Here is a 135,379-nt window from a genome sequence, read left to right on the forward strand (position 1 = left end):
CCTCCGTGGGCCTCCTGGGCAATGCCCGTCACCTGTCCAGCGGCAGGCGCGGAAAGCCAGGGAGAGCAGGAGAGGGGGCCACCCTCCTGCCGGTCCCCGCGTGGGGTCCGTTCCCAGAGTCTCTGCCCATCTTTTCCAGCGCTGGCGGTTGCCACGGAAACCCTGCATCCTCCTCAGGGGGCCCCTGCTCTGCTCTTAGGGGAAACTCAGCCAGGCGGCCTCCTCTCCCAGCCCTCTGTGGCCTCAGGGTGGGGCTGTTTTCACAGCTTGATTCTTCCCAGTGGGTTGGTCCCTAATTCCCAAATCGTCTGGTCAGGTCTGTGGGAGACTCCCCTTGGTGTGGGCCCCACCCCGCCTCTGTGGCCCGAATCAACCTAGGGGCAATGACTGACCTGCAGGGGGCAGCAGACTCAGGGCAGCGCGGCAGCAGTCTGGGCCAGGCCCCAGGCGGTCCCCAGTCTGAAAAGCACCTGGAATCCTACCACTCTGGTTCTCCGAACTGCAAACCTTCCAGGATGGGAGCACGGACATTTCCTGAGCATCTGGCACCCGGGAAGGGAAGCAGCCAGAAGGAAGGAGGGACACAGGACCCCAGGCCTCCGGGGCCCCTCCCTCTCCCTGCAGGACTGATCGAAGCTCAGAGCCAGGCTGATCGGGGGAAATTAGAAAGACCCGCAGGGACAAACCCATCTCATGCATTTACTTTTGATCCCCTTGGAGGCCCCATTAAAATGACAGCAATGAGGGGCGCCTGGGTGGCTCGGTCGGTTAAGCGGCCGACTTCGGCTCAGGTCACGATCTCACGGTCCGTGAGTTCGAGCCCCGCATCGGGCTCTGTGCTGACAGCTCAGAGCCTGGAGCCTGTTTCAGATTCTGTGTCTCCCTCTCTCTCTGCCCCTCCCCTGTTCGTGCTCTGTCTCTCTCTGTCTCAAAAATAAATAAACGTTAAAAAAAAATTTTAAAAAAATGACAGCAATGAGTTTCTTCGTTTGTTTTTTAAATTATGAGCTCATAAAGACAAAGAGGACAGGAGAGGGGAGGGAAGGGGGGAGGGGGGGCCGCCCTCAGGTGCCATGGAGAACAGGGGCTGAACTTGGGAGGTGACCCCCCCCCCCATAGCTGGAGGTCTGGACTGAGAGCTCCCCACCCCGCAGAGGCAGAAAGCCAGGGAATGAGGGTCCTTACAGACCCCCTTCCTCCCGCCTCCACCCCTAAGCAGGACAGTGGAGGGGTCTTCTCAGGGTCTGGCCAGCCCTACATGTTTGGAGTCCACAGCTCACCCCTCCCTCAGAACCACCAGGTTGCTCTTGGCCCCACCTGTCATAGGTCTGGTTCTCCGGAAGCGGATGCCAAGGCGGAGTCTGGGGCACACGATGCACCCCAGGGAGCACCTGCCGTCGGATGGTGGGGAGGAAGCAGGGCCGCCCTGCGGGGCTCTGGCCGACTGACGCCTTGCCGCACCCCTCGGTCCCCAGGCCGCGGTGCTCTTCCCGCGGGGGACACAGGAGGTCCTGGGCAAGGCACCCTCTTGCGGGGTGCTGTCCGGGTGACGCTTCTGGCGAGGCCCTCCTCGGCTGTGGCCGGGGGCAGCCCGTGGACGTTGCCCCCTCTGACGAAGCGGGGATGCAGTGGGGTAGGGGGTCCCGTGCTGGAGGGTCAGACGTTCCTACAACCGGGGTGGTGCCGGCCGAGGCCTCGCGGACAGCACAGGCCAGCTGCGCCCCGGACGCACTCCTGAGGAGGAGCGGAGGCCCTTCCAGAACGAGGGGGAGGCCCAGGGGAGCCGCCGGGCCGTCCGAGCTCCAGGACTGCTAGGCTCCCCAGACCCCTGCAGGTGCGAGTTTGGAGCTGGGCAGGGGTGGGGGCAGCACACGCTGACCAGGACCTAGGGTTGAAAATGGACTTTGGGTGAGTGTGCAGATCTTAGCCAAGTGACCGAGACCCCGGGAACCCACACGCGGGACTAGGCGCTGCCCGGACCCCTCAAGAGCCCCTGCCCTCCTTTGCCTGGGCCTGCCACACTGACTCCAAGGAGGCAGAAGACCTTGTGAGTTTTGCGTTTGGTAACCGGACCCCCCGCCATGTCCACCCACCGGCACCTTCCCACCGTCTGGAAGCCCTGAGAACTGCTCTCTAGACGAGGCTGTGAACTGTCTCAGGTGTTCCCCCCCCCCCCGCCCCGCCCCCAACACCATGCTTCAGAAGGGCTGGGGTGACCCTGTTGGCCTCCGGCTCCCTGGCTCCTGGCTGCCAGGCTGTGCTTCCAGAGACCCGGGTGGCTGCTGGAGGTCCCTGGGGGGGCGGGGAGAAAGCAGGGGTGGAGGGTCGAGAGGGGGCAGCTGTGGACCGCACTGGAGATGCCCGCCTCCCCGCCGGTGCAGACCTGCCTCCCGCGCTGCCCCCACTGCCCGGGGCCCAGTAGGAGCGCCCCAGGTGTGTGTCCCCTGCCCGTGGGGGCTGGATGTGCCGGTGAGGCTCCTGGCGCCTGGCGCTGTTCCCTCGAGGCTCCGGGAAGCCAGCCTGGAGGAGGAGCCTGCCTGGATGGACGCTTGGGTTTCTACGGCAACGTCAGGTGCCGGTGTCCCGGTGCCTGGCTCCGCCGGCGACTGGCCTTTGAGCCACGGCTGCTGCCTGGCGCCCTCCCACAGCTGGTGAGTTCCCTGGGGGGGCTCTGCCTGAGCCGAGCCGGCCTGTCCCGGGCACTTGGGGGAGGCGCGGGTGGGAGCACAGGCAGGTTGGGGAGGGCGTTAGCCTTTCCTCCTGGCATGGACGTGGCTGGGTGCTGGGAGCCACCTTCCTTCCGTCCTGCCTTCCTGGGGAGGGGTCTTCCGGCGTGGGGGCTCCCTCTGAGGGCTTGGGGCCTCCTCAGGGGCAAAGCCAGGCTGCCCCTGGGAGCTTGATGCCCACCCGCCCTACCCACTGGGCAGCCCTGCCTCTGGCTTCAGGTGCTGCTGTAAGGCCAGCACTAGACTCTTACCTAATGAACTGTCCCTCAGTCTCCCCGTCTGTATAATAGGAATAAATACGCCACCAGCCCCTGAGTGGGGCTGGTGGACAGTTCTGCATTTGGTCCCACCCGCAAGCCCAGCTGACGACGAGGCCAGCTCAGCCTGGATCCTGTCCAGCTAACTCCTCGGGCAAAGGGGGCCCCTCAGGCCGTCCTGTCCTGCTGGAAGACCCCCATCAAGGAGTTGAGTCAGCGGGCAGGAGACCCACAGCCATGCCCCCCAAAAGCCATGGTCCCCAGTTGACCCTTCTGAGCCGTTTGAGGGTGGCTCTCACTCCCTGAGGGGTGTCTGTGTCCACGGGCTCCTTTCCCCGGGGTCGCTGGTGTTCCGGCTCCCTCCCTGTTTGCGGGGGGGGGGGGGTGGCCCGGAGGACAGGTCTCCACTCTGTGTTGTGTGACTGTGGGCAGGGTGACAATGCCTTGCTCTTGGGTTGTGGGGAGGTGCCTCGGGTCGCCTGGGGAACGCGCTGGGGGCAGGGCCCGGCCCCTGGCAGGGTGCCCCCAGGGGAGCCGGCTCAGGAGCCGCTGCACTGAGCGCTGGGTGCTGGCCAGGCTGACTCTGGCCTTGGACGAGGCCGCCCAGGCCTGAGGGTGGGGGTGCGGGGCGGGGGGAGCAAGGAGGTAGCCGGGCCGGGGGGTGGGGGGGGAGCTCCCTGCTGACCTCTCTGTGGGTATGGCCGTGAGTCCCTCTTGGCGAGTGGGCGGTGGCGCTAGGGTCCCCTGGGGGGTGGGTTAAATGGCTTCTGGGCAGTGCAGCCGAGAGGTCGAGAGGTCGCGGGGGGGTGGCAGCCTCACCTTGGTTTTATCTCCTTGACCCTGTGGCCCGGCCTGGCCGCGTGTGGAATTTCCCTCTGCCCCGCCTCACCCACCGGCCCTTGCATCCCGCTTTCCCGCTGGCGCCCCCCTCCCCAACCTTGGCCTCGTGTTACCTTGTTTGGCCCTGTCGTCTGCCACCCTGGGGCCTGGCGCTCTCCTCTGGGGAGCGGCCGGTAGAGACGCGGTGGCTGAGAATGGAGAGGCTGGGGGACACCGCCCTGGCCAGACTCCCACGCAAGAAAGCCTTTGGCAGCCCAGGCCGGCCTACCTTCTCTGCAGCCCCGGGCAGCGAGCTCGCGTGCTGTGTGTCGGGGTCCGGGGTCACGGGGCTAGGGGGTGCCTGTGCAGCTCTTGTTGACTGCATATCACTTCCCCAGATGTGACCCGAGCCTGGGTCAGCCACCGGAGTGCTTCTGTCTGGACCTCTAAGGCCCTGCACCCCACCCTCTCTGGGCCCCTGCTTGGTGGCTTCTGGGCAGGGCCTGGTGCGCCGGGGGACTCTAATCAGGGGACAGGGCCAGTTCGGGTGTGTTCGCTGCCGGGACCAGTGCTGCCCCAGGGCCGGGTCTGAGCCGGTGGCTGGAGGGCCCGATGCCCGAATCCAGGCAGGGCCGGCTGCTGCTGCTGGTGAGACCAATGTGGTCTGAAACCCTGGGGCCCAGGGACCGTGGGCGCCTGGGCCTTTCTCCTTCACGGTCCACCGAATCTGTCCCCGAGCCCGCTCGGGGTGCTTTGGGCTGGGTTCCCTGGGGATGAGCTGGGGGAGACGAGAACAGCGTGGCCGACAGAGCCGAGCTGCCGCCCACCCCACCCCTGCAGCCCGGCCAGGCTGTGGAAGCAGGGGCCTGGCCCAGAGCGGTGTCGTGGTCTGTGGACAGTGGGCTGCGGGTGCTGTGGGTGGATCCCCCGGGCCCGGCAAGGAGCGGGACACCTGCTCCACCCAGGGTCCCCCCACACTGGGGGCTCTCACAGCCACGAGCATTTGCACACAGGCCACCCCTGCACCCCCCCCCCCCCCCGGAGCAGTCCCCAGCCCCCCGGGGAGGGCAGAGGGGACCTCGCTCAGAGAGAGTGGCACTGGTAGATGTGAGGAGGGAGGAGGCAGGGGTGGTCGGGAGGGAGCGAATGTGGCAACAGAAGGAGCCTCGGGGCCCAAATGGGGGCCAACCTCCAGCCGGGCCTGCATCTTGGCTCAGGGTTAGGGGAGAGGCTGGGGCCTGATCCATGTGGGGCGTGCCTCCCCACCCCCCCCCCTCCCGCCGCAAGACTGTGGTCTCTGCTGTGGCCTTGTGGTACCTGGTGCCCACGCTGCTGCTCGTGGCCCCGGCCGCTTGTGGTCACCCCAGCAGGTGTGAGGGAGCTGGGGCAGTGCGTGCCAGGGTCCACGGAGGGTCCTGGGCAGGGAGAGGCCCTGGGGGCCCGCACGTCCCCTGATTTGGAGCCGGGCTAGAAGCCTGGGCGGTGAACCAGGTCTGTGGAGAGGTGCGGCACCCACGGAGGGGGGTGGAGGTCGGGGGCCGGGGGGGAAGTTCTGGGCTTGTCACCGCTCACAGAGCAACGACGAAGCTGGTTATTTTCACGTGCACACACATTCGTTTCATGATTTCGCTTTTATGAACTCTAGGGCGTTGAAGCAGACTGCTTCATCGTGTGTATGCATGTACTTATGTGTATTTATTTTGAGAGGCGGGGAGGGGAAGAGAGAGAGAGGGAGAGAGAGGATCCCAAGCAGGCTCAGCGCTGTCAGCACAGAGCCTGATGTGGGGCTCGAACCCACAAACTGTGAGATCGTGACCTGAGCTGAAAACAGGAGGTGGACACTTAACCTCCTGAGCCCCCCAGGCGCGCCCCCCCCCCCCACCATCGTATTTATGAAATAGCTGCTTCCTGAGGAGGAAAACTGCTTAGGACCTATTTCTGCCCAGAGAGCCCCTCCCTCTGCCCTTTAGGGATCAGGGCTAGAAAGTTGGGGGGATGCCGGGGGAGAGTGATGAGAGCCTGAGTGCCTGGTGGGGGACACGGCCGCAGTGACGGCGGGGTCCGTTGGCAGGGCTGCAGGGGGTTCTGCTGAGCTGCCTCTGGGAGTCTCCTCGGTTGTGCAGCCTGTAAGGGTGGTGGTGGGGACACCGTGGTCACGCCCTGGGGAAGCCACAGTGTTCCCAGTCCCGCCACCACCCCCCTCCCCAGGCTCCCCTGTGCCACCCCGGGTCAGCCCTCTGTGACACTGACCCCTCGCAAACATCGTAAAGGAACACAGGGGTGGGACCCGCTGTAGCCTGGCCTCACCGGGGAGCAGGCAGGCCCAGACAGGGCGGGACTCCCCACCAGGCGGACGCGGCAGAGCAGGAGGGTGGCCACGGTGCCACCGGCAGGGGGACCTGGCCACGCAGGTACGCGGAGGCACGCCCTCGGTCTAGGCCGCCAGGTGTGGTCGAGGGTCCCGGGGCCAAAGTCTGGATCTGGGGTCCCGCGGGCTCTGTGCCCTGAGATGCGCGCCTTCTGCCCCTCGTCCCGACCTCAGGAGAAGCCAGACGGGAGAGAAGGGACAGCACCCCGCAGTGCAGGCTGGTCCCGTCCCTGGGGTGGGTCCTCAGGACCTCGCCCTGTGCCCTGCCGCCCTGCCCCTCCGGCAGCCGCGTCCAGGCATCTCTGCTTCCCCCGGACAGGCAGGAGGCCCTCCATTCTGCCTTCTGCTTCCTCGGGGCGACCTGAAAACGAAGTCTTTGTAACCCGCTCAGCCACCCGGCCGCCCCACCCAGCGCCCCCTGCTGGAGTGAACTCACCAGCTGCTCACAATACCTGGGGGGGCAGCGGCAGGGTGGGGTCTCTGGTCGCCCGAGGTTACTCAGCCGGCTGGGGGCGGAGCGGGGATTTGAAGGAGCTCTGCTCCGGGGGGACCATGCCCAGCTCAGAGCCAGCTGACTGCAGAGTCCACACCCTCTCCACCACTCCGCCGGCCGGGGTCGTCGAGGTGACAGGACGCCCACTGCAGGTGGGCCAGGCTGGGGTGCAGCCCTGGGAGTGCAGGGCCCAGGAAGCAGGCCCGGGGCTCCCGGGGCTCAGGCGTCTTCAGCTGCTGCTCCTGTGGGCAAAAGGGTGTCCCGAGCCTGTGGCAGCCCCCAGCCCCTCCCTGTGCCCCCACTCTGGCCCAGCCCGACCGCGGCCCCGGCCAGTTCACTCACCGCCCGCGCAGCCACTGGCTCCGGTGCCCTGGGAGGAAGGGGGTGGGGCCCTGCCCATCGCCCCAGCAGGAGCTGAAGGCCTCGGCCCTGTCGCTGAGTGACGTGGGGTTATTATGCTGTCACAGGCCACCCGGAATTCTCTCCCACCCTGCTAACAGGCAGCTCGTTAGAAAGCCCCCCGCCCCCCGCCATTCCAGCCCAGGGCCCGGCAGCCCACCATGTCTGCTCAGTTTCCACAAGTATCCTGAGGGTCCCCATCGTGGGCCAGGGGACTGGAGAAGGCCAGCCGGCCCAGCCCGCGCAGGGATGGATGTCGGGCCTCAGGCCAGCAGGCTGCCCTGTGAAGGCACCATCTGTGACCTCAGGGCAGGCGGTGACCAGGGGGCTCACCAGATCCCGCCCTGGGCCCGGCCCTGGGGCCATGTCGATCTCGGTCCTCCTAGGAGACACGACCCAGCCCCACCCCAAAGACAACCTCGAGGCCCAGGGCAGGCCAGCCGCCAGGAAGGCTAGAGCCAAGCCCAGGTAGTGTCTGTGCCCGCCCCCTGGACCAGGTGGGGGCTTCCTTTCCCAGGAGGGCAGCCCGGTCAGCATGAGGACAGAGGACTTGGGGGCCTCTGCTGCGTGCCTTCTCCAGAGCCTCAGTTTCCCCATCTGCAAATTGGACCGATCGTGGTGCCTTCCCCAGGGCCTCAGTTTTCCCATCTGCAAATTGGGCTGATCATGGTACCCGCCTCAAAGGCTCCAGGTGGCCGTCCGAGGGGACGTCACAGCAGTGCCGTGCATGGGGCATTTCACTGGTCCCCTGCACCTTCCTTGGCGGTGGGTCTTCTGAGACAGGAGAACAAGGGAGCAGGAGGGGTGCTGGGCTGGGGGGGTTGTGCTGTGTGAGATGTTCTGCTCGGCATGGCCGTGTCCCCCCCACTCCTGACCGGCCAGTCTGCTTCTCTCTCCCCAGGGACTCCGGGCTCCGTCCATCTGCGGCTGATGATGATGCCATGGCTGCCCTGAGGTGGGCCAGGCCCTCCCGGCAGCCAGGTGACCTGCGGGGAGCTCCCCACGTGGCCTGGTCCGACTACACCGAGCAGCCAGGCCCCCAGAGGAAGGCCTGCAGCCTCCTGGGGTGGTCCGAGAGCGAGGAGGCCAGGGATGGGGACAGCTCAGTGTCATCAGGCCGCCTTTCCGGCTCCTCCGGGGGCCACGAGTCCTGCACATCTCTCCCCGGGCCCTGGAAGGAGCGCCCCCCCCAGGTGCAGGGGCCCCGGCGGCAGCTGAGAGAGAGCAACCCACGACTGGAACGGCTCAGGGACAAGATCCGGGCCCAGGCACAGTGGCAGGCCAGCTGTGCCTCTCTGGGCACCTCGACGCCCTCCAGCGCCTCGCGCCTCTACAGAGTCTCCAAGCCAGATGCCCGCAGGCAGGCCGGAAGGCTGGCGCACCCCGATCCGGCCCCGTGGGACGTACTTGGGCCTGGGGCCACCGTCAAAGGTGCTGCGTTTGAAGCCTTTTGAGCGGCTGCCGGATGGGGACCTTTTCCTGGAACTTTGCGGAACCTGTCTCACGATGCTCCCTCTCATCTTCTCCAGGCTTAGGCACCCCGAGCGAGGCTCCGTGTGGAGCGGAAGACAAGGCCATCCCGGGCCGGGGGCGAGAGCCCTCCAGGGTCCCCCAGCGCCAGGCCTCAGGTGAGCCCGTTTGGACACCCAGGCGGCAGTCGGGGCCACACGGTTCTGGACCATACAGCTTCTCTCTCACCAGGCGATCGGCTCTATTTGATCACACTCAGATGGGGACACTAGAGAGGGTCCCAGCCCTTTATGAAAGGGCCGAGCAGGGGTCTGGACTCAGCCCGCCATTCCGTGGGGGTAGGACTTCTGAACCTCGGCGCCCCTCTCGGGGAAGGAGTGCAGGCTGGCACCGTTTGCAGATGGCGAGGGGGAGGAGGGCGTCCCTCACGTGCAGAGACAGCCTCACTCCAGCAAGATTTGGGGGGGGCCCTGGGGTGGGGGAGGGGGAGGGCCTCAGGAGCAGAAATCAGGCTGCCCTGGGACGCCCGAGGCTTCTGGGGTCCTCGGTGCAGGGGAACAGGATGGGTTTTCCACGGGGCAATAGTGGCACCGAGGGTGGGCGAGAGGTTGGTCAGTATGGGATTTGCGACCCCCGGGGCAGCTGTCACAGGGGCGTTTTTGGGTGCGTGTCCTGCCCCAGCTGGATGTATGAGCCGAGTACAGATGCCGGTGGGGTCCAAGGTGCCTGCTGATCAAAGCCAAGGGGGCCGGGCCCAGCTCTGGCTGACGTGGCCGGGGGCTGCGACAACTCCCCGTAGCCGGACGCCCAGGCAGGCCGTGGCTCACAGCGATCACACCCTGCCTTTCTCCTCCTCCACCCACGGGACCCCTACGGCCTCAGCTCTCCCGTCCGTTCCCATCCCACAGAGGCCACTGGGGCCCCTCAGGCAAGGACGGGACTTGGCCATTGGTCACTCAGCACCTGGTGTCATCGGTCACCAGTCCTTGATAGTCACATCTCCCCCTCCCAGCTTTAGAACCCTCCGGAAGTAGGTGTGGGGCAGGGCCGAGGTCTTTTCCTTTTTTTCTTTTTTAATTGTGGTAAGATACACACAACACAAGATTTACCGTCGTAACCACTTTCAAGGACGCAGTTCGGGGGCGTCAGGCGCACTCACACTGTCGTGCAGCCGTCTCCCCGTCCGTCCCCAGAACGTGTTCGTCTTCCCAGACTGGACTCTGTCCCGTTACACGTGGACCTTCCCCTCCCCCAGCCCCACCCTCCCGCTCTCGGCGTCCGTGGCTCCGACTCCTCCAGGGCCTCCTGTGAGTGGATCCTGTAGAATTAGTGCTTTTGTACAGGCCTGGGTGCTGGAGGTCCCTCCTGCCAGCGGGTTGTGGGCACCGAGGACAGAGGGACCGGCCAAGGCCTGGAGGCCTGGAGAGTCCTTCGGGCCAGCCTTTCCCCGAGCGCCCCCGGTCCTGCTCACACATCGCGGGCTGATCGGCCTCTCGGTGCTTCCCGGACACGGCCCCCGTCCCAGCGGTGAACAGGGACGAGCCAGGCCAGACAGCACGGGGAGAGGGGGCCCCACTGGCCCTCGGGAAGCTGGCCCGGTCCTGCTGGCCGCTGTGCTTGCCCGGGGACTTGGACAACCTCCACCGCCCTCGGTCTCTGAGTCTTCACACGTCCCGCCAGGGTGGACCCCACCACGCGGAGCCCCTCCCCCCACGTCCCCCTGCTGGGCCGCCTCTCCCCGGCGGCCCACTCGGCCGTCTATTCAGTCACCAAACACGAGGGCCGCACCGCAGACCGAGATGGTTGCGGGCAACTCAGACGGGAGGCCGTTCCTGTCCTCGGTGGCTCGCGGCCCTGGGCACCTGGGCATTTGTGACCAGTCGGGGCGTGAAGGGGGGGCCCGTGCAGACCACTAAGAGGCGGACGGCCACGTGTGCCCCTCTGGCCCCACACTCACAGTCCCCGGGAGCAGGCAGGACGGGCGCGTGGCTCTGTAGGGGCAGGGGGCCGCCAGCGTGGCCGGCCGTGTGGCCGTCACTGCTCACCCTCCCCGCCTTCCCTCCTCCTCTCCTCTCCCTGAAGCTCCACGGGAGAAAACCAAAAGAATGAAAAGTCGTCCTTGCGTGAGGGAGAGAGCCCCCCAGTCGCCCACCTCTAGAAGAGATGCCAAAGACACAGGTAAGGTTTGCCTGTTTGGGGCCCCGGCAAGGCCTGGGGTAAAAGGCTGTGACCCGGCTCGCTAGGTGAGCACGCGGCTTCTGGTTCCAGTGCTGCGGATGGACGGGCGCCCCGGGGGCCTGGGGCGCTGCGTGCACGGGGGCCTGGGACGGGCAGGGGCCGAGCTCGAGTGGAGGGTCTGCCACGCGTGAAGGAGGGGCGGCACTGGCGTCCGCATCTCAGGTGAGTGTAGACCCCGCCTGGGCGTCACCGGGCGCCGCGTGGTCCCCGCCGGCACAGGGGTCGTCCGCCGTGAGGAAGCGGGAGTCCACCACCCCCCGTGCCGTGGACTGTCCTTCCAGCACCCCTAGACCAAGAGAGTCTGTAGGGACACGGAGCCGCTCTCCGCGATTGGACGTGCATTCACAGTCTGTGCTCCGAGGCATCACTCGTGAGCGGCGGGGGCTGCTGGAGGGAGAGGTCTCCCTAGGCACCCGGCCTGGGATTGGAATCCAGACAGCAAGCCCGGAACACCTGCCTTCCCCCAGAGCACTCGGTGATAGGAAAGGCCTTAGATAGTGCCCACTGTCTCCCAGCCCTCTGGGGACTTGGGGCCATCAGGCAGGGGTGCGCTTCGGCCGATCACATCCCAGGAGAGTCAGAGGAAAAGCTGGTGGTGGTGGCAGGCCTGAGGTCACACCCTGGGGCCCCCAGAGGTGGGGGTTTGGGGCGTGGACATCCAGCAGGGACCCAGCTGCCCAGGCTGGGTCGGTCTGTGCCCCTGCCCTCGTGGCGGATCTGCCCGCCCCAGAAGGGGCCACTTTGGTGTGTGTGGGACGAGGGAGGCGGTGTTCCCCTGGGGCTTGACTGTTCCTGGCGGGCAGCGTGGAGTGGCGGCGCTCAGCGCTGGCTCTGTGTGCCTCGAGCTCTCTGGACATCAGCTCAGGGACCCCCACGGCACTCCCCTGGGGTAGACGGGCTTGCTCCCGCTCTGTAGACGGGGACACTGAGGCTCGGCGAGGTTCAACAGCCTGCCCAGGGCTGCACTGGTGTGCTGGCTCCAGGCCTGTGCTGCTCACCTGAGAGAGCCAGGGGCGGGTGCTCTGGCCACCTTTCTGCTCCGCGCCATCAGACCTGCCGCCTCCACTCTGGGAGAGCACGGGTTGCCGCCGGACGAATGAACATGTCCCTCCTCCGCCATTGGCTTCGGGGACCCTCGAGGGAGGCGGGCAGCCATGGGGGCAGACACGTCTATTCAGCAGGGTAAGAGGTGACCAGACAGCAGGGAAAACCTCCACTCGAACCTGACAGTGAGGGATGCTGGGAGCCACAGAGAAGGTTCCGGAAGGCTCACTGAAAAGGCACAAAATACAATAGTTTTCTGCATCGTTGTCTCCCCCCCCCCCTCAGCTTTTTGGTTTGTTTTATTTTAATGGCTCGCTTGAAAAATGACCTGCTTGCTGTCTGACACTGGGTCAAAGGGCATGCCACTGGCTGCATCCATCATCGTAACCACCGTGTCACCCTGTCGGAGCTGACCATTAGTTTCTGTCAGTGACCAAGTCACAGCTGGGCTAAGGAGAGATGAGCTTGGGTTCAGAGGTCAGAGCCGCAGGACTTGGGAATTGGATGAATTAGAAATTTGCTGTAGTTAACAAAAAATTAAATCACAATAGTTATAAAATATTCATCCATCCGGGCTGAAGGAAAATGAAGCCCTATATTTAATTTCAGATTATACCGCCTCACTTTGCATTTTTTATCATAGATTAAGTCGGCCCTGGAACTTTGACAGGGCACTTGGGGACTTCATCCATTTCCACAGATTAAAAATCCTCTCGTAAAAAAATTAATTGCCATTAAACTGCTCAGCGGAAGAAAAAATGTGCCCATCAGGACCCATTTATTGACCCGGACCCCTCTGGCGGGCTAATGGGGGATGAGCGGCCAGTGATGGAGGGGCCTGTGGGGAGGGTCCCGGCCAGCGGGCAGCCCCCTCGCCAGAGCAGGGCCTGCACAGTGGCAGGGAGGAGCGATGACTTTGTGCAGGTCAGCAGCGACAGGGGCCAGGACGCAGAAGCCTTGCTGGGGAGCCCCCCCTCCTCCCTCGGTACCATCCAACACCCAGGTGCAGCCACCTGGGCAGTGCCGGCCTCAGCCCCGGCCTTTGTCTCTGCCAGCGGAACCCTGTCCCTTCCTGGCCCACCCCGTTTCATGCCTGTGGTCTTGTGGGGAAACCGAGGAGAGTCACTCGCCCGAAGCCCATAGCTAGTAATCAGCAGAGCCAGAATTTAAACCCGGTCTGGGACTCCCGAGACCACGCTTTAACCTCCGGTGTTCCCGGGCCCTGGCGTGGGGGGCGTGGCCTCAGGGGCCCTTCCTGGAGGGGTGTGGTTTGTGGGGGCGTGGCCTCAGGGGCCCTACCTGGAGGGGTGTGGTTTGTGGAAGGCGTGGCCTTGGCTTCGGGTCCTGAAGGGGCGTGGCTTTACAGAGGGCAAGCTTTCGGGGCGTGGCCTAGGGAGGGCGTGGCTTGGCGTGGCCCTTTCCCCTTCCTGCAGCCGTCGGTTCAGGCTTGCCTCTCTCTCTCTCTCTGGGTCTGGGCCTTGGGCCAGGGATCCTTAAGCGTGTGTTGGGGAGGGGCCTGACCCTGTTGGTTGCCTGCCCCGGGGGTCACCTCTCCTGGCCTCCGCCACAGCCCTTGTGGATGGGTTTGTAACGATGGTGGGGGCTGGCATTGGCATTTGGTGAGAGTATTCTGGGATTATGAAGAACTTTGATAAATGACGTTCCTCAGGTGACAACATTTGTTAACAAAACCTCGTTTGCGTTTGGGACGCGGGGGGTGTTTGTCCGTGCTCTCCGGGACCCCTCGTCGTGCTGGCCTGGGCATCCTTGTTGGTGCCCAGCCCCTTTGCTGCGGAGCCACACCGGCTTGAAAGCAAATAGTTTGCTGCAGCCCGGTGCGAGTGGTCAACTGTGGCGGTAGCCTCCCACTGGCCCTTCCTGTGCTGATGGCTCTCCGTTATCGCCGTCCTTGTCACTACAGGCCGGTGTTTACTGAGCACGTGCCGCGCACCTGGGCCTGTGTTGCTCCCGCGGGGAGCAGCTTTTATTGTCCCGTTAACCGAGGGTCAGAGAAGTCAGGTGACCGTCCAAAGTCATCCTGGGACTCAGCCCTGCCTCTCGCTGCCTGGTGGCTGAGGCTCACCCCAGCTCCTCTGGGGGCGTGTGAATTGGTCCCAGGGGACTGCCCGGGGCCAGCAACCTCCCCGGAAGGCCCCGGCTGCTCGGCTGTGTGTGCGTTTTCTCTGTTTAAGATTCTGAGTTGGTCGGTGTTTACGCCTGGAGGAAAGGACCAGCCCTGGCGAGGGCCCTGCTTGGGCCCCCTCCGGCCCTCCCCAGGCTCCAGAGGGAGGCTCCCTCGAGAGACCAGGCCCCCACCGCGGAATTAGGTACCTGGTGCCTCGCCTCTGGCTCCTCCTGCTGCGCTGTAGCCTGTGGGCGGTGGGCGCAGAGGGCGAAGGAGGGACATCAGGTACAGGAGCAGGCCTCTCCCCAGTGGCCCGTCGGATGCCCTCCAAACCTGCCATCAGGCAGGACTTGGGGGAAACCATTACGTTTGAAAGCCTAAGGAAAGGATTTCTGTCCCCGCGAGACGCCTTTCAGGCTCCCAGGAGGCTAGGCTTTCCCGACTGGGGGAAGGCAGGGTGGGAGGGGCAGGGGCTCCTCCAGCGGACACACGCCACCCCCATCACGCTGTGTTCGCCATGTCTGGGGTGGGGGGCTCTGCGCCACGTGCCCGGGCACAGCCTCGAGTCACCAGGATGTGGCATGTGCACCTGGAGGGCTTCTGCAAACCCATGCTGTGTGCAGGGGTCAGGAGGGGCTGGGAGCAGGGCCAGGGGTGCTTCTGGGGGGAGGGAGGGGAGCTGGCTCTGCCCCCCCCGGGGCCTGCAGCCCCTGACACCCGTGACCACCTGTGTTTGCAGGAGACAGCAAGAAAGTTGGAGCTGCTGAGAACTCCCCTGCCCGTCCCCGGATGCCCGGTCCAGCCTCTGTCCGCGGCGGCCTGCAGGTGTCCACCAATACGCCCAACCTGTCCTCCTGCGAGCAGCCTGTGACCATCCAGAATGCCATGGCTGTCCTTAGAGACCTCCGCCAGCAAATCCAGGCCGGGCTGGAGTTGGCCCGGAGCCACCGCCCCAGGGGAGGGCCAGAGCTGGGGCGGTCAAAGTTGTGGCTGCAGAACCTGGCAGAGAGGAGGCAGCAGGGCCCCTGGAGCACCCCAGATGTTCGGGGCTCCTTCTCGAAGAGTCCTCAGGCCTTAGAGAGGGCTGGCAGCTTCCCCACGGGGCATCGCTGGAGCAGCTTGGCTGGGTGGGAGTCCTGTCCCCAGATGACCTGGGCGGCCCGAGGACGGAACCCCTCCTTCCAGAGGCCTGGGAGCCCCCCTGAAAGGCTGACCTCCTTCCCTCAGCGGCCCTGGAGCGCCTCGGCCGGGCAGCCCTCCCGGCCCCAGAGGACCTGGGCTGCTCATGAAGACTGGGAGAGCTCTGCCCAAAGCCCGTGGAGCCCAGCGGCCCAGCGGCCGTGGAGCGCCTCCTTCCTGCACAGCAAGGGCACCCCATGCAGGGGCCGAGGCTCGCTCCCGCCTCCCTCGGAGCCAAAGCGAGCCTGGATGAGGCCGGCCCCCGGGGCCCCCAGGAACGCCCCTGGGAAGGAGAACGAGGTGAGGGTGCCGCCACCCTGCCCGAAGCCCCGGGGGGTCCTGGGTCACCCCTACAGCTCTGAGTCCCTGCGGGAGTTCATGCGCCAGAAGACGCTGGCCCGGAGGCGACAGGCCCTGGAGGAGAAGGCCTCGGCCCTGCGGGCGCTCGAGCTGAAAAACCAGAGGCTGCAGGATGTGTACAGGAAGCAGAGGGAGGCCGTCCTCGGCAAAGCCGTCCCTGTGGTGTCACACACGACCCCCGGCATCGTGACCTTTTTTCCGCATTGTGCACAGTCCAAGGTACGCGCAGCCTGCCGGTGAGGACGCGGTGCTGAGTTTCTGACGTCCCCAAGTGCCTGCCTCCCTGGGTATGGTGGCGCTCTGAGGGACCCCACTGCCTCTGTCCCAGCCCCTAGACAGGGGGCCCCCCGAGGGCTCCAGCCTGAGACCCTTAGCTCTGGGACTAAGGGACAGGGTCTCAGGGTCTTTTGTCCGAGGTGGGCTCTGACCGTGTTCTCCTCTGCTTTAGGGCCTGGAAGCCTCTGGGAGCCTGGGGTCGCCTGTGCTGGAGTGGAGCAAGGTGACCTCCGGCATGGTGCTGGGGGACCAGGAGGCCCCGGGCAGGTGGGTAGGCGGGGGGGGGGGGGGGGGCTGCAGTTCCTGGGGGGGGGGGCTCCTCCAGGCAGAGGCGGCTTCCTCTGCCCAGAGCTGGTGAACAGGGCTGTCCCGGGTTCCACAGCCCCTTAAAGAGTGAGCCATTGAGGGCACACGATGGCGGTGGGGGGGGGGGGGCATTGGGCACCTCCCCAGTGTCGTGTGACCGCCACCTCTCTCTGCGCACACAACATCGCCTCACCCCGAAAGGGAACCCCGTACCCGTCGGCATGGCTCCGGTGCCTCCCCGCGGCCCCCCGCCGCCCCAGTCTGCTCCCCCCTCTACAGATTCACGTCACTGGAGTCTGGCGGGGCGTGGCCGCTGGGAGGCCGCTTCTCTCTTGGAGCGTGCTTTCTGGGCACGTCCGTGTTGTCGCGCGCATTGGGGTTTCATTCCGTCGTTATGGCCAAACCCCGTTGCGTGGCCTGACGGCCGCAGATGGTTTATCCGTTGGTCAGTTGGTGGACGTTTGGACTGTTCCCCCCCACCCCGCCCCCCAGGCTGCTGTGGTTAGTGCCGCTGTGAATGAATTCACTGGATGCCTATCTCGTGTCCCTTGTTACACGCCTGGGAGTGGAATTGCCAGGCAACTTTATTTGGAAACTCGGTGTTTAACTTTTCGAGAAACCGCCAGATGGCTTCCCACACCGGCTGCCTCGTTTTGTATCCCCACCAGCGACGGAGCGGCCCAGTTTCTCTGTGTCCCGCCAACTGCTTTTCTGTTTTTCTCCCTCCTGTTTTCGTCTGGTTTTCACTATTGTGTATTTTAATGGAGCCGGGCACCTGTTCGGAAAGCCCCTCCCCGGGGCGGCACCTTAAAGCTCGGGGTCAGGAGACCGTCCCCCACTTTGCTTGGGGCGCTCCCGGAGGCTACAGGTCCACAGAGCGGCCCAGGAGGCTGCGCGGTTTTCAGCTTCTTAAACTTGACGTCTGGGAACATCCTGAAGAAGATGCGGGTCCCAGGTTGTGCAGCTCAGTGACGTTCACACACTCCGCACCTGCGTCCCGACGGAGAAACCAGCCACTGCCCAGGGCAGCCCCCGTCCTCCGCGGAAAGGCCGGCCGAGGGCTCCTGGCCGCCTTGACGTGATGCCCGCGGGTCGGTCCCCCGGACAGCGGGAGTGTGGGCCCTTCATCTTGCTTTCTTGTGTTCTTTCTCCCCCTCCACGTTTTAAAGAAGTTGTGGGGAAATACACACAATGTAGATTTACTGTCTTTAGGCACATTCACGCTGTCATGCAGCCGTCCCCTCCGTCTGTCCCCAGAACGTGTCCACCTTCCCAGACTGGACTCTGTCCCATTACACACGGACCCTCCCCGACCCCCCCCCCCCCCACCTCCTCTCTCTGTGCCCGTGGATCTGATCTATCTAGAGCCTCCTGGGAGTGGATCCTTCAGGACTGGTCCTTCTGTGCAGGGCACAGCTCACGGAGCACGGTGTTCTCAGGTGCATCCACGTTGCGGCCGGTGTCCCGATTTCCTTTTTATGGAATGCTTCCGATCTCTTCACATCCTGTCAACACTGGTTATTTTTAATTTTAATTAATTTATTTTTATTTAGTTAATTTTTTTTTTTTTTGAGAGAGAGAGAGAGAGAGAGAGAGGGAGCGAGTGGGGGAGAGGGGCAGAGAGACAGGGAGAGGGAGAATCTCAGGCAGGCTCCGCGCTTAACGTAGAGTCCAGTGTGGGGCTCGATCATGACCTGAGCCGAAATCAAGAATCAGACGCTCACCTGACCGAACCACCCAGGTGCCCCTTTTATTTATTGTTAAGTCGTAGGCACCCTGACCGCTGTGAAGGGGTATCTTACTGCGATCTGGATTTGCATCTCCCTGATCACCCGCGACGTTCGGCCTCTTTTTCGTGTGTTTGTTGGCTCTTTGGAGAAACATCCCCTCAAATTCTTTGTGCGCTGTAGCTGTTGAATGGCAGGTGTCCCTTATATGCTCTGGGTTCTGACCCTCATGGGACGTGTGGGTTGTAATAACTTTGTCCCATTCTGTAGGTCACCTTCTCACTCACGATTGTGCCCTTGGTGCACATGAGTCATACGTTTTGAAGGACTTTGATCCGTTTTTTCTTTTGGTGCCTCTGCTCTGGTGTGAAACTCCAGAAATCACTGCTGGGTCTCCCTCACGGCCGGGGGTGGTCCCTTGCTGTATAGACGTGCCCCGGAGCCAGCCCTCCGAGCCATAAACTGTCACCGTGAATGGACGCCATTGTCACAGACGCTCATCCCGCCTCCTACACGTTTTGAACTCGCTGCCGAGGCCGCAGGCGCCAGACCTGACCCCCTCCACCCTCTCTCCCTGCAGCTTCTGCCTGTGTCTGAACAGAGCCCTGAACCGCACTGAGACGCTGGGGACAGGCGGCCCCACGCTGATGTCCGCCCGCTCCTCCCCGGGTCCCCTGAAGCTCCAGGACCTCGCCACCCAGGGCCCGCGTCCAGGGGTGTGCATCTACCTAGACCCCGAGGAGAGTGAGCGCCTGGGCACATCGGGGCCCCTGCACTTCCGCTACAAGCAGGCCCGGCTACAGGCTCTGGAGACCATGGCCAACATCCTGAAGCAACGGATCGACATCCTGACGGCCAAGCTGCACAAGTCGGAGGCCCTGGACCCTCCTGGGGACCCGGTCTCCGACCCGTCGCCCTCATACCTCAGCGGAATGGCTGCGGCCCCCACGCCCACAGCCCCCGTCCACTCCGGAGCGTTAGTGCCCCGTCGGGGCGGAGGGACACCCTGGGACCGGGCGGACACGCAGGCCAGGCCGCCGGCCTCACCCACCTGCTTCCCGGACAGCGGGACGCCGTCCTGGAGCCCTGACTGGGAGCGGTGGCACAGCGTGAGCCCGGGGGCCCCCCGCGACAGCCAGCCCCGAGGTAGGCGGCCACCAGCCCCAGCAGTGGCCCCACTCTCTCCCTCAAGGGAAGAGGCCGATGACGATACCACGGCGGGTGTGTAGGCCGCTCGAAGGGACGTAGGGGCGGTCCTGGTGGAGCCCGGCCACAGGCTCAAGTTCCACCGGCTGTGGCCTTGTCCACGGCTTGGTCCTGGTGGGTGGAGGGGTGAGGCCTGGCCCTGAGGCTTGTGTGCCCATACCCCCCCCCCCCCCCCGCCTCCAGAGAGGGGCAAGAAAGCAGACAAGGCCCGCCGGGCCCCTCCTGACACGGGCCGGGGGTGTCCCCGCTCGGTCCCCAACCGCCGGCAGCTCCTCCTTCCGGGGAATGAGCCTGGTGTCCGTGTCCCCCAAGGTCTCACGGAGGACGGATGTTTGGAGCCGGACAACAGGCTGGCGAGAAACACGGACTCCTTCCAGGCCCTCCGCCCCTTCATCGGGAGGTGAGCCTGCGCCCTCCACGCGCCCTGGCCCAGCCGCGAGCTGCTGGCCGTGCACAGCCCGTGCACAGGGGTGCACAGCGGTCTGGGTGCAGCTGGGCTGGCAACGGGGGTGGTGACACACTCCTGACCCCACCGTGAGAAGCCCCCGGACCTGGGTCAGGGCCTGCTGGCTCTGGTGCTGGCCAGGGCCGGGGGGAGGGCCCAGAGACCCCTCTCTGGCTGGGCTGTGGGCACTGGGCCCCTGACCCAAGGCCCCCGCTGATGGGTGGGCAGCCCCCGGGACGCACCCCCTCCCCACACACCTCTGCACTGGCTTCGGGCCCAGTGGACACTATAGGCCACACTTTCCTTGGTGACTGGGGGGCTGGTCGTGTGCGGGTATCTTCCCACTCAGGTCCTGTGTCCCGTGTCTAAGTTCTCAGGACCACCCAGCCACCCCCCCCACCCCCACCCCCGCCGCCGGCTGCCCAGCCTCCGTCCAGTCGGTGGACCTGAATGATTACTGCCAGTAGGGGGCAGCATTGGGCTGGACTTCTGGTTCTTGGCCAGCTGCCCGCCGCCCAGACCTAGGGGAGAGGCAAGGGATGGGAAAATTGTCAGACGTGAACCATCGGTGCCCCGGGCTCCAAGGCGGACGCCCCACATCTGCCTGTCCCGCTGCTGGACGGCCAGCGGGGCCCTGCAGGGCATTCCCACCCAGCGCACCCCCACCCCTGGGCCCCGCGTCCTCCCCGTCCCCCCGCACCCACCCCGATCGGGCTGTGCAGAGTTGTGCCCTGGACGACTCAGCGGCCTTGCTGTGTGGGATCAGGGCCCAGGGGCTTGCCGGCCCCTCAGTGCGTCCAGAAAAGCCGCCTGGCCGGCCCTTCTGAAATAGCACCTGCCGCCCTGCTGGCGTCTCTCTGGTGGGGTCCGAGGATGAAGGTCGAGGCCCCCGTCCAGCTTCTGGCCCCCAAGTTCTCCAGATCCGGGGCCCGGCCCATCCCGCTGCCTCTCAGGCCAGCTTTTGAGTGCCTGAGTTGGGGAGGGACCGCCACCCACACCGCCGTCCTCTCTCCGCTGGGACCGTGGGGCTCGGTGCTGGCCGGGGCCCCAGCCCATCGCCAGCACCCACTCCTGCCCTCCGAGGGCCCGTCCATCCCGGCGTCTCCGGAAGGAAGGGTGGTGGGGTGCCTGCCCCAGCTGTGTGCCGACCGCTACCCGCAGGCTTCCCTGCACCTCGGGCAGCACTTTCAGGATCCTGTGAGATGGATTCCCGTTCCCGCTGCACAGACCGGAAAACTGAGGCCCAGAGAGGTGACTTTGCCAGGATCCCATGGCTCATGGGAGGGCAAGCCAAAACTCAGACGCAGGGCTGGACGCAAGAGCCCAGGGTTCTCCCATTAAGCCCCTTCCCTAGTCGAGCGGTTCTCGTTCTGTTCCCTGAGAACTCGTTGGAAACGCCGAGTCCCGGCCCACGCCCCGCCCTCCTGAACCCGGTACACTAGGCTGGGCCCAGGGCTCAGTCCTGCTGGGGACGTGCTGCACACCGAAGTGTGACAACCACTGCCCTGGGAAGTCTAGGCAGAGGCCAACGAGCCACAGCCACGTGGCCCACTGCCTGTGTTCCTAAATAAAGCTTCATTGGCACCCAGCCCCGCGCATCCTTTACCTCGGGAGTGCGGCCGCTGTCAGTCATGCTGCAATGGCAGAATCGTTCCTACAGAGGCAGGGTCTGCGGTGACCCGGTCCCTCCTGTCCCCTCATGGGCACGCGCTCCTGCAGCAGCCCCCACTCCCCGTCCCCGGGGGGGCTTCCGGATTCAGCCCCTGGGCCTGGGCATGGCTTCCTCTCTCCAGGACCCTCTTCCACACCATCTCCCTTGCAAGGGCCCGGGGCTGCAGAGGTGGGGGCTGGGCGTCCCAGCAACGTGTGGCTGTTGGAGGGCCACGTGCCCCCCGCCCCCGCTCCACGGCCTGCAGCGTGTCCTTAGTCACCCCGGCGGTCCGGAGTCCCCGTGCCGGCACGGACAGCCGCACCCTAACGAGAAACGTGAAGGGAGGCAGAGCCGTGCACCCCGCTGGCACAGGCCCCGTCTCCTGGGCTCCTGCTGTCTCGGGGAAAGCCCACCCCCTCCCAATCCTAGGGAACCTCGCAGGCCACCTCAGGGTCGGGGGTTAGCTCGCCCTCCCAGCAGGCAGGTACCGAGTCTAGCTGGCCCGTGTGACCGCCGCCTCCTCGGCCCCCTGGCCGGCTCAGCCTCCCTCTGTGGGACGGGACAGCCTCTCGGGGCGCGAGCAGTCCCGAGGTGGTGAGGGTTAGGGCTGGTTGTCCGCCCTGCTCCACTCCGGGCCCGGTGGACACAGCCCCTTAGCAGGCGGCAGAGGGAACGACGGAGGCGAAGAACAGGCCCGTGTCCCTCATTCCCAGAGTGGCCGTCTCGCCCCGTAGGGCCCGGGGTGGGAGCCGGCCCAGAGCAGGCACGGGCTTCCAGGCAAAGGGCGTTCTGGTCCCATCCAGGGTGCCGAGCGGTGATGATGGCAGCTGGGCCCCAGCCGTCCGAGCTCCTGAGGGCTGCTGGTCCCCTGGGTTCCGGTGCGGAGCCCCAGGCTGCCACTTCAAGCTGGGGGACGCTGCTGGCGTGGATCCGTGGGTCCACTGCTGCCCCCCTGGTCCTCCAGGCACGGGCCCATCCCCCTACCCCCTTAGGCCTCTGGCCCTTGGCTTCGGCCCTGGTCACTGTGGGTCTGAGAGCCGCTTTGTTCAGGCCGAGGGAACCCGGGTCCCTGCCCCCCAGACCCCAGCGGCCTCATACCTCATGGATCGGTCCTTGCCCGACTCTGCTCACGTGTGTGTTTGCGTGTCCCCAGCTCACTCGGGGTGACAGCCATGCTGGACCCCACCTGCGACTCCCTGCGGCTGGAGATGCCGTCGGCCAGAGGGGCCGGCTTGCTCACGCCCCGGACCACGCGAAGCTGCGGTAAGGGCGAGCCCGCGGACAGGCCCTGGGCTGGCTGGTCGGGTGGCCGGGGAGGTCCGCTGGGGACCCCCTCCACTGCCTGATGCTCCGGCGAGGTCCTACGGGTGTAGAGAGAGCCTTTTCTATGTGGAGAGCATCCGTGTATCAGTATTAAAGTTTTTTGGAGGCTTTCGGGACCCAGCTGCTTGCTACGTGCCCCTGCAGCGCCTCGGTTGTGACCGATACTTGCCTGGATGAGGGCTGACCGCGTGTTTCGTCGAGGGCCCTGCTCCCGGGCCGCCGCGTCCGAGCATCTGCCCGCCCAGGCCTCTGCCTTTTCTTTTGCTTCTGAAAGGTTTTGTCCCTGGGTTTCAGCTGAGGAGACTTGCTCAGGGCCACGGAGCTGGTGCAGAGCGGGGGGTGCGTGGGGCAGAGCCCTGTCTGGTAGCCCGGCCTGGCCGAGGGCCCGTGCTGAGGGGTGTGGGCGGACGGTGTGGGCTGGCTCGGGGCGTGCTCAGGGGTGAGCTGCAGGGCCCTGGCACAGCGGCTGGGAACCGGGACTGAGTGGCTGGGGAGGTGTGTCGAGGGGGGCCCGCTGGGCTCGTGCCCTGGGCCCTCTGGAGGAGGAGGGGTCTGTGCCTCCCCCCAATGCCATGGCCGACCCGCTCCCACCTCCTTTGCTTCTTGGTCCGGGAGCCTCTCCAGCCTGTGCTGGGGGCTGCGGGGGGGCCTGACCCCTGGCCCTGCTTCTCCCGGTCTCCCGAGCACCAAGAGCCCCCTAATTCATTTGTTGGTTCCTGTCTCTGCTTTTCCAACTTGTCCCCACTGAGTACCTGCTGTGCCCGGTGCTGACCTGAGATCCGGCCCTACCCTCCAGGCACCTGCTCCTTAGCGTGGGGCAGGCATCGGGAAGCGCTCGGGTGACAGCACACGACACGTCAGGTTCTGAGAGAGAATCCACCGGGAAGCCGGTAGAGATTTCCTCCGTGTTTGCAGCCCCAGAAAATGCAGCCCAGAGGGAGCAGCGAGCAGCCCAGGAGTGCCCGGGATTGAGCTGTGACTAGGGCCTGAACGCGGGTACCAGCACCGTCTATCCCTTGCTGTCCTTCTGGAAGGCTGGCTGAGCAGGGGGCGGTGGCTGGCTGCTGTGAGAGTCAAGGGTGATCCCCAGTCGCATGGGGCTGGCTGCCTCCGGGCCAGGGTCCTACAAGGGGGTCAGGCTCTGGCCTTCCCTCCAGAGGGGACAGCCCTCTCTTTACCGCTCAGCCCCACTCACTGGCTCCTTGCTCTTGGGAGTGTGGGGCCACGGTCCCGGAGCCCCCTTGAAAGGCTCCGCCAGGGCCAAGTGCCCCAGTCCCTGCAGTGAGGTTGGGGTGTGGACCTGAAGGCACCTGCTTTGGTGGCTTCAGGGGACGGTGGGGAGGCCCCCCGCCCATCACCTCCACACCTGGGGCCTTGGCCGCCTGGAGACCTTCGCTGGACCGGCTGCCAGGATCTGGGCACAGCCGCGTGCTCTGGAAAGCTGGGACAGCTCAGGTGCCCCCTGCCCCTCTCGACCGTCACACGGGGCAATGTGGGGACTCAGAGTTGAGGTGGAAAGCACTAGACCCTGAGGACAGCCCCTGCGGGGCTCCGTGCTTTTACCTCCGCTGGGCAGCAGCAGTAAGTGACTCCTCCTGGGACCCGAGGCGCTCGTGCGCCCCACACACTTGCGCTCCCCGCGCTGTCTGCCCACGGGGGGGTAGGTGCGGGGAGGTGGTCGACATCTGGGGGTCGGGCAGGTGGCCCATGGGGAGGGGCGTGAGAGCACAGCTAGGGGCAGAGAAGGGGGCCCTCTCCAATCCCAGAGGGGAAACCATCAGTCACCGGTTGGAAGGACAAAATACTTGCATTGTGGACCCACAGCCCCCGTGTGAGCTTTCTCAGCGACTCATTCACGGGAGCGACAGTCGGGGGCAGCCTGGGCACCGGGGCGAGGACAGCCCTCCCTGCACAGCTGCCCCCTCCCCGCAGGCGCCTCTCAGCCGGGCAAGGGGCTGGGCCTAGTTAAAGAGCGCCCCACGCCAGCCCGCTGTGTCCCCAGGGCTGACCCCAGGGGTCCCACCCACACCTTCCAGAGAGAGACGGGGCAGAGCCGTCACCTTGAGAAATGTCCCCAGTCCCCTGCTCCATGCCCGTCTCCATGAGCGTCCCTCCTGGAGCCTCTGAGGCCTGGTGTCAGCCCTGGGATCTGGCAGCTCCCACGGGCTGAACCCAAACGGGCCAGATGCCGGGCCTTCCGGAAAAACCCGCTCTTCCTGGCTCTGCCTCCAGGCTGCTTCTCCAGGAGGCAGGGGGAGCAGGATGGGCGGTGGAGTGGAGGCCCGCCCCAGGCTCCCTGTCCCTCCCTGTCCCTCCCGCATCCCTCCTTACACTCTCCGTCATCGGGCAGGACCTACCTGTCCGTGGGTGGACTGAAATTCTCTGATGGGGCCTCTTTATCCTGAGACTCTAGGCAGGCCCCCCAGAGTCATTTGAAATCCGAGCTGCTCCTGCCCGGCGTGGCCGAGAGCAGGATCTCGGGTACCCTGAACCCAAGCAGTGAGCACCTGTGCCGGGCGGGTGTCCGACGCCTCCTCCGGGAAGCCTCCCGGATAGCACACGGGCTGGGCCAGGTCCTGCCGCTCACCCTGCCGTAGCTTGCTCTGCGGGCCGCGAGGACTCACTGCAGCCCCAGCCAGTGCCCGCCAGGCACGTGTGCCCGGGGAGCGTTTGCCGAGAGCATGAGTGAACTGAGTGCCCTGATCGCCCCGGACCGGGCACCGTGTACCACACATGGGTCTCGCTGGTCTCACCGTGCTTGGGGCCGGGCCCGTCCCCGTGCTCCTGCTTATGGAGGAGGGACCTGATGCTCAAAGAGGCACCATGGTCTTGGGCCAGATCTGTGGCAGAGGGGTGATTCGAACCCAGCTCTTCCTGCTGGGGCAGCGCTGCCCACTGGAACTTTTGAGACCCCTCTAGACCAGTGCTGCCCAGTAGCACTCACTTTCAAGACTCCACCAGCCAGCACCACGTTGTCCAGCAGAAGCTTCTGGCTGGAGGGAAGCGTCCTACACTCTGGGCTATCCAGTAGGGTAGCCATTAGCCACGCGTGGCCGTCTGGCCAGTGAAATGGGGCCGGTGGGACTGAGGAGTAGAGTGTTACGCTGACTTCCCTTTCGCGGAAGCTAAAATGACAGCAACGCGCGTAGTGGTGGGCGACTGTGTCTCCACCCAGCGTGGGGGGGAGGGGAGTCCGTCAGCTTCTGGCTCGAGGCGGTGACTCCCCGATCCCAGCCTCCTCCCTGAGAACATGGTGACGACTACAATCATGGTCGTGACACAGCTGTGTCGGGGACAGCTCACTTTCTCCTGGGTCACTGCTCGGAGCTCAGGGGCACGCGGCCCGTGTCTCCCTGGTGACCGTCTGGGGTGCTGGCGTGGTGTGGCCGGAGGTGACAAGGAACACCCCTCCCTGAGCCTTGGAGCCTCCCGGGTGGTCGGTGGGCGCTCAGGCTGGCGGGGCCTCAGGGGTCCTGGGCATCTTCTCCGGCTTCAGTTTCTCTCAGCGGCCACAGAACAGAAGCAAAAGAGGGTTTTTCCTTGTCGAGGGAACTTCGGCTCAGAAGAGACACTTCGAACCGTTCTCCCATTTGGGCCTTCGTTTCCCACGGAGGCCAGCTGGCGGGGGCAGGGGGAGGGCTGCTGTGTGCTCAGCACGGGTCACACCTAACTGCTCCCCCTGGGGCTTCCGAGTCTCCCCGCACTGCCGTGGAAACGCCCAGGAGCTGGTTCAGCCACTGCCCACAGCCTCTGCGCTCCGACCCCGGAAAGCTGAAGCACACTGGCCAGCGATGACCGAGGAAGTCCTCCCAGAGCCACCCACAGACCGGACGCCCTCCTCTGCCCCCTTCCACCAACACCAGGCCCGGAAGACGGGAGGCGGGCCAAGGAGGGAGCGCGCTGGGCCCCCTCCGGCCGTGGAGTCGCCCCTAGAGGCCCCCTCAGGGGGGCCAGCAGCACCAACCCGTGCGCAGAGCCCGAGTCAGACCCTCGGGCCACAAAGGGAAAGAGGAGCCCCTGCGGCCTTCCTGATCCAGGCCGGGAGGCCGCGGTTTTCACGCCCCTTCTCTGGAGCAACCCCAGAAACCCCAGGGACGCCTGGGGCCCTGTGCCTCTGTGTTAACAGGCACCCGCCCGGCCGGACCATTGTTACGGTGGTGACCGCTGCCATCCGGCCAGCCTGTGTTAGGTCACCCCTCCAGCAGGGAGGTGGGAACCTCTGTTTGTCCCACCGAGGCTCTGAAGGGCTAGCGATTTGTTTTAGGTCGCCAGGGAAGGCGGGGTGAGCCCGGGTCTGCTGCTGGGCTCCGACTCACCATCTCTGCAGACTTGGGCACGGCTCCCCGGGGGAGTGCGGCTGAGGGTCAGGCCGAGCCAACCCTTGGGGCCGTCGAGGAGACGCAGGAGCTGTCTGCCTCCTCCTGCCATGGGCAGCCCTGTCCTGCCCCACCCCGGACACGCGGGAAGGGACTGTCGTGCTGGGAGTCTCCCTGCCGGCCACTTACCTGCCCCTTCTCTGTGGCTTCCACAGGTCAGCGTTCCGGGCACCTTGCCAACATCCCCCAGAAGTCCCTGGGCTTTCTCAAGTCACTGAAGGTGCGTCCCACCCCATTCTGCCAGGCCGATGGCAGCTGTGTCCCCTAGAGGCCTGTTTGGGGTGAGCTGGGAGCAGCCCTCGTCCCCCTGAGGCTGAGCGAAGGCCCCAAAGCGGGCAGCTGTAGAATGTGAGCGACGGCTCTTCCGCAGGGGAGGCTGCGCGGGAAGGAGGGAGGGGACAGGCAGCTCAGGACGAGGACCGCCTCAGCCGAGAAGGGGAGCAAGCCGTGGGCTGGGGGGAGGCCCGGCCACGAGTGGGGGCTTTCGAGCCCTGCCCCCGAGAAGTGTCCCGTTCCCCACGATGGCACTGCCTGCCCTCATGGGCTCAGGGCTTTTGGAGAGCTGTGGGGGCAGCAGTCTGGGCGCCCCCCCCCCCCCCGGGGAATCCTGAGGCTCGGCCCTCCCTGCAGCTTGACCAGCAGAAGCGGAAGCAGGCGTTGGCCCTTCTGCGGCAGCGGGCGAAGCAGGAGGTCTGGGAGACACAGAAGGCCCTGGACGAGCTGCTCTTCAAGCACCGGGTGCAGGTCAGGCACGGACAGGCCCCACGTGCGGCCCTTCCCAGGTGGCTTTGCTCTCTGGCTGCGTGGGGGCCACCGGCCTTCACGGAAGGTCGAGGCGGGGAGGGTGCAGATACAGTGCCGCCTAAAATGTGAGCCCTGCCGGTGCCCAGAAGAGGAGGGGGCAGCTGCGGCCAGAGGCCAGCTCAGTGGGCTGCACACAGATGCTCACAGGACCCACCACTGACCTGGGGGCACCTGGCTGGGGGGGACAGATGACCGCCCACGCCTTCCACCTGCCCGTGTCCCCGGTGGCACCAGAGTCTTGGGCTCCCTGTTGGAGCTCGTGAGCTGATATGTGCCGGAAACTCACAGCCCTGGCAGGTCGGCCGGGCGGGGAGGGGGACCCACATCTCCAAGCCACCTGTGCCTGGCCCCCCTGCGTTCACTGGTTGGGATGGCCCCGGCCGATGTCCAGGATCCGCTTAGATGTGATGGGCTTTCTCTTCTCTGTGTCTCTGGTCCGGGGGCTGTTGGGATGGACTCACCCACAGCACATCTGGGGAGGCATTCCCGGGAGGGTGCCCCAGCCCGGGGAAGCACGTGCACATGCATGTACACGCATGTGCCTGTGTGTGTGGGCAACATACACAGCCGTCCCCTGCTTCCTCTCCTTCCCTCTTTCTTCCCAGCACCACAGCTGCTGCAGCTGAGAATCAGGGCTCTGGCTCCCGCTGTCCTTCATGCAGCCAGCCGCCCCCCCGCCCCCGGCCATCTGAGACCCCCCAGCTTTGGGGTGCTCCAGCCCCGGCCTTGCTCTGTGTCTGCTGGGCACCTGCCACCCTCCCCCACCCCGCCACGTCCAGCCCTGTCTGGGGGGCAGGGAGGGACTGTCAGCCTCCCGTGGAGGCCTCTGAGGTTGGGGCCCCCACCACACACCCCACCTTCCCGTTCTCGCAGCAGCTGATGGGGAAACACTCCACCGAGGCCAGGCGGAAACTGGCTTCGGAGGGGAAGCAGCCACAGGTGTGCGGAGGTCTGGAGCCAGTGACTTGTCTGAGCACGGTGACAGCCAGACCCAGGTGGGGCCCGGGGGAGGCTGGCCGCCGCCACCTCCCAGCATAGAAGAGGGCGGGCAGGGCGTCTGGGACGGGCGCTGCGGCTGGTGCCGCCGGGGCTGTGTCTCCAGCGCATCTCTCCCCCCACCCCTCCCCAGATCGCACCCAGCCCAGGGCAGAGCCGCGGCCGTGCCCTCCCAGGACCCCCGGGAAGGACAGCAGAGTCGGGAGGGCAAGTCGGCTCCTGCAGGTAAGGGTCTTCCAAAGCACACACACGGCGAGTGCCCGGCCGGCAGCAGTGGGCAGAGGGCCCCGGACGGCGACGGGCGAGGGCTCGTACGTACGGCCCAGCCCTCAGTGACAGCAGACCGTCCCGGTGCCCTGTGCACCTCACCCAGATCTTTCCTGAACTCCACCGTAGTTCGTTATGACCGTGCTGTCGACGCTCGGTCAGCTTTTAACCAGTCTGTGCACACCCGTTCCCGGTGCTCGCTCTTGCTTTGTGTAGACAGGATTCCCGCCCCAGCGTCGCGCCGTCCTTCTGCCCGGAGGACCTCCCTTAACGCTTCCGGACGGGGGGGTGGGGGGTGGGGGGGGGGTGGGCGGTGGCGACATCTTCTTTTAGCTTTTGTATGTCTAAGGACAAACTCATCGCATCGGTGTTTCTGAAATACCCTTTGCGGAGTGTAGCCCAGGTGGACCGTGTCTCCCTCCGGCTGGCAGTGGCGCCTCGTCTTCTGGCCGCGTTGTTTTGCACCGCAAGCCTGCGGTCAGTGTCGCTCTTCTCCCGCGCACGCTGTCCCTTTCCTCGGGCTGCCTTTCTGGCTTTCTCCTTGTTACTGCCTTGCGGCTACTTGATATGATAAGGTTGTGTTCGGTTTCTCTTTAAAAGGCTCTCGTGCTTGGGGTGCGTTGCGATCCGGGCACCCGAGGATTTATCGTTTGCCTCGTGCTTGGGAATGTTCAGCCACGGTGTCGTCTGTCTCCTGGCCAACAAGCCTCCGCTGGCAGGGACGTCAGGACACCTGAAGCCCCGTGCTCGCGAGGCTCTATTCTGTTTGATTCTCTTTTTCTTCTGTGTTTCCTTGTGGAGAGCTCCAACTGCCGTGCCTTCAAGTTCATTACTCTTTTCTTCTGTGGCCACTGATCTGTCATTAATCCCATCCGGTGTCTTTTCCTTCTCAGGTATTTGGGCTTTCATTTCTAAAACTTCCACTTGGACACTTTTTTATATCATCCCTGATTCTACTCAACTTTTTAAATATATAGAACACAGTCACAAAAGCTTTTAAAATTTTTTTTTAATGTTTATTTGTTTTTGATAGAAAGAGACAAAGCACAAGCAGGGGAGGGGCAGAGAGAGAGGGAGACACAGAATCCGAAACAGGCTCCAGGCTCCGAGCTGTCAGCACAGAGCCCGACGCGGGGCTCAAACTCACGGACTGTGAGATCATGACCCGAGCCGAAGTCGGATGCTTAACTGACTGAGCCACCCAGACACCCCCAGTTATAACAGCTTTTAAAGGCCTTCTCTGGCTAATTCTACCACCTGGGTCAGTTTCTACTGACTGTTCTCGTGATAGGTCGTGGCTCTTCTTCCCGTGCCTGCTGAACATTTTGACTTTTACCTTGCCGGGGGGCTCCATACACAGTCGTGAGCTTTGTTCTGGAACACAGTTACTTGGATGCAGCTGGAGCCTCCCGGGTGTTGCTTTCCTAATTTGTTAGGTGGGTTTGAAGCAGGTGTTCCCCTGGGACGGAGGCAGGACCTTCTGTGCGCTCTGCCCTGAGACCCGTGGAGCGTGAGGTTTTCCAGCCCGCCTGGCAGAGACGGGCATGGCCCCCAGGCTCTGATCCTTCCCGATGCTTCTCTCCCCAGCGTGGGGAGCTCCCTCACATGCTTTCACCAGCCAGTTCCCACTGAAGGCTGAAGTGGGGGGGGGGGCACTCCAAATCTCCAGGTTCTCTCGGCGCAGCTCTCTTCTCCCTGGTCCTTTTGCCACGAGCTTTACATGCTTCGGTCTCTCCAGACTCCCAGCTCCATCTTGTCTCCTCTGGGGGTCTGACAGGCTCTGCCTCAGTTTCCCCTTCTTGCGGTGGAGCCTAGAAACACTCTCAAGGCAGTCAGCTGTGACAATCAGAGGTCTCACCTAATTTGTTTTCTGTCTCTCAGGGATCACCGTGCTATATGGCCTGATGTCCAGGGTCTGGAGAATTGTTTTCTCATATACGTATTGTGAATGTTCATATATGTGTACCTGCATATACATAAGTAATTTTTTTATTTTGTTGCTTTTTTTTACTGTTTATTTTTGAGAGAGAGACAGACAGAGCATGAGTGGGGGAGGAGCAGAGAGAGAAGGAGACACAGAGTCCAAAGCAGGCTCCAGGCTCTGAGCTGTCAGCACAGAGCCTGACGTTGGGCTCGAACTCACAAACCGTGAGGTCACGACCTGAGCCGAAGTCAGACGTTTCACCGACTGAGCCACCCAGGCGCCCCTATTTTGTTGCTTTTTACAGTCATTTTTAGCGGGACAGTAAATCCACGATCCGATCCCTTTTACTCTCTCAGTGGGAAGCACAAGTCCTCAAATTAACTTTCTAAAACTATAGAGTCCTTTTCCATCCACCCGGCGCAGAAGGACAGCTAGTAGCAGCCCATGCCAAAAGAGCTGCTTAAGCCCGGAATCTGCTGCCTCCCCACCTGCTGGATGCCGGACCTCAAGGGGTCACGCTCTGGCTCTGGGCCTCAGTCTCGGAAGGGAAGCCGTGGGACCAAGTCATTCCTGAGGCTCCTCTCCCTTGGGTCTGGTCCTTCGTATGATCAGTGGGTTCACACACAATTTCACACCGGGACTAAAGAGGCGGTTAAATCCTCCTGGTGCGGCCTTGTGAAGATCTGATGTGAAGCTGTGTGTATGTGGGGGGGGGGGGGTACACTACCCCAGATATCCTACCTTTGAGAGGCCCTCCTGTAGAAAAGGCCACTGGAACCCTTACCTGACCCAGCAGGCTGTCCAGAACCCCTACAGGGCCCAACCACAGACTGCTTTCTGTCCTCAGAGCCCAGGCAGGAAGAGAGGCCAGACCAAGCCCCCTCCCAGCTGCCCCTGGCCAGGCTCTACCCTCAGGACAACCCCACCCACCAGGTACAGGGAGAGGTACTCTGGGGAGGCAGGTTCAGGGGAGGTGCTGGCATTAGCTCTTAGACCCAAATCCTCCCTCAGCTGCCTGGAGCCATCGGGTGCTGAGGACCACCTTTCCTAGAGCCTGCACTCAGAGGATCTCTGCTGCAGATCCTGGGCTGGGATGGGGGTGGGGGGAGGCACTCCCTGCCATGGGCATCGCCCACCCTTCCAACTGACATCTGCCCAAGCCCCTTCCTCATGCCTGGGGTGGTAGGTGAGAGCAGGCATTTCAGCAAAGTGCTTCAGGCAAGGCTGGCCCCCACCTTTCAGGTTGCACATTTCAGGTCAGGTGGCCCAGTCTTTCCTCAACCCTCTTGGGCACAAATACGTGCCCAGACTGAATCAAGGCAAAAGACCAAGATGATGAGGACCCCTCCCTGCCCTCGGGAGCCCGCAGTCGGGAGGGGGGTACCCCGCCCCAGGAAAGGAGGCACACAACTCGGGATGAGTGGAGCAGACAGTCTGGGAGGGCTTCCTGGAGGCGCCGGCCTCCTCCCCTAGGCTGGGCACCGCTCCCACCCAGCGAAGCTGGTCCCGGAGCGGCCCGGTCGGTCTGCCCCGCCCCAGGGGAGCCCGGCGGGGCCCTGGAGCGCGAACCCCGGAGCCCTCGGCCGCTTCACGCTGCAGATGCTTGACGTGAGCCTGCGGGAGGAGGAGCTGCGCGCGCAGCACCAAGCTGCGATGCTGCGCCTGCGCGAGAAAGTGCTGGAGGAGAAGATGTGCGCCGAGCTGGCCTGGCTGGAGCATCAGCGAGAGTGAGCGCGTGCGCGGCCCCGCCCCCGTTCCGACCCCGCCCCCGAGCCGCCCCGCCTGCCACTCGGGCCCCGCCCCCGACCGGACTCCGCCTCCCACCGGTCTCGGCTCCCGCCCCGGTCCTGACAGCGTTACGGGGAACAAACCGAACCGATGCAGATAGTAATGGGTGTTTGCGGGAAGTTAGTTAAGGCAGTGAAGTTCCAGAAACAAATGACGTAAACATTTAAAGCATCCGCCTCTCCCAGACAGCCCCTGCGTATTTTCCAGTCTGTCCTGCCAGCTCTCGTTGCGGGAGATACACAGGGCCGTTTAACAGCATTCCGAGAACACTCCACTGCTGTCTTGTGACCTGGGTTTCCACTCACAAGTCAGGAAAGCTTTCAGAGCCCCCGCGTAGCCGCTGCAACTTGCAGGGGCCCCACCCCGACTGACCACACAGCTCCTTTAGGCCTGTGGTGGGGGGCCTCCAGCTGCCTCCTGCCGGTGACCACGGAGGAGACACGCCCCTTAAGGGAAACGTCTAGAAGCGGGCCTTCGGTGTCGGGGAGGGGAAGCACGGTTTAAGCTTCTTGATATTCCCTCACTGGTTTCCAGTGAGTGTATCCCAAATAAGCTTCCCCCCACCCCGCCACCTCCCACTCTCCCTCCTTGGGCAGTTTAGGAGCCCGGCAGGCTGTGGGGGTTCTATCCCATGGTGGGCCCCGAGCCCCGCCCCAGGGGACCCTTTGGGTGGGCTAGAGCTCCAGGGTGGGAGGCGCTGCCCTTCCTTCATGTGTCAGGCCCGAAAGTGGTCACGAAGAGCGGGTGGGGAGAGTGACAGTCTGGACTGAGCCCCCGGGCCCGGGTTCCCCCAGCCTGCCCCTAGTGCATGGCACTGGGAGGGGGGCGTCCCAGGTCCACCTGGCCGGCCAGTTTTCACATCCACTTGCTGAACCTGAGGTGGATAGTCAGTCCCGCCTCCCCCCTCAGGCGTCTGGGCGGCGAGGGGAAGGACACGATGCTGGCGGCCTTGGCAACGAGGCAAGAGCAGGCACTCAGCAAGCTTGAGCAGGAGCAGGTAAGGGTGACCCAGCCCCGTTCGGTGGGCAGGTGACCAGCACCGAGTTGGTCCTGCCATCCTCCTGGCTGGGAATGTGGGCCTTCTGCACCACACCTTGATCAGTCCCCAGCCCTCGCCACCCTCCAGGGCCGCTCAGGACCCTGTGGTGCATGGGGAGCGCCCAGTGGCCGGGGTGGGGGCGGCGTGGCCTGGATGGGGTGTGGCCCTGTAGTCCTGTGTCCTGCGGCCTCTTGGAGCCTCAAGAACAGGAGAATGACAGCAGTGTCTGTCGGGGGGCCGGCGGGGCTTTAGTGCAGCCAGCACTGACCAGGGTAAGCGTGTACCACTGCAGAGAGGGCTCAAGCCCAGTTTCCTTCGCTGGAAAATGGGCACCGGGGCCGCTGTGCGGGTGGTCTCATCAGTGTCCCAGCACGCTGTGTGGTGGAGATTAATGTTAACCGCCGCCCTTTATGCAGATGAAGAAACCGGGGCTCAGTGTAGGGGGCTTGTCTCACTCGGGGACCCTCAGAGGGGAACGAGGGGTGATGCTGGACTTTGGGTTGGCGGAAAACTTTCGCCCAAGGTGGCCTGTATAGGCCAGGGAGGTGGGGTGGCGGATGTGGGACATGGCAGGTACTAGGGGCAACAGGAGGAGACCCAGAGAGAAAAGTGCAGGTGACACCATCTGTTGGGCACACCCTGACCAGTGAGCTGTGAAGAAGACTTGGAAGGAGGTCCAGTTATCAAATGGCAGCTAGGTTCTGTGTTGCAGGCAGAGCCACTGTGGAGGAGGCTGGGGTCTGGGCCCCTGGCCACCGGGGCTTGAGCAGGACAGCGCTGCTGAGGCTTAGTTTCCTCTTTGACCTAGGAAGGCCTCCACCCCCCAAAGTGGGCGTGCAAAGACCCCAGCAGGTGCTCCAGGCAAGGTGGCTCTGCTGAGGGATGTGCCATCAGAGACAAAGCAGGGACCAGAGGACAGATGGGGACGGTTGAACGAAGGGACAAGTTCCCTTTGGGTGGGGGCAGTGCCCGGAACCTGGAGAGAGGGAGGGCCGAGTGGGGGAGGGCAGAAGGGCAGCCGGCCTGTGCCAGTCTCGGTTGGCCGACCCAGGGTACGACACCCTGCCTTCCCTCCTGCTTCCTGCCAAGCCTCCCGGGGGCCAGCAAGCCGAGCAGGACGAGAAGGGCGGGGCGTGGGGAGGGGCCCAGGGAAGGCCCCGTCGGAGCTGGGTTGCCCCCACCCCCAGACACCCTTTATCCCTTTGCTCATGCGTGCACTTCTCTTCAACGTGTGCCTGGGTGCGGGCTTGGGGGTTTGCTGACATCTTCCCTGGCCGGTTCAGAGAGAAATCCGATACCTGCGGGACATTCACCTGTTTTCACACCAAGAGAGGAAACTTCTCCTGCAGCATGAAAAGGACATCGTCTCCCTGCAGAGATCCATGGTGCACCTGCGGCGGGAGCTTCAGGCCCGGACCAGGCTGCCTCAGGTGGGCGCTCTCACTGGGCTGGAGGCCAGGAAACGCTTGGCACCTGGCTGTTCTGTGGCACTGTCCCTCGTAAATACGCTTGTGACCCAGGGAGGGGAGGGACCGAGGAGGAGTGCAAAGGGAAGGCAGGAGGGGCCCCCAAGGCGGCTTCCTGGACACAGTGGCCCGGCTGGGCTCTGGAGGAGGAGCCCCCACAGTGGAAGGTGCTCCAGGCCCAGAGGTGCGGGTGGGAAGCCCAGTGGGAAGGAGGGAGGTCAGGCTAGAGCTGGGATGGGGCCAGGGCTGTACTCACTGGGGGGCAGGGCTGAGGCAAGAAGCGGAGGTGGCCTGGGCTCCTAGGGGGAGCAGCCCCTTGGGGGACCCCGAGCAGCAGGGGTGTCCTTGCTCCAGCTCCCCGTCCCCACCACCTGTGGCACGGAGGGGGCTGTGGGGACACAGAGCAGGGCAGCTGTTCCCAGCCCAAGCTCTGTTGAGCTGCGGATGCTGTGGCCTTGCCTGGTTGGATGAAGACGGGATGAACTGGGTTCTCTGGGTTAACAGTCACCCTGCAGGGGGGGGGGCAGTAGAGCAGTGTCCTCCCTGCCCCAGGCCGGCCCGCAGGGGAGGTGACCCAGGGCTGCCTGCTGCCAGAGCATGGCCTTGGGTGTGAGCTCGGTGACCCGGGCAGCCTGCGGCAAGGACTCTCCAGCTCTGGGCCTGTGTCTGCCCTGCCTCGGGGCCGCTGCCCTGCCTCGGGGCCGTTAGCATGGCACGCAGGGCTCCTGCGAGGCTAGGACCACCTGCTTCAGCTGGTGAAGACCGACCTGTGGGGGCACACTGGCCGCTGTGCTGTACGTGAAGCCTGCCACCCACTTCCCCTGAGGGGCGGTGACCCACACGTGTCCGTGCCAGCTCCCTTGTGCTGTTTCTCATAGAGTTCCGTCCTTGAGGTCAAGACCACTCAGACGGAGGGGTCTGAGACAAGTGTGCAGCTGAAGGGCCCTGCACAGGGCTCCTCGCGCCCCTTGTCACCGCCCGGGCCCGCCAGCCCCGCCAGCCACTGCCCCCGGACAAGCCCTGAGACCCCACGAGTCCAACAGTGAGTTGTCCCTGGGCGGCCCCGGTGCTTACCATTAAAAACCTTTCCTGTGCTGCTGGCTGGGGTGTCCTCCCCTCTCTGAGCCCAGTTCGTCATCTGTTAAGTGGGGACGGGGCTGCCACCATCCCCGAGACGAAGCGAGTAGACCGGCCTTGCTCCAGGGCAGCGGGCGGCACCCGGGTGGCCACGTGGCGGCCAGGAGCCCCTCCGAGGCTGGCGTGGGGCCTTTCTGCCAGCTGTGGCGGCCGGGCCTTCTCTCACGGGGCCGGCCACGTGGCCGCTGGGCTCGTTTGGCAGCAGAAGGGCCTCTCCCCGCACACTAGAGGGGCCCTGCCCAGGCTGAGTCACCGTGAGGGCGGAGGGGGAGGCCGGTGAGCGGTGCCACCTGACCGGGAGCCTGGCTGTGGGAGACAGCCAGCTGCCTCAGCCATCAAGAGCGTCCCCGCGTCCCTGCGCTGGGAACGCCGCCTCCCCTCTGTCTTAATTACAACGGCCCCAGGGCTGGCTGCCCACGGCCAGGGTCTAATGACAGCAGCCTGGGGGGTGAGGGGGCGCCGGTGCAGGAGGCAGCCCCCACCGCCCCAGAAAGGGCCCGCCCCTCCCCTCCGGGAGCGGCCTTTGCAGGGATCCCTGTCTGCCTGCGGGGGTCACCAGCGCCTCCAGTGGCCTTCCTGCCTGCGGAGCGGGGGACCTTTGCACGCCTCCTCCGTGGAAGGGGGTCAGCGCCCCCTGGGCTGCCGGGGCCACGAGCCCCACTTGGCTGCCCTGAGAGCGTGCTTCTCACATCTCAGCACGGGCCCATGCAGCCTTCGAGTTACCATCGACTGCCAGATCTCTGAGGACGCTCCGGGCTGACTGTACCCTCTTGGTGCCCAGGAGCTGGTTCCTGAGGCTGGGTGGGCGGGGCCGTTAGCACAGGCTTAGCACAGGCGGGGGTGAGGCAGGGAAGGGGGGGTGCAGGCCGCCGTCCGTCCTCCCGCAGGGCGAGGCCTCCTTTGCTGTCCTCATCACAGCAGCGATGCGTTGTCATCGCTGGGAAGTTGGGGACCAGAAAGGCTGTGTACACGTTGGGAAAATATCAGATGGCTTCTAACCGCCACCTCCGTCACCGTGAGAGAGACTCTGAGTTTTTGCTGGGGCCGTGCTACGCAGAGAACTAGGTGTCCTCCCTCCATCCAGGGGAGCTCAGCAGCGCTGCGAGTGGGTCAGGGCCCAGGTGCATCCTTGAGCTCTGCCCGTGGAGCCACCCCCCTGCACTCAGCCCACAGGGCTCCTGGCCTGAGATGGGGGGTGGGGGTGGGAGGGGTGGGGAGAGGGGTGACAAGCCTTTGAAAGGGCTCCAGGGGCTGCCATTCCAGTTTGATTTAGCCTGTTCCTGAGGCAGCTCTGGGGGGCGGGTGATGGGCTTGGGTGCACACCCCTTGCTGTGTGTGTCCTCAGGGTCCTTGCTCCTGGGGCCAGGCAAGGGCCTGCATCTGGGACACACTCATGGGGACAGGTGCCTCCCAGGCCTTGCCCCAGAGAGGCCAGAGCTCCAGCCCCTGCGTCGTCTCCATCTGCAAAGGCCCCAGATTCCAGGCACCGAGGAAAGCCCTTTGACCCCACTCCCTGTTCACACCCCTGATGTGGGGGTGTGAACCCAGCGGCAGGTGCCCAGGGCCCCCTGGGGGAGTTGTAGCATCCGAAGGGAACAGAAACAAGTCAAGCCACACCCTAAAGAGTGGCCAGTGTCCCAGCTGGCCCCTCTGCCTGCATTGTCCAGGGGTCAGGAGACCTGGCAACCTTGCCCCCCGGCTGCCTCCTTGAGGCTGGGACGGGGGGGTGGTTTCCTGATGCCCATCAGCGTGCTCAGAGCATGGCAGTGGCTCTGGGCATGTGGCCTCCCGGAGCTCAGGTGGGCCCGGTGGTTTGTCCCCACGGAGAACTCTTGCCGGAGTGCCCTGTGCTGGGGAACAGGGACAGGCGGACGCCTCTGGCCCATCACGCTCTGGCGCTGTGCCTGCACCTCGCGAGCCCCCAGCAGGGACCCGTCTGCTTGGGAAGCTGCCTAGGAGGGGAGGACCCAGGACCTGTTTTCCTGCACCCGTGTGGTGATGGCTCGGCCACCGACCACAGCCGTCCCCCGGATGTGACGCGTGTTGTCCCATTTGTGGAATGTTGTGGTCGGGGCTTGTCCCCCGGGAGGGCATCGCCCGGGTAGGCAGTCCCAGCCCCGCCCTGCCTTACAGCCTTCTCAGCAAGCAGGCAGATGGGACGCCCCCCCAGGCAACCTCAGCTGCGGAGAGTCACCGGCCGCCTCCAAGGCCCGCGTGGGGAGAGGACACTCCTGTGGCCGGCAGCTGGCCCGACACGGGGCGCCGGCTGGAGGAGAGCCACAGCCCCGTGGGCCAAGGTAACCGGGCACCGCGGTGGCCGCGGTGGCAGCCGAGGACAGACGGTCACTCTGTCGGTTGGCCCTGGCAACTGGGGGCAGCGTCAGGCTTGAGGTCAGACAGACCTGCGTCCTGGCGCGCCTCACACGGGCCATGTGGCCTCCCTCTCCGTGTCTGGGCGCACTGCGGGCCCGTTTGCGGGAGGGCCACCTGCGTGCACCTCGAGCGACGTTTCCGGGCAGCGGGGGCTGGGCGGGCGCGGAGGCTGTCCTCCCTTCCCTCCGTCTCCTCCTCCGTGTGAAGAGGGGCCAGCTCAGGGGGTGTGCACCCTTCCCAGGGCTGATTTTCTCACAGGACTTCATAATTCCTGGACGCTGTGCCCCCGCGTCCTCCGTTCTGTGCCCATCAATGCTGACAGTCCCTTTGCCTCACAGGAGACCCCCAGACCAACCCCAGCCCCACGTCAGCAGAGGAGAAGACCCGGCCTCTGACAGACAGCCGTGCACAGAAGCTCCAGGGCCCGAACTCCCCGGGTGGAGGGGGTCCCTGCGGCCCCCTGGAAGCCAGCGTGAGTTGAGGCTAGGTCCTGCCCTGGCTGCAGGCAGAGTGGGGGCCTGGCTGTGGCTCGGTCGGACTCTACCGTGTGGCTTTGGGTGGGGGCCGCCCTGTCCACCAGATGATGGTGTTGGGGGGATGGGGCCTCTTTGGCCCTTCTCATCTGGATTCCTCTGTTGAGGGGCCTTTGGTGCCTGCTGGGAGGAGGGGTACCTGGTAAGTGGGGGTCTCCTCGGCGATCTTTAAGGGGATGGTCTTTGTTCCTTACGGTGGTAACTCCATGGGAGCACAGGGCTTTACCCACGGCTAAGGGGCACGGACTGATGGCCTCGTGGCAGTGGCCACATCCTGGCTGTGGTCTTTCTCCCACAGGTGGTTGAAGGCCGCGTCGGCCGAGCAGGGTCAGAGCTGGGGCTGGATTTTGCCGGCAGCCCCAGGGAGGAGCCCCACAGAATAGAAGGCTGGTGGCCGGGGGAACAGAGGTATGTGGTCTGGAGGGTTGCCTGAGCCCAGGGGACCCGCAGGCAGGGGGTGGGGTCCTGGGGCATGGAGACGCCCGTCCTCTCGTTGGAAGAGGACAGCTCACTCTGTCCGGGTGCCCCTCGTCCTGAACCGGGTCCTCTGTGCCCCCTCAACCCACCCCATGCCCTCCTGAGTCTGACCCCCTCTGTGGAAGCAAAGATGTCACCTGGGGAGTTGGCCCACGATCCCGTGCTGGGGGCCGCGGGAGGGGCCCTTCCAGGGAACGCGTGCCTCTGAGCCTCTCAGAAAGCAACGCCCCCCCAGAGACCTGACCCAGTGGGGACTGAGGCCAGAACCTCCTAAACACGGGGCCCCCTGCCCCCACCCGGGGAGCCCTGCGCTCTGACCGTCACCTCCTGTCGGGGCAGATACCTGGCGGGCACGGGTGTCAAGCTTACGGGGGAGTTGAAGGCCCCGTGGAGGCCCTGAGCCCTGGAGACAAGGCCTGGGGATGGGGCCCTCTCCTGGGCGCCCCCTGGGACATCCGCACAAACGTGTTTGCAGGACCGAGAGCTGCGGGCAGGACCCCTGCGGCCCCTTCTCTCCACCGGGAGCCGCCCAGCTGACCGCTGCTCCAGGTGAGGCCCTGCCGTGCACCAGGACCACGGAACCCCCACCCGCGGGTCCTCTGCCACCAGCTCCTCCTCGGCCAGAGCCACCCTTCCCCCAAAGCCCTGCGGGGGAGCCCCGCCCACTCGCCATACCCATCCGCCGTCCAAGCGGAGGACTGTAGGGAGGGCCCCTGTCTGGAGCCGTCGTGCCCCAATAAACACAGGACGGCTGCAGTTCTGAGGCGGGGCCCCCAAGGCGCGGACATGTCCCCCCAGACGCGGCGCCCTTACTTGAGCTGGCAGGTGGGTGTGGAGCCTGGGGGGGGGGGGGGCTCCGCGGACCACGCTGGGGCTGTGGACCTTTCTTCGCCTCCACCGGGCCCTTCTGGTCCCGATCCGCTGGCTTAGGGGCTGTGGGGTGTGGGCCGCAGGGGTGGCAGGGGGCGAGGGCTGGGGGCCTCACCCCCAACTCCCCCCTCTCCGCAGCTCCTGTACCACCCAGCCGGCCTGAGGGCAGCCCCCTGCCGCCGCTCAGGGCCCCCTCGGACCCGGGCCCGGAATCCGAGGCTGCTCCCCGGAGCCGCTCGGGGTCTCGGGCGGGGTCCCCTGCCTCCTCCTCCCTGAGTGGGGTGTCCTGCCGCTCTCTCCAGGAATTTCAGAGAGCAGCCGCCGTCCTGGTTCAGCTCTCCGAGAGCCCCGTCTCCGTGTCAGACTGGGGGGGTGGGGACGTCCCAGACACGGACCCCGGCTGTTCTGGGGAGCTCTCTCCTCAAGACTCCTGGGGGCTCCACCGGGGCGGGGGGCAGGTGGCCCGGGAGAGGCCAGAGGGCGGTGGGGCCGGGCCCCTGGGCGGCCCCTCCACGGAGCCAGGGGGCGTCCTGCGGGAGGGCTGGCCACTGCCTCCCCCGGACGCCCCCTCTCCGAGGTCAGGGTCAGAGCTGTCAGAGGCGTCCAGCGAGGTCTGGGACGAGGAGAACCTTCTGGAGCCTGGCTCGGGGCCATCCTTGTCTACAGGAGGCTCGTCCCACCTGGAAAATGGCAGGGCGCCCGGCTCTGCACTTGCTTCCTTGGGCCCTGGGGAGGGGCAGGAAGCATCTGGAAGCACTGGGAGCCTCATCCGTGGACTCACTACGGAAGAGGGCCCAACAGACATCCCCCGAGGCTGCCTGCATGCCCTCCCGTCCACGCCCTCATCCTCCAGTGACTTAGACCTGTCCCTTTCCTCTCCCTCGGGGTCCTTGGCATCCGAAGGGGTGGGTTTTGGCAGAGGAGAGACCAGGCCTCTGCAGGCCTCGGCTGCCTGCCCAGAGGGGCCCTGGGACGCTGCCCTGAGTCTGCCCAGCGACAGGACGCCACGACAGTCCTGGTCTGAGCCTGAGGTCCCCGTGACCCCGCGGGCTCCTCCTGGGGACCCTGGCGGTCTGGTGGCCCTGACACCCCAGGGCTGGGCACCCAGATGTAGGGCCAGTAGAGACTCCCCTGCCCCCGAGGAAGCCTGCCCCACGCCGTCCAGCAGGGCCTTGCCTGAGATCCTGTCCCCCGTTGACGAGGTGCTGTCCTATGGCAGTGCCGACCTGTCCTCCGCTCACAGGGATGCCTGCCTCCCTCCTCTGCCTCCCACCTTCCCAGCAGAGGATCTGGCCAACACGACCAGCCCCGACTCAGGAGACTTCCCTTCCCCACCTGAGGATGTCATGTCTCCTGGGAGCTTGCTGGCCCCCCCGGGGGAGGATGCCTCCATCAAAACTGGGGAGTTGCCCTCCTTGTCTGAGGAGGACACACCCGAGGCACCGTCCCCAGGGCCCCAGGAGTCGGGGCTCTGCCTGGGGGCAGGCAGACAGGGCAGAAGCCTTGGGGACGAATTGGGTGAGTCAAGTTCGGTTTCCAGGGATCAGGCTGTGGGCAGCCAGTGGTCTGACCCAGCCGGCTGGCCAGGGTGCCCCTCTGGGGGCAGGGCAGGAGACGCCCCCGGAGGGCTCCCAAGGCTGTCCAGAGTGGCCTTTATGGCCGGGGAGGGTCCGCCAATGCTGTCAGCCGCTGGCAGCCCTGGGCAGGGCGACCCAGCTCCTGCTCTGGGTGCGGGCCCCTGCGCTGACCCGCCGGGCACGGAGGGAGCCAAGGTGGTAGATTTGGTCTCCAGCCAGCTTAGCAGGAGGATCCTGTGCGACACGCTGGCGGTGCTCTTGGAGCCGGCCCAGCCCGCGGCCCCCTGACGGAAGAGCTGCCGTGTCCCGCAGGATGGCCCGGCGGCCGCTGCAGGGCCTCGGGAAGACGGGGCCCACGGTGACATGGGGTGCCATTACGCATGCGTGTGCGTGGTGTGTGGGATGCTCCGGGGAGCCTGGGCCACCGAGGGCAGAGCCCCCATTCAGAACAGCCTGCCTGCGGCTGGCCCCCAAGTAGTCGTCTGGTGCTGGGCGGGGACATGGCGGGGAGCGCGGTGAGCTCTGTGTTCTTCCGGATGTTGGGGCCGCTGCGTCCGTCAGGCGCCTGGATGGGCCCCTGATCCAAAGACTTTAAGAGGCAGGAAGGTAAAAGGTTGTGCGGGCGTGTCCAGAGGCTGGCCGGTCGAGGAAAGGTGCGGAGGTCATGGATTGACAGAGAACGGTCCGGAGGGGAGCGGTCCCCAAGGATGAACTGGAGACCACATGCCGGGAGGCAGGGCCATCGGCAAAGGCGGGGCGAAGAGAGAGAGAGCCGCTCTGGGGGGACAGGGGGGCAAGGGGCGGTGGAGACGGGCTGGGGGTCACGTCCGCACGGACTCACACCCCAGCTTGGCGGCTTCTGAAGGCCAAGGGCATGCACGTGGGCCGACCCCGCTGTGGACATCACAGATCTGTCAACTCAAGGGCCAGAGGTGACCAGCCACGCCCCAGGCCTGCCCTCTGGCGGGAGGCGGGCCAAGGGCTCCTTGAGGACTCAGGACTCCGGGAGAGGCCAGAGTCCGTTCCCTGGTGGCTGTCCCCCATCGAATGAGCCCTCGGGATGCAGGGCGGCCTCGGAGCAGGGAGCAGTTTGCAGAGGTGTTGGCGGGTGCGATCCCTCTAGGGCTTGGCTCCTCCCCTCCAGGGCACGGACTTCCCGGGCCTCAACAGAGGAACTCCTTTGGAGATGACACTTATGGACCCCTGGGGAGCCAGCGACTCCTTTGGAGATGACATTTATGGACCCCTGGGGAGCCGGCGACTTCCGTGCACTTGCGGTTAGCTGGGGGGCGTGGCGGAGCCCAGAGTTCTGCCTGTGCCCTCCACCTTCCAGCTCGGGAGCGGCGGCCACCTCCAGGCAGCCCTCCACCAGGCCCCCGCTTCAGGGCAGCCTCCTGTATCCAGGCCAGCTGCTCGCCAGACGGACTTTCGTCACAGGCTCACTCGTCCGGTTTCACGGCTCAGGGAGGCACCAGCTGAGACAGTTCATGCTGATTTCGCACTGGGTCCCCCCACATCCACCAGGGAACCCCGGGACGGGCTTGGGTGGAGGGCAATGTGCTCTTGCTGTGCGTATGCGATTTCAAAACAAGTTCTGAGCTACAGCTTTCCTATTGATTTGCTTCTAGTTTTCTGAACAAATCAGTCTGTAATTTTTTATTTTTTTTCTATTTATTGCTGACCCTTTTGGATTTACGAGGCCGTGCGAGAGGGATTATGTATTTTACACACACACGTTTGGCATGGTAATAAATCTCCCACCTCAAAACCCTGCAGATTTGCCTCAAACCCCGTCGCCCCCTTTCTGGTCGCCGTGGGGGGTGGCTGTGCTCCTGGCGGGGCCACGGGCCTCCCAAATGACCTGTCTGGGGGCCGCCTGCACCGGTGGCCCCTCGCCCACGACAGCGGGGCCCAAGGGAGGCCACGCTACAAAATGAGCTCCATGTTTCAGGGCACCGTGGAGGGTGTCAGAAGCCCTCCGTCTCAGCTGACACGGCGAGTGGGGGGCGTGGGCTCCGGGGTCCGTCTAATGACAGGCAAAACGTACACACCACACTGCTGCCTTCACAGCCTCACTGCGCTCGCCTCGGCTCCAGTCCCTGCTAACCTCTGGGGCCGATAAATCTTGGTCTCCAGAAGGGCCATTATCCTTCATAGAAAGTGGTTATTTCTGGGGCGCCCGGGTGGCTCAGTCGGTGGAGCGTCCGACTTCGGCTCAGGTCACGGTCTCGCGGTCTGTGGGTTCGAGCCCCGCGTCGGGCTCTGTGCTGACGGCTCGGAGCCTGGAGCCCGCTTCCGATTCTGTCTCTCTCTCTCTCTCTGCCCCTCCTCCACTCATGTTCTGTCTCTCTCTACCAAAAATAAATGTTAAAAAAAAAAAAAAGAGGTTATTTCTTAGTTAAAGCCCACATTTAATTTTGCAGTCTGTCTCTTTCAACGGCCCCTCTTAGCTGTACCCTCTTGCATGAAATGCCCACGGATGCACCTTCAGCATTTCAAATGCCAAATCACCAGACCAGCTTTAGGAAGCCTTTGATTCCTTACCACGTGCAGCCGTGACAGCCACCCCTATAAAATACAGCTGGGGGCCCCCCCGAGGGCAGGTACAGAGAAGTGGCAGCCTTGTGCACTCCGGGGAACACAGCAGCACCCGTTTGGATGGCGCCTGCCTGTGCCGGGGGCACCTGGCTCCTGGGGTGGGGGGTGGGAGGTTAAGTGACCAGGCTGGGTCCCCACCCCCGGGCCAGGTTCTCCGGCAGCGAGGGGACGTGGCTGTCCAGCGAGCACCCAAACAAAACCAGTTCCGTGGGTCAGACCTGCCCTGTCCATGCTGGCTCCCCAACCAGCATCTGGGCCCCCCGAAGGATGTCTGCGAGGCCCACACCTGTGCCTGTGGCCCCTTGTCCTGCCCGCCCACCCCACGCCAGGCATCAAACGCCAAGCTACTGCTCTGCATTCCCAACGGCGTGCACACGGCTGGGAGCAGACCGCAGCGTTGGCAAAACATGACTACGGGTTTAGGGCGCCAGGCAGGATCGTGCGTGAACACATGCGCCCACACGCACACCCCGGCCCTCCCAGGGCTCCTGCGGCTGTCCCCCGGTTGGGGCCCTTTCTGTCCGGCAGCTGTGTCCGTCCAGGCTGTAACGTGACACAGCCGGGGTGTTCAGCGATGCTCAGAGCCCTTCCTAAGTCCTGCTCTCCACGTCTCACTGGGGTCGTGGCAGGGACCCCATCCCCGTGCCTCCCTGGCCACCGCCCCTGCCTCCCCCCCCCCCCCCACCGTGTCACTGTGAGGACACAGAGGATTGTCCCCACCAGGCTCTGTCCCCGGCCCGCAGCAGTGCTCTGGAACAATCCTCCCGGTAGGTCTTCCGGAGAATGGGCGTTCTTCCTAAGCAGCCGTGCCCAAACGCAAACACCGACTGGGGGCAGGTCCTCGGAGGACAGGGCCTGCTCCGGAGTCTGGGCTGTGGCAGGAGTTCAGAAGCGTGTGTGGGGCGCAGAAAAGGCACAGTAGCCCTGCCACCCCCCCCCCCCCGGGGCCCCTCTCACCGCCCCGCAAGCTGGCGTGGCTGCGGCACTCAGAGCAGGGAGGGAGCTCCGCCTTTGCCCCTGAGCGTCAGGGGCACTCCGGCTTGAGACCCGCTCTGTCGAATATGTGCCACGTGCCCTTCACCATAGTCCATGGCCCTCTGAGCCTCAGGCTCCCCCTCTGTAAACAAGAACACAGATGCCTCGCTCTGTCAGCTCCAAGATGCAGACCTTCCCGCGTCGGAATCACCGCGAAATCAGAGCGCGTCCTTCGACTGGAGGCATCTGAAAATGGCAGCGTGTTTCCTTCCTTAGTAGCATCTGCGATCGCGGTTCATCTCACGGTGGCCCAGGGCCGAGCGCCCCCTCCGTGCAGGTGGAGGAACAGATCCGGGGGGGCTCCAGGGTGGGGTCACGGGCTCAAAGCCCCGGCCGGGAAAGCAATGGAAGCTTGGAAACTGCTATCGTTGCCTTGTCTCTCAGACCCTAAGGTACAACCCCCTCCCCCACACCCTGTTTTAATGTTTCTGAGTCTGGCTGCATTTTACGATCAGTGGGCGCTTTTCCTAAGAACCTTTTAGTAAATTGACATGGGCTGCAGGGCCAGTGGCGCTCTGGGTTTGAGAAACGACCCGTGCTGTGTTCAGGGCGCTGAACGAAGTCCGGTGCCACGGGCCCCATGCCGCGGAGCAGGTGTGGGGTGAAGTAACACCCGGCCACGCTGACTGCACCCCGGGGTGGGCTCACGGTGTCCGTGGCGCCAGCCTTCCTCGCTTCCCGTGGGGTGGGGCTGGCCCTGGGGAGGGACACCGTGCTTCGACCTGCCTTCCCACAGCAGGACGGGGGCACTCTTCCAGCACTCCCCGGGGGGGATGGCTGGCAGAGGAGGGACCAGGAGACCCGAGTGGCCCTTCGGTGGGGCCAGCACTCACATCGCACATCGTCTGGCTGCCCCTGAGACGCCCCTCTGGCTCCCTCAGCACGTGGATGGGGACACGCAAGCCCTGGGGAACACTTGTGACAGCACGACTTGCACCTGGGTAGGGGAGGGGCACGGTCCTTCCAGGTGGCTTTGGGCATTTGCTGTGGACTGAACTGTGCCTCCCCAGAATTCATTCATGGAAACTTGTCCCCACTGTCACGGTGCTAGGAAGCACATTAGGGTTTGATGAGGTCACGAGAGTGGGTTCCCACGACTGCCCTTGTGCCCTTATGAGAACAGGCCCCAGAGAGTTCTCTGTCCACGAGAATAAACAGAGGGACGTGAGGACACCTCGAGAAGGCGGCTGGCGATCTGTAGGCCAGGAAGCGGGCCTCTGGGAGCTGACCCTGATGACCCTGATCTGGAGTTTCCAGCCTCCTGAGCTGTGAGAAACAAAGGTCTGTCGTTTAATAAATGCCTGTGCTGTGGGGTTTTGTTACGCAGCCTGAGCCGACTGAGACAGGGTTCAGAGTTAAACCCCTCCGGGAAGGGTGGGGAAGGGTGCCTCGGGCCTGAGTGCTCAGAACCTACCCAATAGCTCGCCCCTGACAGTCTTTGCCCACTGGATGACCAGAGCTGGTCTGGCGCTCAACAGTGGTCATGTGACTTTGTGGCCGCGCCCCCAGGCCGAGGCCAACAAGTCAACCTGGTCACAGGTGGAGGGGGGCAGGGACAGGTGAGCCTGAGATGGGCTCCACCCCAAGGGCAGCAGGGGACCCCAGGGGCACCCAGCAGAGCAGGAGGGGCACCTGGAAGCATAGGCTGCATGCGGGGGCTCCCCTCGGAGGCGGAGGCAGCACCTTCTGTGGAGAGAGGCGGAGAGAGGCTGAGCTGGTCAGGTGCAGGGTGCAGCGACCCCTTCCAGCCTTGTGTCCCTTGGTGCCCACGCACCCAGGGGTCACCTGCCTCCTTCCCCTTGCACTCCACGAGGCACACCCTGGCTCTCCCCCACCTGTTCCCTGCCGGGCCTCTCCTTCCTGCCTGGATCTCCGCTCTCCTTCCCCCACCACCTCCCAAAAACCTCCTGGGAGGAGCCACCGAGCCTCTCCTCTTTCCCTCCACCACCCTTTCTGTAAACGCCTTGTCTCTACGTCACCCAGAACACCTTTGTCCGGTCGCTAGGGAGCCATGCCCCCCCTACCAGACATCTGTCATTCTTTCCTCCCCACATCTATCCTTCACCTCCGTCTCTGCCCTCTCCTGTCCTCCTCCAACCTCCAGGTTGCTCCTCTGCCTCCCCCCCCCCCCCACCCCATTTGCTTCAGTCCAGGGCTCGGGGTGTGGCCAGTCCTCTTCTGTCCCCGTGGCCTCCTGTGGTGACCTCAAGCAGCCCAACCTACCCTCTGAGCCCAGACTCTCACAGCCAACCAGTGGCCTGGCACTTGCCTCAGATGTCACAAGGTCAACAGATCCAAAACAAGCTGGAGTTCCACTCTCACCCCAACCTCCGTCAAGTGCAGCCTCCCGCTTGCAGCGGCTCTGGCCAAAACCCTGCGAGAAGACACGACCCCTCCGTCTACACTCGGGATTTAATCCACCGCATGTCCTACCTTCCAAACGCACCCTAAGTCTGACACTGTCACTAACAATGCCACCCAACCCTCACCTGATTCCCACCATCTCTTGGAGGGCTGTGACAGCCTGTCACAGCTTTCCCTCCTGCCCCTAAGACACGGCAGCCAGAAGGGGAGAACCACATCTCTACTCGGAATCCCCCAATGGCCACCATGGCTTTCAGAGCCAGGGGCCCTAATCTGCAGCCTGCCTGGTGAGGCCCCTCCCTGTGTTGTTCTTGGCCGCTTCCCTGGTTCCCTCTCTTCCCCTGGCTAACTCTGCTCCAGCCACACTGGCCTCCTTGCTTTTCTTCGAACGCGCATGTCCCTTCTACCGCAGGGCCTTTGCACACGCAGTTCCTCTGCCTGGCGTGTGTAGGAGCCAAGTGGCCCGAAACAAGAATTTGAACTTCCAGGCCAATGACTGTTGCTGACTCATATCCGCTCTGCGACCTACTTCCTTTCTTTTTTGTTTTGGTCACACAGTTCAGAGAAAATGTTGATATGCATAACAATCAAGAATAGCAATGTAAAAACCAGGTCTCCTGTTGAATTAAGCAGAAAGTCACAGGAAGCTTTACTTCCTAGGGCTGCAAAGGTCACCTGGAAAGTCCTAAACTTGGGCACCATAACACATCTGAATCTGTGTGGGTGTCTTGCTAAGTCTCCCAGAGATAAAAATCCCATATTTAAAGGTCAAGGTCAGGGGAGCAGACACTCTGAAGCCCCAGGTGGGGTTTCCAGATGAAGCGCAGGACCCCCAGTTAAATGGAAATTTCCGATAAGCAGCCAGTCTTTTACGAGTCCGAGAACTTCCCGTTAAATTTGCATCTCCGACACGGGGCATTTTCGTTTGCTAAATGTGGCGACCCTGGCGTGGGGAGGGGCGGGGCCAGCCCCTCGGGGGCGGGGCCTGGAGGGCGTCTGGAAGGCGGGGCCGGGCGTTCGGGGGCGGGGCCGGGCGCGCGCGGCGCACGTGACGGCGGTTGCCAGGGTGAAAGGTCAGGCGCGCCGCGGCACTCCCAATATGGCGGCGGCCGGGGCGGCGGCGTTGGCGGCGGCGGCGGCGGCGGCGGCGGCGGCAGCGGCGCGCAGCTCGGGAGCCCCGGCGACGACGGCGGCCCGAGCCCGGCGGCTGCCTCCGCTGCTCGTGCTGCTGGCGGCGGCGGCGGCGGGCCCGGGGGCGGGCGGCGCGGCGCGGCTGTACCGCGCGGGCGAGGACGCCGTGTGGGTGCTGGACAGCGGCAGCGTGCGCGGGGCCACGGCCAACAGCTCGGCCGCGTGGCTCGTGCAGTTCTACTCCTCGTGGTGCGGCCACTGCATCGGCTACGCGCCCACCTGGCGGGCCCTGGCCGGGGACGTGCGAGGTGAGGCGCGCCCGCGCGGGACCCCCGACCCCGGCCCCCCCCCCTCCCCGGGCCCCGCAGCCAGCCCCCACCCCCACCCCCCCGGGACAGCCCGGCACGTTGGCGGCCTCGAGTCGCAAGGGCGAGAAGCCCTCTTCCGGCCCGCACTCCGCAGCTGCGGACCGGGGAGCCCCCCTCCCAGGGTCTTGGGGAAGAGCGTCGGTGCCTCCCCCCAGCCTTTGTCCTAGCTGTTTTCCGACGCACACCCCGTCTCCGTGCCTCGGAGCCCCCCTTCCCCTGAAGTCCTGCGCCGTCCCCCTCTTCTGGCCATATGGTGGATGCTCGGAGCGAGCCAGCAACTTAGACCGACGTCCAGATGCCCCGCAGACCTCTGTGGAGGCAAAACAGGACCTTCGGAGCCTGTCATCGGGAGGCGCCTGGTTCCTAGAGGCGCAGCCCGTGGTTGACCTGACATCCACCAAGCTACGTTTTATGTCGTTGGCAGTTTCATCAAGCTGCCAAGTGCTAATCAGTCCCTCGTTACTCGCCTGCCCCGGTGGCAGAGTTGGGGGCGGGGGGCGGGTCTGCGGCTCCCTTCCGCAGGCCGGCCGGGCTTTTACATGGCACGTGAGTCGCTCTGAAGTCCGTGCTGTCCTCAGCGGGAGTGAGGTTTGGCGGGACCCTTGCTGGTGCTCAGCTAACCTCTAATTACATATTTCCGCGGGCCAGAGGATAACAAATTGCTACACTCTCCTCCAGCACTTTTGTTTTTTAAGTCTCCTTTCCTACTCTGTTGTGATTTTCTCATAACTAAACAGGTTCCCAAACTTCTTAAAAGCCTAAGTAGGGGTTTTGTGCAGAATCGTAAAAGATTGTCTTTAAGATGCATTCTCATATTACCTCGGGGAGTTGGGGCCTTTTGATTCTGAAGGGCCTGTTCTTTGCTCTCCTGTTTTCTGACGTCCCAAGTGTTTGGCACTGTGGCCAGAACGGAGGTGGACGGACAAGTCCTTAGTGGGCTTTCTCAAAGCCTTTGCTTTGGGAACAAACAAACTCTAAGAGTGCAGAGAACTTTTCAGTTCTCGTTTGTCACTCGGTGGCAGAAACACAGATGTGTAACTATTCTGTAGTTGAACCAGCGTGTAAGGAGCCTTGAAAATGGCCCCTGGAACTTGGAAGAAAGGTTTCTTCTGGAAACGAAAGTGGCAAAACCCATACCTGATGGTGTGATTCACTCAACCCTTAGCTAAATAAGGTTATCTTAAAAGGATTGGACGTTGCCCGCGTCGGGCAGGATGAAGGCCTGGGACGGAGGGAGATGTGGCTGAAAGTGAAAAGCAGCTGTGGTCTGAAAGACAGTGGGGACAGCCGCGGGGCACCTGGGCAAAGCGTCCGTCCTGAGAGCCAAACCGCAGCTGGAGGCAGGGGCCTCGGCACTGGGGAGAGTTCCACATGGGGTCCCCAAAGAGAGGTCACCTGGGGACTTGTTAGGGACGCACCGTTGGTCCCAACCCGGGTCTGCTGGGTCCGAAACCGGGCGTGAGGCCCAGCATCCTGTCAGCACAAGCCCCACGGCTGTAGGACACCGTTCTCAGGGACACCAGCCCCATGACGCACCTGCAGGGAAGCACCCGTGGCCAGGATACGTGGCATATGGACTCCCCCTCGTGGATGTCCCCAGTACACAAGGATTCCCCAGAAAAGGAGTCCATTAACTTTTTTTAAACAATTTTTTTATGTGCATTTATTAAAAAAATTTTTTTAATCTTTATTTATTTTTGAGAGAGAGACAGAGTGCGAGCAGGGGAAGGGCAGAGAGAGAGGGAGACACAGAATCCAAAGCCGCTCCAGGCTCTGTGCGGCCAGCACAGAACCTGACGGAGGTCTCGAACCCGCAACAGTGAGATCACGACCTGAGTTGAAGTTGGATGTTTAATCGACTGAGCTGTCCAGGCGTCCCCCTTCCTTTTTTAAATGTTTATTTATTTTTGAGAGAGAGAGAGAGACAGAGCACAAGTGAGGGAGGGGCAGAGAGGGAGGGAGACTGAGAATCCCAAGCAGGCTCCAGGCTCTGAGCGGTCAGCACAGAACCCGACGCGGGGCTCGAACCCACGAACCATGAGATCATGACCTGAGCTGAAGTACGACGCTCAGTCGACTGAGCCACCCAGGCGCCCTAATGTTTGTTTATTTTAGAGAGTGATATACACAGCACCCGCGGGGAGGGCAGAGAGAGGGAGACACAGAACTGGAAGCAGGCCCCAGGCCCCAGGCTCCCAGCTGTCGGCGCTGCATGGAACCTGACTCGGGGCTCCAGCTTGAGGTCGTGACACTTAACCGGCTGAGCCACCCAGGTGCCCCTGGAGTTCACTAACTCTTAAGCCTTTGCTTCCTGTGTGATCGACCACAGGGCTCTTTTTGTGCCTAATCCTGGCCCGCTCCCAGTGGAACCACTGAGAAGCCGCGGCCGCCCCCAAGGAAAGCCGGTCCCCATCGCCCCCCATGTCCTGTGTGAACACAGGCTTCACTCCCGTTGTCACCCCTTTGGTGCCGTCAGTCACCTGTGAATTGGGCTGTCCGGTCCCCGGGGCACACGGACCTTGCACCGGGCCCCCAAGGGTGCCCCTCCCCACCCCTCTTGAAATGGAGACCATCCCGCTGGCGTTTTTCCCCATCCACTGCTCCCCCCACCCCAGCCTCAACACTGACTTCTAGTAGGTGGGACAGGCTCTGCTCCCCCGTGAGATCGCCTGGGGTGGGGGCAGCGCTGTTTCCCCCGCTGTCCCTCCACCATCACCTGGGGCGGAGCGGCTTCCGTTTGCTCAGAATGGACAGAAGGCCTGAGGGGTGGTCTGGAGAGGGTGAGGCTCCTCCCCCTGCTCTGGAAGCTCAGAGCTGAGGGTACTTTGCTTTCCTGAAGGACTTAGATTGAACTTTGGCAATTAACTGGCATTTTCAAGATTTTGAAAATCAATGTTTTTCCTTGTAACAAGGCGGCTTAACGAACAAAAGGTCTACCGTTGGGTGTAGCCCAGAGTTCCTGCAGTGTTTGTGTGGATCTGGCTTACTTACTCCTGTCACTTCTGAGTCCTTTGTAAGACAAAACCCTGCTGTGTTCCCGGAAATCATTTAGCCCGGAGCTGTGGTGTTAGCGGTTTGTGGTGCCACCTCCTTTTACGGACAGGAGACACCTGCGGCCCCCAGCAGCACCCCACCACCGCGCTGCCTTTGAGGGTCTCTGTGGAGACCGTGGTCGCTGGAGGAGCGCCCCTGTCGAGGGTCACCGGGGCCTCCCTCTCCCTTCTTACTGGTCTGGAGGAAGCAGGGGCACATTTCCTGTAACGGGTCCTGGAATTCTAGATGAGGCAGGAAGGGGAGGGAGCCTGAGACTCGGTGGGCAGTCACCGACAGCACGCACCTTCTCTTCCGTCCTGCAGACGTGAGCGGGTGTCGCCCTGGGGCCCAGTGAGGCCGGGTCCTTCACTTTGGGTCACGCGGCTGAGCACCAGGCCGGGTGGCCCCCGGGGCCCGTGGCTCTCTGTCCTGGCCGCTCCGGTGTCCGTGCTCTGGCTCGTCCCCCTGCAGCTCCTCACTCACTACCGGGTCTGGTCCCTCTGCCCACCTGGCTAGGCCACAGGCTCCTGGAGATGAGCTGGCGTTCCCCCACGGGCCGCGTTCGTGGTGGGGGGGGGGTGGGGGGGTGTGACTGAGCGGGGAGGGATGCTGACGGCGCACCACCAGCAGGGGTGTGCGAGGCAGGGAGCCCCAGGAGGCACCGGGAGCTCGCCGCCTGAACTCTGGAGAGGGCCGCCCGGGGGTTGGAGGCAGGCAGTGGAGATGCCAGCTCGTGATGGGCCCAGGAAAGGCTGCTGTATCCCCTGCCCCCTGCCTGGGCAGCTGTGGTTTCAGCCCAAGGGAGACGCGCCAGGGAGGCCCGGTTTCTGTGATGACCATGGCCAGAGGAGCGCCACCAGGCACCAAGGTCAGCGATGCCAGTGTGAGAAGACAGGTCATCAGTGCGGCCGGGAGGACGGGCCGGGGGCTTTTCCTTTCTCCTGAGGCAGGGTCGCCAGGCTTCAGCAGTTCGCCAGGAGATGCGCTGGGCATGGGGACGGCTGTGTCCCGTCGAGCGCTCCGGACTGTGCGGGGCTAGTTTAAGGCCTCTGCGCCGAGGGGCGAGGGCGCCATGGGTAGCCCGCCCCACCTCCACTCCCAGAGGAGGCTGAGACGAGCGCCCGACTCTCCAGCCACCTCCAGTGACTTGTAGCTAACTCTTGCTGGCCTCTGCTTGTCCGTATGTGGGCTCAACTTCTACCCGGACCTCTAGACCAAACTTGCCCTTGAACTTGGAATTTGTCTGAAAAGACCTTGCTCACCCAGGACGGGGCCTGCGCCCGGGGAAAAGAGCGTCCTGCGGTGGTGGACCGTGTGCACCCATGCACCTCCCCCCCCTCCCCCCCGCCCCCGCCCCACCCAGCCTGCACCGCGACGGAGAAGCCACGGAACAGCCCTGCGCCTTCCAGACTGCCCTCCTCTCGCTCCCTCTTAGACCTTGGAGGTTAATTACTCTGTGCTGTAATCCTTTTCTACAACTAACTGATGCCGGACTGTAAATCAGACTTCTATGGACATTTTCATGAGAACTTGACCAGTACTGGTAAAAGGCTTAATCCTGAAGGTTAAGTGATAGGGTCCCTTGATAAGTAAACTTGAAATAAATATTAGTTTGCTCTCACAGAGAAGCCTAATTATTTCTCAAGGATTTTTTAAGCCTGTGGTACTGAAAACGGGCTTGTGAGGAGAGCAGAGCAGGGCTTGCGTTGCAACCCCCCACCCCCATGCCCCCAGCGGACGCCCCTGGAGGCGCGTGCCTCCCAGCTGGTGCCCTTTACCCCCGCTTTAGGACATTGTCCCCAAAGCAGGCAATTTGCATTCAGCGTAGAGTGTTTCTCTCCTTTGTGTGGTGGGATCCGGACAGGTGGGAGAGGCAGGAGGAGGGGAGGGTACAAGTTGAATGTGGCCAACACCCTGAAGCTAGACCTTTGAGATGCTTTGCATTTTATTTGATAAAACGGACTGTGTCTTTTGTGTTGCCCTGAATGCCTCCATCTGCCCGAGCACTGACTGCCGGTGTCTCTGTAACCGAAATTCTCCCTCATCTGCTTCCCTCAGGAGCCTTCCCGCCTAGCTTAGCCTAGCCTAGCCTGAGCAGCCTTCCTCCCCAGGACAAAGGCCTGGTGAGGCGTCAGCACGCCCTCCCGCCAGGACGGCCAGCCCAGCTTTGAACCGGCCGAGCAGAGTGCTGTGTCGAGGGGCGCTGTGCAGACGCGCCTGGTGGCGGGGTGCTGAGGAGCCCGGGCAGGCGGCTGCCCCTGCGCACAGCGCATGGCACTGTCCTCGGCCCGTCCGTGCTGCCTGGAGCTCCCCGCTCCCTGTGCGAGTAGAGCCCGATGTCTGCCCCGCGTTGACTCTGCACGTCGGGACCTGTCCTGAGTTGTGCGTGGCGCTGGCAGGTGCGGAGAAACCGTGAACGGCCCTGGGAAGGTCCGAGTGGGGCCCCTGTTCCAGAAGAAGGGGCGCTGACGGAAGCACAAACAGAATGAGGTTGATTGCAGCTCCTGAGTCCTGGGAGGATAACCAGGATGATGGAATTGGCACGGGGCCGTGGGGGAAGGCCTCGGCTGGCATTCGACACTCAGCAGATGAGGGGCGAGGGGCACGGCCAGTGCCAAGGCCCTGAGACAGGCAGGACGGCAGGTGTCCAGAGGACTGTGCACGCGGCTGTTGCGGCTCCAGGGTGGGGAGGTGGGGAGGTGCCCGCGGGTGGAAGCCGGCGGCTCCGGGTCCAGAGGCTGGGCGAACCGCGTCCTCATTCCTGAGCAGCGGGAAAGAAGAGTGGCTTCAAGTAGGGGGTCATTTGATCTGGTGTCTACGTTAAGAAATCTGCGCCTGCTCCCTGGAGAACCAGGGCCCGCGGCCGATGGGGGTCGCGGTTGGGACGATGCGGGCCAGACTTGGGGTGGTGGGTCTGAGCCGGAAGGAGGACCGTAGTGTTTCGGCAGCGGTGGGGGGTGGGGGGCGTCTCGGAGCGGGCCCTTCAGCGTTGTAACCAGGTGGTGGTCCGGTTCTGGTCAGACGTGCCGAGTGAGGTGTCTTTCCTTCTGGGAGCAGGGCGGGCACGGGGATTCGTGGCCGCTGTTCCCGCGCTCGGCGGATGCCAGTCGCTTTTCCACGGTGAGCTGGTTTTCTTCTAAGTCCTGTCATCAAGGAACGTCTAAAACCTAGACATGTGAGAAGAAGGTGGGTCTCGCGTCCTCAGTGTCGCTGGGGCCTCGCCTCACAGGCTCCCCCGAGGGCTGGCTTTCGGGGGAACGTGTCTGGGTTTGACCTTGCCTGATGGCTGTAATTAAGGGCTTTGCCTCTGAGGCTACGCGTTGACTCACAGACCTTCTCTGGTAGAGGAACGGACAGCTTCTGTCTGGAAGAAGAACCCCAAACGCTAGGGTTTTCCTGCCCTGTTGGGCGCTGGAGGGCCCTGTCTCGTAGGCTGGCTGTTCCTGGTGGCCCTGGGCCCGATCCGCGCACCCTGATGGGGCCCTTCGGTACCTGTTCATCTGTGCTTTTCCGAGTCATGCCTCTGTAGCTCTTTGAAAACTATGCCCTGACACTGGCCGCGGGTGGGTTCGCTGTCTAGAGCCCTCACGCCGGTGAATTTACCAAGTGCCTTTATCAGGGATGTCGGAGCAGAGGTTCCTGCGGCCTTACACTCTCTTGAAGGCCCTGCAAGGCATTTCAGAAGCACCGGGCTTGCCAAGCACCCTGCTTCTCCGGGCGCCACTGCGACTCTGGCCCTTTCGCTGTTGTGATGAGAAGAAGCAGTGGGTTGAAAACCCGGCGAAACCAAGGTTTCCCTTGATCTTGTTCATCTTGAAGCCCCCCGCGGTTGTGCCCTCTTTCAAAGGGCAGGGTCCACCTCCCGGGTGCCTGGGAAAGTCGAAGGCGCTTGGGAGGCTGAAAAACCAGCGTCGGTGACCTCCGTCTGCACCGCCTCGTTTCTCTGTGGCGGCATCTGCCGCCCAGACCGAGCGTTTCCCACCTGTCTCCCCCTCACTGGGAGAGCGGCCGGCGCCCCTGGGCTGGCGCCCCAGGGAGGGGGGCCGGCTCCCCCCGCCTTCCGGGACACAGCGGGTGGAGGACCCAGGGGCCTCTTTCGGTCACGTTCCGGGAGGTCGAGCCTGGGGCGCCAAGCGGAGACAGCAAGTGGGCAGGGGTTGCCCGCAGCCTGGGCTGGGTGAGGCCCGCGGGCAGAGGTCCGGGGGGCTTGACCCGCTGAGTCAGAGCCCTCCACCCTGGCCCTCACCCTCGGCGCCTTTGACGGAGAATGTGGCTGCTCTGCCCGTGACCTGTGCCCGGTTCCTCCAGAGTCTCTGAGGCCAGAGGTGGTGGCCGAAAGTGAACATCCGACCGGCCGTGGGTCTCGGGCTGGGCGGGGGCGCCCCGTCTACCCAGAATCCGTGTGCTGGGCCGCGGACAGACCGCGGAGGAGCCGTCTCCACCTCTCTCGCTGGAGCTGCCGGAGCCCCAAGGAAGGCTGCCTCCCGGGTGTCACGAGACACCGAGAGGGGGGAGGCACGCGCTCTGTGGTCTCTCTGACACCGGGACCCTGTGCTGCTGCCATGGCGATGCCGTTGGTCACTCACCACCTGCAGGGGTTTCTGGGTTCCCTGTGCGCGTCAGTGCCACCTGGGACAAAGGACAGGCTCCCCACACCTGCAGCTTCGCAGGGACTGGCCCCACCGCTGACTCTGGAGCTGTTTGCATGGCCGCCCTCCCTGCCGCCTGCTGCTCTCCACCCAGAGCTGTCTCCCCTCCCCTCCCCTCCCCTCCCCTCCCAGGCGGTCCCCAGTGTCCCGTAGGATGGCAGCGCCTGGGGTCGTCGGGAGTTCGCCGCTGCTCTGCTGGCCATGGTGCACGCTCCGAGCACATTCTAGCAGCAGACGCTTCCCAGCTGCGAGCGGGATGTGGCCGTTAGCCCGTCTGTCCTCACGGCCCCCTTAGCGGGTCGTTCCCTGGCCTCTGTCTTACAGGTGCGGCAGCTGAGTTACAGACACTGGTAAGTTGTCCAGGGTCTCCAAACCTGCTAGGAGGCAGGGCAGCACGTGGGCTGCTCATCTGCCTCCGGACGGGGTCCCCATGTCGTGTGGCACGCCGCTGCTGAGACAGGCCAGGCCTCTCGGGGGCACCCGGAGGGCCAATGGGAGCGAGCTCAGTAAAGGGCGCAGAGGCCAGGACCCGCCGCGACGCGACTGACTGGGGACCTGGGCGCCTGTGCGGTGCGGCTGCTGGGGGCAGGTGGCGGTGAGGTGCACCGAGGCGACGGGACCGGCAGAAAGCGCTTGTCTGGACTGTGGCTGGTTGAGAAGGGCCCCGCTCCCGGGACCCTGGGGGCCGTTGGGGGCCGTTCAGGGCCGTGGCCCGGCCCCGGCTGGCTGCCACCCTCAGAGCAGTGACCGGGGGCGGGCTGCCTGAGCCCGGATGGCTCCCGCGGTGCTTCTGCATGCCGCTCCCGCCCCAGCACAGCCCGCCCCGGCCTGCCCTGACGCCCTCGCCTGCTTCTCCACCCCGGTGTCCCCCCCCCCCCCCCCGCCGTCAGGCAGGAAAGATTCCCCGCCTTCCCGGGATGGTGCGTTGGGATGGTGCGTCGTCAGTGCCGAGCTGGGAGAGTTGGTCTGCCAGTCGTGCGTGGCTCGCCCTGCGTGGAGCTCGTTGGAAAAGCAGAGCTCGGGGGAAACGTGTCACGAGTGTCCTGGAGAGGAAGGGGCCTGGGAGGTGAGGACCGTTAGCCGCCTGGTACTTCCTGTGCCTCCCTAGTTACTACGTCGAGGTCAGAGGATGGCTCCGCTCAGGCGCAGAGGGCTACTCGTGGCCGGGGCGGCCAGGAGGCCAGGGCGAGGGGGGCAGACGCCGGGCACCCCCCACTTACCCCTGGGGCCTGTGAGCTTGGTTCCGTCACCTGTGGGGGGGGAGTGGTGACAGTCTCATCCCAGGCTGGGATGTGAGGCTTAGCTGGGACGGCAGGGACCAGAGCGCTTTTAGAGCACTGAGTGCGGGACGAGGCGCCAGAGGTGCTCCGGCCTCCTCGGGCTGGGGCTCCGCACCCTCCCGACCTGGCTCCTGCCCGTGGGGATACGGCCACCGTCGGAGGGAGAGGCCGTGGGAAGTATGCTGGGAATGCGAGGAGAGGCCGTTTTTCCAAAGAATGGGCTTTCTGTGCATTTAAGAAGGAAGCACGCCGTGTGCCGGGGCTCACTGAAGAGGTGGGTGCCGTTGGTTCCTCCCGCGCGTGACCGTGTGGGAGCGGGGAGTGTCTCCTGTCTGCGGGCGGGAGGCTAGAGGGAGGAGACTGTTGTGGGAAGACACCCACAGCACGTTGAGGAACTTGCCGGTCAGTGGACACCTGTCACATGTGCTCTGCGTGCCTGTGACAGTGGGTGACGGGCAGGTGGTTCTGAACCCTGGGCGGCTTCCTCAGCCTCTCTGGCCCCCAGCCGCCTCTTCTGTGGCGTCCTGCCCGTTTCACAGAGAGACTTCCATGGTAGATGACGTGGTAAGAAAGCATGAGGCTCTGTGTAGTTTACTTTGTTCTGGAAGCAAGGCTGGTAGGGAGCTTTTCTTGTCATGTCACGTTAAGCGTGCTTGGGCAGGGAATCAGGGAAGGCCTCTCTATGGAGGTGACGTTTGTGTTGAAATTGACAATAAAGCAGCAAGTGCAGATCAGAGGCAAGTGTGCTGCACCCAAGGAAGAGCAGGTGCAAAGGTCCTGGGGCAGGAGTGTGCTCAGACCCGTCTGTGGCTTGAGGGGAGGAGCGAATGAGGGAGAGGAGGGTACAGGTCAGCTGGTGAAATGTGCCACGAAGCGCTCCCTCGGGAAGGTCCCGGGGACACACAGGAAGTGATGTCGCCTGCAGACCCTATGCCTTGCTGGGGGCTGGGCACCCTCCGGGCCCCTTCCAGCCAAGGTTGGAATCGAAGGAGTCACGTAGTTCAGTGCTAAGAAAGGACGCGCTCCTTCTTACGGCGGAACAACCGGCAGACACCACGGTGGGGGAGCGAGAAGTCTACTGGAAGGCAGCAGCTGGAGTCGGCAGCCCAGGAGGCCTGGTGGGGACGCCGCCCAGGAACACGGCTGTGTCCTTCGTGCTGAGAGCCGGCCGTGCTCACGTGACGGGGCCAGGGTCCCAGGGTCCCAGGGCTGGGGGGCTGCGGAGGCGGGCAAGGGACCGGGGGCACTTTCGAGGCCTCGCTCTGGTCTGGGCCAGCGGACTGAGCCTGGGAGCAGGTGCTGCGAGCCTGACAGGCCCGTGTTCCCCAGGGTTCAGCTCCCGGAGTCCTGCCTTTGGGGTTACAGAGTTGTTGGGTGCGGGGCTCACAGCCGTTCCTACCAGCCCCGCGTGAGGTCTGCGTGTTCGCGTGGTCTCTTGGTCTCTCGTGCTGTGGGACACTCAGGAGGGTTGCGAAAATGTGGTCGGCACCACCGTGGCCTTGGGTCCGATTTTGCTTCCCGTCATTGTCACCTGGCGCGTCGTGACCCGTGGCGGCTGCTCTGTGGGGTGCCGTTTGCAGCCTCTTCACGCTGAGGACTCCAGGAGGGTGGGAACTGAGCAGGGGACACAGAGCCAGCCGAGCGCGGGTGCACGGGACACAGTCTCCGCGTCCTGGAGGCTCGACTGTGGGTGTGTTTGCTTTTGCCCGTAAGACGTACCTAGTGGGGAAAATCTGAAGGACGAGGGAGTCGGACCGAGTCCCGCCGTGAAAACCAGACCGTAGTGAGCGTTTCGGAGTGCGTTCTCAGCGGCTTTTTTCTGTTTCGGGTCCGGCTTGATTATTCGTCGGGATTGTATCCGATGCTCAGTGCTGGCCCTCGGGGCAGTTTTTCATTTTCCTACATACCTTTTCTGGGTAGAGGGTGCTGTTTCTTTTTTTAAACATGAAATGAAAGCACGTCGTGGAAATTGCGTTTGTGAGGCAAGAAAGAGGCAGCAAACAGGAGGCGCTTTGGCCAGATGGATGGGAACAGAAGCAAAGATGACAGGCTGGGGAAGGGCTCCCCCCACAGGGCCGCTGGAGGGCGGGGGGCCACGGCGCGGTGGGGGGGGGGGGCCTCGTGGGCGGTGGGGGGCCACGCGTGGAGGGAGCCCGCGCTGAGCCCTGCGCGTTGGGCCATCTGCCGCACTAATTGGATGAGAGTATTAACTGTTCGCCCTTGGTTCCATGTAATTCGAGACTCCGGAAAGATGTGGCCTGTGATTCGGGAAGGTCCCGTGACTCTCGCTCCCGTCCACGGCCTCGGGACCGGAGTCGGTTTCAGGGGAGCCACATAAGCGGAACGGGACTTGGCCGTCGATTGCGAAAGACGGCTGTGGTTTTTTCCAGTCCGTCCTCTGCGTTGTGTCAATGCTGGTAAACCTTGGGCACCTGGGGGGCTCGGTCGGGTGAGTGTCCGACTCTTGATTTCGGCTCAGGTCGTGGTCTTGAGGTTCATGGGTTTGAGCTCCGAGTAGGGCTCTGTGCTGACTGCGCGGAGCCTGCTTGGGGTTCGCTCCCTCCCTCTCTCTGCCCCTCCCCCACCCCCCACACGTGCGCGCTGTCTCTGTCTCCAAGCAAAGAAACTAAAAAAATGCATACTGGTAAATCTTTTTTATAACTGTGGGGGAGACAGGCGTGTGTTTTTTAAAGTCGAGGAGAGTTTTAATCCTCTGCCACTTCTTTTTTTTTTTTAATGTTTATTTCTGAGACAGAGCATGAGCGGAGGAGGGGCAGAGAGAGAGGGAGACACAGAATCGGAAGCAGGCTCCAGGCTCCGAGCGGTCAGCACAGAGCCCGACGCGGGGCTCGAACTCACGGACCGCGAGATCGTGACCTGAGCCCAAGTCGGTCGCTCAACCGACTGAGCCCCCAGGAGCCCCGGAAGGTGTGTATTTTTAAGCACAAGTGGCTCCTTCCGGGCATATTGCTAATGTAACCTCTGAAGTTTAGGGTCATAGTTAGAATCCAGAAAAAACCTGTGACACGATTTGTAACCAGGTTACTGGTTCAGGCCAGTGGTGTCACATCCGAACACGAGGCAGCAAAGAGCCCGGTCAGTGTCTCGGGGACGGCCGTGCGTCCCCACTGAGAAGTCATTGGACTGCAGGACACCGTGAGGGGGACCGGCCCGTCCCCCAGGGCAGCCAGCGCGTGGGGCGCCTGGGTCTCCACCTCAGGAGCCAGTGGGCGGGTGCTTGGCTGTATAACCGGAACCCTAGGGAAAGGGATCGAATGTTTGTGTTTTTTCTTTTTTTTTAAATTCATTTTAAAGTTTATTTATTTTGAGAGAGAGAGCAAGTGAGCACTGGGGAGGGGCAGAGAAAGAGGGAGAAAGGGAGAACCCCAAGCAGGCTCTGCACTTTCAGGACAGAGCCTGATGTGGGGGTCGAACTCATGAACTGCAAGATCATGACCTGAGCTGAAACCAAGAGTCAGATGCTTAACCAACTGAGCCGCCCAGGTGCCCCAGGATCAAATGTCTCAAAGAGAGAACCTCACTTTTTGGAGGATGTCAGTGCCTTTGAGGCTGGTGACCACTGGGCCCAGCCGAGCACCTGTCTCCCTGTGTGTACGTCGCCTCAGGGTCGCCGTGAGCTAGGTTCCTCTGTACAGCCGTGTCCCGCCCATAAGTGAAGCAGGGATGAGATGGGGCACCCCGTCTGGCTGCAGCCCTCAGGAGTTCGTGCGTTCAGCGGGCCATCAGTAGGAAGGAGGGCGGCCAGAGGTCCCCCGCCTCCTGGTGGGAGCGCGCATCGCCACCTAGGAAGCCGTCTCCCCAAAGGTGTGCAGGTTTCAGAAGATCCAGGGGGAGGGGGTGCAGCCACACAGCCCGATGGTGGGAGCCGCAGGACAGAGGACCTTCAACGGGGTCTTCAACGAGGGTGTGCGGGGTTCGCGGAGCAGTGGGTGAGACAGCCGCCGCTCGGAGGCTCCCCGTCAGATTCTCACGGGGCAAAGGGAGCAGTTAGGGAGCCGTGAGCCCAGAGTAGAGTGCGTGTCTGTGTGACTCGGGGTGGCCCGGGCCACTGCTGGCCATGACCCGGCAGCGGGGCCTGGCGGGAGCAGATGGCCGTCGATGCTGAGCTGAGGGTCGTGGCGTTGCCGTGGCGTCACCTCGGTGGCATTCACGTGCAGGACTTTCCGTAACACAACCATTAGAGACGGGCGGATGCAGACGTACGGCCGCTCCTGCTCTGCTCCCAGAACCGGCGACGGGAAAGGGGGAAGCACTTCCTAGAGAGACAGCCGGTCAGGCGCTGGGGGCCTGTCTCTCACTGGAGCGCGTGCCTGGGAGTGTTGCCACGAAACGTCCCGGACCCGGTCTGCGTCATCCGCGGGTGCACGCTGCTGCCTCTGTGCGTCTGGGACGTGCCCGGTTAGGAGCGGGAGCGGTTGGCCGCGTGGTCGGGGACGGTGGCCGCGTGGACGCGGGCCAGACCGCGACACCGAAGGTCGCGTTCCTGCTTTTCAGACTGGGCTGCTGCCATCCGGGTCGCCGCCCTCGACTGCGCGGAGGAGGAGAATCACGAGGTGTGCCGAGCCTACGACGTCCACTTCTACCCCACCTTCCGGGTGAGCACCGCCCTGCCTTCCGCGGCGCCCTCTGTCCTCCCTCCCCGCGACCACCGTGGGGGAAGCCGCGGCACGCTGGCAGGCGCCGGCGTGTGGCTTCAGCTTAGAGGAGCTCGTTGGCCCGGGGCCCCCTCTTGTGCTCCGCCCCTGGCGGGTTGTGCACACGCACGCACGCCCCGGGCCCCCACTGGCGCCCCCTGGGAACGGGGGAGGCGGGGTCTGCCGACCCGGTGGGCATGGGGGTGCCCGGGAGCTGCCGTCACAGCTCGGGGGGCAGGTCTCTCCACCCCCTCGTGCCCGTGTCCAGCCGGGCCTTTCCCGCCTGCACGGGGCCGGGCCAGGTTGTCCCAGTGACGCCTGGAGAGCGGCCAGCGGGTGGCCCCACAGGCGGGGGCGGAGGGTGAAGGGATCCCTTGAAGGTGTCAAGGGGCGTGGCCCTTGCCGGCTCGCCAGTGGGAGTGCGTGGGGAGGTATTTACTGCCCAGAACACTCGCGGTGCCTTCAGAAGTCCCCTCTGAGGGAGCTTTGTGTCCCCTCCACTCCCGCTCGGCCCTCGAGCCCTGTGCCCTGTGTGGCCTGGCGCCCCCGCCCCGTCGCGTCTCGTGAGCCCTGCGGAGCACGTCCCCTGCGCTCTCCCCTGTTTCGTTTTGTTCTGGCTGTACGCGCGCAGTGTCGCGCTGTGTGTGAGCTGGGCCTTGTCTCTTGTGAACAGGGTGCGGCCCGGAGCACCCCCACTGCGGGGTGTGGCGGAGGCTCGTCGGCCTTAGTCACCTGGGAACGTGCCCGCCCCCACCCCGGGTGCCGGTGGCACCGCTGGCACTCGGCCTGTTCCGGGCGAGGCTGCTGGGAGCACTCGCTCGTGTCTGACCCGTGACCACGGCCACGTCTTCTGTTCACGGGCCCGGTGTCCCCCCTTCTTCTTCTTCTTTTTTATTTATTTATTTATTTTTTTCATATTTATTTTTGAGAGAGCACGAGTAGGGGAGGGGCAGACAGAGAGGGGGAGAGAGAGGATCCCAAGCCGGCTGCGCGCTGTGAGTGCAGAGCCTGATGTGGGGCTCGAACCCATGAAACCGTGAGATCGTGACCTGAGCCGAAACGGAGTCGGACACTCAGCTGACTGAGCCACCCAGGCGCCCCGATACTAACCTTTTTTGTTCCAGTTGTGAGAACTGGAAATGTCTTCACCCAGCTTGTAACGGTCTTTTCACTGTCTTTGGTGTCTCTTTTAGTAAAAGAGCTTTTCTTCTGCTCAGAGACATTGCGTCTGTCATTCTCCTGTAAATCCTTTGTGTCTTAGAGCGTTAGAGCCAACTCTTAGGATGCGCGTTTGATTCCACGAGTCAGGGAAAGCGCCTGTTGAGCTCTCTGGCCTCTAGCCCCGTTGGGTCAGAGAGTGTAAACAGCAGAACTGTGGTCAGCCCTCACCCCACACAGGGTGAGCCTGGTCGGAAACACTGACATCCACAGACACCCGCAGAAACGTGTGGTTCGCTATCGCTTAACGTCATCTCAAGCAGATGGACTAAAGCTTTCTTTAAGACGATGGTCGCTCTCAAGGGGCGCCTGGGTGGCTCAGTCGGTCGGGCGACCGACTTCGCCTCAGGTCACGATCTCATGGTCCGTGGGTTCGAGCCCCGCGTCGGGCCCTGTGCTGTCAGCGCAGAGCCCGGAGCCCGTTTCCGGTGCTGTGTCTCCCTCTCTCTCTGCCCCCACCCTGCTCTCGTTCTGTCTCTCTCAAAAATGAATAAATGTTAAAAAAGAAAATTTTTTTTTAAAGCTGATGGTCATTCCCTTGCTTAAATATTTGCACAGACACCAGATGAGGCTCTTTCTCACTTGTCCTGTTTTTCCTCTTAGTATTTCAAGGCATTTACAAAGGAGTTTATAACTGGAGAAAATTTTAAAGGTAAGGACGTAAGCTTTCTATTTTACTCTCTCAGCATCGCTGCCTAAAGCCGCTAAAGCGGGGGTGGTTTCAGGGCACAGAGAGCCCCTGCTGGGGTCTGTCTGCCCGTCCCCCCTCACCCCCCCCCCCGACACCCTCCCCCCCGACACACCCGCATCAGTCCTGTCCGACCTGCCTTTCCTTGGGGGGTTCCAATGTGCATCGTGTCAGCCAGAATTTTATGCTTTGCCTTGGCCATTCGGTGGTGGAATTTTGGTTTTTAAGTGAACTTTTTTATTCGGAAGGCATTTGGAGAAGTGCACAGATCACACACAAATGCTCACCTCACGTGTTTTATGAGACAGCCACCCAGGTAGCCAGCGCCCAGGTCAGGCTCCGGCACGTGACCGGCCCGTCCCCGGGCGGCAGCGGCTCACGTCAGAGGTCACTGTGCCCGTTGGGAGCGTGGCGTAGGTGGGGCTGAGGCGCGCCCGGCTGCTTCGCCTCCACGCTGCGGGTGGGGGATTCACCCCTGTTGCCCATCGGCTCCCACACGGGTCTCCGTGCCGTCTCCTGATGTGCGAACCCACCGCGGTCTCTGGGCGGCCACCGGCGAGCCCCTCTGCGCGCCCTGGGGGGCCCTGGGATGGGCGGCGGTGATGGCGGTGTGGTTCCCCACAGGGCCCGACCGAGAGCTACAGACGGTGAGGCGGACGATGATCGACTTTCTGCAGAACCACACGGACGGACACAGGCCCCCTGCCTGCCCGCCTCTGGGCCCCGTCCGGTGCGTACTTGTGCGTAAACGGGGGGCGTCGGGGGTCAAGAGTAATTGTGCAGAGTGCGGGTCTGCACGAGTGACGCGGGCCCTGGCACACGACGGCCCGCTCAGTGCTCTTGAAGGCACTGAAAGCCTCTTTTTTCTCCTAAAAGGCCCAGTGACATCCTTTCGCTCCTGGACAGCCGCGATGGCCGTTACGTGGCCATCCTGTTTGAGAGCAACAGCTCCTATGTTGGACGGGAGGTAACTGCGTCTGTCGCGCCTGTGTCTTTCCCTGTGGCACCTCGTGCTGTGATCCGGCCGCTCTGTGGGAACGCCTCTGCTCGGTGCTGTTCCCGTTCGTCCTTGTTGATTCCTGGAATGCAGGCGCGGCGTTGCCCAGCACGGTGGCGGATTTGCAGGCCGCCGGGAGGGCGGCCCCTCCGCACCCGTTCCCAGGGCACGCTGCCTTTTTCCTTGAGGCCCTTTATTTCTTATGCGCTGCCATCAGGATTTTTTCTTGGCTGTGTCGTGCACGCCCACTCGTTTTGCCAAATCCGAGACTCTAAAACGTCATTCCTGTCGTGGACCTTTTCTGCTCTGGTTTCTCACGTGCGGCTCTGAAGCCTTGGCCGCTGGCCCCAGACACACAGGGGTGGGGGTGGGGGGGATAACGGGAAACCCTCACCTCCCAGCCGCGCCCCCCTCGTCCGCGAGCTCTGGAAACGGGGCGGGAGACCACGTGCTCCCCACGGGAGCTCCCGTTGACATGCACTCGGGCCAAGGCTGCGGACGTTAGCGATCGCCCGCCTCGCCGCCCCTCCCCCCCGTGCCCTCCGAGTCTGGTGGCGACACGACACGGTGCCACCTTCTCTGGGCCGGCCGGGACTCCCGGTGGGGGGGGGGGCCCGGAGCAGCCACTGGCCGCCGCACGGCATCCTCGTGTGCCGCCCCCACGCCGTCCCCAGGCTGCCTCTCTCACCGGCGCTCTTAGGCTCCCCCACATCCCGCACGCAGGCCCGAGCGGGGACCACCCCCTGGGGCAGGCGGCCCGGCCTCTCCCCGGAGGGCCGCCCGCAGCGGGGCTCGAGCGTGGCCAGCTCCAGCAGACGCACTCGGCTCACCGGAGTCCGGTGACTGCCGCACCGCGTGAAGCGCCCCGTTGCGGACACGCCGGTTCTGTGGCTGAGAGGCCAGGGATGCCGCTTCTGCACCTGACTGTGGCGGCACATGCCAGGCCCGAGGGGCGCCTTTCACGGCATCCGGCCCCCGAGATGCCCTCCTGTGGTCCTTCTGCTGCCACATCCCCGTCGCCGTGCCTTCAGCCTGAGCAGGATGGGACGGGGGCAGGTCGAGGGAGGGACCGGCCCGCCGGAAGCCTGCCGGCACTTCAGGGGGCCGGGCGCCGTCCCGGGATGAGGTTGGCCTCCTGGTGCGCGGCCCCCTGTGTCGAGGGAAGCTCCGGGCCAGGGCCGCGGCCCCGTCTCCCTAAGTGGGGGTGAGTGTGCTCGTCCTCTGGACGCCACTCCTGTGGAGGACGTGCTGGCCCAGGAAGCCCAGGGCGAGTTCTCTGGCAGACGTTTTCTTTAGAGTCCGTGAGCTTGCTGAGCGGGGCTGCCCTGCCCTGTGAGCGCAATGAAAATGAAGATGAGCCTGGCTCAGAGAGCAGATAAATACGGATTTATTCTAAGTGACGTTGTTTGTGATTTCTGTGCTCACGCTGCCTTCGTACTTGGTCAAGGCGACGTTTCGTGAGACGCGGCCATCCACAGCCAGGCGACGCTATCTTCTCCTTGCCCAGGTGATCCTAGACCTGCTTCCGTACGAGAACATCGTGGTGAAGAGAGCGCTGGACACGGACAAAGCCTTCCTGGAGAAACTTGGGGTCTCTTCCGTTCCCTCCTGTTACTTGATTTACCCAAACGGGTCACACGGATTGATTAACATGTAAGTGTAGTCCGGCCTCAGGAGCGTTTGCGACGCCGGGTGGGATCTGGGGAACCCTTCCAAGCGTGGGGGCCTCCCCTGGGCGAGTTGCCATGCGCTCCTCGCGGCTGCGACCACGGAGCCCATCCGCACGTCGTCTGCCTGCACCGGGCCCGCCGAGCCGCAGACGGCCTAAAGCAGGGTCGGGAAGGTCACAGGTGAGCAGCCGAGCCGATTCCAGGGGCCTGTGGTGGCCTCCCCGGCCCCAGCCTCCTGTGGCTGTGGGTGCCGAGGACCTGCCGGACCCCACCCAGCCTGTGCTGACCGAGTGGTTCCCGCGGGGTCTCCGTGTGCCGCTTCCTCCGCCCCGGGGCTCCGGGTTCAGCTTCTGAGAGGCGGCCTCCCCGGAGCCTCAGACCCCAGGCCCTTGGGTGTGCTTCTGTTCTCAACAACCGGAAGTCGGGGAGGGACGGCGGCCTCTGTGGAGCGGGCCATCTGCTGTCAGGCTCTGTGAGCGAGGTCCTCGGGCCGCTCCAAGCACCCGGGCCCGCGCACCGGGGGCTCCGGCCTGCGGCGGGGGCGGCCAGGGCCAGGCCCACAGCAGACGTCGCCCTCGACGGGCTTTCCCTCGACAAAACGCCACTTTCTTTTGAAGAAAAACGCTCGTTTTGTATGAAAGCGTCACCTGTACGACTCGTTCTTGTCGAATGACTTGGGTGTTTTACCTTCTCTCTTTGGGAACGAGAATGAGCCCTCGATGCTGTTGATGACCCACAGCCACTGTGGAGATGTCCTAACGGCCGTGACGCATCCCCGGAGCGCATGCTCCTCCCCGTCCATCGAGGGGCCCCACGGCCCCTGCCGCCCCCCGCCGCCCTGGCTCCCGGGTGCCCCACTCAGAGGGCGTGCGGAAAACCCTCCCAGCTGGAGTCAGGCTGGTCTGGCCGCTGCTCAGACCAGCCTCGCAAACTGTCCAGATGTCCCCACTGAACAGAAACAAATCGTCACACTGCAGCTACAACGCGGTCATCTGTGGCTCTGTCTTCTCCGGGAGGGCCAGCTCCCCGACACCCTGGCATAGCCACCATCCCGGCCCTCCCCCTTCAGTCCCTGCTTCAGATGCCCAGAGAGCGGGCGGGCTGGGAGGTCCAGGCCACAGGCCACATGCCTGCATCTCGGAAGGAGAGCCGTTCTCGAGGTGCGGGGGTGGGGGGCCGCAGAGGAGACTGGGTGCCCTAGTGCCCAGCTCAGACACCTGCGGGTTGGCCAGGCCGGGAGGCACCCTGGCTCTGAGCCCACACCTTGTCCGCTTTCTCGCAGCGGAAAGCCTCTCCGGTCGTTTTTTTCCTCTTACTTGAAGTCGTTGCCAGATGTGAGGAAAAAACTGCTTTCGGTGCCTGAAAGACCCAACAAAGCAGAAACTCCAGAAACCGTGGTCTGGAGAGAATTTGACAGGCAGGTATTTCTCTCGGACCTGAGCTGCCCAGGGGCGCGCGTGGGCGCGGGCCCGGTGCAGACGCGGAGGGCTGCGGGCTGCGGGGCTCCTTTGCAGGCGGGATTCAGCGGAAGCACACCCCCTGAGCCGCCAGCTGTGCGGGAACGACCGACGTGGGCCTGCGGGGAGCGGGGGTCCCCGCGGTCTGGGAGCGAGGAGGGGGAGCGTTGGGCACGAGGGACGTGTCCTGACCCGACCGGACGCTGTCTCTCCTCAGGGCGAAGCTGTACACGGCTGACCTAGAGTCAGGGCTACACTACTTGCTGAGGGTCGAGCTGGCCGCCCACAAGTCCCTGGCGGGGGCCGAGCTACGGACGCTCAAGGACTTCGTCACTGTCCTCGCCAAGGTGCGTGGTGCCTGACCCAGGCCGCGGGGGGCCGGGCTCCGTTCCTGGGGATCCGCGGGGAGTGACGCTGGCCTCAGCTGGGGGACTGCTCTTTCCTCCCGCTGCACGCGCCTGCCGGGTGCCCACCCAGTTCCGGGCCCCCAGACGTGACGGGGCCTCAGAAGGGGCCGGTGGCGCTCGGGCAGGGAGGCAGGGCCGGCTGAGAGGAGAGAGGCTGCGGGGCCTGGGCGGGGAGGCCACTCAGGAGCCATCCCTGTGTGCGGAGTGGGCCCCAGCGGCCGGGACCCGGAGCCGTGGTGGTGCACGTTGTCAGTGGCCGCTGGGAGGTGAGGGGCCGTGCTGCCGGGACTCTTCGCTCCGGGGCAGAGAATCCAGGGCCTCCTGTCTCTTCCTTAGGTCAGAGCCTCGGGAAGCGGGAGGGCATCCCTCTCCCCTGGGGGGCGCCTGGGGCCCCTCTGCTCTCTCACCTTGGGAGGGCTTCTGTCACAGTGGCCTGGGGACAGAGCCCTTTGCTCCCGTATCTGGTGCCCAGCTCGCCTGTTGTCTAGAAGGTCAGGGAGCTTAGTTTTGAAGGACCTCTCTCGGGGTGCCCGGCTGGCTCGGTGGAGCACGTGACCCTGAGTTCGAGCCCTGTGCTGGGCGTAGAGATGACTGAAAAATGAAATCTTTGAAAATAAAAAAAATCAAGGACTCTTCCTGCTAAACGTCAGGTGGTCGGTACAGTGGTTCCTGGTCAACACTGTCATAGGCGCGGTTTGCTCGTGTCGTACGACTTCTGGGGTAAACCGTAGGAGGCGGAGTTGATGGCAGAAGGGACGGTGAGCCGCACAGCGTGTCTCCAAGGAAGAGACGGAGGCTGTGTAGACGGGCGTGTGCCCCGCTGTGCCGATCAGAGTTCAGAGGCCGCGGCCTCCTTCGCTTTCAGTGAGTCACAAACGGGCTGTCTCCTCGCCCGCCACCTCCTCTGTGTCCTCGGCGTCAGGGAGGGGTAGAGCTCCGCAGCCCAGGAGGATCACAGATGACCCGGGCCGGTTCCTCTAAAGCTCGCCGAAAGCGGCAGTCCAGCGCTGGCGAGTTGGGAGCGGCACGTTGTCGCCGGCGCAGGAAGTGGGGTTTTGCAGCCTGAACTGTCCTGTCCCTGCTGCAGCAAGTTTCCGCTCAGGTTTCTGAGCCAGTGGCAGCCTTTGTTTCGCACGCTTAGCAGGCGACACGTAGCGCAGGGCTGCACCACGGGGGTGGCCGAGCCGGTGGGCGAGGTGCAGGAGTCCGGGCGGGCGAGCCTGTGGGCCAGAAGCCTCTGCCTGTGGCCCCTCCCGTCCCCTGCTCTGTGTTCTGGGAGCCCCCCACCCCAGTACTGGGAGAAACCCGTGTCAGGCAGACCCCACCTGGTCCAGGTCCCCAGGGACGGCGCTGCCGTGGGAGGCATCTTCCCGGACGACCTCTGAGCGCGCGTCCTTCCTTGCTCAGCTGTTCCCCGGCCGGGCGCCAGTCAGGAAGCTGCTGGAGACGCTGCAGGAGTGGCTGGCCAGCCTTCCCCTGGACAGGATCCCCTACAACGCCGTCCTCGACCTGGCCAACAACAAGATGCGGGTGAGCCCGGCCCCGGCCCCCGCCCGAGCTCAGGGCCCGCCCACTGCCGCCACCGTCCCGGTAGCCACCCCCTGACCCCGCGCTCTCCTCCCTCCAGCTCTCCTCCCTCCAGCCCGGTGCGTGGGGAAGGAGGGAGCTGGGCTCGGGTGCCATGGCACAACGCCTCCCCTCACCGTGTGGGAACCGCCGTGTCCCTCCGCGGTTTGCCGTGGTTTGTCCTGTTGCTGGGACGCTTTCTGTGCACCCCCCGTCCCCGCCCCCGCCCCCCGCCTGTGGCGCTGTCAGCTCACCGGTTGGCGGGAGGCAGGCCGCGACGGAACGGGCAGCTTGCTCGGGTGGTGCGGTGGTCGGGCTGGTGCGTTATTTCAGTTTTCAGCAAACTCCTAACTCCCGGCCAGAAGACACAAGGCCCTCGTGGACGTGGGGTGAATGCTTGAAGCTCCCGCTCGGCTGCGGGCACGTGCCTCCCTATCCGTGGTGGCTGAGAATGTTCCACAGCTGGGCTTCTTAGTCTTGGTGGGGGGTGGGGGGGGGGGTTGCATCTTTCAGGCTTTTCTAGTGTTCTCGTTTGTCCGGACACAGAGGAGCCCTTCCCCCCTCCCCGAAGGCAGGGAGGAACAGGCCACACTGCCCTGTTTGGAGACCTCCTTTCGTGGTGTAGACACTGTGCTGTCTCACGTGTTTGCTGCTGAATTTAAACACACAACGTGCTCAGATGTGCAGTTGGTGAAGTTTTAATAAACATACAGTCTGTGTAACCACCACCCAATCAAAGCAGAGGACGCTCATCAACTGTCTTAATTTTAACTATTCAATTATCTCTTCTTCTACCCGCCTCCTCCCCCCGCCCCCCGCCCCAGATTTCTGGAATATTCCTTATTAATCACATAAAGTGGGTTGGATGTCAAGGAAGCCGACCAGAGTTCAGGGGTTACACGTGTGCTCTCTGGAAATTGTTCCACACTTTGACCGTCCAAGCTGGGGCCCATCCAGAAGCGCTGGATGGCACAGGTAAGCCGTCCCCGTGCCGGTGCCTGCCTGGCATCGTGAGAGGCTGTATGCAAGGCCACACGTCACCGGGGCTGCCCGGGGGTCCCCTGCTCCAGAGGGGGGTTGGGGAGCTTCTCTCCACACCTTCTGCCCAGTCCCCGGGTGGGTGCTCGGTGCCCCAGAGACCAGCCTGTGCACGGCTGAGCCGCAGGAAATAAGTCCGAGAGCGAGAGCACACTGGCCAGGAATTCCTCTGCAGGGCAAACCCCTCATTTTTCTGCTTCAAAGAGTATGAGCGTCCGTGAAACCTATTTGGAGACGTGGGTTTGTTGTCTCTTGCTGGGTAACGACCCTGCCGCTTAGCAGCTTAGTTTCATCTCAGAGCATCTGTGGGTCAGGAGCTCAGACGTGGTTTGGCCGGGGTCCTCTCCCTGGCCTGTGGGCCCAGTGTCGGCTCAGGCTGGGGTCTCACCTGAAGTCTCCACTCGGAAGGGACCCTTCCCCAGCTCGCTGGAGGGGTGGTGGCTGGTCCGGGGCCTCGCTCGTTCCTCACCGTGTGGCAGCTGGCCTCGTGGGCTGGCCAGAGGGAGAGGGCGCCCTCCTCGGCGTGGTGTCCTTCCCGTCTGTGTTCCCTGGGTGGGCGGTGAGGCGCCAGCCCAGCCTGCCTGGGGGTGGGGGGCTGTGACACAGCTCTGAGGCCGCCTGCACAAGAGGTTAGAAACCACAAAAGACTGACTTGGCTTGAATAACTTTGATTATCAGGAAAGCATGGTCGTGTTTTGTGCCCTGCACAAGACACCGAAAACTGGGCTGGGCTGTTTTATCCACCTTGGGCCGGGCTGCGTGTGCACTTCCCCTGCGAAGCGGGCCGCTGGTGGCCATGGGGTCGATGGCCTGCCTTCTCTAGCTGTTGGTTCAGTGAGGCGGCTTCGCTGTTTGTATGGAGCAAAGGCTGTGACTCACGCGCCCGACACTCTTTCCAATAAGGCCGTAAACTTCTGGTTCTCTTTTGCTGCGTGACAACCTAAAGCAAACGCTGGGGCTTGGAAGAAACACCCTTTTGTTTGCTTGGGATCCTGTGGCTCGGCAGCGTGGGCGGCCCCAGCTCCCGCGTGGGCCCCGCTCAGGAAGGACCTTGGGGCCCAGGCGAGCCGGCACACGGCATCGCTTCTGTCACATCCTGTTGTCCTGCCCAGATCCACGGTGGGGGAGAGTCCGCCCGGCGCCAGGGAAGCGGCAAAGTCAGGTTGCGGGGGGCGTGTGCGGTCTGCGAACCCCTACCACCCTGGCTCTCCTCGCGGTGATCTCGGACCTTGCTGGGGGAGGTGGGGAGTGTGCCTGCTGACGGGCCGTCCAGGGGGCTACGCGGGGGCTCCCGGCACCGGCCCCAGTGCCGCGGCGGAACGGCGGCCGAGCGACAGTGCACGTGGTCAGAAAGATCTCCGGGGCGCAAACAGGCCGTACCCGAGGAGCGGGCCTCATGTCACACGCAAAGAACTGGGTCAGATGGACCCCGCCGGATTAGGTCTTGGAAGGTTTTTCCTCTCCTTCGTGCCTGTTTAAAGCCCATCGACTAAAAAGCCGCCGCGCTCTCTAATCCCCCACAGGTAGGGTTTATGGTCCTCGTCCACTCTGAAGATTAGGGTGGCCGGCCACGCAGCAGTTCGGCGGGGAGAGGGAAGGAGGATTACCCAGTGATGGGCGGCAGCTGGCGGCCGGGGAGAGGCGGGCAGGCGAGGCGGCCATCGGGGGTCCTCCCCGCGTGCCCACCGTCCCACCCTGCACGCCACCTGCCGCCCTCGGGGACACGCCGAGCGGAGGAGAAAGTGGCCGTGCGCTCAGTGGGGGCCTTCTCTCGGTGAGGCCGGCGAGGCTGACGACAGATGTGGGGACCTGGGCCGAGGCCGGGCCCTCCCACCCAGAACCACAACTAGCAGCGAAGGAAGGGCTCACCCGCGAGGGCCTGCTGTTGATTAAGACGGATTCGGTCTCAGAAGCGTGTCTTTTTTTTTTTCAATTATTTTGCTGCATTTCTTTTAATGCCGACATTTAATCTGTTCTAATCTCAGTCTTGTTTGTTGGCTCAGTCCCCGTATTAGTTGTCTGAAGGGAACCGCGGGCGCCAGCCTCATGCCCGCCCCCCTCTTGCTGACGTGAGGGGTCCTCATTTCAGTGAGGTGCGGCTGTTTCCTTCTGCTGTCGGGGGGGGGAGGGGGGGCAGGCTCAGCCAGCCCGCAGCCCCCGGAAGGTCTGGCTCATTGTCCTGGGTGCCGGGGCGCGTCCCGGGGCGCGTCCTGCGTGTTCGGGGTGGGGCAGCCCCGCCCCACCCCGGGCACAGGGCCGCTCCTTCTGGCTCGGAAGGCGTCTGGGCTCAGGCTCCCTACCCGCCCGAGCCCAGGGTTCCAGCGGAAACCCTGGGACGCACCCCACAGGGCTGCCGGTGTGTGTCCCCTCTCTCGCTGCAGGTTTCGAGGGGGACCCACAGGCAGTGCTGCAGAGCATCAGGAGGTACGTTCGCACCTTCTTCGGCTGCAAGGAGTGCGCTGAGCACTTTGAGGAGCTGGCGAGAGAGTCCATGGGTTCCGTCAAAACCGCAGACCAGGCGACCCTCTGGCTTTGGAAGCAACATAACTTCGTGAACAACCGCCTGGCAGGTGAGCAGAAGCCACAGCGGGGTGGCCGGTGTGAGTGTGGCTGCGCGCCTGGGCCCCCCAGAGCGCGTCCTGCCGCACACGTACCGATGACACCTGACCTCTGCCACCGTGCTGGCTGCCCCGGGGATTGCCAGGGGTGACTGCCCCTCCAGGCTGCCGGCGTCCTTGGCTTTCCAGACGGTTCTCCCCCTTCTGGGGCTCCTGGGCTGCGTGGAAACTGACACGCCGCCTCCCCCTGGGGTCACCGCCAGGCCCCCGAGGACGTGTGGCACTGGCAGTCGTGGATCGTGATCACTTGTCAGTAAACGGTGTTTGTGCGATTACAATCTGCTCTCAGACAGGGAGCAAACCCCTCGAAGCAGTTTTGTTCCAAGACCAAATAGGGTGCATGTATTTTCTCAGAGTTAAGTAATTCAAACTGTTCCCAAATCAGTGGCAGATTAAAATTAGGCTTAAAAATAATTCCACTGACAAATAAATCTTAATAGAGATGAAGAGAAAATTCCACTAAACTATTGGTTTTTGTTTAATCCACCGCATTATAAAACATATTATAACTAAAGCACTAAAGAAAATTGGTTTTTCTTTGCGCTCAGAGCTGACCGCTGTGGCTCTGGTCGTGCGGCCACAGCGCTTCTGTGTTTGCCGGGGTTTGCCCGTGGCCGTCAGCCGCAGGGCAAGGCGTGTCCCCCGCGGCCCTGGTTCAGAGCCCCCACGCCTCTGCGTGTCGGGCCCGCCCCGCTCCAGGAGCCCTGCGCGCCCCCTGAGTCATCGCGTCCCTCCTGGGTTCTGTAGCCGCCCCCACCCCCCGCCCATGCTCCCCGGTCCCACCTCCGGCCTCCGGATTGGGACCTGGGCTCCCTGGAGGCCCCAAGACCTGCCCGGACCTCCCCGTGTCTGTAACGTGAGCGTGTGTCGGCCCCCGGCAGGGTGGCTGGGCCCCCGTGGTCCGCACGCCCTCACGCCCTCACGCCGTGCCTGCAGGCAGAGGAGAGGGTCTCCGTTGCTTCAGACCCATGAGGCCATGAGGCGGAGGCGTTTCACCCACGTTTACTTGCAGAAGCACCAGCAGGGCCGCAGGGCGGGGGAGTCCGGGAGCCGAGGGCGCCGTGTGCCACTCTTGCTGTGCTCGCGGCCCGTGTGGTCCTCGTGTCCGTCTGGCAGAGGCCCGGGGCCGGCCGACCCGCGGCCTCGCGCGCACGTGTGGCGCTGACACGCGTCCGGGCACCGCGTAGGCGTCGGCACGCGGGGCGGGTTCATGTTTATTTACCGCGTGGAGCCCGTGCCGGCCAGAGGGCGCGTGCAGGTAAAGCCGTGCCGCGTGGTTCCGTTTTGTGACCCGCACGTTTGCACGTGTGGAGGGGAAGGGCTCGCCCCACTGGTGTCGCGTCTGGAGCAGAACCGGGAGCGGGCTCTGCCAGGTTTTCTGCACACAGGCAGCCAGGTTTCCCTGTCGCGGGCGGGCCTCACGCCCAGAGTCGTTTTCGGAGATCCTCTTGGGGTTTGGGGAGGGGCGGGGGTGGGGGCTGCACACGCCTGAAGCACCTTGGAGCCGTCCGCACCGCCGGCACCGCCGGCATCCGGGGCAGGCGTACGGGTGCGGGTGGGACACGCAGCGGATCGTGTGGGGGCCTCGGGGTCTCGGGGGGCAGAGTAGCTCCGGGTGGGGGCAGGCCTGGCCAGGCGTGGAGCTTTCCCACCATCGTGGGTACCAGGGCCTGCCGGGGGCGCCAGGGGAGATGCGACATTTATACCGGGTACCGGGGGGCGGGGGGCAGGCGCCCGTGCAGGAGCGATGGGAGGTCACGGTGGACGTGGGGGGACGAGGGAAGGGTTCGTGGGGCACGGGCCCGGTCAGGGCACGGGTCAGGTCATCAGGAGGCACCTCGACTGTCGTTCTCTTTCCCCTCCTAGGCCATCTGAGCGAGGACCCCAAGTTTCCGAAGGTTCCGTGGCCCAGCCCGGACCTCTGCCCAGCCTGCCATGAGGAAGTTAAGGGCCTGCACAGCTGGAACGAGGGTCAGGTGCTCCTGTTTCTGAAGCAGCACTACGGCAGCGGCAACCTCGTGGACACGTACGCCGAGGACCAGGGAGACGCCAGCGACGGAGGCGGCCCGCCCGGGGGCGGGGAGCGCGAGAGGGGCCACGCTTCCCCAGAGGAGCCTCGGGGGGACCCGCGTGCCGAGAGTGCCCGTCCACCCAGCGTGCTGCCTCCCAGACCCCGCCTGTCCGAGGGCTCACAGCTCGGCCTGGACGGGAGGCTCCAGAGCATGAGCTGGGCTGAGGGCCGCAGGGAGGCGGAGGCGGTCGTGCCCTTCCTGGGGATGGGCTTCTCCAGCCTGGACATGAGCCTCTGCGTCGTGCTGTACGTGGCCTCGTCCCTGTTCCTGATGATGATGTACTTCTTCTTCCGGGTGCGTTCCAAGCGATGGAAGGTCAGACACCACCGCCCGTCCGTGTAGAACCGAGCGGGACCACAGAAGCGCCTTGAGAAACAGCCCCGCCGCGACACCTGCAGCTTTAACGATGACGGTCAGGGATTTTATAAACACATCAGACCTGGTTTCGTATCAGATGGCGTCTCGGGCCCCAGGTCCTCGTTCAACGAGTGGTTTTCCTGCCGAGGACGGGCCGCTGTTTGTGGGGCTGACTGCTGTCCGGGGGTCCTCCCTGGACGCCTCTACAGATCCGACAGCAAAAAGACATCTGTATTTTTACTCTTCTAGATCTGAAAACACGAGTGGGGAGTCCAGGCCAAACGAACAGAATTCTTCCCGCCTGCCTTCACCCTGGGTTTCTAGACGCACGTCGCGTCCTGCACCCTGGCTTGGGGTTTGGAGCACAGCCAAGCCCTTCCCTGCGCCGGGAGGCCACCGGGCAGTGTCTTGCCACCAGCCGCGGCCGGAGCAGAGAGGGAGCTCGGCCGCCAGCGCACCCCACCCCCGGCCGCCTCTCGAAGCCAGTCGGGTCCTCGGAGATTCGCTTGTGTCTGCGCTTTTCAGCTGCTTGGTTGTTTCTGCTGAAGCCGCTCACAGCCAAAGGGACGACTTCTTCGTCACCCTCGTGCTCTGCAGGCACCTTTTGCTGCAGATGCAGAGTCTGGAGAAAGAGGGAAGGGAAGAGGAGGGTTCGTGGTGTTGCTGCATGCAAGAAACACCCCCCTGGCCGTGTGGAGCGGAGGCTGGGGACAGGATGGTGGCAGAGGCAGGGCCCGTGTTAATCTGGTGGCAGGACAGCAAACGGCCCGTCCCATGGCGCCAAGGGCGGAGCCCCTGGTGGGGTGGGAGGACACACTCCTCCGGAGGGGAGTCCGCAGGGGAACGAGCCCCTCACCCTCTGTGTCACATGGGGCGGCGCCTGCAGGATCTGCCGGTGACCTGAGAGGGTAGGACCCGAGGGCCCGGCGAGACGGTGACGCCCGGTGGCCCCCCGGAGGTGGCCTGTGCTGTCCTCAGCATCTTTAAGGCCAAATTTCATCCCCCTGAAGCTGTTTTATGAAGGGTCCTGGCACAGGGCCCCGGTGCCCCAGGTTTTGGTGATTGACTGTTTTACCGTTTGATGATTTTAGCACATTATTCGTAAAACCCAAGTGATTTAGAGGTAAGTTTGCCTCTGAAGACGTCAGCGGACAGAACGGACTGTGCCGTTCTCGTCGAGATCCTTTGTGACTGTCGGTCTGTCCCACAAACTCAGATGTGTCTGTGCTCTCGTGTCCGTGAGGTTCTAGTCTTTCCCACTCTGCCTAGTGTGTGCTCTATGTTTACTAACCACAGTCGGCCACCGGCCTGTACCTGTTCGGGCGCCGCAGGCTGGGGGCAGTGGGATCTCACGGCCACGGCCTCGAGGCCGGTGGAGCTGGGCCCTCCCTGGGCGGCCATCAGAGCTTTCTTTCTGTTTGACACTTTTTTAACCCCCAGAAGCCTGTGTGTTTCGTACGTGGTCGTGTGCTTGGGTTCCTGAGGACCCCGTATTGTTTCCTTTCATTTAAAAAATCAGGCAGATTTACGCACAGAATCCGAAGGGAAACACTTAGCACCGTTAACTAAACTGCCTTTTGGTTCGCGTCAGATGCTTTTTCCTGCCCCGAGTGAGTTTCCTCACGTGGTGTGAACCGGCACCAGGTGGCAGGACGCGACCACTGCCAGAGGCTCCGCGAAACCCGTCGGAAAGGCCAAGACTGGCTCTGGGGCCCCTCACAACATCGCAGTCGAGGTCACCACCGTTTGAGGGACAAGTTTGAGGCTCCCTGAGGGGCCAGGCTTCCAGTAGTCCGCGGGCAGTCCGGGAGAGGTGGTTTGCCGAGACGGCCCCGGACGCGTGTCCCGTGGGCGCCTCATGTGGCCTGCTCAGAGGCGGGCACTACGTTTAGGCAAGGTTCAAGGTCTGTTTTCTAAAGCTGTAAGTATTGAGACTAATGAATTGACTAGTTTGGTAATTTAAATGGGTATTTATTTTTCATGGAGGGATTTTGATTAAAAAGAAGCTAATTGACATGGAAATGTCTGGAATTTCTTACCTGCAAGGAAAGTGAACGTTTTGTATTTAAGTGAACTATACTGTGCACATTTTTTAAATAAATAAATCTGACATTTGAGAAGATTGTAATTCTTTCCAAACTGTGAGCTCCCTGGAACAGTGATAGGAGTCGGGGTGCAGAAGGGAGCCCTCCTTCCCTTCCGGAGTTTGTGGAGCGGACATCTGAAATTCCAGAGCCTCTTGTACTGAACCAGACGCTGAGGTGGAAGGTGAAAACCGGAAGATGAATTATGGATTATCTTCCTGGGGTCGATCTAGCCAGGAGCCGCCCGCGGGACAGCGGTTTTGGTTCAAGTCACACGGCAGGCAGATGGACTGAGATGGGACAACAGCTGAGACCCATGTGAATTGCAGGACTTAGGGCACCAGGGGCGCCCCGGTTAAGGGAGCCTCTGAGGAACCCTGGGAGAAGGGAGCCCCCAGGCACCTGTTTGTTGCCTCAGAGTCTGAACTGTTTTGATTTCTTCTCCTGCCTCCACCTTTTCTTTTGCTGGGGGCTGGGGGGGGGGGGGGGTCCCCAGTCACATGTGGCTTCCCAGAGACCTGCTGGCTGCGGTTGCTGCGGATTCACCTTCCCAGCCAGGCCCTGTGGAAGCTGGTAGGTACCCCCCTCCCTGGCACGGGCAGCCCCTGGTGGTGCCAGCTGGGCAGGGCACTGACCGTTCACCATTCCCGGCCTGTGTGGTGCTGGTGTTCGTGTAGATGCCCCATCTGGTGACCCCTTTACAGCCCTGGAGTCCTGAGGAGTGTCTGTTGGGGTCTCTCCGGGTGCTGCTCCTCAGCTGTCCTGGGGGCGTGGGGTGGGGGGCCTGCCAGCAGGAGATCTGGGCAAGAGGTTGTGAATGCAACAGGTTACTCAGGCCAGCAGCAGCAGCTAATCACTGAGCCACACCTGGAGCCAGGGACTCGTGGGGGCCTGGGCTGGAGGCCAGTGGGGCTGGAGGGGCCACCTGCCGAGTCCTGGACTCTGCCACGCAGGGCAGGGTGGACCGCCCACTTACTGCAAATCCCCAAGCCTCTAGGCTGGCCTGGAGCTCAGGGCAGAGCCGGCAGAAGAAGCTGCCTGCAGCGGCAAAGGGAGGGGCCGTGGGGAGGGGATAAGCCTGGCTGAGGGACTGGGGGTCCGGGGGGGGGGCGGGGGGGGGGGCGGGGGGTGTGTGGCCTGGAGCCTGAGGAGAGGAAGTGGGTAAGGAGGAATCTGGGGGAGGGTGGGGGAGCTGGTGGAGAGACCAGAGACCTAGGGAGGTGGGGAAGTGAGGAGGAGGGGCTGGGGGAAAGGCAGGCAGAGTGGGGGTAGGGGGTGGGGGACAAGGGCCTGGGGAGGTAGGGAAATGGGCAGGGCAGGGGGGAGGTTGGTGCAAGGACAGAGGACCTAGGGAGGTGGGATGGTGGGGAGGAGGGCTGGGGGAAGAGGGTGGTGGGCGGAGTTAGAGGACGTGGGGAGGGGTGGGGGACAGGGGGCCTGGGGAGGTGGGGAGGTGGGGAGGTGGGCAGCCGCGCGCCTCCTTCAGCACCGCGGACAGCGCCCGGGCCCAGAGTCTCCCGCCTGGCCACACCGCGCACCACAGGCTCGCCGTTCCGAGGCTCCCGGGACCTCGGGGAGCTCCGAGCCCTCCCCCGGGGTGGCAGAGGAGGAGGGAGGAGGGCTGCCCGGGGCCACTCGGGCCTCATCTTCGGCCTGGTGGTCGCCATGCTGCTGGAAACCGAGCTGGGTAGAGACAGAGACCGGCCCGGGGCCCCCGGGGCCGCTGCCGTCTGCACCTTCGGTGGGACTCGGGGTAAGGACCCCCGTGAGCCCCTTGGCCTCCAGCCCGAGCAAGAGCACCCACAAGGGGAGAAACGGCAAGGGTGGCAGAGTCAGGCAGAGGGACAGCGGGGAGGAAGGGGCCCAGGACAGCAGAGAACAGAAGGGGCCCTGCAGGCGCTGCTGGGGCGGAAGGGATAGGGCAGAGTGAGGGGCGCCAATTTCCTCCAGACTCCACGCCCCTCAGCTGTCCCACACAGACCTCCTAACCGCCCAACAGTGCAGAACTGGGACCCCTGGGCTGGATCTCCCGCCTGAACCACCCTCCCTAAGGGCCACTAGATTGCCATGGACGTTGTGAAATAATGGAGGCATTGCCGGCAGGCTGGCCAGATGCTGAGCGTGTGGGGCCGCCACCTCCCAGACCCGCTGTCTGCTTGTCCCTTCCCCCCTCGAACCACACTCGGTCCCTCTAGGCAGGCCTCTGCAAGCAGCTGACACTCAACAGGCGACACCCCAGCACACCCAGCACCCACTCGGCTCCCCAGCGTGTGCACCCTTGCCCTGTCCTCTGGGTAACAAGTGTCATATGAGCCTTCGCTCAAAACCGTGAGACTTCGGGTCTGCTGGGATCTGGGAGGCGCTGTGTCCTGCCCACATCCTTCCAGGCTGGTCCCCTTGTTGAAGTGCACAGCAGACCCGGCAACTGGAGGCCAGGAGAAGGAGCGTAGGACTGCCCACTGCCAGTCCCAGGTGGAGGGACCTGAAGGCTGGCATAAACCCCGCCGCTCCCCAGCACTGCCTGGGGTGCCTGCCCTCACCAGCCCCAGCCCGCAATGGCCCCACACTGCTGTGTCTTAATTATTGGACCGGGGGCAGGATATTGGAAAATTAAGTGTGGGACCTGCATTCTGGGCAAGCTGGGGCGCTGTGGGTGAGGAGGAAAGTGAGGGCGGACCCCGACTTTCCCAGCTCTGTCCTTCCTGACCTGAGTCTTGGTCGCGTGTCCAGGCCGAGGACACCGGGTGTACCTGCCGGGAATCGCCCTTCTTCTCTGCGCCCATTCTGGTGGCGGTTCTCAGGGTGGGGCTCAGAAGCTGGTCAGAGCGGGGAGGTCTGAGGTCCTGTCTGGCTCCTGGTGGCTTGGCTGAGAGCCTTTTGGCGCCACACTCGTCCTCGCTGGGTCTCGGGTCGCGTTCTTGCCGACCAGACGTTGTCACCAAGCCTCCCAGCCCCGTCTCTCAAGCGGCTGTAGGACTCGGCTCCTTCCGGGACCGCCCTCCCCGGACCCCGAGCCTACCCGCGAGCGTGCACGCCGGAGCCCAGGCCTCAGCCCTCGGCTCCGGGCAGGTTAGCTGCGGGACCGGGGCAAGCGCCCGCGGGAAGCCCTGGCCCGGCTCCTCCCGTGACTGTCCCCGCCTTCGGGCCGGGCACTCGGGGGGCGCCCGGGCACCCGGAGTCCCCGCGCAAAGGCGCGCAGAGCCGGCGGACGGCTGGGGCGCGTCTCAGCGACCCCCCCCACCCCGGCCCCGCCCCGCCCCGCGTCGCGGCCCCGCCCCCCCGGCCGCTCCGCCCTCCGCGCGGCCTGAGGCTCCGGGCCCCAGGGCGGCCCGCGGGCGCGGCGCCCAGCAGCGCGGGGAACAGCTCGGACACCTGCCTGGGGCCACCGAAGCCGTGGCCTCGCCGGGCCCCGGGAAAGTTCGGGGCGGGAGAGCAGCGGCGCCAGGAGACGGGTCCCATGGAGGCGCGCGGGGAGCTGGGCCCCGGCCGCGAGTCGGCGGGCGGCGACCTGCTGCTGGCGCTGCTGGCTCGGAGAGAGGACCTGCGCCGAGGTGGGTGCCCAGGCTGAGCGGCCGCCCCGGGGACAGCCGGGGGTCCTCGCTCCTTTCCGGGCCTGGCCACGGAGGTGGCGGCAGACAGGGGACCGGGGAGGGCACGGGTGCAAGGGCCCCAGCAGCGAGTTAGCGTGGGGGCCCCTGGAGCTGTGTTGTCGGCTGCGTGGTCGCAGCGCCGCACTGCTCAGGCCGGAGAGTCCGAGGGGTCCCAGGATCGATTTAGCAAACCCTCTCCCTTATCAAGAGAGTAAGTGGATAGGACCGCGCAGCTCAATGACCACGGGGCAAGAGGATCCCCGAGAGGGCCGACCCCACCCAGACCCTCCACACTTTCGGGGCGGGGGGGGGGGGTGGGGAGAAAGAGAGGCAGAGGCAGGGGCCAGGGGGTAGAGCTGGAGCCCGCTGGCAGGTCGCTCCTGGCGGGGATCTTGTCTGCACCCATACGCACCTGCTGACTGGCCGGCTCCAGACGGTTCTCAGGACCCGTCTACAGGAAAGACCCAGCCTCCCGGTCCAGCTTCCCGGTGGCACCAGCCTTGCCCCCCGCTCCCCTGTGCATTGCTTCCAGAGGAGGGCCATCGGCAAACGTTCTCTGGCCCGGGAGACCACGGGAAGGAGACGGAGGCGGGCCTGGGCCGGTGGGGAGTGGCAGGGACGGAGCAGGTGGGAAACAGGTTACATCCAGGCTGGGGGGGTGGGGGGGAGGCTCATCCGTCCCCTACTTATTTATTTATTTATTTTTCCCACGGTTCCTGGGAGGGGTTGGCCGCAGGGGCTGGGAGGAAGGGGTGGGAGGGCGGAGGGAGAGGGAGGGAGGGGAGGCGGGCTCCGAACGCGATCGCTCAGGAGAGCTGGCCGGGAGCGGGCGGCCGGGCCGAGGCTCCGCTGGGCCCCGCGGGTGCTGAGGGTAGGAGACCCCGCCGAGGCTGGAGCCGCCATGCAGCGTAAGGCCGGGGTGGCAAGGCTTGGCGGGGAGCGCGAGGGGCGCGCGGCGGGAGCGGCTTTTGCAGGACGCGGGGCCGGGCTGGAGGGGGGCGGGGGGGCGAGCTCGGCCGGGCGCTGTCCGGGCCGCGGTGCTGAATCCGCGCGGCGCGGGCCCGCCCGGCCACCAGCTGTGGGCCGGCTGCCCTGGAGGCCCGCGAGGGGGGCCCCGGACGCGCGGCGGATGCCCGCGCTCCTGCACCTGGGGCCGCGGTTTGGCCCGACGCGGGATCGCGTCCGTTTGGAGTTTCCCGTCGCTCCGGACGTAGGTCGATCGGGTTCTTTCAGGAGGGAGGCCCTTCTCTGGTCCCCCAAGCACTGCCGGCCGGCCTGGAGCGGGAGGGGCCGGCGGCTGGCCAGGAGGGCACCGCAAGGTGGGCACGGTGTTCGCACTGGTTCCAGTCCTGCCGCTGGCTCTCCTCTTCGGAAGACCTTTTCTAAATCAACAGGGACACTCACCCCACGGGCACCCTGCAAAGCCCCTTATGGGCCAGTGGCTCCCGCAGGCCACTCCAGAGTTTCCCCAGCCTGGCTCCCCCAGAGGCCTGCCGTCCCCCGGGGCAGCAGGACCAAGTGTCCCAGCAACTCTTGTCAGGCACCGGCGATTGAGTCTGGTGACCAGGATGCATTTGTCCAGCCCATGCATAAGTACCCCCCAGGGTTCCCAAAGATGACAAGGACACCAGTGTTCGCGTTGGTGCCTGCAGACAGGGCCACGGGGCTGGGTGGCCATGCTGAAACAAGCAATCTCCAGCTGCAATGATATTTAATTGTGCAAAATAATGATGGGGGTTGGGTGGTGGGTGCCCCACGACCATGCCTTGCCTCCTGGTGACGGAGAGAGCCCCTAGGGCGGGATTTTCATTTGAGCTCAACGTGCACCCTTCGTGCTAACTGGGAACACTTTGCGATCGACGGTGTCTGGCCTAACAGGGCGGCCTGGGCCCCTTCCTGCTCAAGGGCACACTTCTAAACCGTTTTCAGTTTCCCCCAATTTTAACCGTGGGCCCGGCTCTGGACTTTGGTGCCGGGCGCTCGCTACGCTTGGCAGGCCAAGCAGCCACTCGTGCCAGCTGGGAAAGACGGGTTGCGGGGAAGGGGGTGTCCCTTGGCAGCCCCGGCCGGCCCCGGAGGCTGGAGCGGGAAGGTGACTTCCATGCTCTCTCTGGGCGGCACCCCTGACCGTGGCGGATCCTCGGCCTGCAGAGATCCCGCTGTGTGCCGGCTGTGACCAGCACATCCTGGACCGCTTCATCCTCAAGGCGCTGGACCGCCACTGGCACAGCAAGTGTCTGAGGTGCAGCGACTGCCACGCGCCCCTGGCCGAGCGCTGCTTCAGCCGCGGAGAGAGCGTCTACTGCAAGGACGACTTCTTCAAGTGAGTGCGGCCGAGCCCCCGCGGGGAGGGCAGGGGGGAAGTCTGCTCCCGCCAGGTCGGCCCCTCCCGCCACCCATGTGGGGAGGGGGCAGGGGCAGGGTTTGGGGCAGTTCCACCGCAGCCCCGGCCTGCGAGGCCGGGCGCCTAATTTTTCCTGGGTAATTAATTTTGTAAATCATGGGAACAGTCGTTCAAAAGATAACCCAGGTTTGCAGAACTTGATTGGATCTACTCCCTCTTAACTCTGGTCTTGTTTTTGTCCTTAATCCTCGGGAGGGGGTGCTTTCCAGGCACAAGCCTCGGGGGTCTAAGAGACCTGGCCCACGGATCCAGCTTCCTGACCCGGCCCCCAGGGCCCCTGGGTCCCTTCTCGGTATTCTGTGCGGCTCCGCCGAGGCTGCCGGGCCGGTGATTTAGGGGCAGGGCCGGGGTGAGCCTCCCTCCTGAACCGCCCGGCGCGGCGCCCCGCTCGCCGCTCTCCAACCCGCTCCGGGCGAAGGAGCCGCCAAACGCCGCGCTGAGCCGCGCCCTGTGCGTCCCGCAGGCGGTTCGGGACCAAGTGCGCCGCGTGCCAGCTGGGCATCCCGCCCACGCAGGTGGTGCGCCGCGCCCAGGATTTCGTGTACCACCTGCACTGCTTCGCCTGCGTCGTGTGCAAGCGGCAGCTGGCCACGGGCGACGAGTTCTACCTCATGGAAGACAGCCGGCTCGTGTGCAAGGCGGATTACGAGACGGCCAAGCAGCGCGGTCAGTGGGCGGGTCCACCCACCCTCCCGTCCCCGTCTGCAAAAAGAGGCTGGCGCCCGTCGGGTCGGGGCGCGGAGGGATCCCCACGTCCAGCGCCCGCCGAAGCGCGCTCGCGCGGGGACGCGAACTTAAGCGCCTTCCCTGCAGGCCTGGGGTGGGGACTGGGGCTGGAGCCGGGTGGGGACAGTTCACAGGGCGGCCGGGGTCTCAGCGGCCTCCTCACTCGCGGGCGCAGGGAGGCTGGTCTGGATTGGGCGGATTATCACCCCTGGTCTGAGTTATCGCCCCGAACCCTTGACCGCGAGGATCCGGCCTTACGCACAGCCTCGGAACAAAGAGCAACCAGGAGGAGGGGAGGTGGGAGGTGGGAGGCGCGGGCCGGCGGGGGGCCGCGCGTTCCTCCTTGCGGCCCAGGTCGCGGCGCAGCCGCCCCTCCGCCCGGGCCCGGACGCGCGCCAGCCGCGTCTTCCCCGGGGTCCCCGCGCCCGGGCGGGGTCTGGGTGGGGGGGCGGTGGGGTGCGTCGGGCGGCCGAGGCGCCCGGCCTCACCCCAGCCCTCGCGGTGCAGAGGCGGAGGCCACGGCCAAGCGGCCGCGCACGACCATCACGGCCAAGCAGCTGGAGACGCTGAAGAGCGCCTACAACACGTCGCCCAAGCCCGCGCGCCACGTGCGCGAGCAGCTCTCGTCGGAGACCGGCCTGGACATGCGCGTCGTGCAGGTCAGCGCCCCGCGCCCGGCCGCGCCCCCAACCCCTCCGCTCCCCGCCGCCAGGCCGCTCATCACCCCCACCCCGCCCCCGCCCCGCAGGTGTGGTTCCAGAACCGCCGCGCCAAGGAAAAGCGACTCAAGAAGGACGCCGGCCGGCAGCGCTGGGGCCAGTATTTCCGCAACATGAAGCGCGCCCGCGGCGGCTCCAAGTCCGACAAGGACAGCGTCCAGGAGGAGGGGCAGGACAGCGACGCCGACGTCTCCTTCACCGGTAACGGCGGGCCGCCGCGCCCCCCGGGGCGCCGGAGCCCCCGCATCCCCGGGAGCCGCAGCCCGGGAGTCCCACCGCACCTGGGCCCACTGGGCGCCAGGAGCCCGCAAACTGAACTTCCTCGCTAGGGGACCGTTGATGGACCCTGGCCCCCACCGTCCCCCAGCCGTGGGGTTTGGCCCCTGGGGCGCTGCTCAGCTTCTCCCCGGGGGGGGGGGGGACAGCGGGGGGACAGCCCCGTGGGCCACGTGTCCCGCAGCAGGCTTTCTCATGGGGAAAGGGTCCAGGCCAACCCTCTGGTTCCTGGCCCTTGCAATGATTTTTTTAGGAAAGTGGGCAGCACAGTTCTGGGGTAAGTGATGAAAAGTCTTGGCTGTTTGGAGGGGGGGGGGAGCCCACCGGGGGGGAGCCCACCCTCCTCTGTGGGGTCTGATTGTCTCAGTCTCGGTGCCAGGGAGACCTCTTTCGTACCCCTTGGTGCCCGTCCTCAGTTTCTGCAAGAGATTCTCTTCGGCTGCACTGTGACCTTGGGCAATGAGTCACGCTGCCTCTCTGAGCCTCAGTTGAGCTGTCTGCAAAATGGGATTAGTGGAGTCTGTGCTACCTTTCCCAAAGCCGTCTCGGGGGCTGTCCTGAAACTCTGGGTTTTGACTGGTTTTGCTCCCCCCAGGGGATCCCACCGTTCCTCAGATGCTGGGTGGGATTGAGCTGCACAAGCACGGGGCCGAGGGCAGCAGGAGTTCTAAGCGCAGAAGAGGCGGGCCGGCCACTGCTGGGGGAGGGGCACTGAGGGCAGGAGGGGGAGGAGGGCGGGCCCTGAGCTGCACAATCCACTTCCGTTGCAGATGAGCCGTCCATGGCCGAAATGGGCCCTGCCAGCGGCCTCTACAGCAGCCTGGGGGAGCCCACCCCAGCCCTGGGCAGGCCCGCGGGAGCCCCGGGCAGCTTCCCGCTGGAGCACGGAGGCCTGGCCGGCCCGGAGCAGTACCGCGAGCTGCGGCCCGGCAGCCCTTACGGTGTCCCCCCGTCCCCAGCTGCCTTGCAGAGCCTCCCTGGCCCCCAACCCCTTCTCTCCAGCTTAGTCTACCCAGATGCCGGCTTGGGCCTGGTGCCCGCAGGGGCCCCAGGTGGGCCCCCGCCCATGAGGGTGCTGGCAGGAAACGGACCCAGCTCTGACCTGTCCACGGGGAGCAGCGGGGGCTACCCCGACTTCCCTGCCAGCCCTGCCTCCTGGCTGGACGAGGTGGACCACGCTCAGTTCTGACCGAGGCCCCCGGCTCCCCCGAGCGCCGGCCATGAGGGGTGAGGGCTGCGGTGCCGCCCCGCCCCCCACCCCCGGCTGGGTGGCCTGGAGCCGCACGGCCCTCCTTGCCCGAAGTCCTGGACCTCCGCGGGATGCAGGCGCCACTGGCAGCAGTGGGGGACAGGATGAGGGCCTCGAGAGAGGGCCACACCCCGCAGCCCCTCCCTCGGGCGCAGAGGGCGTCCTCCTCCCTGGACCCGGGGCCGGCCCGCCCGCGGCCGCCCAGCGAGCCTTGTTTTGTAAGCAGATTCCTCCCTTTATGGACCAATTAACTGGACGCTTGCTGTTTCTAGACCCGAGCCATCACCCGCCCAGGCTGGGCCTTCACTCCGGGCCTCGCTCCACACCGTCCTCAGGCGGGAAGATGCTTCTCTTTCTAAAACCAAGAAAATAGTACGAACCGTGCTTTTATTTCCCAAGCTCCATCTGCCTGAGCTGTGTAGCCCCGCGTGAGGTCGGAGATGGGTCGGTCTCCTCTCTCCAGGCAGGAGGTGGCCGAGGGGGGGGAACCACGCCTGTGTCCTTCCTGGTCCCTCTGGGAGCCTCCCTGACCCCAGCCCCCACCTTCCCAGGAGCCTCCTCTCCCCTCTTCCGTGGGGCAGCTGGCTCTGGATCTTTCTGTTCTTGACTCCACTGCCCCTCCGAAGAGATGCCACTCCCGGGCGCCCTTCTTCTCCACGAACAACCTTTAAGGCCGTGGGGACCTCCCTCCCTGTCACAGCTGCCCCCAGGCCCTCAGCGTCCCGGCCACGCCCAGCCCACCGATTTCCGTTGCCAAACAGCCTGCGGCTCTCCCTCTGGGAGCCGCTCTAACTGCCTGAGGATCGGGCGCCTCCTCCGCCCCCGACAGCGTGTAGCCGCCCGCCCCAGACTCACAGGCCGGCCGCGGGTGAGGCCCAGCTATCCCCACAAACGTGCATCCCAAGCTACCTGTTGGTTCTGTGGACGTCCCGTGTTTTTATTTACTCTTTGACCATCGGCTCTTTCCAAGACTTCAATAAATTTGTCGCTTATGGTCTAGAGGGTCCGTGTGTTGAGTGGGGCTAGGGGTGCGTGGGGCAGAGGGGGCAGTTCTCCGGAAACGGGGAGGCCGGTGGGAGTGGCCGCCGCTCCTCCTCAGGGGTGGCACCATTGGGCCCCTCTGTCCCTGGATCTTGGCCAAACTTCTGAGCACCGGAAGGAGACGTGGGAGAAATGGGGGGAGGGGGGTTGCTGGGGGCCCGGTCCCTGGGAGAGACAGGGGCTGGGGCGGCCCGGGAATGTGTTCACAGCTGGAGCGGCACCGTGGTGAGGACGGCGTGGAGTCGGCTGGTCAGGAGGTTCACGGCACGTGGTCGTGGGGGTCTTGCCAACTTGGACTCCACTCCTCGCCATCTGTGACTTGCTGTGTGATGCTGGGGGAAGTGAGCCGCCCCCTCTGAGCCCTCCTGCGAGGTGGAGACAGAGGTGACAGCCCCTCCAAGGGAGATGTAAGGAGAGGGTCTGTGCGCTTGGGGCCTCCCCTCGCCCGGCAGGTGCGCCACCGGAGGGCATGACCCGGCCCTGTGGGCCTCCACTGCATTTGGGGCACCGGGGCGGTCGGGGGAGGGGGGGCGGATGAGCATCCAGTGCAGGGAAGAGGGGTTGACGCTGGGAAGGAGGAGCGGCGTTCCTGGGAGGAAGGTCCCGGCAGCTGCAGGCTCACGTGCCCCCACAGGGCAGCCCCGGGACAGGGAACGGAGAGGCACCAGGAGAAGATTCGGGGCAGGACGCAGGGGCCCCGAAACCCTTCCGTGGGGGGCGTGGGGCAGGGAAGAGCCAGCCTAGGGCAGCAGGGTCGGAGGCACATACCCGGAGCAAAGGCGTGGCACCCGGAAGTGTGAGCGGTTCTGGGTTAGCCAGGGAGGATGGTGCTCAAAGCTCAGGGCCACCCAGGGGGTGGTGGGCGGGGTCCTGGAGGGGAAAGGGAGCCCCCCGGGGAAGAAAGAAGCCTGGTCGGAGTTGGGATCTGGGGGCCCCGGTGGCGGCGCAGGAGCCGGCGCTGTCTGACCTGGTGGCCCCGAGGGGACGGGCGTAAATCCTCAAGTCGCCCCCTCTCCTGCTCGAGCCCCTCCCCCAGGCCGCCCGGGACCTTTTAGGCGCTGACAGGTTAATAAAGTGCTAAGTGTCCCCGCGGGGCCCTCCGCCTGTTGGCAGTTGCTGCCGAGCGCGCTCCAGCTGGCGGCGCGTCGATAATCCCAGAGCCAAGTCAGTGCCGCGGAGCTGGGGGCGGGCGGCCTCCCCCCGAGACCCCCGGGGCCGCCCAGCCCGAGCGCGGAGACCCTGGCGGGTGTCGGAGGGGACACGTGAGACGTACCCAGGCACCTGGCAGATGTGCTCGGCCATCAGACCCACAGCCGCCCCGTCCCCGCGGAGCCTCCCCGTACTCGGTATCCCCATCCGAGCAGAGCGCCAGCTGGGCAGGACCACAGCTCCCACGTCCCGGGACCACAAAGCCCATTAGCCGGGTGGGTGTGGGCGGCCCGGGGCTGGCGCGGCGGTGGGAGGGGTGCCCAGGGGGGCCCTGCCCGGGACGACCCGCGTTGCTGGTGAGGAGGAAGGCAGCCGCCCGGCTGGCAGACCCTGGGGTGGGGGAGCCCTGTCGCGGATTCGGGGCCCCCTTGAGCTCGCGAAGCTTTTTGTGAGGAAGGGCAGGGTTGTTAACTATTTTTTTCTTTTTTCCTTTTTGAAGCAGGCTCCACGCGCAGCGCTGAGCCCAGCTCGGGGCTCGAACTCACAACCCCGAGGTCAAGACCTGAGCTGAGATCAAGAGTCCGAGGCTCAACCGACTGAACCACCCAGGCGCCCCTGTTAACTTCTGAACCCAGCGATGTATTACATTATCGAGCGTGAATACCTGAATAGCGTAAATGATAACATCAGCCGACACATAAAGGGTCTTCTCTTAAGTATAAAATTTGCACAAGGGGGGGAACCTCAAAGGATGATTCCCAAAGCAGGGACATCTCCCTCCCCGAGACCCGCTCCCCTCCCTGCTTCACCTCCCTCCTCGCCACCCCACCCCCCCGCAGGACTGGCCGGCTTGTTGGGGGACCGGCCCCCCAGATGTGGACAGGAGGGGGTTGGGGTCCAAACCCTGGGGACTTGCCTGCTTGAGTAGCAAGGCTATAAATCAGTGGGTTTTCAAAGGAATCAGTCTGGAGCGCTAAATCCCAGGGGCTGTAATGATCAATTCTTTAAGCCCATAATTGTTCAAATTACTCTGAGCAACATAAAACATTAATTTTAAGAAATTTAATAGAAAAAAGCTCTTTAAATCCGCAACGAGATAAATGACACCCAGCACTGCGACCTTTCTCCATACCTTGGTGACATTGAATAATCTGAAAGGTATTCACATTTTCATTCTTCGTGGAAAATGTTGACAAGCTTTTGGCCGTGGGCGAGGTGTGCGGCCGTGCGGAGGGCCCCCTCCCCCTAATTAATGGGGGAGCCACGGCTTCATGAAGCAGGATTTTCATCAGTCTGCCTGGGCGACGTGGCAGAACCCACCCCTCTTGGAGATGAAGCAACATGGCTCATTTTTTACCATAAAGATATTCCCTCCTGACCGGCGGAGCCCCCTCTTGGCATTCAAAAATAGACGGGGCGCTAAGAAGCCGCTGTCACGCGGGCGGAGCGTGCGTGGGGCCCGAGGCCAAACCTGAGGGAAAACTCCGGGTTCCGCAGGCCCCAGAGTCAGGGACGCGCGTGTGCCCGTGGGTGTGGCCGTGGGGCTCGCCCCTGGAGGGGTGGCCACAGGCCCCCAGGGGCGCGCACAGCCCTCAAACCCTCGGTTCCGTGCGCTCCTGAGAAACCGTCCAGGGGAGCCGCCGTGGGGGCCCACTCGCTGACACCTGCGTGGGGAGCTGGGGCTCAGCCAGCTCCTGGAGAAGGCGGGGGGGGGGTGCCCCCGGCTCCCTGCCAAGCCCCTCACGTCTGTCCTTAGGGGTCTTGCAGAGCCAGGCACCAGAGCCCAGGGTCGGGGTGAACTGGCCCAGGCTCCTCCCAAGCTGTGTGACCTCGGGCACCGGCTCAACCTTTCTGAGCCCGCACACAACAGCATCACACCCTGGCTTCCCGGGTCACTGCGAGGGGAACAGGCTACGGGCTCGGGTGAAGGGCTGGGCAGAGGTGGGGACGGCGAGCGCCTAAACCACCTTCTCAGGTGTGGAGGGCAAATCCCACGCAGAGGAAACAGCCCGGCCAGACCCGCGGCATCCCCAAGACTCGGGGCTCTGTGACCGTGAGCACGCAACCCCCGCTCTGGGAGGACAGGGCTCTGAGCCGCGGGGGGTCTGGGTCGGGGAACCTTGTTGGGTTGTCACAGGGGGTCAAAAAGCCCCTGGCCCGCTGCCTTGACTGTGTCACATCAGAGCTGCTCCGAGAGGGGGGATGGGCGGGCTGCCCTGTAACCTGTATGTCTTGGTGGCTGTGAGGGAAGCGGGGTTGTGTGCACAGGCTCCTCCCCACCTCCGATCGGAGCGCCCAGGTCAAGGTGTCCTCTGAGCCAGGTGCCGGCGTGGGGGGCCCAGGCCACCGCAGGAGTGTCTCATGTCCTTCTGCCCCGCTCCAGACCGTGTCGGCCCCAACAGTGGGTGAGACGGAGGCAGGGCGCGGGATTGCTGGGGGAGGTCATGCACTCAAGGTGATTGGTCTGGAAAGACCCCAATCCAGAGGAGACGCTGTCGCAGAGGGGTCCCCTCTCTCTGAAGGGTCCCCTGCCCCTGAGGGTCCCCTGTCCCCGAAGGCCTCTTGTCCCTGAAGAGTCCCCCATCCTTGAGGGCTCCCCGTCCCTGAGGGGTCCCCTGCCCCTGAGGGTCCCCTGTCCCCGAAGGCCTCTTGTCCCTGAAGAGTCCCCCATCCTTGAGGGTTCCCCGTCCCTGAGGGGTCCCCATCCCTGGGGGTCCCCCATCCTTGAGGGCTCCCCGTCCCTGAGGGGTCCCCAAATCTGGAGGTCCCCATCCTTGAGGGGTCCCCGTCCCTGAGGGGTCCCCACCCCTGGGGGTCCCCCATCCTTGAGGGCTCCCCATCCCTGAGGGGCCCCTTGTCCCTGAGGGCCCCCAAACCTGAGACCACCATCATCCTGTCCCCCACACCCACGGCCCGTCAGCTGTGGGCCGAGAGGTGGCTCCTCGTCTGTGACAGGGTGATCTAGTCAACAGCACAGGAGGAGGCACGCGCCAGGGGCCTCGAGGGAAATCGAGTCAGAACCACAGTGTGAGAAGCCACCGGAGCCCCACGGGACGGCTACAAAGCAGGGCAAAGCGGACAGCAGCAAGTCCTGGCAAGGACACGGGGGGACCGGGGCCTGGCGTGCTGCTGCCGGGGACCTGGGGCCGCAGACCATGGGGACAGCAGCCCCCCCCCTCCTCAGACACCTGGCATTTCCACTCCCCCAAGGGGCTGAGAACAGGAACCCAAACAGACACCCGAATACGAACGTTCATGGCAGCACAGCAGCGCAAATGTGGACACAGCCCGACGGCCATCAGGTGATAAATCGATAGGAAAAGGGGGCCCGTCCTTGTCGTGGCAGCCGTGGCACAGCACCAGCCGGGAAGACAGCAACGCGCCCACACGCGCCACGGCTCCACGGACCTTGAAACAGCCTGCGGCTGAAAGAAGCTGGACACAGAAGGCCACGTGTTGTATGATCCACGTCATAGGAAATGCCCAGAACAGGGACAGCCACGGACACAGGAGGACGCGGGGCCGCGTGGACATGGGGTGTAGGACGTGGCCGCTGACGTCGGCCTCGTGAGGTGCCAGAAACGGCCCCCAAGCACAGAGGGCGTGGGCCACACGCCGCGGCACGGCCGATTTGACCACGTGGGCCTGTCACCTGCGGGGTGGGGAGAGAAGGAAACCCAGCGGTGCCCGTGGGGGGTCTCCCACTGCTGGGTGGCGGGGAGGCTCCGCCGTGGTGGGACGTGCAGAGTCCACGCCGCCCTGGGCCCAGCGGGCAGTGCAGGGGGGCGGCCCTGGCGGCAGAGGGACCCTCCCCCGATGAGCACAGCTGGCCTGGGACTCAGTGCCCCCTCCCCGGGAAAGGGCCCGTGTCCGGGGAGGTCTGACCCGGTGGCTGAGCAGAGAGGGCATCTCCAGCCCCCAGACGCACCGGCCGCCGGCCTGGTGGTCGTCTACAGAGCGGCTCCGTCCTGTCCCCCGGCCTAAAGCTCTCCCGGAGACCCCTGACCATTGTCCCGAGGGCCAGCCCGCCCTGACCACCAGCTTTGTTTGAACTCCAGGAAGGGCAGGGGTCGAGACCCGTGATGTTCCAGGGTGACACGGCGAACACGCCCTTTTCACGTGCCCCCCTCCCCCATTTTTTTCTCTGCTGGCAGAATGCCGGCTGCAGACGGGGCGGGCGGAGTCTGCACTCTGGAGAGGCTCCCCTCGGCCTCCCTGGAGGACAGGAGGCGGGTGGCCAGCCGCCACCAGCTCTGAGCCGCGGGGGCCTCCTGTCCCCTTCCCCCCCACGACAGCTGGCAGGGCCTAGAGAGGGATGGCGGAAAGGACAGCGCCCCTGGAGCCCCACCGTGTGCCGGCATCTCATGTGGTACTCACTCTTCCTGGAACCCGAGGTCGCTGTGTCCACAGCCACCCCGCCTCAGGGCCCTGGCACCCTGGGGCGGGGTTTGGCGGGAGCCCCCAGACTGTTTCCCTGGGAGAATGCCAGCCCCCCCGCCCCCCATAGCCAGGCCCATCCTGGGGGCCGCCTTAGAGGGCCTGGTGCTGCGAATCTCCTGGTCTTCCAGAAGATTCCTTCTCAGCTCCCTCAGCCAGAAACCCCTCTGTAGTTTACAGCCAAGACCCCCAACAAGCCTTTCCTTGGGGAGGGGGCAGCGGCTCCTCTCTCCCTGACAAATGTTTCCATCGGAGCTCTGGCTAATCTTCAGAATGACAAGGTTTAAAATTTAATTAGCAGGTTCCTCTTATGCAAACTCTCCTCATTAAACTAAGTGTCCTATTAGTTAAAATGAAGCCCCGTGGGGGTTGGGTTTGGATATATGGCTGGCAGGGCAGAGACCGACAAGCAGGCAGGAAATCCGATGGTGGGTAGGTTGACTCAGCTGCTGCCGGTTGGGTCGTAACTCAGGGGGGTGGCTTCTCTCCCAGTCCTTCCGGTGACGTCAGGCGTCAGAACCCGGGGCTGGTGCTGGGGCCACTGCCCAGAGGGAGGACGGCGTGGGTCCCCACCAGGTCTCCGAAAGGCGGGCAGGCGGCCGGTGGGGGCTGCCTCTGTCCCTGAGAGGCCACTGGGTCCTGCTGCCCTGGACCCCTCCCTGGGGACCCCTCCCCTTCCCCCGGCCCATCTCTGCCCCATCGGCCCCAGGAGCTGGAGGGCATCCGATGGGGCTGGGGGCCAACGCCAGGGGGTGTGCCCCGGGAAGAGGCCTGTCCAGGCTCCCACCCAGCCCGGTGGCTCTCATCCCCCACCCCTACATCTGGCCGTCCTCTCGTCCATCTGGCCCTTTGTGCGTGGGCCACAGGCTGGTGGGCAGGCACTCCACGAGGGTCCAGGAGGGGCCGCGGCCCGCCTCCCCCAAGGGGCCTGGCTGGCCCGCCTCCTGTCGCCGTCCTTTAGCAAATCCTCTGAGGAATTTCTCAACGGAGCTGTCTCCTGACTTCAGGGGATGAGAGGAGCTCCCGGCCCAGGGTGGAGGGGGGCGGTGGTGGGGGGTGGAGAGCTGGGCAGGGGTGGGGGGGCTGCTACCTCCAGCCCCCACCCATGTTATTTGTTGCTAACTCAGAGTGTAGAACCGTGTGGGATTAAGGGACTGCATACGCGGCTTCCTGTTTTTGTCTTGGTCAAAATAACTCCAGCCCAGTAGTCTGTGATTCCAAGTAAAATGTTGATTTAACTGATTTCAACTTTTAGGTTAATCTCTTATTAACTTCGGGGGCCACACTGGAAAACAAGAAGACCGGTCTCCCCGTTTTTACGCTTGGTGCGTGTTTAGACACATCGTGACTTGTGAGACTCCTCCCTTTGCGTCTGGCAGCTGAGGTGACGCAGCTCGCAAGGCTGGAGGCTGTGGGTTGGGTCAAATGTTTAAGAAAACTGAATCGAGGGGTATAAGTTCCCTAACATTGTTCTGAGAGTTTGCTAAGCTTCATAATTGAATCGTATTAGTAAACTAAATTTTAGAACTTCGCAAACAGACTTTCAAGTTAATCGGATTTTTGAAACACCAAAATAATTACACCGAATAATCTTTTTTTTTTTTTACATTTATTTATTTTTGAGAGAGAGAGACAGTGTGAGCAGGGGAGGGGCAGAGAGACAGGGAGACACAGAATCGGAAGCGGGCTCCGGGCTCCGAGCCGTCAGCACAGAGCCCGACGCGGGGCTCGAACTCGCAGACCGTGAGATCATGACCTGAGCCGAAGTCGGACGCTCCACTGACTGAGCCACCCGGGTGCCCCTCGAGTCACCTTTTTTTAATGCTTAAAACAAGGAACGTTTGGAAGCACACTGTCCTTGGCCACCCGCTTTCCCGGCCGCGAATGCAACTTTGTCCCAGCCCCGGGGGCCCATGCGCAGGGACTTATGTGGAAAGGGCCATGTCATTAAGTTGAGATGAGGTCACACTGGGTTGGGATGGGTCCTAATCCAGTGACTGGTGTCCTGAGGGAGAGAGAAATTGAGACACGGACACACACGGGAATGTGGCTTCAGGAGGACAGAGGCAGAGACAGGAGGTTCGGGGACAAGCCAAGGGCCACCAGGGGAGGCGTGGAACCCAGGCCTCAGAGCCCGAGGGAGGAACCAGCCTGCCCACATCGTGATTTGGGACTTGTGACCTCCACAGGTGGGAAAGAATGCAGGCGTTTTCAGCTACCCTGTGTGTGGTACTTTGCCAGGGGCCCCCCTGGTCAGCTGCTCGGTGCTGACACCACCCCTGTGGTGTGGGTCCCTCCAGTCCCCGCTGCCTGCAGGCCACAGGGTGAGGAGGCTGCAGGGAGGGGCCCAGGGTACCTGCTGGGGTCCCCGGGGGGCCTGGTGCTTCCTTCCATACCAGCTGGGTTGGTCTTGTCCCTGTCCCAGGCTGTCCCTCCCTGGCTCTCCCTCCCCCTGCCCCAGGCTGTCCCTCCCCCTGCCCCAAGCTGTCCCCCCCTGACTGTCCCTCCCAGGCTGTCCCTCCCCCTGCCCCAGGCTGTCCCTCATGACTGTCCCTCCCCAGGCTATCCCTCCCCCTGCCCCAGGCTGTCCCTCCCAGGCTGTCCCTCCCCAGGCTGTCCCTCCCTGGTTGTCCCTCCCCCTGCCCCAGGCCGTCCCTCCCAGGCTGTCCCTCCCTGGCTGTCCCATGCAGCCTGTGGGCATCAACTCCAACCTGCCACCCAGTGGTGCCCTGGCCCCTTCCCGTAGGCTGAGGGGGTGGGGAGCCAGCCCGTCGGCTGACCGCCCCCCAAAGAAGGCCCCGCGACCCTGCCTGGCCCTCCCCAATCCGCCAATATTAGAAAGGATTTGTGTCCCCGATAAATAATGCAAAGTTAAATTACATCCGCTCTGGCTTAAATTTTCATATTCCTGTCTCTCATCTCCATAAAGAAATGCTGCTCCCCGGCCTCGCGGCGTGGCCTCTGCCAGCTGCCAGGAAGCTCCTAATGAAATTACTCCTCCAGCGACAGGCAGCCCGGGCAGGGGGTGGGGGCTGCCCGCCTGCCGGGGGAAAAGGTAAAAGGCCGGAGTTCAAATTATTTATCTCCCTAATAACGTAACCGATCGCAGGCATCGAGCGGCCTCGGGCCGGGGGCAGGAGGGTGATGCATGAGGAGGCGGGCTGGGGAGGCAGGCGTGGGACCTTCCCGGGGGTGACCCCACTGCAAGGGCACAGCAAGGGCGTGCCTTAGCAATGGCCCAGAGCCGGGGATGTGGGGGCCACATCCAGGGAGAGGTGGGGTCAGCGTGACACTTCCCGGGCTCAGGCAGTGAGCACAGCCCCACGAACCCTTCAGAAAATTCAGGACGGGGCACAGGCACTTCCTCGGGGTCCTTGCCCCTCTGTCATGGCTGAAGTCAGGGGCTGGCTTCTTCAGACTGGTTTTCCCAGACCCGGGACAAAGCCGGTGCTTAGAAAATGTGGCCTGCACGATGTTGCCCAGCTGAGGGACCTCCCAGGGTTACAGGCAGGAGGGGAGACCCTGGGCCTGCCTCGAAGGTGCTAAGGGTCCAGACAGAATGACCTGGAATCCCAGGCAGGATGGGGAGAGGCCCCTGCTGGCTGGCGTCCTTGGGATTGCCAGGCCTGGGGCTGTAGGTGGCGGTAAGTGCAGGGGAGGGGGGTGGGGAGGAGGTCCCCAGCAGGGAGTGGCCCTGGGAGGAAGGGCATGTGGTCAGAGTTCCTGAAGGAACCAGCCAGGCAGACCGCAGCACGGGCGGGGAAGCCCCCCAAACTAAGACAAAGACCTGCAGAGAGAATTTAAACCTTTTGCTACCACTGCAAGGAAGGGGGTCCCCCTACCCCGCGCGTCCTTCCCGACTGCAGGGGAGGTCACTGGGCCCCTCTGTTCTGCAGACTGCGTCCCTGGGCTAGGACCAGGGGTCCGCAGCTGGCTCCCCCCCCCGGCCCTGGCGGCCATGCCCCGGGCCCCCCTACCTCCGGAGGGGGCAAGGCGAGCCAGGTAGCCTCTTTGCCCCGTATCTTGGTCCCGCACCTCACTTTTCTTCCCACCCGGGTCCGGCACCCTTGGTCGAGCCCCAGACCCTCGTTGCACAGGCAGCACCACCCCGGTGTCCTGCCTCGCCCTCCGCCTGCTGCCCCCTCCCCTCGTATTTATGGCCACTTAATCTGTGTGAGCGGCCAGCCCCAATATATCTCCAAGTATTGATCAGCTTTAGGCTGATAGAAGTTCAAGCTCACAGGGCCTCGCTCTTTGACCCCCAAATAGGGTATGAATCTCAATCGGATAGACTGATATTCGCACACGGCTTCTACCCTGGGCTAGAGGCTGCGGGAAAAATCAATGGAGAGTGCTAATGACTCACGATTTATAGAACACCTGCCATTTTAATATTAGAATAAATGTTATATTGCGAAGGGAGGGGACACAGGGGGTCTCAGGGAAAATATTTCTTAGAGAGCCTTTTCTGCTGGAAAATGATGTGCGTGGAATTTTATGAAGTCAAATTTATAGACCTCATTTAGGCTTATAATTTAAAACTGCTTAGAGAAAGACATTCAGTAGAGAGCGGGGGTAGGGGGCAGGGGTTGGACGGGCGGGTGGTCCCAGAGCTGAAGGGGGCAGGGAGGCCCAGGGAGGGCGGCCCTGGGGCCCAGGGTGCCAGGCCGTGGCTCCGCCGGGGCCTGAGCAGCTGGGTATCTTGGGGGTGGGGGTGGGGGGCAGCCGGCATGGCAGGATCGGTCCGGGCCAGGGGCCAGCCGCGAGCGGGGGCGGGGGCGCCAGCCCGTCTCCCCTGCCCGGCCCTGGGCTTGGCAGAGGAAGGAACACCCCAAGAAGGTGAGCCTCCCGGCGGGTGTCCACACCCACGCGAGGCGAAGGCAGGCACACGTGCACCCACACCCCTGAGTCTGCGGGCGAAGGTCTACACCCGTGTCGGCCGCTGCAGGTGCGCGCACACCTGCTCTCAACAGCCTCTCCTTCACCTCCTACTTTAAAGCCACGTCTCGGATTTCTCTGCTGAAGAAAACTCTTGGCCCCAAGCTTCCCGCCCTTAGAGGGGCTCAGAGTCACCTGTGTCCTGGGCTGGGTGGAGGTCAAAGGGGTACCCTAAACATTGTTACTTAGATAAACTCTGCCGGGCGTCTGGGGCTCCGGGGACACCGCCGTCCGGTAGAAATGGGCAAAGGCCGAGGAGGGCGTCACCATCCGGCTGATACGAAGGCGAGAAGCAGCCGGCCCTCCAGTGGCAGAGGAGACGACCAGGAGGGCTTGTCCACGGGATACTTGGCCCATCCCCGCCGGCAAGTCCCCCCCAAAGCTCTGTGTGTCCTTCCCCTCTGGGCCTCAGTCTCCTCAACTGCACCCGGAGCGTTTCCTCATCTGATGGTCTGGGAGCCCCCCGTCCTAGGCTCCAACCTCTGACCCTAAGGAGGCTCTTGTTGGGACCCCGGTCTGATCCTGCAGGCCCCCTACCAGGAAACAGGCCCGGGAGGCCGTGGCTGGCCCCGGAGCCCACGTGCAGTCTCCCCGTGAGGCCCGGCCTCGGGAGCTGGCATTTCCGGACGGCTGGACAGGGCAGGGACCGGCCTGTTCCTAAGTGGAGTCATCTTCCCCGAGGAGGCCCCTGCAGGTGTGGGGCTCCCTGCTGAGAGCTGGGGGAGCCGTCTTTCAAGGGCGGGAACCCCGCCCAGCTCCCCCAGCTCCCATCCAGAATCGCCACCTTCCCTGCCAGGCGCACAGGCTGTCACTTAGTTCACAGAAGCGCGGCAGGGCCCAGGAGGACCCCGCTGCGCTTCGTCCAGAAGGAGGTGACCGCTCCCTCCCCTCCGTGCGCTCGCAGCACGCTGCCCGTGGCGCCCGGTGTGGGACGGGCGTATTTTACATTTCCGACTTTATTAAAGGTGTGTGCAGAGCTTGGGAACCGCTGCCTTCTCTCTGTGGTCAATTCCGCTCCTGGAGGCCATAAATCTCCGGGCCTATGATTTGTGACTCCGCACTCCCGATAAATTAAATCTTTCTTGATGAAAAGGTTGGAGCTCCCGGCTCTGCTCCCGGTCACTGTGCTCGTCCAGGGTGAGTGGTGAGGGGCCCGGGCGGGGCTCCCCGCTGCCCCCCACCAGCTGTCTGCCCACAGCAGGGAGCAGGTGTCGCGGTGGGGGGGGGGGGGGCGGGCAGCCGGGCAGCAGGGTCGCGGCTCGCTGGCACAGCCGGGCCCTCGGTGGCGCCTTGCAGCCAGACCCGCGGACCCCCGGCCGCCAGTGGACGTTTGGGCTCTTGGTCTAAAATGTCTGCCGATGTCCAAAGTAAGAAGAACAAAGCCGTTCTCGGTTTTCTCAGATGGCAGGGTCACCAGGGACGGGGCCTGTCCGGGGAGGCCCGTGAGCGCTGCCCGGGCCCTGCAACGGGGGGGGGCCCAGCCTTGCACGGTTCCAGAATTGACTGTCAGGGATCTTTGCCACCGGGGTGTGGGGGGCAGAGGCAGAGTCTGACCGCTGGGCTCCCCGGGCGACTTGTCCCGCCACGCCTCCCGGCCTCCCCGGCATTCTGGGTCTTCTCTGGGACACGGCCCCGGAGAGCTGGTGTGGTGCTGCACCTGCCAAGCCACCGGCTGTCAGGCCGGGACCTACAACTGCCCCAACTTCTCCATGGAGAGGGCCGGACAGGGACGGCCAGACTCCTTCATGGCGGCTTCTAGAACCAGCGAGGACAGCAACCATCCTGCCAGCCCCTCTGGGTCAGAGGTCTGCGCCAAGGACAGCCCGAGCCTGGCTGGAAGGCGGCGGGCACCCTCTGGGAACAAGAGGGCGCAGACAGGCCTCCGACCCCAGGAGGGTCCGAAAGCGGTTCACAGGATCATCCAGGACTTCTGCCCCGCTCTGCGAGTATCACGCAGATGTGTCTCGGAAACCAAAGGGAGTGAGGTCTGCATTTTGGAACAGAAAGATTTACGGCCTCGGTGAAGAGTTGATCCCAGGGAAAGTGCTGGAGACATCGCTCTGCCACAGAAACAAGATCCCACGGAGCCTGGCAGACGGAGCCCAAGTCCACACAGCGGCCCCAGAGCTCCGGTTTCAGGGTGGTGTCTGGGCAGGGAGGGGGGCACATTCCTGCCTGGTAGGGGCTTAGGTGCGGGCACCCCAGACAAAAGCCCTAACCCCTGGCTTCCTGGGGCTCCATTATGCTGATGAAGCACTCAGGCCTTTTTGGCTGATTGCGTGGGGAGGGGAGGGCTCCTCCTCATCAGGGTGGGGTGGGGAGCCGTCCAGGGTCGGCGTCCTGGCTGCTGAGGGGAGGCCCATCTGAGCGCCAATAACGCCCCGGTCTAAATACAGGTGTGCCTTTGTCCCTGCCCCTGCTGAGTTCAGGGAGGAAAGGGAGGCAGGAAGCGGCCCCTGGCAGGGGTCAGGGGCCCCCTTGGGTCCAAAGTCCTGGACGGTTCAGGGTTCCTGCCCAGCGAGGGAGGGGCTGATCCGGCCACTGGGCTTCTAGGCCGGTGGCCTCGCTGGACAGGCTGTGGGTGAGGCTGAGACAGACGCAAGGCTGGCCCACAGCTGCCCGGGCTAGCCCCAGGGGCTTTCTGACAGAGGCTCCTGGCTGTCCAGGGGTGTGCTCAGAAAGGTCACCCTGGACAGGCCCCTGCCCCGCTTCCCAAAGCCTCCGTCCACACCTGCCACCTCACTGCCCCGGGGAATCGGGTCTGCCCTCCCTCAGCCAGGAGCCCACCTTCTGGACAGCCCCAGCGCCCCTGCAGCCACCAGGTGGGAAAGGACTGGGGCTCCTGAGGGTAGGGCAGGCCTCCTTCCCGTTCGCCACCCGCTCTTGGCAACAAGAGCCGGCCCTGCCCACTGCCCGGTCCCTCACAGCCCCGCTCGCCCGGCGCCGCCGCACCCCCCAGCGCCTTGGCTGCTTTCTGACTCCCTGGCCTCAGGGCCTTTGCACCTGCTGTGTCCAGCGGATACCTCGCGTGTGGCTCACACAACCTGGAGTCGCTGGGGTGGGTCCCAGTGCGCAGACCGTCCCGTAGGGCCGGAGCGGGAGAGCCTGGGGCCATCGGAGGGGGTGAGACGTGGAGAGGGGGCTGGTGGCGGGGTTCGGGGTGCGCGGCTCCCAAATACCATTCCTGGGCACACGAAGAAGCTGGCAGTCTCTCCCTGAAGAGGCTCTCTCCTCGCGCCTGGGGACGGGAGCCCCCTGGCTCCAGAGGCAAGGGGACGCCAGGAAGCACCAGGACGGGCAGGCCCTGCCCAGTGTCCCCCGCTCAGCTCGCTGACCGGTCCTGCCCCTCCGTGACCGTCCGCTCTCCGTCCAACACGCGAGTCAGCTGTCCCTTGTCACAGAAAACGTGCGCTAACACGTGTGTGTGCCTTTGTTCCGTTTGTCTGTCTTGGTCAGTTCACCTCTCAGACCTGCTGGGGACACCGAGGGGGCCAGGGAGACTTCCTCCTCCGGTGCGCTGGCCTGGGCCAGGTGCAGAGCCGGACTGCAGGGGTGACAAGGGGCACGCGCGCCTGGGGCCCCCGTAACCACGACCACACCCCGGGGGGCTTCAGACAACGGGAACTTAGTCTCTCCCGATTCTGGAGCCATAGTCCGAAATCAAGACGTCCACAGGCCGCCGTCTCCCCAGCGGCTGTAGAAGAGGGTCCTTCCTGCCTCTCCCAGCTCCTGGTGGCCCCAGGTGGCCCTTGGCTTGGGGCCACATCACCCCAGTCTCTGCCTCCTTCTTCACGGGCTTCTCCTCTGCGCCCGCCCCTCTCGCCTTCCTATAAGGACGCAGGGCCCGCCCGAATCCAGGAGGGTCTTGTCTCTGAGATCCTTAACCGATTACATCTGCAGAGACCCTGGGGCTGCCCCTCGCGGGGTGACCACGGGCCCTGGCCAGACCAATGCTTCCACGTGCCCGTCTGTAAGGGGCCCTGACCGTCCTCGCCTGGAGAATCGGCAGCCTCTAAGAGGCTCCCTGACCACTTGCGTGGACTCTGGACGGAGATCAATGCCCCTAACAGCCCGGTCGGCCCAGGATTCGGAGGCCTCGGGGCCAAGCCGACAGATCTGGTCTCCCGTGTGAGGCATTTAGGTCTCAAAGAGGTGTCTCCACGTGTCTGCAGAATGCCCCTGGGGCCAGCTGGAGGGGAGCCATTGATTCAGGCGAGCTTCTAGAAATTTCTGCACTCTCGAGGCATCAGACAGCGGGGAATGGATGGTTTTGTGTCCACAATGATTAGCCCAGTGGGGGGAGCCGGCCACCTCTGTGGATCACTACGGGGGCCTCAGGCAGCCTCTGTCTGCTGACGCCCGTGGGCCTGACGTCCAGGGACCCTGCTCGGCCCGCCCACCCTGCTCTCACCTGCTGGGTTTGGACAGAGGACCAAAGTCTTGCTCAGCCCCTGCCGCTCACCCACAACCTCTTGGGACTTGCCACTGGGGGTCCCTACCCCATGCCGCGCACGCTCATGCCTGCACGGGGCACGTGGGGGCTTCTCGACCTCGACGTTCTTCTCACCAACAGCAGAGGCGCGGCTACCAGGCGCGGGGCGGGACTCTGCTCCGCACCAAGGGAAGCCCGAGACCCTGGGCATCTTCGCGGATGCCTGTAGCCGTTTACACCCCCATTTACAGATGAGTAAACTGAGCCTCCCAGAAACGACACTGCTCGCTCAAACTTATGGCCGCTTGGGGGGCTGGGGCCGGGGAGCCAGGTCCAAGGTCACTTCCAGCTGATGCTAAGGGCTTGCTGCCCACGCCGTCTCCCCTGGCCGGTCCCCCAGCTGCCCCAACTCCCACACCCACAAGCTGAAGTTTTCCAGCAGAGCGGGAGCCCCGAGGATGGCCAGCACCTCCCCGGAGCCCCCCCCCCCCAGCCCCCCCAGAGCAGCCTCCGAGGCCGTGGGTGGAGACAGCCTCCAGGGAGCAGTTTCCAGAGGCCCCATGAATACGGCGCAGGGAAGCCAGGGACCCTCGCAGCCCGGAGCTCACCCCTTAGCGCCCCGGTCCCCACAGGCACCTTGCCCCATCCCTGCCCACCCAGCACCTGGGGAGCAGGTGTGGGGGCTGGGCGGGGGCAGGAAGTCCGGTGTCGGCAGGGCAACTCTGCCAAGGACCTTGGGTGCCAGGCCTGAGCCTGGGGCTCTGGGGGAGGGGAGGGCCGTCCCCAGGCTCCTGGGGTGGCATTAAATTGCGCAGGACGGAAATCAGACCCTGTGCACCTACATCTGAGAAGGGGACATTGTTTGTTTGCTCCCGGGGGGGGAAATTCCAGCCTCCCGGACTCCCCTCTGCAATTCTGTTGACTTAATTTGGCTTTTGTCTGGGTGGCCCTCGGGGGGGATTACCTAGGGGTCCTGTTACATTGAGTTCAGGGGCTGGAGGCAGAGGTGAGCCAGAGGCTCGGTTTGCTGTTGTCCTGGTAACAACCGGGCCGTTCTGGGCTCTGGCGGCCGCAAGGCCTCTGGCAGGGGCGGGAGGGGGGGTGGCAGAGTTGATCACATGGGCACTGTGGGGGGATGGGCACGCTGGAGTGGAGTTCCACCTCACAGAAGAAAACCTGAGGGTCAGAGCAGCCCAGAGGCAGCATCCCGGAGATGCAGCTGATGGGCTGAGCTGGGATCAAATTCCCCCCACCCCCACCCCCCTGGGGATTTCAACCCGCCTTCTGATCACTGCGGCCAGTGCCTCTTCCTGGGTCCCCAGCCAGAGCAAAGACCCCGTCCCGCCTGGCCGAGGGGCCTCGGCCTCCTACACATTCCCCAGCGGGGGAGGGTGAGCCCTGGTGTCGCCATCCCCACCCCGCGGCTGGCCGGCCTCTGCTGCCCCCTGGCGGCCACCCCGGCCCGGGGAAGCCACGACCCCACCGTATTTTTACCTCGAGGCTCCCTCTCGGGCCCAACCTGGGATTCTGCAAACAGGTTCACCAAATTGTCAATTAAGTGAAAATCAATCCTGAGTCATTCATCACGGGCGGCCATCGATCGGGGCCCCCAGGGAGCGATTGAGGCCAAGTGCAGCCCGCATCTGCTGTATCAGGGCGGCCTCTGTGATCCATCATCCGGATGGGCCCCGGCGCCCACAGGGGCTGGGGGCCTGGGCTGGCGGGTGGAAACGGGCCCTCTGGACTCAGGACCCTCGTCTCTCTCCTCGCTGGCTCCCGTGGCCCCCTGCTGGCTCTCTCTCACAGTGCCTGTGAGGACACTGGGGTCTCTCACGAGGGGCCATAGCCTTGAGGTCGTGGCAGGGCCCCGGGAAGTGTGTGGGAGGAGATCAACTTTCCTCCCATGCTCAGCAACCCCCTCCTCTGGCCTCTCAGCAGTAGGCACCCTGACCTCTGCTCCCCCATCACCGCAGCCTCCAGCACGGGGCTGTAACCCACGTGGCACCTTAATGCACGAGCTCCAGGCACCTCCTGCGGGGACAAAGTCCGACGAGGCCCATCTAGAGGTCCATCTCTGGACAGCAGGCCAGAGATGCTTCCCCAGGAGACCAGACCTCCTCTCCCCCCCACTTCCCCAAATCTGCAAACCCCAGAAACACCAGCTTTCCTTTATACTTCCTTTATAATACAGCACTCAGACTGCTACCATTATTTTTTCTAGGTTTATTTATTTTTGAGAGAGACAGTGGAAGCGGGGGAGGGGCAGAGAGAGAGGGAGACAGAGGATTCAAAGCAGGCTCTGTAGTGACAGCAGAGAGCCCAGTTTGGGGCCCAAACTCACGAACCGTGAGATCGTGACCTGAGCCAAAGTTGGCCCCCCAGGCGCCCCCAGGCCGTTATTTTTATGTCAGGACGAAATAAACTATCTCCACACTCCCTGCAGTCAGTCTGTTCCCTGGTCCCTCAAGGGAGCTGCACCAGCCCAGACTTCCGGACCCTCCCAGCAGGCCATGGGCTGGGACCCCGTGCATGCGGTCAGTGCTCAGGGGCTGCACACCCCGTTCTACGGGCCAGTGGTCCCCCTGGTGGAGGGGCCCCTCTGGGCACCCTAGTTGTCCCCACTGGACAGATGAGAGTATGACAGGGAGACCCCCAGGCCCCCTTCCTGGGCTTCAACGTGGAAACCGGCCCCTTCCTCTGCTTGAACTCAGGATTTGGGCTGAACGTGGGGACGGTCCCATGAGGACTGGAAGCAGCCCGCTGTCACGGCTCGAGGGCCCCACAAGTGTTGACACCTGTCGGCATCCCGCTTGCACGTCTGGGGTCAGTTCACAGCCGGGCAGCCCTGTCTGCCTTCTGTGAGCCGGGTACTGTGACCGAGAGGTGGGCGGGCCACCCCACGCACCCTTGTGGAGCCCAGGCAATGAGTAACCCGAGTAGGGGAAAAATCCTTTGATCAAAGGCATGCTTAGAGCCTCACTCATTCGCTTATTCATTTATTCGCCTAGAAATATTTATTAAGTCCTCAGAGGGCTTCAGCTTCTAGCCATGACAGAACAATAGGAACTGAATTTGCCCTCATGCTAAGATAAAACAACAGGGAAGTATATAAAATGTGTACGTGGCACAAAACGTTGGACGACAGGCCACTCAGGACGGCGGTCCAGGGAGACAGGAAGCAAGCGAGATGCGCCCCCAGTCCCTCAGCTTGCTTCCAGGCTGGCGTCACGGGGGCACCCAACGAGAGAAGGCTGCGTGGACAGACCCCGGGGTCTCTGGCTGACCTGCCGGGCTTGTGCGTGTGCGGAAAGCGCCCGGGTCTGGAGAAGAAACACAGGAGAGGCAGCGTAACCCTTGGAACTCACACAGGGCTGGGGTAGTCTAGGTCTCCACCAACCAGAGCGAAGGGACATCAGGTGCAATGCTCAGAAGGGTCTCACCTCAACACGGGGGCAAAATTAGCCCCGACAGTGCTCTGGTCTAACAGGCCGACTGAGCCCAAGGGCCAGCATCCAGAGGAGCAAAGGGTTCCTTTAACAACATCGCAGAACAAAGCTCAGAAGAGCTTGGATACAAAATATCCTCACAAGAGGATGTGGTGAAATCTACAATGTCTAGCACCCAAGCAAAAATTACCAGGTTGGCGAAGAAGCAGGGCGATGGGCCCCATGACGAGGAGCAGATCAATACAATGACTCAGAACTGAGGCGGGAGAGAGTGAGCAGAGAAGGCTCTTGCAACAGTGACTCCAGGAGGCGGAGGGGAGGCTGAGTGTGTAAGGGAGGGCGTGGAGGACACAGAGAAAGAAAGAGGGCGCGTGAACTCAGAGACGGGGCGGAGGAAACACGGGGAGGAGAGGCCAGGAAAGCTGGCCGAGTGCACCTGTCTCCAGAGCCCTTGAGGGAGAGGTCAGAGAAGGGAACGTGCATGAAAAGTAACGGCCCAAAGCTCCCCAAGATGGACGGATCCTATAAGCCCACGGGTCCAAGGAGCACTACAAACCCCAAACACAAGAAATGTAAAGACAAACGACACCGAAGCTCATCGTATTTCTCAAAGCCAGCCATAAAGGGGGCACGGCGAGAGCAGCCAGCGGGGACGGGCACATAACGGTCGGAGAAACGAAGGCCAGCCCGCCCCTCACGGAAGCATCGCAGGTGTCTCGCAGGCTCTGAAAGAAAATGTTCACCACCGCTGAATTCTACGAACGGGGGAAGTCTCTCAAAAACGAAGTGAAATAAAGGCTTTCCAGGCAGAAGAAAGCTGACAGAATTCTTTGCCAGCAAAACCAGACCGCAAGAAATGTTACAGGAAATCCTTCAGACAAAAAGAGAATTATTCCCCATGGAAAGATTGATCTACACAAAGAAATGAAAAGCACGGGGAACGGAAACCACATGGGTAAATAGAAAATGCTTTCTTTCTAGTAAAAAAAAAAAAATTGTTAAACAATTGATGGTTTTAGGCAAAAAGTATCGTAATGCGGGGTGGGGGGCACGGCCCGCGGAGGCATGAGACCGCAGCGCGCAGGCGGGGGCGGGCACGGAAGTCCGCTGCGGGGACGGTCGTGGGTGGACGGAAGCGGTAAGACGTCACTTGAAGGTAGACCGTGGCAGGGAAGGGCGTATAATCCCTAAAACAACCAGTAAAAACGCAAAGATAAAGCGTCATCACTGATCAGCCAAAGGAGGAGACGCAGTGAGACAGAAAAAGTACCTGATTAAGTAAAGGACAGCACAGGGAAGGGAACAGAGCAGACGGAGGAACAGAAAACAGCAGGTGCACCTACGGCCACGGCGACCGGGCTAACGGCCCCATGAAAACACAAGGGCTGCGTTCCTCGGCCCGCGACACAAGGTGGGAGAGAAGAGAAACTCGGAGTGTCTGAGTCTCTTTATGAGACCTGCTGAGAGGCGCCTGGGGGCTCAGCGGGTTGAGCGTCAGACTCTCGATTTCAGCTCAGGTCATGATCTCGCGGTTTGTGGGTTCAAGCCCTGTGTCCGTTGCCGTACTGATGATACAGAGCCTGCTTGGGATTCTCTCCCTCCCTCCCTGCCCTCCCCCTGCTCTCGCTCTCTCTCAAAATAAATAAACACGAAAAACAAATTTGTAAGACCTTCTGGAAATAGTCCAATTCACAGAAACAGAAAGTAGGACACAGGTTACCTGTGGGGGGTGGGGGTGGGGGGGGACGGGAAGTCAGCATTTAACCAGGACACAGTTCAGTTTGGGAAGGTGAGAAAGTTCTGGAGACAGACGCTGGTGAGGGTTGCACAACAGTGTGAGTGTCCTTGGTGCCACCGAGTGGTACGCCTAAAAGTGGTTAAAATGGGGGCGCCTGGGGGGCTCAGTTGGTTGAGCACCAGACTTCGGCTCGGGTCATGATCTCACCTCACGGTTCATGGGTTCGAGCCCCCATCAGGCTCTGTGCTGACAGCTCGGAGCCTGGAGCCTGCTTCGGATTCTGTGTCTCCCTCTCTCTGTCCCTTCTCGGCTTTCTCTCTCTCAGAAATCAACAAATGGCTTAAAAAAATGTTTTAAGGGGTTAAAATGGCAAATTTTATACGTTACGTATCTCTCACCACAACTTTAAAAACAACGCGATCTAACAAAACCCGTCGAGCCGTACAGTTTATTTTTGTTACTGTTAAGTCATCTCTAGGCCCAACGTGGGGCTTGAACTCACGACCCCGAGATGCAGAGCTGCGCACTCCTCTGACTGAGCCAGGCGGGAGCCCCAAACGGTACCGTTTAAATGGGCGCAGCGTCTGGTACGTGAGCTACGAGCTGTGTTCCAACGACACCGTTTAAAGGAAAACGACGGTGACCGTCAGACTCGAGATAAAACTCACTGTGTGCCGGGCACCGCTCGACACCAGTGGTCTGGACACTGTGACCCCCACACCGGGGGTCAGCAAGCGTTGCCTCGCCCGCCCCCAGCCCGGCTCACCCGCGCAGGGTAGACGCGTGACGAGGAGGCGCCGGAAGGGGCCGGGGCGGCGAGGCTTCCGGAGGCCGTGGGGCCCGTGGGCGCCGGGGAAGAGGCTCGGGGCGAGGGAGCTCCCGGCTGGACCCGGCGTGGCCCATCTTACCAGCATTATTAATAATAGCAAAGAAATAGCATCCTCCCAGATGTCTAAACGTCGGGGAAACCATTAAGGGTTTTATGCTACAACCAATCCATTGAGGATTTTTGCAGCCATTAAGAAAATATTTTTCAAACAGAGTATTGACTAACGCGGGGAAATGTCCACTGCCACGAGTAGAAAACAGGAAATAAAATGGACCACGTGATGCGATTATGACGCGGCGCTCGGCGCGTGTGCACGCACACAGGTGCACACAGACGCGCACACACACACACACACACACACAGCTGGCGTCTCCCCCACCTCTGCGGAGGAGGAATTATGGCCCCATGACAGCCACCGCCCTGGCCCAGCCACCGTCGGGAGTGCGACACTCTGGGGCTACTCCCTCCTGTCCCAGGCTGGCCCCGCCGTTTCCCCAGGGTAACACGCTGCTGGGATGACCCCTCCCTGTGGCCCCGTCGTGTCCCCCTGCCCGACAGCCCTTGCCCGCGGCCCCGTGTGAGGGCACGCGGACAACAGGCCGTGCCGTGCCCTCGATGCACAGATCCCGCGTCCCGGGAACAAACGAGAATCTTACTCGAATCCTCATAAATCTTCGATTCCTGACAAATCCAAAGGAAGACGGGGCGAAGGAGGAAGGGGGCGGGAGAGAGCCGGAGTCCCCTGCTAATTCTTTCAAACGGCTGTTTATTGAAATGAGGCACCGGGGATAAACCACAGCCTGATCGATAATGGCCTGTCTAATACAATCAGCGAGGGCCGCCCGCCCCCCCAGGTGAAGGCCAGAGGAGAGAGAGGCCGGAGCGGCGCCCCCCTCATACCTGCGCCCCCGCTGCCGCCACCCCACCCCGGGGACGCCGCGCGCCTCTGAGGCTGGCCGCCGGGCCCCCCGCAACCCCTCCTTCCCTGCAGGCAGGGTTACCCAGAGAGGAGGGCGGCCGAGGGGAGCAGGGCTCCCGGCCAGCCTGGGGTGCGGCCACACTGCGTGCTGCTCCCCACGGGCTCTAGCTTGCCGGTGGGCTTTGCTCCCCGTATCACAGCGCCCGGTCCCGGGAACGCGCGGCCGCTGCCCGCTCTGGGTACCCTGCTCCCAGCCTGGGCCTCCGTGACCCCGTGTCTCTCAGTGTCCGGTGCCCGCCTCTCCGTTCTGGGGGAGGAGCTGCAGGGTGGGGCGAGCTCAGGGGCTCCCGCTGGAGGCAGCGTCTCCCCAAAGCGGCTCTGACTCGGCTGGCGGCCCAGGGCCCAGACCGCCCTGCCCCTCTTGCTCCAGGCCGCGTGGGGTCTCATGAGTGCCACTGGGGGTCGCAGGCAAGCTGACCCTGGCCTTGTGGGGTGGAGACCCCGGCGGCTCCCAGCTCCCCAGCGATGGTCCCGCTCTCTGTGCGCCTCCCTCGCCTCCCAAGATGATGCCGAAAGTGACCCCTACCGCGACCTCAGCTGAGCCCAGAACTAGTCTCAGGCGAGAGCCTGCCTGGTCCTGCCCCAGGCGAGGACTAGTCCAGGGTGGGGTGGGGGGCACCGAGGCAGGCGGGGCTGCAGCCAGGCCAGGTGGTGCCCACACAGTGGCTCTGAGTTCATCAGTCGTTGGAAAAGAGCCACCTGTGAGCTGTGCTGGCTTCCCTGGCCCTGTCCGTCGTAGGAATGTGACGGACACAGGCCACCGCGTGCTGCCCACGTCCCCACCCCACCGCGAGGGAGAAGGCGCCCCGAGATACGGCGGCCTCGAAGCAGCGTGCCCTCGCTGGCGGGGACGTTTACCCCATCCTGCAGAATGGGAGGGGGTTGTGTGAACCCCCCTGTCCTGCCAGAATCTCTGGGGCTGAGAGGTCTCCGTGATGCTGGGCAAGAGGCAGGCCCCAGGAAATTTCAGGTCAACCAATCCCACGCCAGCCTTTGTCTGACCTCGAGGGTCAGCTCGCCCTTGACCTCACCGGGCGAACGCTGTGGCTTTATGGTCGGTCGGCTGCCTCTCTCCAGGAGGCTCTGCGTCCCCGTTCAGCTCCTACAGGTGAGGGGTGAGCAACCAGAGAGGAGGCCGGTTTGGCAAGGCCCTGGGGCCGACAGGTGCGGCAGGACCCAGGCTCTGCTCCCCAGCTGCACAAGCAGAAGGGGAAAGTGACCCCCCCCCCCGCCAGGTTTTACTTCTCCAGGGGACACATCGCCTGCAGGCAGCCTTTCCTGGAGCCCACTGACCCGAGCGGGGTTTGCCGTGTCCCCTCTGCAGGGACGTGGGGAGGGGCTGGCCAGCCAGCAAGGCCAGGCCTGGCCCCTACAGGATCACGAGGGACCTGCCCTCTGGCCCTTTCTTCCTCCAGGAAATGTCTTCCCTGTGACTGGTCCCACGTGCTTTCCCCCAAAGGAAAAGCACAGGACAGGGTGTTGGAGACACTGCTACCTGCAGGAGGGAAGGCCACCTCGCCCCCAGGGTCCCCTGACCAACCACCTCTAGGCACCTGCTCCTAGAGGCCCGGGCTCCCGGGCCCCTCCCTTAGGGCTCCTGCCACAGGCAGCGTCCCCGCGTCCCTGGAAACACAGTGGCTGCCACAGGGCGAAAGCTCCAGAGCCCAGCTCCATAGCCCTTCGTCCACAACTCTGGCCCCCGCGGGCTGGCCACGGGTCTGGGGAAGACGAGGTCGCACTCACGGACGTGCTGGGCGTGAGGCTCGCCGGGAGAGCAAGGAATGGCCGCCTCACCCGACCCGGAGACCCCCACCCTGTGGGCCTGGGGAACGGCAGGGGTCCACAGCCTCACTAACTCCAGGCGGGTTGGCGGTCCGAGGGAGCACCTTGGCCTGGCGCCCCCCAAGACTCAGCTCTGCCCAGGGGACGGCGGCCCTCCGGGGGCCAGTCCCCGTGCAGGCTGGGGACCGGGCTCGTGTCCACGCACACCTTCCACAAGGCCAAGCCCTCCCTGGGTGTGGATCTGCTTCTGGCTCCTCTGACCACCCTCCACTCTGGCCTCAGTTTCCCCACCTGCAGGGGAGGGGTCCGGGGTGGCCCCAGTGGTTCTGGGTGCTGGTGCCACGCCCGGGAGGGGAGGATTGTGCTCGCCGTCCCAGGGGATGACCAGGTGGCCATGGCGCCTTTGTTTCGAGCGCCCGGGCCCGGGGACCAGCGGACGGGAAATTCGGGGCCCACCGGATACAGGGTGGGTGAGGCTGCCAGCAGGGCAGCCCGGGCCTCGGGCACGGGGAGAGGAAAGGCCGACTCTGAGAGGAAATCAAAAGCAAATTATTTTCGGGATTATGGCTCTCGAGCCTCGGCAGGATACGGCCCATTTTTCAGAGCAGACAAAGCCATTTTCCGAGGGATCAATTTTGCCCGAACAAGTCTCCTCCTCTCGGCCCACAATCCATCATATCTCCCCATTTGCAATTTCTCGTGTCTGAGTGTTTTAAGTTTCCTATGAATTATTTCGTAAAGCTTTCTTTCCTCCCGCCGAAGCAAGGCGCTCCGGCCGGGCCCGAAGCCGCGGGGCGCACGCTCGGTCAGGGGCCCGGCACCGTCAGCCCCGGTCACGGTCACGGCCGCGGAGGCGAGACCCGGGTGCAGGCAGGCCGGCGGAGAGGGCGGGACGGTGGCGGGGACGGGTCCCCAGCACTGGGGGTGGGGGGTGGGCGGGGAGGCGGGTGCGGGGAAAGTTTTTGAAGAGATTTATTCTGATGTGCTGCTGAGGGAGGGCCATCCTTCAAGAGGCAGGGTGTATAAAAATTTCCCGGCCTGTTGATTGGTCTGTCACAGTGATTTGTGGCTCTTCCCCCGAGGTAATGGGGAGCAACTGTGCCCGTGAGCGACAGCCGGACAGATTGCTGCGCCGAGCGGGCGGGAGGCCGCGGCCGCCGGCAAGATTTATTGACCTCGACCCACGGAGGTCCCCTCAGTGCTTTTAATCTGGCCTTTAAGCTTGTCACCAGCACTGATTGCGGCCCGGCCGGCTCCCCGGGGCCCCACAGGGCAGAGGCTCGGGGCCGCCCCGGGTCTTGCCATCTGGCCCGCTGCCCACCCCCCTTCCCCGCCCCGGGTGCCCCTGTCCCGAGGAGAGACAGTGACCCTCTGCCGGGGCTGCTGCCTTTTCATAACCCGGCTTTATTGAGAGACAAGCCGCATACCACGCGGTTCACCCGCTGGAAGTGTTTGTGCGGTGGCTTTACGGTGTTCACGGGGCCGTGCGGCCACCACCACCGTCCACGGCTCTCCCCGCCCCAGAGAGAAACCCCGGAGACGGCCCGGCAGTTTCTTACTAGGCTGAGCAGACTCTCACGACGCCAGCCGGCCGGAGCTCTCCTTGGTGTTTACCCAGAGGAGTGGAGAAGTCACGTCCACACAAGAATCTGCACACGTGCATTTGCAGCGGTTTGCGCGGAATCGCCAAGTCGGAAGCAGCCAAAACATCCTTCCGGAGGTGACGCGTATGTGAGCTGGGGTCCAGCCAGGGCGCGGAATACTGGTCAGCGCTAGAAAGAATCGGGCAAAGAAGCCGGGGGAACACATGGAGGCACCGAAAAAACACTGTTGGTAACTAAGAGAAGCCAGTGTGAAGGGACCGTCCGATGCGGCTCAAAACCACCATGAGTTGTAGGGGCGCCCGGGGGGCTCGGTCGACTGAGCGTCTGACTTCGGCTCAGGTCACGATCTCACGGTTCGTGGGTTCGAGCCCAGCGTCGGGCTCTGTGCTGACGGCTCGGAGCCCGGAGCCCGCTTCGGATTCTGGGTCTCCCTCTCTCTCTGCCCCTCCCCTGCTCACGCTCTGTCTCTCTCTCTCAAAAATAAATAAACATTAAAAATAATTGTTTTTTAAACCACCAGGGGTTATCACCGCCCGCCTGTTAGAACGGCCATCGTGACGAAGGCAGGAGATGACAGGTGCTGGGCAGGACGCGGAGACGGGGTCCCTGGAGCAGGGCCGGGGAAGGCAGGCTGGGGCAGCCGCCGGGGAAACAGCGTGGCGCTTCCTCGACAAGCCGTACAATCCAGTAACGCCACGTCTGCGTGTTTATCTGAAGGGCGTGAAACCGTCGTGTCACAGAGGCATCCGCACCCGCGTTCGCTGCGGGGGGCTCGTCATTCACAGGGGCCAGGACTGGGGGCCACCCGAGCGTCCCCTGATGCCATAGGGTGGAATATTACGCAGCCACAGGAAAGAAGGCAGTCCTGTCATCTGCGACGACGAGGATGGGCCTGGAGGGTGTTACACTGGGGAAACGAGTCAGGCAAATGCCGTGCGATACCCCTTGTGTGCGGGACCCAAAAGCACCTGCACCCACAGAGGCAGAGAACAGACTGGTGTCGCCAGGGGCGCAGGTGGTCAAGAGATACAAACCTCCGGGTGTAACGAGGTAAGTACGGGGCTGGGACGTGCCGCACGGTGACCAAAGTTAGCGACGTCGCGTGTTTCAAAGTTGCTGAGACAGTAGAACTCGTGAGTTCTCGTCGCTGGACAGAAGGGCTGTAACCTCGAGGGGCGAGGGGGTCCGCCGCACGTACCCCCCCTCCCCCGCCATGCCTTGTGGCCCGTGCACGTCAGTCCTGCAATAACACCCAGGAGGGGCGGGCGACTGCAGGGTGCCGCCTCTGTGACCTTCCGGAAAAGGCGAAACTTGGCAACGGTAGGAGGGTCAGGGCTGGCAGGGGCTGGGGAGGAGGTCGGGACGACTGGGGGGGGGGCCCAGGGCATCGTTAGGGCCGTGAAACACCTTTGTGCGATACTGTAAAGGAGGACACACACGCCCAGTCCCGCAACAGCACGGGCGGGCCTCAGGCACACCGCGGACATTGGGTGATGATGACGTGTCAGTGCGGGCTCAGCAGGTGTGACAAACGGGCCACGAGGGGGGGTGTTGGTAGCGGGGGAGGCCTTGCACAAGTGGGGTCAGGGGTGGACGGGGGAAAACTCGGTCCCTTCTGCCTGATGCTGTGAATATAAAACCCCTCTTAAAAATAGTTCAGTGGTGTTTTTCAATGTTTATTTATTTTTGAGAGAGAGAGAGAGAGAGAGAGAGAGAGAGAGGGACAGAGCAAGAGGAGGGGAAGGGCAGGGAGAGAGGGAGACACAGAATCCGAAGCAGGCTCTGAGCTGTAGGCACAGAGCCCGACGTGGGGCTCAAACTCACCAGCCATGAGATCATGACCTGAGCTGAAGTTGGATGCTCAACCGACTGAGCCACCCAGGTGCCCCTAAATACCTTTTTAAAAAAACATTTTTTTTTTTTACTATTTACTTATTTTTGGGAGACAGAGTGTGAGCGGGGGAGGGGCAGAGAGAGAGAAAGACACAGAATCTGAAGAGGCTCCAGGCTCTGAGCTGTCAGCACAGAGCCCGACGAGGGGCTCGAACTCACAGACCGTGAGATTATGACCTGAGCTGATGTTGGACGCTTAACCCACTGAGCCACCCAGGTGCCTCGGTCCAGTTTTTTTTGTTTGTTTTTTTTTAAGATTTTGTTAAAGTTTATTTATTTAGGTAATCTCTACACCGAGTGTGGGGCTCAAACTCACAACCTCGAGATCAAGAGTTGCACGCTTCTCTGACTGAGCCAGCCAGGAGCCCCCAAAATATTTTCTAAAAGGACCCCCTTCCCCCCACACCCCTCCCGGTGGCCACGCCCCCTGCAGACGCTGGTGCGAACGGAGCCCTGGTGTATGGCTGCTCGGGCACACGTGATGCCTCTGGGGTCGCCCGTGCTGCGGGGGGGGCGGGGCGCATGAGGGTGGCTCCCTTCAGGGCGGAATGATGTCCCCTCCTCAGGACAGGAGCGTCTTCTTTGTCCGTCACCAGTGAATGGGCCCGTGGGCTGCTCCCCCTTTGGTGGCCGTGAGCGGAGCCACCGTGGATGCTGCACACTGTCATCTCCTACTCCCCCCCCCCCCCTCCCCGCCGCGGAAGCGAACGTGCCCGCTGTCCACACCCGCGGCACACAGAGGTGCGTGGAGAAGCAAACCGCTGCCTCCCGCGGACCCCGGGGTCCAGCACACCTCCCGTTCTGTCCCGGGCCTTGTTCCCTCCGCGCCAGGACCCGTCTGCCTCCCAGCTGCGTGTCCGCCTGTCTTAGCCGTGACTCCGTATTTAGCGTCAGGCTTTCCCTGCGCTCCTGAAACCCTCCCACGAGTCGTTTTAAACCGACGTCTGCGCGTCCGGGCAGTGGAGGCCCCGCTGTTTGCTTAACGTCTTTCCAAGCGCTCTGGGCACCAAGAATGATGCCTCCCAGAGGTGCCATCCAGCCCCCTGCTAGGGGCCCAAGTCCTGGCGTGGCCATCGGCCAGGTCAAGGGCCAATGACGGAGACCAGAGCAGACCCTCGGGGCCCAGCGTGCGCCTCAGGCTTGCCTCTCTCCGTGACCCTCAGAGCGCCCCTTTCTTCCCTCTGGGTCCCCAACTGGCCTCCACCTGCCCTTCCGGCACCCACCCCAGGCCCACAGAGGGTTTCTGATACCCTGGGTGAGGGGTGGGATGGGCGGGCCTGGCCACCTGCTCCTGTCCTGTTCCCGGGCCACTTCCCCTGGACACTGCAATCCAGGTTCCTAACCTCGTCCCCTGTGTGTCCGGGAGGAACGTGCTCCCTGTCCCGACAGTCACAGGGGGCAGAAAACTGCCCACAGTCGGGATCAGAGTTACCAGCACAGAGCCCATACGTGAGCCGCTCTGTTCCGGGCACGTCCCTGGTGACGGCTCACGGAACCCCCTCTCTCACGGGGAGGGCGCCCCTTTCACAGATGAGCAAACCGCAGGATGAGAGGGGCCTGCTCCAGGTCTCAGGCTGGCGGGTGACCGAGCTGGTACCGCCCCGGATGGCCCCTTTCACTCTGCCCTTTGAGGAGGGGGCGTCAGGGGCAGGGGGGCCCGACCCCGGAGGAGGGAGGCCTTGTGCAGGCTGCCGTCCCGAGCGGAGGGCTGGACGGGGTCCCCTCCTAGTTAAAGGACAGCAGATCTGTCTCTTGAAAGCTCTGAGGGTGACCCAGGTGGCCAGAGTGAGGGCCCAGGTGTCCCCTGGAGTGAACCCCCACCCTGCCCTTTCTTCTGGACCTTGTGGGGACATGACCCCCTCTGGAGGCATCTGAGGGGCAATGGCACGGGCACACAGCCCACAACGGGGGTCTGGTCGGAGGGCAGCTCCCCGCCCCTCACCCAGAGCTGGGGGCCCCCAAGGAGGACGGGGCCGGGAGGCCGAGGGCAGCCCAGAGGGCAAGGCCCACGCCTTCCTGCCCTCTCAGGGACCAGACCCGCCGCGGGCCCCGTGGGAGGTGGGGCACTGTGGGGCTCCAGCCGGAAAGTGGGTGGGGGCCTTGTGCCCCAGATTCTCGGGGAAATGAGGAAGTCATGGGGCAGCCCGTCTGTCACCTTCACGGGGGCCAAACCCCCTTTCCTCCAGCAGAGCGGGAAGCCTCGAACATTTGAAGATCAGAGTAATGATCGCAGCGACACCAGGGGCCCGGCGGGGACACTGAGAGGAGGTGACTTGGAACCCATGCACTTCGCCTCTTTAAAGACGCCTTTTCTGAGCCCCTCCCTCGGCCGGGACTCGGCACAATCCATTCCGAGCTCGCACTTGGAAATTAAATTCCTTTTAGCCAAAAAGGAGCCTGGCTTCAATCAGCCTGGGGCACGTCCTCCCTCGCCCGCCCCAGCCCGCCCTCCCCACCGCGGCCTCCGGAAGTATGCAAATGGGGGCACCTTGCCTTGCGGCCAGCCATCGATCCTGAGGCTCTCATCAGGAAAGTGAAATTAAAACAGAGCCGCGGCTGCAGGGCTGCTTGGGTATTCTCGGACACGTCTCTCCCGGGCCCCGCCTGGCCCCTGACCCCGCTGCGGTGGGAGGGCCTGTCCTGTCAGCCGATGGCCCTGACCTTGAGAACTTCCGGCGGGCCTGCTGCAGGACCCCCAGCCGGGTCGGGTCCCCTGAGCACCTCGTGCCCTGGCGTGGGAAAGCAGGTCCCTAAAGCGAGTGTCCCTCCAAGCGTGGCCTGTGGCCCGCCGGGTCAGACTGGCCGGCAAGTGTGATGGGAATCCAGGCCCCGGGCCCCATGGAAGATCCCAGAGCGGGGAGGGGGGCTGGCTGGGCCTGCGGTCCCCTCCCCCGGGGTGTCAGTGCAGTGCACACCCCTGAACCCTCACCTTCGTCCACGCGCCCACTCATCCCACAAATGGCCAGGGCTTCGGGGAGCCGGGACTGGTGCTGGGTCCCGGAGATGCGGAAAAGACAGACGTCGCCCCCCGAGCCTGTCAGACCGTGGTTGCTGGTGAAGGGCCTCCGGGAGGGGAAGGACGGCTCTGTGATGGGGGGGGGGGGGTGTTCAGGCTGGGGGCGGGGGTGGTGAGGGGGACCCCCGTGGCAGAGGTAGATCGGCAGGGACCCACTGCCACTCGTCCCAGGCCAGAGCAGGCCCCGGAGGGCACTTCTGGGGTCGTGGCCCCTTCCCTCCCTGCGGGGCCCCCAAGCCAGGAGGCAGAAGCTTCCGGAGGCAGGAACAACATGAGGGAGTTGGAACGTACTTGGGGTGAGGGCGCCCAACCTTTCCTGAGCTGCTCTTGGGTCCTGTCCCCACTCAGGCTGCCCTGGGGGCTGGCAAGTCAGGGCCAGACCCACCCCAGGGGCCCACAGGAAGGGGGCCTCGTGGACGCAAGGGGCAGAGCGAGGGGACACCACGAGCTGATGCTGTTCGGGAGGAGGCAGGATGACCGGTGGCTAGGCTCTCCTCACCCCAGCCCACCAGCCTCCTGGGGCCTCCCGTCCCTACCACAGGGCCTTTGCCCCTGCTGCTTCCTGCCCCCAGGGCCTCCTGTAGCCGATTCCTTCTCGCCACGCAGGTGACCTCCTCCCTGCTGGCCTGGATCAGCTCCCTGGCCTGCAGGTCCTCTGGCACGACCCCCTCGACTTTCACCCACCCTTGACAGTTACATATTCTGCCGGTCTGTCTACCCACTGGCCCCCTGAGGCCAGGAACTTGGTGGAAAGCCGTGCTTGGCTCCCTGAGCTCAGACCTTGTGCGCAGACCATCCTGGCGCTCTGTCTGTGCATTTCGCTCCCTCCCACCAGACCCCTCATTTTGTTTCCGTTGTTACCCCCGTTTTAACAGGGTGGGACCCCTCTAATAAGGGGCAGGACGGGACCTGGAGTCCTGCACTTGCCCCCGGGGGGCAGAACCAAGGCATCAGGCGGTCTGTGGCCCGTCTCTCCCAAAGGGGGCCTGAGGGTGGACCAGAAGGGGTGCGTGGGGTCGGCCCGGCCCCCTGGGGGTCTGGGGGCCGCCCGTGCCGGGGCGGGGAGCCGAGCGGCCCCATCTTGGATTTAGAGCTCTAACGTTAATTACGATGTGTGACGCTCACTGTAGGAAACTGATTCATTCCCAACAATCAAGGCTACACTGCATAATATATTTAATTAGCCAGATTTCCTGTGCACGTCGGCGGGACGGAACTGGCAAGTCCTCGGTGTAATACACTTAATTCCGAGATAAATCATTGTTTGTAGAGGCCCACGCTCAGCCCGCCCCACCCAGGGGACCAGGGGCGCTCGGGGGTGGGTGCTGGCCTCACCCGCCACCCCGTGGGCACGTATCCGCGTGGAAGCCCCTCCCGGGGTGGGGCGAGCGAGGGAGGAGGGCCGGCTGCCTGGGCCGGGGCAGCGGAGGCCGAGGGAGCTCCGGCCGCCTGTGTTCCGCACAGAAAGCTGTGACGTCCTCCCGAGCCCTTGGGCGAAGTGTGCAGAACCCCCCCCCCCCCCCCGGGACTGCCATCTCAACTAGGTGAGGACCAGAAAAACCATCTTGCGGGTGTCAGCGCTGGGGCAGGCTGCTGGGAAAGGGGGCGCCCCCGTCATCTGGGCCCCGTGTCCCCCGCTGCAGCCCAGCCCTGGCCGCCCAGGCGGTGCCGCACAGCTCTTAGGAGACCCCGGGTCTTTGGGGCACCCTGGTCCCCACCTGAGCTCTATGAGGACCAGGGTCCCCTGACAGAATCTACACAGCTTCTATCACTGACTTACAGGGACGTCTCCGGGACCAAAGTGTAGACTTTGTCCCTCGTAGCAGACAGGAGGGGGCAGGAGAGGGGCCCTCGTGTGTGTCCTCCACCCGCTGGGGGTGGGGTGGCAGGGCCCTGACGTGCGTCCCTCTTGCACAGCCCGCCTGCCCCGGGCTCCGGTTACCTCGTGTGCTGCCATCTGCCACCCGTGTGGCTGGCCTCATGCATAATTCAGGCACCTTGGAGAGGCCCCCGGCCAATGCTACTGACAAGGGCTGACTAGCCTGATCGGATGTCGAGACATCGGACCCACCATGAACAGGACCCGTGTCTTTCTGCCCTGTCTGTGCTCCGGTGACAGGCCAGGCAAGGAGCAGCGTGGGCGGTGTCCTCCCTGCTTGGGTGCCTCGAGACACAGCCATGTGCTCGGGAGGCTCGGGGGGTGGGCGGCAGGGGGCTGGGATCCGGCCCCGTCCCTTACCTGCCTTGTGCGCTTCGTCGGCTCGCCACAAGCCCAGCCCTCGAGCCTCAGTTTCCTATCTGTGAAATGGACACAGGGCCGCTCAGCGTTGGAGCCCGGGATGAGGGCTGCCCCAAGGTGCCCGGGAGCCCCTGGCGGCCCAGCAGACTGGAGAGCTGGCCTTGAACCTGAGCCTGTGCTCGGCCCCAGGGCTCTGCCCTCCACCCTGCACGGCCACGCCCTCTCGCTCTGTGAAACTGGAGACGTAACACTGGCCTCTGGCGCCTGACCCTAAACTGAGATCTCAGACCGCGGTCTGCAGCGCCCAGCGCCTGCGACCACCCCCACCGGGGCCCCTGTGTCCTGTTGTGCCCGTGGGCTTCTGGGCGTCGTGGCTCTTCATCCCGGCCCGGTCGGGAGCCACCGGGAGACGGGGTAGCGCCCTGCCCCTTCTGCCATGAGGGCGTGGGGCAGGGCTGACCCCTGACGGCCCTTCCTGGCCCAAATCTCAGGTGTAACCACAAGGAACTCCTGCCTAAGCGGAGAAGCAAATATGTACATGCCTGCCACCTGCTGCTGGCCGGTCCCTGCCTGTGGTCCAAGCCTGGCCCCATGTGCCCAGGATGCCCGGCCTCAGAGGACCCAGCCTCCAGGACCACAGAGCCGCCCTAACTGAGGACCCCCAGATATGTCTGTCCCAGGGGGCACTGCAAGTGGAGAGAAGGGTGGGTGGGCCTTCTCCTCCCTCTGCCCAAGGGGCCCCTTTGAAAGCTTTGAGAGTATAGGGACAGAGAGCCGAGGGCAGAGAGGGGCTCACCAAGAACCCCAAGGGCCCTCCCGGGCCCGCCCGGGTCTTGGCACCTGCTCCCGTGGTGCCGACCGTGTCCTTTCTGAAGTGGGCCCGGCCCTTCCCAGTCCTGCCCTTCTCGCGTGGGCGCCTGCGGCCCAGGTAACCTGAGCCGGTGTCTCTGGGGCTGCCGCTGCTTTGTTAAGAAAAGAGGGCTCCCGGCCCTTAAATAATTGATGACAGGCATTAACAATTGACCCTGGAGAACATCTGGCAGGTAGAGGGCTTTCACCCATGGTGGCGTCGGATCAGACTGCCGTTCAGGGGGCTGCTGTGGCCGAGTGTCCCCCGCCCCTCCCCATGACCCCGTGTGGAAGTGTGGGGTTGGCCCGGGGCGGGGGGCCTGCTGGGGAGCTCTCTCTGTTCCCAGTGGTGCACATGGGCTCCGACGGGCGATCGTGAGTACACACACGTCGCAGGTACGCGTGCATGCTCCCCCCCACGCACACATCGCAGGGATCCCCGTGCACCGTGCACGGCCCACGCATGTGTCCCTGCGTGATGGGTGCGCACACGGCATGCTGTGCGTGTGCTTGCTTGCACGTACACCAATGCACACACCACACACGTGTGCACATGTCCTTCTGTGAGGGCTACCTGTCGTCCCAGCCTGGCTCTGGGGGCCTCAGGGACCTCGCTCAGCCCTGCGCCCCTCCGGATGTGGGATAAGGAAGGGCCTGCACCCCGCAGACAGAAGCGGCGTCAGCAGATCTACCGGGCAGCGTGCTTCCCACCGGGGCCTGACAACACAGAGTTGGGGGTGCCGGGCGAGGAGCGGGTGGGCCGGTTCGGTGCCACCTGGTGAGTCTGACCCCGGGGAACCCCTTCACCAGGAGTGGCTGCTCTGGGGACAGACAAGCTGGCACCCGACCCTTCGTCTCATGTCACTGCATTTACTCCTCACACCTGGTCATCATTACCCCATTTTACAGCTGGGGAAACTGAGGTCAGAGTGGGGAAGAACTTGCCCAGAGCTGCCCAGCACCACACCGGGCGGCCAGATGCCCAAATCCTCGCTCATGCGGGGGCCCGGCAGCACCCAGGGCAGGGGGCCCGCACCCTCCCGATGCTGGTGGGTGCTCATGTGGACGGTGGTGCCCCCCCTACTTCTGAGCTGGTATAAAGCCCCCTGGAGCAGATTCACACCAGCTCTGCCTGTGGCCCCTGAGGGCAGGCAGCCGGAGCCAAGGGCGTCCCACCAGGTGAGAGGAAGTCAGCAGCCCACTGTGGGCTGAGGCAGGGAGGGGCCTCCCTGGCTCTGGAACGTTCCAGGGCTCAGGTGCTGAAACTAGGTGGGGCAGCGATGTCTGTGGAGGGAAATGGGAGGGCTCCCCAGGGCCAGGCAGCACCCCTTGGTTTGGGGGGGAGGAGGGGAGGAGGAAGGGGCTTGCACCTCACCCAGGACCCCACATGGCTGGCTAAGGAGAAAACAGCCGCACGCCAGGTGGGGGCCTCTGCAGGCTGGGCCTCGAGACACCGGCGATCTGCCCGGAGCAGGCATGGCCTGGGAGCCTGTGACACCTCTGCCTTGCCGTGCCCCCCCAGCCCCGCCCCACCCAGGGGGCATCTCACACTCTGGGCCCCAAGTCAAGGATCGCCTGTGACAGGAAGCCCGGCACGGTGTCCCTTAATTGTGGCTGTGACTGGACTCTCAGGGTCGTATTCCGGTTGATGTCCCTAATGACCCTGACGTTGGCCGAGTGTCCAGGCAGGAGGTCGACATGCCCAGGCATCCAGGACCTGCTGGGTCTCGAAGGTCCCCGGGCTCGTGTTGGGAGCCGGACTGCAGCCTGTCCCCTACTTCCCGGCTGGCGACCAGGGGGAGGGGCTGACATTGCGACCGTGCAGGTAGGTGTCTGTGGAGCAGACCTTCCAGTTGCCGGGGTGGGCGGGCAGGAGCAAAACTCAGAGCGGGCCGCTTGCCGGCCACACGTGGAGCTGCCCTAGTCGGGGAGGGTCCCGGGCCGATCCCAGCAGCGCCCCCCAACCCCGCCCCAGGCCGGCCTCACGGGCTCAGAGAGTCATTTCCCGTAACTGGTCCAGGCTGGGCCGAAACCTTCCCACGCATGAGTGGTGGAGGGAGGTGTGAGCCCGCCCCGTGGAGGGACGAGAAGGCCACTCTCTGGGCATCAGACTCTGGGGGACACGCCAGCCCCTCCCCTCCCGCAGGGATGCGGGCAGATCCGGAAGGGGCCACTCCCCGTCCTCGGCCCTGCTCCTCTCCTGCCCACCTCTGTGCCCACAACTTGGAGGGCACAGACCTACAGAGGCGAGCGGCTCAGGGGTCCCTGGAGGGCCCCTCAGCCTGCAGACCCCCGAGGGCCTTCTCCGAGTCTCGTGGGAAGGGACTGAGTCGGGGCTCCCTGTCCAGAGCCTGCCTTGGCTCCCCTTCCCAAAATGGCCTGGAGCTTCTGCTGGCCCCGGACCCCGGGGGACCCTGCAGTCAGAGAGGCAGCTGGGACACGGGGTGTCTCCAGGTGAGAGGAGCAGGGGGAGGGGCTGTCCCTCACTGCAGGCCACCACCCACCTCACCCCCAGCCCATCAGAGAGGGAAGGGGGCCCCTGTGGCCCCCGGGCTGGGGCCTTGCTGCGTGAGCGATTTCAGTTGGCCTCCGGCATCCACAGCCACACCAGGGCCGGGGTGCTGGGCGCAGGGGTCTCCTTAGTGTGGCCCCGGCTCACGGCCCCCCTGCTTCCCAGAGGGAACCCGCGCTTCTTCCTGGGCCAGGGTGGCCCTATCTCCCAGACCCCGCCCAGCGGCCACCAGGTGAACCGAGCCCAGAAGGGGCCCTCTACTCCCTGGGGGTCTGCAACCTGGCCTTCCTGGACCTCTCTGGTCATCCCCTGAGGTCACGGAGCATAGAGGCCGCTGGGAGCCTTGCAAACATGAATAATGTTTAGATTTTCCATTTTATGACCTGGAGACAGGCTTTCAAATGGCCTCACCAGGAGGACGCAAGGGTCTCACTTTGTGAGGCGCACAGGCCGGCCCCCACTGCAGGATGCCCTCGCGATCCTCGAGGGACCTCTGGCCGTGAGCGATGACTCCGAATGGCCCAGGGGACGGTCCCTTCAGCTCGTAGAATAGTGATTCCGGTCCCCCTCATTGATCTCCCTGAGTTTTTAAAGGAAATTTTATTTGTTTGGGGTTTCTAGTCATTAAGTTAAAACCAGTAAAATAGAGCAAAATCAATACCCACAGGGCACAGCACAGCCCGTCCTATCAAGATGTAAAAACAGGCAGAATAAATTGTGACTGGGATTCGGGCTGGGGGAGGGGCCACAGCACAGAGAGAGGCCGGCCAGGCACCCTGGAGATGCTCCCTGACCGCAGAGGGAGCCACCGAGGGGAGGGCAGGGTGGTGCGGGGGCTGCAGGGGTGGTGCGGGGCTGCGGGGAGGGGGCGGTGCAGGGCTATGGGGCTAGCGCCCCCCCCTCCCCGGCTCTCCCCTTCCCCTCCAGCCCTCTGCACAGATGCAGATTCTTTCATTCAAACTCTGGATGCACATTTGAGAAAGTGAGTGGTTTGCGACTCTCAGCTCCGATGGCACCAGCCCACATCTGCCCCTGGCGTGCGTGGGGACAGCCCGGCACAGAGGCGCCAGGAGGAGGCCGGCCAGCCTCCCGCTGGGCCCCGGCCAAGCACCAGGCAGGGCTCGTTAGGCTGTGAGGGCCATGAGGGGGCAGTTGCCTGGGACCGGGGGCCAGCAGGACCGACCGGCCGTGGTGACGCGGTCTCCTCCCGGGAGAGCTGCCCACGCTGCTGGGGAGGCCAGAGTCGCCTGGGCTGAGGGTTCTCGGCCGCCAGGTGGGGTGGGGGCAGAGACAGCTGAGGGGTTGTTTCGGGGCAGAGTGGGCTCCGTGTCCAGAGTTCCAGAAGCTTCTCATCACGGGAAAGCCACGCGTGTGTCTCTGCTGATGGGAGCTGGCTGGAAAACCCATAACCTCTAGTTTCTAAAGCTCAGCCCCTCACGGGACAGGACGGAAGGCGGGCAGCCTGGGCGCACCCTCTGTAATTCACGTGCCGTACGGTCCCCCCGCTTAGGGGTGTTCAGTTCAGTGGGTTTTGTGCAACCATCACCAAGGTCAGCTTTCGAACATTGTTTTACCCCAGAGAGAAACCTGGGAGGCCCCAACACCGGCCATAATGCACACGGACCTAGAGGACACCGTGCTCTGCGAGGTGAGCCTGTCACCGAGGGACAAGCCCTGAAGGTCCACTCACAGGAGGCTCTACAGTCATGAGACCCACAGACACAGGGAGCAGGGGGCGTGGGGAGCAGGGCTGGGGGAGGGGAAGGTCCGTGTGTAACGGGACAGAGTCCAATCTGGGGAGATGAACACGTTCTGGGGACGGACGGGGGGACGGCCGCACGACAGCGTGAATGCACCTGGCACCCCCGAACTGTGCCCCCAAAATGGTTAAGACGGCAAATGTCGTTACGTATCATTTACCACCATTAAGAGAAGGGGGTGCCTGGGGGGCTCCGTCGGTTGGGCGTCCGACTTCTGCTCGGGTCATGATCTCACAGCTCGTGAGTTCAAGCCCTGCGTCGGGCTCTGTGCTGACGGCTCGGAGCCTGGAGCCTGCTTCGGACTCTGTGTCTCCCTCGCTCTCTGCCCCTCCCTTTCTCTCTCTCTCTCTCTCTCTCTCTCTCAAAAATAAATAAAAATTAAAAAAATCTTTAAAGGCAATCCCAAAGTGTATCCCAATTAGGGAGGAGAAACGCCCCCTACAGAGTTGCTGTCCGGCCCGGGAGGACCCGGGGTCCAAGGTCGCCATCGTATATTGAACAGAGGGATGCCTAGTCCTTCTGTGGCTTCAGACAATGAAAGGCCACCGCCCACGACGCCCCGTAGGTGTTCCAGGCGTTTTCACCTTGCAGGCGTCCTCCAGCTGCGGTGTTCTCGGGGGGACAAGAAGCGAGCACTTTCTGCGCGCCAACCCCCGCCTCTCTCCCGCGTCCCCGCTGGGTGTCAGGCCCCAGTGTGGCCACCACCGGGCACTCTGCCCCCGGGGCATCTGTGGTGAGGCAGGCAGGGGGCAGCCGACACGTGCCGGCTGTCCGACCCCCCAGCCCCACTCCTGTCCCATGAGCTGGCGTGGGGCACGAAGGGCGGCCGGGCAGTGATAGGGGCTCCCCATCCAGAGGCCCACTGAACCAGAACACCGTCACTGACTGCGGGGGTTTCCGGAAACCCAGTCTGCAGCGGGGGTCGGCCTGCCGGGCCCTGCCCGTCTTTCCCATCAGGAAAAACGCTTGGTTTCGAGGAACCCCCAGCTGGGGAGGGATCTTCAGCTAAGGAAGCCCAAAGCAGGTGTGGGGTGTAGGGTGTAGGAAAGGGGGTGGGGAGAGGGAGGCAGGGGAGGGTGGCTGGGGGGCCTGCCTGCGGGGCTCTGGGAACACAGCTCTCCATTCCGGGAGCTTTGGCCCTCGGCCGCCGTCCCTTTGTGTCCGCCCCCCAGAATCTGGGACTTCACGTGGCCGAGGTGTTTGACACTTGAATTCCACAGGAAATTAAATCAATTACAGAGTCTAATAAAGGATCCCAGGTTTTTAATTAAACGAGCCTTAATTAAATGGTGAGCACCACTCTGTCGATGCTCTGATCAGGCCCTGGGGGCTGGGAGCGTCTGGGGAGCCCGCGGGGCGCTGGTGGGAGGGGGTTGCTGACGGCACATCCGCCCGCGGGGTCTGGCTGCCGGAGGCCGGCCCTGGCAGTTGTCTCCGGACAGCCGGGCACTGAGCGGGGGCAGGGGGGCTGAGATCCTGCCCTTCAGAAGGTCAACCACTTCCGGCCCAGCTGGATGGGGCGGCTCACCATTGGACAGAGGAGGCGAGGCCCCCAGGAGCCGGTGACACGCTTGAGGTCATAGAGCGGGCGCTTCGTCCCGGGGCACCCCGCACCCGAGCTCCCGCTGCCTCTTCTCGCGGCGGCCGTGGCTCCAGGGGTCTTGCTGGCACCCTGGCTCCACGGGTTGGGCACCTACGTGGTCCTCTCTGCCCGCAGCTCCCTGCAGAGGGCCAGGCTGGGCCTCGCTCATCGGCTCACCGTGCCCTGCCTGGCCCACCTGGGCTCCTCACACTCTCCTGGCCCTGAACCGTGGGGGGGACCATCTGTGCTGGGCCCGGAACGGTGGGCGCCGCCCCTCACTTGTCCCCAACCGCCCGCAGCCCGGCCCTACGCACAAGTGCCATGGGGTGACCCGGGGGCCAAGCGGGAGGGGGCGGCTGCCTGGGCCAGGGGAACAGGCCCGGGAGGCTTTTCAGGAGACGGAGCGCTGGGGGAGCACAGAGGACGTTTCGCCCCCGAGGCGGGGGAGGGACTGGACAGGGGCCAGTGAGGGCCGTGTGCGTGTGCGGACGGTGGACAGACTGAGTTCGAATCCCGATCGTCACGAAGCCGCAGGCTTGTGACTTCACATCTCTGTGCTTCTATTGATCGGAGACGAAAACAGTGGTGTTGGCCTTGGCTGCTGGACAGATTCAGGGCAGCCGGGTTGCCCAAAGAGAGTTCCCAGCAGGACCGTCCTGCATCCTTCCTCCCCGGCCTCCTGAGCCCGCCTGAAGCAGCACAAGCATCTTGTTTCTGGGGAATTCCTCCCTGCTGCTTGGACAGACGGAGCAGGAGAGGCCGGCCTCAGCCAGCCCCAGGCCCGCAGAGCAGGGCCCTCACCCTGGGCACCCTTGGCTGGATAGGACCGTGCAGTCCCACCCAGCACTTTGGGGTGGTCCCGGCTCCCTGTGGCTTGGAACTCCGGCACACGGGGCACTGACCTCCTCCCTCCTGGACGGCACCGTGCATCCGCTGTGGGAATCCCTTCAGGAGCCGCCCCGGGCGCGGGGGTCCCTCGAGCTTCTCCCCTCCCCCACAGCTCTGTCTCAACTGTCTCTCCCCTGAGGAGCCTGTCTCTCCTCAGGCTCGGGGCTCGGCAGCGCCTCTCTGCACCCCGCCCCGGTGCCCAGAATCTGATGGATGCGTGTCGCTGTGACACCGTGTGTGTCCTACCCCGGGCGCCGAGAACCAAACTGCATAATAAAAAAAAAAGGAACCTTCGCGCGATTGTCTGATCTGTATTTATTTCATAACATGCAGAATTAATAAGATACCGACTTTAAGGCAACCATGGCAACCAAATGCAGAAAGGCTTGTCCCGGCAAATAGATGAATTCATAAATAACCCTGAAGTGCTGATATCAACAGTCTCAGGACCCTGCCGCAATGCTAATGCGGCGTCCCTGTCCCTGCGCTCAGGTCCGGGCCAGGGCCTCCGAGGAGTGCTCCCCCCGCAAGGGGTGACGGACCCCCAGCCGTTACCCGGGACCCCCAGCCGTTACCCGGAGCCGGCCCAAGACGGGTGAGTGTTGTGTGGCCGGGGAGACGGGACCCCTGGCAGAGCGCCGTGCCTGTGGGGGCCGGGTGTGCAGATCAATGGCCCTGGGGGGGCACGGGGAGCCAGGCTGTCTCCCTACAGCTCTGACCGCTAGACGGTGGGGCCCTGGCCCTGCCTTCCAGATCAACAAGGATGCTCAGGTAAGAAGGCATTCGCTCATTCGTTTTGGTGATCATTCATTCATTCATTTGACAGACAGATGTCTACTGGCCCCCGAGAGTGTGGGGGTACAGCAGTGGGTGTCTGGGGGAGACGCTAGGCACACGGGCAGATAACCTTGGCCAGCGGGGTTAGAGCTGTGGGCGCAGCACTGAAACAGGCCCCTGCAGACTGTCCCTGAGCACCAGGCAGAGAGCCTCCCTTGAGGCTACTGGTTTTGCTGCCTTGACTCTTCGGTTCAGCACCTGTCAACAACAGCCCAGCGTGGCACGAATGACCTCCTCACTGGCCATCAGGCCGCCCGCGGGACATGGCCAAGCCATGCTTCCCATGGGCGTGTCCCCTGCATGCAGCTGGGCAGTGCCACGGGGGCTGTGCGCCCAGGCCACCGTCAGTCCTCGGCCTGGCTGGCCCGTCCTGGGGGCGCCGGTGCCCTCGCCCCCGAGCCCACGTCTCCTCATCTGAAGGCAGTGAACCCCGGCCCCCGTTTGACCAGGTTCCCGAGAGAGACTCCAGATGAAAAAGCGCAACCTGGGTTTGGAGGAAGGGGATGAATCGGGGGTGGGGGGTGGGCAGAGGGTTTTCAGGGCACGGGATGGCCGCACGACCCGTATGGTGGGGACAGGACGTTGCACGTTTGCCCAAACCCACGGACGCCCAGAGGGAGCCCTAACGTCACCTGTGGGCTCAGCGACAATGATGTGTGGACACAGGTTCATCAGCTGTAATGAGTAAACCTCTCTGGTGGGGGTGTTGGTAGAGGGGGAGGCTGTGCTTGTTGGGGGGCATAGGGGCAAAGGGGAAACCTCCGTTCCTTTCCCTGCATTTTGCTGTGAACCTCAAATGTTCTGAGTGTGTGTGAGTGTGCGTGTGCGTGTTTAAAGCGAACCCCTCAGGGAGGTAACCCTTCTGTGTCATCGCAGACACTTTTACCAGAACATCCCCTTAGAAGAGGTCTTTCCGAGCTCGTGTGTGGCCCCCACCCCCAGACCTAATGGAACTCTTCCCGGGCAACCCCTGTTCTGCAAATGTCCTTTGTGCCTGCCAGACTCATTTGCCCAACAGATGGCTGTGTCAGACCCGAGGAGCTGGGTGGGACGGGCGGGGGGGTGAGGGCCGAGGCAGGGGCGGAGCCATCTGGGGCGGGGGATGACCCAGGCTGTGCCCCAAAGCCACCGGGGAGAGGACAGCATGAGCCACTCGGCGGGGCTTCAAGACTCCCGTCTGCACCTGCTGCAGCCGCCCTGGCCACCCACGGGAGACACTCGGGCCAGCAGGGATCAGCGGCCAGGAGGGTGCAAAGACGGACGCAGGGAACACTCCCAGAGAGCTGGCAGTCTGTCCTGAGGCCCATGGACCTTATCAGCAGCACCACCGGCGGCTGGGCCCCCGCAGCCCGTGGGGATGGGCCACACTCACCCCCTTTAACAGGAGGGCGTCCGGTGCCCCTTCCTCTACGTGCCCCACCGGGGCAGGAAGAGACTGGTGAGTGTCCAGCTGGACCCATGACCCCTGGCCCTGCCCTGTCCCCTTGGTAGCTGTCTGGTGCCTCCACACCCATCCGAGCCCCCTGCCCACAGTCACATTTCTTATCAACTTCGGCACCCTTCGTTTTCTTACCTGTGAATTGGGGTCTCCAAGCCTGGCCTGTGGTGGGGCGTCACCCCCCCCCCCCCCCCCCCCCCCCCCCCGCCTTCCTGCAAGAAAATCTTGCAGGATTTTCCACACCCCACCTGATGACAGTGCCCTGCTGTTTCAGAAGCAAGGCAGCGGGCGCCCCCTGCAGGCCCCTGGAGGGGAGTCTCGGCGCTGGGAAGGTAGGGGTGCTGCAGAGGGAGTCCTGCCGCCCCCACCCCCACCGGGGCTGCAGGCCAGGGGTCCCAGGAGCCCGGCGCCGCCCCCTAGCGCAGGAGGAAAGCGCGGGAACAGGGCTTGAGGGGAGATCCCGAGGGCCCGGGTCAGGTGGGGGGTGGGGACTCCAAGAGGGGGCCGGTCCTGACGCACAGCCCTCCCCTGGTGCCCCCCACCCACTCTGCTCGGGGCTCCTCATGTACAGGGGGTGCAAGTCTCTCCCGGGCTCAGCGCTCTGCTCACCCCTAGAAGTGGGGCACCCAGGGTGCGCCAAGGAAGCTGGGCTCCCCAAGCGGACGCACCCCCACCCGGCTGCAGCTCAGCGCAGCGCGCGGCGTGACAGCAGTTACCGTGGCCCCATCTCAGTCAGCTGACCCCAAGAGGAAACAGGCACACAGAGAGGGAGCGACCTGCCTGGGTCCCTTGGAGAGACTGGAGAGCCCGAGTGCCCCGGGAGCAAGGGATGAGCAGGGGTGCGCTGCGTGCGCAGGGGTGCCCCAGGATGAGCCGGGGTGCCCGGCGGCAGAGCAGGGATGGGTAGCGGTGCCCCCGGGAGCAAGGGTGAGCTGGGGTGCTCCGGGGTGCGTGGAGGTGCACGGTCCCGGGGACGCCGCGGCCCCACGCCGCCGGGTATCCCGGCGGCCAGGGTTGCTAGCTGCGTGGACCGTGCAGATCCCGGCCCGGGGGCGCCCTCTGCCGGCCGTCGGGCCCACCAGCCGGGCCGAGAGCAGGGGAAGGGGGGTGGAGGGGGCGGAGGGGGCGGAGGGGGGAGGGCTCTCCGCCGTCCCGACGCCCACCTCTGCCCTCAGCGGGTCTTCCGTCGCTGTGGCTCCGTCAGGCACAGCGGTGCTGGCGGGCGCCAAGCCACCTGCTCCTTAGAGACGTACACCTGTCGGTGGTGACGCCTCCGAAGCGGGCCCCTCCTACAGTGCACCCCGTGGGGACAGCGTTTGGCAATATTTTTTCCTTCGCCGCCGTGTGTGAAACTATGGTGAACCTGCAGCCAACGTGATCTCGGGTCTGTGAAGGGCAGCGGGCAGGCCCCATGGTGAGCACCGAATACTGTGATTATTCCCGTTTGATGAGGAGGAACCTGCCCCAGAACGCCCCAGCCCTTAAGGGGCATGTGCGCGATCACTGCCGGGAGTGGGCAGGGAGGGCCTCAGGGAGGCGGTTCCTCCAGATCCACACCACAGGGCCAGGGCCTGCAGCCGGAAAGGGGAGCCCAGCTGATGGTGGGCATCAACGAGCCAGTCCTGGGCCACCTTCAGGGCAGGCTGGATCCAGCACCTGAGTCCCATGCCTGCAAACGTGTGGTGCTCCCGGGAGCCCAGAGCAGGCTCTCCGGACCAAGGACATGTGCGGGAGGTGAGGGAAGGAAGGGGCCACTTGGTCCGCTCTGATGTCGACCCAGCAGGGGTCTCCTGAGCTAACCCTCACATGTGACCCTTGCCCAGTGCCGAGAGCACATGGTCTCCACACCGCATTGAGGGGTGACGTCGAGGGCTGCCCCGTGTGCCTCTGTGCCCTCTGGTTCCCACCTGTCCGTGTCAGCGGCACCGCCCATCTCACTGCACAGAGGAGGGAGCTGGGTCCCAGGGGTGGTGAGACCCTGGAGGTCCAGCCAGGGTGTGGAGGCCCCTGAGGGCGGTGTGGCCCTGTGCCACGGCCTGGGGAGCCGGTGCTTGGCGACGGGGGTCGGGAATGTGACTCCTCCGGGACGCTGTGCTCATATGGACGCAGGACAGGGCAGTTTCCGTGCCTGGGGTACATAGTTTCTGCTGCTTTCCTCGGAGGGCCAACAAACCAAAGCCGTGCCCCTTTGCTGCTCATGACACCGAGTCTTGGGAGCTTGTTCTCCATGGAGTTGGGGACCCCGCGAGGACAAAGTGGCCGTCACCTGGGCCTGGGCTGGTGCCTTGGCCAGCCAGGAACCTGGACAGTGTCGGGGGTCCCTCAGCAGCAGCCTGCCTCCATAGGTTCTGTCCCTCCCAAGGTTCACCCCGGTTGATTTCCTTCCACGAAACCCCAAAACCCTAGGGGCGGGAAGGCCCGGGACCCCCGGTGACACTGCCCCCTCTGCTGGGTCAGCGGGTGATGCCGAGGCACAGCAGCTCGAGTAGGGCCAGCACAGGTGTGGTGGCCACATGTCACCCCCAGCAGCCCCCACCGAGCCTGCACACTCTTCCCTGCACACCAAGACCAAAACCTCCTAAGCCCACTGCCTAGAAGACCCCCCACCCCGGTCGTGGGCCTGGCTGAGCCCTCACTCGCCCTCCAGCCTGCCCAGAGCTGGTTCCTGCCTGGCCCTCTGCTCCCCAGTCCCCTGGGCGGTGGGGGGAGGGGGGCTTGGCTACTGCATCAGCCTCTACCCCCACCCCCCCACCTGAGCACCTCAGAGGCAAGACCAACCTCATCGTGGCCTCAAGGAGCCCAGCTGGGAAGGAAGGCTGAGGGTTCTGCTGAGCAGTCGTGCCCCTGGGACCCTGGGACAAACACCGCTGTCAGGCAGGCCACTTTTAGGGGTTCCGAGAAGATGACTTCGGCTCACCCTGGCCAGGCAGGCCCTGTGCTGGGCTTAGGGTCATACAGCTCAACCAGACCCAGGCCCTAGTCTCGAGAGGAGCTGGTGCCCAGCAGGCAGTCCTGCAGGGATAGGTTCTGAGATGGGTAGTCAAGGCATCCACTTGGCCCAGCCCTGGGGGTCAGGAAGGCTTCCTGGAAGAGGAGGGGCCTTGAGCTGACTCTTAAAGGATCAAAGGGACAATTTCGCAAGGGGACGTACCCCGGGAGAGGAGGACCCTGGCAGCTGGGTGTCCTGGGGCTGAGGTCTCCTGGGGGGGGTGGTGGCTGAGCCGCAGAACCTCTAGAGGCTGTGGGTCGGGTTTGGCTTTGAGAAGATTCCCCGTGCCGTGGGGGTAACTGCAGGAGGACCCACGGGAAGGAAGCTTCTGGAAGGGTGGCAGGGCGTGATGGAGGACAGATCATGATTTGAAAGGCATTAACACCGCAGGTGCCCGTACGAGGCTGCGCGCTGGGGCGCTCGTCAGTCTGCGGCCTGGACACAACTCCGCGTCCGTCCACGGGACGGGCAGCCCCTCCGTCCCCACCACCAGGAGGCCCTCCTGCCAGGCTCCGCCCACCCTCAGTCTTCCAGGGCTCTTCATTCAAGTTCAAGCAGTCAGGAGCGCGTTTTTATCTACCTCTCCCTTTCTTTGTATTGTGGTGAAGTGTTTGTCCTGTAACATTTACCACCTTAACCGTTTTGACGTGTACGTTTCAGGGGCACCAAGCACATTCATGCCGTCGTGCAGCTGTCCCCTCTGTCGGTCCCCA

General features: G+C 64.0%; 3 protein-coding genes and 1 long non-coding RNA gene across 16 annotated transcripts; 3 read left to right on the plus strand and 1 right to left on the minus strand.

The window, feature by feature from the left end:
* Nucleotides 1-2,558: 2,558 nt before the first annotated feature.
* On the plus strand, nt 2,559-43,814 carry CCDC187 (coiled-coil domain containing 187). 12 transcript variants are annotated; one of them, XM_078436210.2, is made up of 25 exons: nt 7,194-7,530; nt 7,964-8,493; nt 8,592-8,690; nt 10,615-10,710; nt 14,007-14,141; nt 14,679-15,697; nt 15,927-16,021; nt 18,368-18,763; nt 18,854-18,933; nt 19,306-19,393; nt 22,243-22,352; nt 26,944-27,008; nt 27,419-27,532; nt 28,466-28,587; nt 28,722-28,813; nt 31,627-31,712; nt 32,319-32,506; nt 33,477-33,564; nt 34,890-35,036; nt 35,951-36,114; nt 38,343-38,506; nt 38,921-39,054; nt 39,414-39,523; nt 40,068-40,141; nt 40,601-43,814. In XM_078436210.2, the coding sequence occupies exons 1-25, from the start codon at nt 7,316-7,318 to the stop codon at nt 42,325-42,327; spliced, it is 6,138 nt and encodes a 2,045-aa protein (XP_078292336.2). In that variant the 5' UTR covers nt 7,194-7,315; the 3' UTR covers nt 42,328-43,814. The 12 variants fall into 12 exon arrangements, with proteins under 12 accessions (XP_078292341.2, XP_078292340.2, XP_078292336.2 ...); XM_078436216.2 differs by having other exon boundaries at nt 14,679-14,764; nt 15,167-15,697; nt 18,368-18,933; XM_078436215.2 differs by lacking the exon at nt 7,194-7,530 and adding an exon at nt 2,559-2,651 and having other exon boundaries at nt 18,368-18,933.
* A 3-nt stretch (nt 43,815-43,817) lies between these two features.
* Nucleotides 43,818-49,084, minus strand: LOC144614094 (uncharacterized). Its single transcript, XR_013551614.2, has 3 exons — nt 47,942-49,084; nt 47,305-47,358; nt 43,818-46,938 (listed from the first exon to the last, which is right to left on the minus strand). It is a non-coding gene; the product is annotated as an uncharacterized LOC144614094 (long non-coding RNA).
* A 36-nt stretch (nt 49,085-49,120) lies between these two features.
* Nucleotides 49,121-79,360, plus strand: QSOX2 (quiescin sulfhydryl oxidase 2). Its single transcript, XM_078436218.2, has 12 exons — nt 49,121-49,475; nt 63,013-63,113; nt 64,974-65,022; nt 65,683-65,788; nt 65,935-66,025; nt 67,563-67,708; nt 69,008-69,142; nt 69,400-69,529; nt 70,997-71,119; nt 71,980-72,130; nt 74,575-74,763; nt 76,678-79,360. Exons 1-12 carry the CDS (start codon nt 49,136-49,138, stop codon nt 77,223-77,225), a joined length of 2,109 nt encoding a protein of 702 aa, XP_078292344.2. The 5' UTR covers nt 49,121-49,135; the 3' UTR covers nt 77,226-79,360.
* Nucleotides 79,361-80,778: 1,418 nt separating this feature from the next.
* Nucleotides 80,779-89,269, plus strand: LHX3 (LIM homeobox 3). Of its 2 annotated transcripts, none has more exons than XM_060608209.3 (6): nt 80,779-81,077; nt 85,066-85,237; nt 85,782-85,984; nt 86,552-86,703; nt 86,793-86,964; nt 87,810-89,269. In XM_060608209.3, the coding sequence occupies exons 1-6, from the start codon at nt 80,990-80,992 to the stop codon at nt 88,226-88,228; spliced, it is 1,206 nt and encodes a 401-aa protein (XP_060464192.1). In that variant the 5' UTR covers nt 80,779-80,989; the 3' UTR covers nt 88,229-89,269. The 2 variants fall into 2 exon arrangements, with proteins under 2 accessions (XP_060464192.1, XP_060464191.1); XM_060608208.3 differs by lacking the exon at nt 80,779-81,077 and adding an exon at nt 82,669-82,875.
* The last annotated feature ends 46,110 nt before the right edge of the window (nt 89,270-135,379 follow it).

Source organism: Panthera onca, chromosome D4 (genome assembly GCF_046562875.1).
Source record: "Panthera onca isolate mPanOnc1 chromosome D4, mPanOnc1 haplotype 2, whole genome shotgun sequence".
Taxonomy (NCBI): Eukaryota; Metazoa; Chordata; class Mammalia; order Carnivora; family Felidae; genus Panthera; species Panthera onca.

What these genes read in the sequence shown, in the direction of transcription:
- CCDC187 (XM_078436206.2), top strand. Translation starts at nt 7,316, where the DNA reads ATGTCGGGCCTCAGGCCAGCAGGCTGCCCTGTGAAGGCACCATCTGTG. An exon ending in GCAAGCTTGAGCAGGAGCAG is followed by an intron (nt 33,565 to 34,889) that starts GTAAGGGTGACC and finishes TGGCCGGTTCAG; the next exon opens with AGAGAAATCCGATACCTGCG. An exon ending in GCGGCCCCCTGGAAGCCAGC is followed by an intron (nt 39,055 to 39,413) that starts GTGAGTTGAGGC and finishes TTTCTCCCACAG; the next exon opens with GTGGTTGAAGGCCGCGTCGG.
- LHX3 (XM_060608208.3), top strand. Translation starts at nt 82,782, where the DNA reads ATGGAGGCGCGCGGGGAGCTGGGCCCCGGCCGCGAGTCGGCGGGCGGC. An exon ending in GAGAGAGGACCTGCGCCGAG is followed by an intron (nt 82,876 to 85,065) that starts GTGGGTGCCCAG and finishes CTCGGCCTGCAG; the next exon opens with AGATCCCGCTGTGTGCCGGC. An exon ending in CGCCGACGTCTCCTTCACCG is followed by an intron (nt 86,965 to 87,809) that starts GTAACGGCGGGC and finishes CTTCCGTTGCAG; the next exon opens with ATGAGCCGTCCATGGCCGAA.
- QSOX2 (XM_078436218.2), top strand. Translation starts at nt 49,136, where the DNA reads ATGGCGGCGGCCGGGGCGGCGGCGTTGGCGGCGGCGGCGGCGGCGGCG. An exon ending in AGAAGCGCTGGATGGCACAG is followed by an intron (nt 72,131 to 74,574) that starts GTAAGCCGTCCC and finishes CTCTCGCTGCAG; the next exon opens with GTTTCGAGGGGGACCCACAG. An exon ending in CGTGAACAACCGCCTGGCAG is followed by an intron (nt 74,764 to 76,677) that starts GTGAGCAGAAGC and finishes TTCCCCTCCTAG; the next exon opens with GCCATCTGAGCGAGGACCCC.